This window comes from Rhinolophus sinicus, chromosome 14 (assembly GCF_057876585.1).
Source record: "Rhinolophus sinicus isolate RSI-liver-muscle chromosome 14, RSI-T2T, whole genome shotgun sequence".
Classification (NCBI taxonomy): domain Eukaryota; kingdom Metazoa; phylum Chordata; class Mammalia; order Chiroptera; family Rhinolophidae; genus Rhinolophus; species Rhinolophus sinicus.
Window position 1 is genome coordinate 43,378,784 of NC_142514.1, and position 144,179 is coordinate 43,522,962.

General features: G+C 38.3%; 1 protein-coding gene and 1 pseudogene across 1 annotated transcript; one reads left to right on the forward strand and one right to left on the reverse strand.

Annotated features, from left to right (window-relative positions):
• Window positions 1-354: 354 nt before the first annotated feature.
• C14H1orf87 (chromosome 14 C1orf87 homolog) lies at window positions 355-68,358 on the reverse strand. Its single transcript, XM_074334801.2, has 12 exons — window positions 68,263-68,358; window positions 67,094-67,226; window positions 51,012-51,246; window positions 41,620-41,748; window positions 40,834-41,097; window positions 38,932-39,053; window positions 35,176-35,365; window positions 28,373-28,470; window positions 16,867-16,931; window positions 11,102-11,181; window positions 7,587-7,794; window positions 355-653 (listed from the first exon to the last, which is right to left on the reverse strand). The coding sequence occupies exons 2-12, from the start codon at window positions 67,198-67,200 to the stop codon at window positions 493-495; spliced, it is 1,659 nt and encodes a 552-aa protein (XP_074190902.2). The 5' UTR covers window positions 67,201-67,226; window positions 68,263-68,358; the 3' UTR covers window positions 355-492.
• Window positions 68,359-130,249: 61,891 nt separating this feature from the next.
• On the forward strand, window positions 130,250-131,337 carry LOC109437245 (bridging integrator 3 pseudogene; annotated as a pseudogene).
• The last annotated feature ends 12,842 nt before the right edge of the window (window positions 131,338-144,179 follow it).

Consider the following 144,179-nt stretch of genomic DNA (forward strand, 5'->3'; position numbering starts at 1 on the left):
TATATTGCTAGTACTTTTATTTTTCTTACAGTGTGGAAATCCTTCCCAGAATAGTGACTAGAGGAAGAGCTGACTGACTTTCCAAAAACGATGTATTTAGGTCTATTATGTGACAAGCATTTTGGGGAGTTGACAACAACTAGTGTGGTTTTTACTATACGGAATTGCACAGTTTGCAAAAACACAGTTTGATCAGCAATGTAGAAAACTATGCATTATTAATAATAAGCTTTATTAGAATAGAAGAGGATTTTAAGAAATTGGTTCTTGCCACCTCAGAAGAGAAACCCTTGTTTTTCTGGGATCACACTGAGCTGCCGATGAGCAAGCTTCACAGCCAGAAATCAAGTCCAAGTCCAAAGTGTCTACAATAGCTGCATCAGCCTCCACTCTGACAGTGCCTCCACCGCTACACTCAGGCTGGGGAGAAACACGTGTCTGGGTAAAAAGAGAGATAAAGGAAACATCTGTTCTCACAATATGGGCTTGTTATCATAGCTCCTTTAAGTACCGGAGCGCTGGCTCCAAGAGCATATTTTTTCCCGAACGAAATCTCTTCAAGGCCTGGTCGATTTTCCGAGGGCTCAGGGACAGGTTGTAAATGAGATTGTAGTTGTGAATGAGGCGTTTGGCTCGTTCCTTCTCCAGGACTCCTGTGATTAGGTCGGATGAGTGGGAAATTTTTAAAAGAAGATGGAGAAAATAAAAAAGAGAAAAAAATTAATAAGCTTGAATGACTTCAGAGTAAACATGAAATGCTAATATTTTGAAACTTTAAGCTTCTTAAAAATCAAGTGACATCCTAAAAAGGTATTTCTAGTCCAGCTATGTATCATATATGTCAGGAGGAATTTGAGGGTGACTTTGGGGAGAGGAAGTGGGGGACCAATAAAATCCATAGTTAGATTCTGAAGCAATTTAAGCTTGATTTGTATAGTCATAAAATTTTAAAAGCCAATTTTTGAAACAGGTGGGGTACCTGCTAAAAGTAATTTCCTATTGTTCTGGTTTACTTCTATCTGAGATGTATCCAAACATATTCCTAAACATGCAGTATTCAAACAGCACAGTTCTGAGTATTTCTGGAAATGTATTTACTGTGTGAGTCCCTCCTGCTTGTTGTATAACCACAGGCAAATCAGGTAACTTCTTGTGGCTCAGAGTCTGAATCTCTATAATAGAGATGGTATTGCTTATCATCGCAAGATGTACTCTGGTAGTCACATGTTACCATGTGTTTTTCCACAGGAAGATTAGGTAGATTTTGATAGTTACGGAAAATAATTTAAGTGTAGAACATGGAATCAGCCAAGATAAAAAACTCATTCACAAGCCCCTAATTGTGAACTTACATATGTAAGATACTATGCTTGGGAATATAGAGGATTTAGAGAACGATCTGTTACCTCAGGAAGCTCCCCATCCAGTTGGGGCAATAAAATGTGCAAAATGTAACAGCAATAACAATAATGACTGATCTATATCTATATATCTATATCTATATCTATATCTATATCTATATCTATATCTATATCTATATCTATATCTATATCTATATCTATATCTATATATCTATCTATATCTATATCTATATGTAAATTTTACCATGTTTCAGGCACCCATGTAAGCCTTTTACCAATATTAACTCATTCAATCCTCATGACAATCCATTTTACAGAGTGAAAAACTGAGGCAAGGAGATGGTAAGTCACTTGCCCAAGGTTGTTTGAGTCTACGCATTAAATCACTCCACTAGATTATAGAATGAGGGGGAAGAAATTGTTTCAAGTTGGGCTCATGTTGTTTCCTAAATATGTTCCTTGATTGTGAAGATCTATGCTATAGATGTCAATGAAAATATTTTAAATATCTTTTATAGGGATGAAAGCTACATCCCTTGCATGTTGTTTCTCTACTCTCCTATACTTATGCAGACTGTAATAATGGTTGTAAAATTCTTTCTCCGAGTCCAGAGGCAGTCCCCTGGTCTCTTGCAGAAAGCCACTTCCAGCCCATGAAAGTTTAGTCTAGTGAATACCTGTCATCTCTGTTCAAGCTACCAAGTACTGTTTATATTTGAATATGCAAGTTAAGCGAGAATGCTTCCCTCTGAACTCTCCTCTAATAGGCTACACACAGGTGAGGTCCTAATGTGATTTATTCCATTCACTTCTATTCTGTCCTGTATAGTCCTAAACTATGCCTAGTCCTATCCTATCCCAATTTGTTTGTTGTCTTCTGTGTAGGCTTATTGTCTGTCTTTCCTATGAGCATGTTGGTCCTTTTCCCTGCAGAAATCTCTTTGAGTTGGTCAATTGCATCTTTCTAGATCTTTGGGTTAGGTCACTTTTCTTGGTCTGGCCTGGGTTTGACCCCTCAAGACATCTCCTAAACTGCCTCTGGAAATATAAGTCATGGGCTTTGGAATAAGTGTCTGACTGGGAAAGTTATTTTAACTTTTTGAACCTCAGTTTCTTCAACTTTAAAATAGGGATAATTGAATTGTATGAAAACCAATAAAATCGTAGGTGCTTAGCAAAATGCCCAGAACTAGCAAGTACCGTTAATGCAGGGATTATTATAGGATAATGGTAATAATAATATCATCAACATTATTTAAAATATAGAAAAGTGTATTTTAATTAGATAAATTATTAAAATACCAGGGGTGCCAAAAAATGTATACAAGTGGACACTGTGGTCAGCGTTGCTCAAGCAGTAGTTCGCCGTAATCATAAGTGTCTGGACGCTGATGGTAACCACTTTGAGCACCTCTTCTAATTGCAGAAGTCAAACGTACCTTGTATTCACCTTTTGTTATTGGTATATATTGAGTATTACAATTTTAATATTTTCCTTTCTTAAAATGTGTGTACTTTTTTTGGCACCCTCTGTATATAAATTAATTTATATTTTAATTAAAAATTAAAAGTAATGTTAAAAAACATCTAGGAATCACCACTGGTGTGTGTGGGGTGGGGGGGATATTTTCTATTTTCTAAGCTTTACCATTGGTAGGGGATTCCTGCTGTCAAACAAAAGTCCGTTGACTGAAATTTGTATCTGTCTAATTTACTGTCATTAGGGGCTGCCCAGGACAGCTGCATAAAATAACCCTCATAATCCATCTTAGTGTTGGAAAGGCTGTCCTCCCACCAGAATCAAAATGAAAGAAATAAGAAGAAGAACCTCTTTAACATCCACTTCATGATACAGTTTACAAAGAACTTTCAAATCTCATTTGATCCTGTCTCAAATCTGGGAGGAATCTTTCATTATTATCAGTCCTATTTTATAGATGAGGAAACAGGCTCAGAGAATATAAGTGGCTAGTTTTCAGGACTCAGAAATTGGTGAAGTCTGGACTTGAATCTAGGTTTGTTGGTAAAAACAAAGAAAGAAACAAACAAAGCAACAAGTAAATACCATATGATTTCACTTATATGTGGAATCTTAAAAACAAAAATAAATGAACAAACAAAAAAAGAAACAAAATAATAGATACAGGGAACAAATTGATGGTTGCCAAATGGAGGGGGCAGGAGGGATGGGTGAAATAGGGAAGGGATCAAGATATACAAATTTCCAGTTATAAAAACAGTCATGGAGCTGTAAAGTACAGTTTAGGGATATAGTCAATAACATTACAATAACTATGTATGGTGTCGGATGGGTACTAGATTTATTGGGGTGATCACTTTGTAAGTTATATAAATGTCTAATCACTATGCTGTACACCTAAAACTAATATAATACTATATGTAATTGTATGTAATTTAAAATTTAACAAAAAATTAAAGAAACAACAATAGCAACAACAAAAACACCATCTGTTCTTTCTGGTGTGTCATGGGAGTTTGGTATAATGGAAAGTCCAATAGAACTGAGTTTGAATTATGGCTCAACTTCCCACTGGCTATTATTTGATCACTTTGAGCTTGACTTTCTCCTCAGTAAATAGGGACACCAATCCTTCAGCATGTGGTTGATGTGTGGAGTTGGTGATGCAGTGTGTGTTAAGTCCAGGCCCATGCAGAGAAAGTTTTTAAGGGCTCTCATTGCATTCTGCCTCCTTGAACTCTAAAATACTTTCTATCTAGCCTTTAGCATCCTGGAAAAATGCTAAATTTACCATTCAGCCAAACATTTATCTCAACTACCCTTCTTTCTTTAGAAAACACGACCAATTATTCAGTCATTCCTTATTGCTTCTCCTCAAGGATATTTTCTTGACAACCCCCATTAGAGAATAAGCACAAAGTAGGTTCCCAGAAATGCTAAGTTGATGATGGATGGTCTGCCTTCATCCTGGATGAAGAACACCCTGGCCTACATATTTCCTTGCACATAATAAAGAACAGTGATTCATCAGTGGGCAAAGTATGTATCATCTGCTCAGTGTCTAGAATGGGGCCGTGGTGGTCTGCTAAATACTGTGGTTTAATAAACCAACACAATGACCTCAGTTAATCCTCTTTCCTCATTAAAGATAGTTATAGATATTCCCAGATCTGGCTGACACGTTCTTTGGCTGTTGAACTAATGAATTTCATAGAAACAGAGAAAACAGGCATAAATAGTGAACAGGCCATAAGAAAGGCATTTCAAATCTGCCGGAATCTGCCTCCAAAGTCAACAAAACTCCGTTTTTTCCTCAGAACAGTTCAGGAGTATGAGAAAGGACCCAGTCTTTGGGGAGTCTCTTAGCAACTAAGTTTATCATCCATCATTGTAAATCAGCATTTGTTTCTTTAGAAATGTGTTTTCTTTCTATGCTTTATTTTGTTTCGATTTTGTTTGTAACCGCATCACTACCCTCATAGTCCTGGTATGAATACCTAGTCTTACAAGTATTTCAATAATCTCTTGATCTCCTTTTTTCCAGTATTTTCTCAAAATTATCAGTCTCAGCTTTCATTGTGTTCTCCTCTGGTGGAACCTTTGGTGGATACTGGGTAGAGAATAAAGCCCCACCCGAACCCTCAGGATTCATAATAGGGTCTCAGCTTCACTATCCAATTCAATAGGAACCTTCAGTCCTGTCTTGTTCACTGTGTTCTCCCTCATACTCATTCCCACCTTCTAATCTTTGCAGAAGATGATTTCATACTCGGAATGCCCTACCTAGCTATCCAAAGTTTACCTGTCCTCAAGGCTAATCTCAAGCTCTCTCTTGCATGGAACCCCTCTGAGTACCCCAGCTCACATTACACAATGAGCTTCTGTTCCTCTCTCTTTCCTTTGGACTCTAACTCTTATTTATGTCTGTAATTATGATACTTTACTATATGCCGTCTAAAGAAGTACATTGGCATTTAACTATTGCCAGTCTCTCTGTCTTACCTTCCTACATAAATGCTCTTTGAGGCCAGAGACCATGTCTCATTCTTTCTCATTTCCCTCCTGGTTCAGCCTTTAGTACGGTGCTGGGCTCATAACAGATATTTAATAAATGATTTTCTAATTCAGCTAAATACATTTTCATTTAGAATTTTTATTTGTCCCTCTCTTTGCTATAATTATTAAGTCTTTGGGTATTGTAGGGTAGTTATGCTTCATATGGTCTAGCATTAATTTGGTTTGAAAATTCAAAACAAAATGAAACAAAAACAAAAACACACAGAGAGAGTGAAAAGACAGGCATTGCTATCGTTATATGATTACTTCTAGAGAGTACTAGCGTGCACACTAACTTTTATTAAAAAATTAATTATTTCCAGTTTTACTGAACTATAACAGAGAATAAGTTTACGGGGTGCATTGTGATGATTTGATACATGTGTACATTGCAAAATGTTTACCACAATAAGGTTAGTTAACAAATCCTTTACTTCACATAATTACCATTTTGTCGTTATTGTTATGGTGAGCACATTAAAGTTCTACTCTCATACCGATTTTCAAGTATACCATGCAGTATTTTTTACTAGTCACCATACTATGCGTTAGACCCGTGGGACTTATTCATCTTATAACTGAAAGTTTGTATCCTTTGACTAAAATCTCCACATTTCCCCTAGCAACCACAATTCTATTCTCTGAGTTTGATGTTTTCTATGAGTTTGATGTTTTCAGACTCCACATATAATACACTAACTCTTCATGAACCACAGTATGTGATTCAAATACAACAGTTTCAGTCCATGTGCTTTTGTGTATGCTCCCTCCTTTCCATTCCCTTGTCCCTGAGTTCTAGAATACATTCTCTCTCACTTGAACATTGCAGTAGTATCCTTTCTCCTTTTCCTGCTTTCCTTTTCTCTTTTATTCATTCACAGCTATCAAGGATCTTTCTGAAATACAACATCATCATATCCTGCTTAGAAACTCACAATGCTACTTACTGTCTTTGAATTAAGTCCAAATGCCCTGTTCTGACATCTAAGAGCTTCCTAGATCTGGCCCCATCCCATTTCTCCACCTTTATCATTTAATATTCTTCTTTTTAAAATTTTAATTATTTTAAATTTATTTTTATTTTTAAATTACAATAGACATGCAATTAATATTCTTCTTAATAATCCCTATATTCTATCCAAACCAAACTCTTTGCATTGAGCTTCACACATAACACTTTGCTTGGCCAACTTGCACCTTTGCCAGAAAGGGCCTTCTATTTTATTCCTTTGTATACAGGCTGCACTTTATCTTTAATGATCCATTTCCAATTATGATCCATTCCCTGATCACTTCACCAGGAAGGAATTCTCCTTCCTCTGAACGACCACATAGCACGCTCTAATGGCATTTCCCACCTTCCATCTTGGAGTTAGTTATTTATGTACATTCATTCATTTATTTGTTGCCTCAAAAAAAAAAAAAGTTAAACAGATTTGTGCAAAGAGCTGGGGATAAAAAAGGAATAGTCTTCTGGTGAGACAGTACTAAGCCTCCAAACAAAAAAAAATACAATATATCAAATAGGAGAATGAATATTAAAGAACTCTAAGAGTCCAGATAAAGGTTTGCCTAGCTCTGTCTGGGGAAATCAGGGGAGTCACAGAGGAGTAGGGCTTGAGTGCCAACATGTAAGATATTTAGGCATTAATTAGCCAGGTAGACAAGATGGGGAGTTGGAAGGGGGTGAGGTAGGTAGAGGACAGGGAGACAGCTCAGATGGAGGGCATAAAGTTAGAAAAGGCAAGTCATAGAAGAAAGAAAGGCGAGTCTGAAGAAGGCAAGTTATTCATTAGGAATGGGTAAAATATGCTGACATAATAACAGTTGAAGAAGAAGAGACTCGTCAGGTGGACAGGGACCAGATTTTGCCTTGCTCAGAAGTTTGGAATTCAGCCCATTAGCAGGCGTGCTGCAATATTTCTATTAGGGACAAGATCAGATTGTGGGTTAGACTCAGGTAGTAGAATGGTGAAAGGATCAGAGACACAGAGAAACTGTAAGTAACCTGGGGATGGGAAATTCATGTCTGATTCAACTTTAGTATTTCCTGATTGTGCTCAGCACAGTTCCAGGCACATGGTTTATATATAAGGTGTATTTGTGAAGAAGTGAAAGAAAATGAGGTATCCACTTTCAGACCAGAACACAAAGAGGAAGGTACATCCACTCTAAGCGTCATACTTCACCTGTATTACTCAGATCACACAGGTAGAGGGCATTTTCCAGCTTCCTGAACCTGTCAATCCATGTCTCACATTCTTCATACTTGTTCTTCATCACTGGACTAACAAAAGGCTGGGAGACTGGCCTGATCGTCAAAGAACTCAGGGGATCTTTAGGGGCTGAAGTCTCAGCAGGAAGGTTTTCTGGCTGCAGCTCCTCCTCTGGAGTTTTCTACGAAAACAACACAAACATCTCACTGGCAGCACATTCACCACCCAGAACTCCTGCAGTCTTTTGGCGAAAGATGAGGCCACACAACCAGTAAGATTTATTGCAAGGTCTGGCTTTGTAAAGCTAGGGGGACGAGTTTCAAATCTTTAGTGCTATAGAACCAGATCTGCCAAGTCTTGTTGGATATAAACTACTATGTTGAGTGTTTTTTGTTTTTTAAGGAGAAGGGTGAAATCATGACTTTATTCAGTTTGCATTTCTTATTTTATACAAAGCAAAGGTTTTTGTAACTACCTAAGACATCTCATGATGTTCTGCTCTGCTTTATACTAGTGGGATTCACAGGTGATGGGTTTCAGGAAATGCTTATAATTTCTTGGTGAGAAAAACCTCTGGATCATGAGTGTGAAGTTCTTGACAAAGAGTGATTGAAATACTAGTGATATTATCTTAGGCTCATGGGCTCATTATAATGGAGCATAAAGCACTTCTAGTTCTGTCTGTCCTATTCATTCAACAAAGGACGTTGAAGCCCAGAGAATGAAAGTGACTTACTAAGATCATACAATAAATGGTAGACACAAAACTAGAATGAGTGTATAGAGGTTATGTCTAGCTCATCTTGGTATCCTAATGCCATGTCCAGTACAAAATAGAGATGTTTTTAGAATAAATAGACAAACAATTCCCAGCAGTGCTGTGTAAAACATTTTGTCACTTTCCATGTAGAGAGAGTGGGCATTTATTGTTTGATCTGCCCAACCCCACTTTACAGCAAGTTCCCCTCCTGCCCATCCACATGGTTGTAGAGAGAACTGCTGTAGGTCTAAGTATTTAGTACAGGACATGGTGTCTAACGCAAAATGCGCCAATAATCACATTGACCAGTGATTTGGGAAGTATTTGTGAGAGATAAAGACAGAGAGATAGACAAATGGAGATCTACTCTAACAGGTTTTCCACTCTGTGTACTGGAAATGAGAAAAAGCTGGTCTGCTGAGAAAGATATAGATTGATGATAGATAGATAGATAGATAGATAGATAGATAGATAGATAGATAGATATAGGAGAGATATGAAGCTGACAGCAGAGAAGAAAGAAAAGATATAGGAAGTTATGATGTTCGAGTACCTGATTTTAGATCAGTTACATTTCTATCCTTAGATAGCATAATATGTTTCTCTAGCTTTCCAATAAATTAAGTTGGTAGAGTTGGTTCTGTTAATTGTAATACAAATCATCTTAATTAGTTCACCTTAGAAGTATGCCTCTAACTTTTGCATACCATCTTGCTTCCACCAACTTTCAATACCTGAGTTTCTTCAATTGTGTCCTTTTGTCTCAAACTTCTCACATGTAAGCTAAGAAAATCCCATAGCTCTAAATAATAGTAACTGCAATAAGAAGCTACATTTTTGAGTTCGCTAATAAACATGGATTAGGCTACTTCTGGGGATGGGAAGATTTGTTTTGTTTGAAATAATAGAATGTTATGTGAAATTGTACTGATATGGATAACCAGCAACCGGTAAATTTTAAGAGATTAATATAAAAACATGCTACTTTGACAAAACCAATTTTGGAAAAAGCTGAAAGCTTCATAAAGGAAATAGAGTAGTGAGTCTTATACTTGTTAGAGCTTTGGACCACTTTAGAAATCTGAGGAAATCTTTAGATAATCTACCCAGGTAAATGCATATATTTGCATACAGTTTGGTGGATGATTTTGGAGAGTTCAAAGAGATCCTTGGATGTGAGAAACTGATTTTAAATAATTTTATATTCCTTCAGATAGTTCAACACTTTGTTTGACCATTAAAGACAGGGGAAGGGGAAATTTGTATGGACCTGAATTAGGCTCAACTCACTCGCTCACTCACTTACTCACTTACTCACTCACTCACACAACTTAGGCTCTTTTGGTACCACTGTGTCCGAATGAAGTCCAACATTCCTTGTTTGGCACATAAGACCATTCAAGTTCTTGTTCTTGCTTATCTCCTTTCAATCCTACTTATACATCTTTTTCTCCAGCCACATAAAACCAGAAAAAAATGAGACTGTTTTATGCCTTATACATTCTGTTTCCTCTGTTGTAAAAGCCCTTCTTGCCACCTGTGCCTCGACTGGTTGGGCTCCTACTCATCCTTCAAGACCCCAGTCATATCTTACTTCATGTGGGAAGCTTTCCCTGACAGTCCCAGGCTTGGTGAGGGGAAGTTCTTCATTGCCCCTTTATCCGTCGCAGCACTTACTACAGGATTTTATAATTGTCTGTTAGAATAGTTCTCTCCTCTAACAGGTCTGGAGACTCTGCTGATGTGATAGTCATTTGTGTATCTTCAAGGTCTGGTTAGTGTCTGGCACATAATTGGTTCTTAAGACATGTTTACTGAGTGAATAAGTGAATGAATGAATGATTTTCTCTGGGACAATAGGAAAGTTACTTTACCAAACCTCTGCTTCAATTTCCGTTTCTAAAAAGTGGGACAATGAATGCTGCTTATACAGCAATGTGAGAAGAATTAATTATTGCAGAGATGCAGTGAAATCCTCAAACAAGAGGCAAAATAAAAGAGCAAAGTATATTTTTTTTATAATCTTATTCACAACAGACTTAACACTCAAGGAGAAAAGCATTTGCTGTTGTTTCTTGCGTGGCTTGCCAAAATGGATACTATTTTCTAAAATATTTCAAAGTGTGAAGTGTATGAAGAGGCCTCCCGTCATTTTAAGATGAATTATGTTCTAATCCAGGCATTTAAAAAACAACAACAGAAAAACTCAGGCTGGTTTTCAATCCTGTCTGCATCTTCTCCTGGCTAAGGAGAATATTAAAACAGATTTTAAGTGCTTGCCAGATTTTTTTTTTTTTTTTAATCAAAGAGACTATTATATTTTAAAATGTGATGTTTGGTGAAAAGTTCACCCTCAGTTTCTGGAAGCTGGATGTTAAAATCAGTCTGCTAACCACCCTTTATTTTGATGGCAGCTGGTAAATTAGTCACAGGCTTTGGAAGGACACCTGTACACATGTTACAAGTTCAATTTCTTGGGGCCAATGGCAAGCCCATCACCAAGTGGAGATGAGCGGTCTCTGCACGCATACCAGCTAGGACAGGAACCAAGCCACACTCTTGGAGTTCTGCTGCCTCCCTTCTCTGATGGAGGAAAGTCTCAAAGTCAAAGACAGTCTGACATCAAGGCACTGGGTGGACATCAAAGAGGACCCCACCCAGCATCAGAGACTAGAAGGTGAAGCATCGATGAAGCCCTTCCCCAAGCTCTATATACCCAGGTGCATACCATGTGTTCAGTTTTGCCTTGAGACACCTCAGGAACTTCAGGCTGCACTGGAGTGGCAGAGGTTTCCTTTACTTTCCTTCCTGGACAAGAAAGAAAAAGTGGAAGGGTTTCGTTTGGTCTCTTCATTTGCATACATACATGCATACACCCAGGCAGAGAAGATGTAGAGGCTCTGCTGTGTGGCTGGCACCGTGTTAGCGTGCGGGGATATACCGATGGGCAAGAAAGCACTGATTCCTGCTGAAGCTCATAAAGGGGAAGCAGATGCTAAATAATTACCGAAGTCATCATTTAATTACAAATTACCATAAACACAAAAAAGGAAAATGTGAAAATAAACTTATTTGGGAGTATGCATGGGAGTAGTGGAGGATCAGGGAAGGCTTCTTGGATGAAGTGACACTTAAACTGGGGACCTGAAAGATGAATAAGACTTTTTAGGTGAAGGTGATGGGGAGGGTGCCCATGGAGCAGAGAGTTCCAGATAAGCAGAGATAACAGCCTGTAGAACCTCCCTGAATCAGGAGGGCCGGGAGTGGGAAGGGGCCTGTTCAGGGGGTCCTGCCTCTTCATAGAGAAACGCACTTCTGCCCCTCTCCACACAGGTGTGTGCCTGAAGGATCAGGTGAAACATTTGTCTTCTCCCTTCCTTGCTCCTTTCAATGGTCAGACGTCCTATGTGGGAAGCGGTTTGAACCGTATCCCTAAACTTGGGATTCTGCTGTCCAGGTATGACTTGCTCAGTCGGCTGCCTTCATGGATACAAGAAATATCCTAAGGATGCAGGAAAAAGACATGTAGACCTTTTGCTGAAGTCCTCTAAGGCTTATTGTGGGTATCCCTCCTTCATCACTCAGCCTTTCCATCAGACTTGACGATGTATTCATTTATTTCACACATCTGTGGGATGACTACAGAGCATAGATTTCTGAGTACTTCAGCTTCAATATTTAGTGCATAATTCAAATATGCCATTAACGAATACATATTGCTTTTGAATTGGGTTTCACTATTTTCAGTAAAAATGGTTCAAACAATACATTTTAAACAAAAGGTAGAGGGCAGCAGTGTAACCTAGTGGCGGAGAGTAGAGGCTCTGAAGCCAGATGCCTTGGGTTTGAGTCCTGGCCCCTTTCTCTATTAGCTAAATGACCTTGGGCAAGTTACTTGTCTTCTTTGTGTCTCAGTTTCCACTTCTGTGAAATGGGAATAATACCACCTATAAGTTATTGTGAGGATTAAATGGACTAGAAAATGTAAAGCCAATACCCAGAGCATAGCAAGTGCTCAATAAATGTTAACTAATAGAGTTATCTAAGTAAGGATGTTTATATAAATAAATTCACCTATCAGATTAAAAAACCATTTGTTAGACTTTTAACACTGCACCTGTGAATCATTATGAATCTTCTTCCTCAGTTTCTTGATGGAGAAAACAATGTGATTTCATTATCTTTTCTGAAACCCCATTACCCAGCATTAGAATAAGTACTCAATGAATGCTTGTTGACTAAATGAATAACCATGTGCCCCAACTTGGAGTTTGGAAAATAAAATCACTGACTATATGTTGTGTTTCTCCAATTCCATTCCTTTTCAGGCCCTAGGAGAGAAGGAATTTTCTCTGTATTTCTTTATCCTCCCAGACCTAACTCATGCTATCTCAACTAAAACTTAATAGATACTTAGTGAGGAGCATCATGACAGCAAGTTAGGGCAGCCCCTTCCTGGCAGCTCTAATTTAATCTGCTGAAAATTTACGTTGTCATGGGAACTCATCATCACCTAGTAGCCTTGGCCCCTGCTTATTTTACCCAGTATGTGAAATAAAGCTTTCTGTTTCCTGCAAGTGAAAAAAGGTTCCAATTACTCTGAATCATAGAATTGGAAAGTTAAAAGGATTCTAGAAACAGTACATAGCATAGAGGAGATAGACGACTTTTGGTGTCAGGCCTGAACGCTAATCCCCATTCTTCCTTTCACAGATGCAAGCTTCCTGTCAGTTTGTGAAAAGGAGATGATACCAGTAATTTGCAGTGATGTGGAGATTTTAAACAATTACCTACACAAAATACTTAACACAGGGAAGAAACGCCATACACGGACTTTTTTGTGTGTTATTATTATTTTATGACCTTGAGCAAATCTAGTTTCCCCAGAGAAGAGGACTTAATATTAATTACAAAGTGCCAGGCATTTTTCTGGGCACTGATCTTATGCATTACCCGCTTTAATATCAGATCTAGAACGGAGACTTTGTCCCGGTCCAGTTTCTCTCTACTGCCTGCCCTTCTAAAAGAACAATTAGGAGACAATACACGCTGGTCTCCCTGGTCTCTTAAGCTTCCCTGTCTCCCTCCTAATACATATAAGCATATAAAAAGGTAATGATTTGCACATGTAAAAATTATTTGAGAAACCCCAAGGCACAGCTATTTTTTTTTTCTTTCTAACACAGCAGGAAGGATAAATAATAACCATCTGTCTAGTCTGCCAGTTGAGGATTTGTACTGGAGGAAATAAGCCAAGCTGGCTTCTAGAGATTTCCAGGTGTTGGAAAGGCCAGGTTTTACAGGGCTTCCAGTGGATTCTGATGGCTACACAGCCAGCGCTCCCATCTCCCTGTCCCCCCTTCCCTCACTAATGACTTGAAATCAGTGGTCTTCAGTGCTGGCTGCTAATATGCTCCCACCTGGGAAGCTTTAAAAATCACCATTGCCTAGGTGTCACATCGGGCCAATTAAATCAGAATCTCTAGGGGTAAGAATCCAGCTCAGAATTCTAAAGAATTCCCTCGGTAATTCTAAAGTAAAGTCAGGACAGATAACTGATTTAAGTAATGGCTTCTGGCCTGGATCTACTGATGGAGGCTTTTGTGAGAAGGAAACTAATATATGTTCAATATCTATATATGCCAGACATTTCCCACATGTTTTCTTATGTAAGCTAAAGAATAGCCCTGTGAGGTAGAAGCTATCTCCATTTGACAGATGAGGAAACTGAGGCAATGAAAGTTTCAGTTACCTGCTTATGACCACAGAGGTAGGGTTATGTCTGGGATTCTAACTCCTTCATTCATCACACACACAATCATTTGTTAAGTGCTTACTATATGCTAAGCGCACTGTTCTAGGCACTACGATACAACAATGAACAAGACAGAATCTTCTCATGGAGTGTTCATTCCATTGGGGATGGCAAACAAATAGATACATAAAATCATGTCAAGTAGTGATCAATGCTATAAACACAACTAAAGCCAATTATGGGCATAGAAAGTAATGGCAGTTGCTATTTTAGATAGAAAATTCACCAAAGGCCTCTCTGAAGTGACATTTAACTATGTTTTAACAAGAATCTTTAAACAATTAAAAATTAATTAAAAACCATCAATCCCTCAATAAATAGAGCCATGAGTGGAGAAACAAGGGAGAAAGCCATGCACATGTTTGGGGAAAGAGTATTCCAGGAAAAAGCTATGGCAAGGCCAAATATCTTGAGGGAGGAGAGTTTGGTGCATTCAAGCAATAGCTGAGAAGACAGCCTAGCTGACCCAGGATGAAAAGTGAAGAGAAGTAGGTTAAGTATTCACAGAACTAAAGGGCCTCCTGGGCCTTGCTGGTGGCGAGTTGATTTTTTTTTTCCTTCCCCTTATAGTGATAGCAATTATATTTTGCTTTGTAAGGACCACACCTCCCTCAGCCCCGTGCTGTGGTTTGGTAAGAATGACCCCCAGTTCCAGCTCCAAGCTTGGTCTCAATTAGTTGAAGACTAGGGTGGGCCTTAAACCCACTGAAGAGCCTTTATATGAAAAAAGGAGAGGTGAATTTAGAAACAGAGACACAAAATGAGACACGGTAAGAGAACACCCTCCCTACTCACCTGATCTGGCCCCCAATGACTTATTTCTTTACCCGAAGGTAAAGGAAATATTGAAAGGAAGACATTTTGATGATATTCAGGACATCAAGAGTAATACGACGACAGCTCTGATGGCCATTCCAGAGAAAGAGTTCCAAAATTGCTTTGAAGAGGAAGGTCATGTGAAGATAGAGGCAGGGTTTGGAGTTATGCAGACACAAGCCAAGGAATGGCTGGGGCCACCCAAAGCTGGAAGAGGCAAGGGAAGACCCTTTTTTAGAGCTTTCAGAGGGAACATGGCACTGGCTGACGTGAGTGATTTCATACTTCTAGAACTGAGAGAGAATAAATTCCTATTATTTTTAGCATCCAGTTTGTGGTCATTTGTTATGGCAGACCTAAGGAAATGAAGATACTCACCATCCTTTTTGTGCTATTTCAAACTTCCAATACTTGTATAACCAATCCCTCAATTCCCCATTGTAAATTCCCTCTCTTTGACATACCTAGTACAGTTTTAGTTTTTCTGCTGCAATACAAACTGACATACTGCCCCCTCCAACTCTCAATACCTTGTAGTTTGACCCAAAGAGTAATCAGAAAATGTTTGGTGGATATCGTAAACAGAGAAATGGTAACAGCAGATTAATATCAATGCACATTTTTTACCTGTCATATTTAAAACTTGCTAATTGCTAAATATTTTGCCCAACTCATCCTTATAATTTCACTTACTATGTCTTAGAAATCTTCCTTATCAGGCCAGCCATGTTATTTTTACAGCTGCATAGTATTACAAATTGAATATACTGTAGTTTAATTAAATGGTCCCTGAAGGATCTTTTTATGTTTTCCATTTTAAAAATATTTAAAAATGCAAAAATGCTGCAATAAACATATATGAGGTCTGACAATTAAGTTCGTGAACTTGTTGCAATGATGTTGTTAATCTATTTTTGATATCAAAGGATTATTCATTATGAATTTGTGCCAACTGGACAAACAGTTAACCAAGTTTACTATTTGGAAGTGCTGAAAAGGCTGTCTGAAAAAGGTAGACAACCTGAACTTTTCACCAACAATTCATGCCTCTTGCATCACAACAATGCACCAGCTCACACAGCACTGTCTGTGAGGGAGTTTTTAGCCAGTAAACAAATAACTGTATTGGAACACCCTCCCTATTCACCTTATCTGGCCCCCAGTGACTCCTTTCTTTACCCAAATATAAAGGAAATACTGAAAGGAAGACATTTTGATGACATTCAGGACATCAAGAGTAATACGATGACAGCTCTGATGGCCATTCCAGAAAAAGAGTTCCAAAATTGATTTGAAGGGTGGACTAGGCGCTGCTGTCGGTGCATAGCTTCCCAAAGGAAATACTTGGAAGGTGACTGCAATGATATTCAACAATGACATATGTAGCACTTTTTCTAGGATGAGTTCGTGAACTTAATTGTCAGAACTTTGTGTGTGTGTGTGTGTGTGTGTGTGTGTGTGTGTGTGTGTGTAAATCTTGGAGAGGTTTTTTTTGTTTTGTTTTGTTTTTGTGAGATATCCATAGGATAATTACCTAGCTGTGGGACTCTTAGATCTAAAGGACTGTGTGACTGAAGTTCTAATAAATAGCACCGACTTCTGTACGTGTATTGCATTCACCGTAAAAGGCTATCACTAGAGAATCCTTCATGATGCACTGAAACTTGGAGAGTTATGCCTTTTATGATCTAGCTGGCCCAAATGAATCACCATTAGGTGATTCTCACTTCCATTTTTTCTTCACTGGTGAGCCATTTACATTTCTGGGAGGAATGAGATGGAATCTAACAAGTGAAGCAGCAGAACCAGCCATTGCCCTGGGAAACGTGAGGTCCCCTGAGGAACAATATCGCTGAACTCACCTGTAGGCAAATCAGATGACAAATCAGAGGAAGCTCTGCTCAACAACTCAACAAAATTCTGCCATCTGTGTAAGAAAAGGGGACATAATATTGATGTTCAATATCCTTGCTATGGTAGAATGTCCAATAAAGCTTGAAGTTTATATTGATAGTTTTGAAGGAACTTTTTGATACCTCTATCATTCTGGGTATAATGCAGGCGACAGAAACTCCTTTAAGTATCTCTATGAGAAAGGGCTTTAACATAAGGAATCAGGTGCTCACAAAATGATTGCAAGCACCGGTAGGATGGAGGTTGCTATCTGCTGCTAGGTTTAGGGTCGGGCATCAGCAGGTATAGTCCAGAAACTAGGGAACTGCAAGAAATTCTGATGTCTCAGTTACCCCTGATCATGAGGTTGTTGAGTAGACAATACAAAGTGCATTTTGGCCACTGGAAAAAGTGATGCCTGCCAGGACCTGGAATTGCTACTACTGCAGGAAAACAAATAAATACTTAAAATGTCTCTGCGACCCTCCCCACCCCTTCTGTCTTTCAAATCTCATGCAATTGTATCTCACTGGTGGAACTTAAAATCAATTCCAGAACCTTGGTGTTAAGGGAGTTTTGGAAATATTCTTTTTAGCCTTCCCAAGTATGGGAAGTATTGCAACACAGGAAAGAACATAGAAGGGAATAGAAATGCGTGCTGAGTGCAAATAGACAATATTTAGTGTAGTCCCTAAGCACAAATTGCATCGAACAATATGTCTGCATGTGACAATCAGGGAGTCATTTAAAGCTAGCAAATACTTTAGGAACATTTTGGTAGTGAAAAATCACTTAGAGTTGCTGGCCCAGCATCCCTCCATCCTCCATTTATATATAAATATGTTCTGCTCTGGGGTAATGGACTACAATCAAGGTCCCGTGCCCTTCCCTAGGTAGTGTTGTGACTCACCTCGTCTAATTAATCTCAATCTATCACTTTCTCCATTCTGTCCTGTTTCCCTTCCTCCCTCTCTCCCACTCTCTGTCTTTGTTTCTGTATCTATCATAATTTTTGGTTTGGTATTTCCTGAAGTTTTATTTTCCCCTAATTTTGTGTTACTCCATAATCTCTCTCTCTCTCTCTCTCTCTCTCTCTCTCTCTCTCTCTTCCCCCCCCCCCCATATATATATATGGGGAGAGAGAGAGAGAGTTTGTTTATTTATGTTAGCAAAAGGCAATTTCTGTTGCTAGGAACCAAACTGCAATTGATAAGAATTTTTATCTCCTTCTTGCCCATCAGAATTGAAGCAAAAATAAAGAGCAACTTGTGAGATGTATGTCCTGGGTTTTTTAGAAGAGTTCTAATGTCATCTGATTTTATTCTCTTTAAATAAAAAACAGTTCATTAGATGGATAACTGTTTGTTCTGCTTATATGTCATAAAACTTTTCCTGTACATGATATCACAAATCAGCAAAGTTCTTTGGTTGGTATAGAAAATATGGCCTCCAGAGCTTCATTCATTTTGGGCACATAAATAGATAAGGCATAGGTATGCAGAACCACAAGCCAGGTAAGCTAATGCTTATATCAGCTGCTGAAGGCTTAGGCAGGCAGGAGAAAGTCACTGACGTAGCCCTCTCAATAAATAAGTAATAATCACATAAGAATCTGATAATAGCACAGATCTGGAAATAAACTGCAATAAAGTAGTTTCTGTCTTTTACACTTCTTGCAGTTTATTTCCAGGCCCTCTTAGGAGATCCAGGCTTATGCCTAGAACATCTTCTGACCCTTTGAAAACAACAGTGTGACAACAAAATCCCAGATCCATTGATATTTCCGTACTGCATAACATTCGTGCCAATCCTATTCTTGAGATCCTTCTAATAAAATATTTTCTTTCTTCCATATTCTTTACATTACCCTAGGACCTTCAAAAAGCCATTGACGACTTAAATGTGAGATTGGCTTCTGGTTGCTGTAACATGCACTATAATTCTAATTGCAGAAGTAGGTGCCTTTCTCCCCATATCAAGTCAAAAAAAATGACGACTGGAGGACAAGGTCTGTGAGTCTGATTCTAGATTCAGGCAGATCGGAGTTCAAATTGAACTTCAACTGAATTTATGTTAAGTTAAAACAGCCTTCAGTGAGCATTCTGAGTACTTTGTGTTCATTAGCTCATTTAATTGAAAAAAGTACTTTATGAGTCATGTAAATAACTTGCCCAAGGACACCGATCAATGGGGCAACCAAGATTTAAACCCTGGCTGTCTGACTCCAAATCCTCGGCCCTTGGCCATTGTACTATGTAGTGCTACATATGAATGTAATATAACTGGGCTTCAGTTACATTTTTTTCCCCTTTGGAATTTCATGAACAAAGCTCCACTGTCTTCTGACATTTATTATTGTAGAAGTATGAGGTCAGTCTGATTTTTGTTCATTTATAATTAATTTTTTTCCTTTATTTGCTTTGGTTTAATTTTGTTATTTTTTTGGCCTGGATCCTTAAATATTTTTCTTTGTCTTTGTAATAGAAAAGTTTTGTCAGGATTAACATGGATACATTTTTTTCTTAATTCAGTTTAGATGATAGTGAATCCTTTCAATCTGTACACAGAGGGTTTTTTCTTTTTCCCATCTCGGCAAAGTTTCTTCAGTTGTAACTTTTGTTTCTACTTCTTGTGCAATTTTTCTATTTTCTTATTCTATAATACCAGGACTTCTTGGATTCAATCTCTATTCTTATTCTTCTATATCTACTATCTTTTCTTATTTTCTTCTCTGTTCTTTTTCTCTAGATTTTGTGGGAACCTTTCAAGATTGATGATGTATTAGTTTTTTGTTTTTTTTTCCCCAGTATTAATTTTGCTGTTTGTTGATTTCAGGTTACCTCTTTTTTTTTTTTTTTTTGTAAATAATATTTTATTAGAACACAGCCACAGCCATTAGTTATGTGTTATTTATGATTTTTTTCAGGCTACAATGACATAGTTTAGTAGTTGCAACAGACTGTAGACCCACAAAGCCTAAAACATTTACTATCCGGCCCTTTATAGAAAAGATTTGCTGATGTAAACATTTAACTTAGAATTCCTTCATATCCTCAAATATATAGCAATTTTTAGATCTCCTTGCTTATTTCAAAAATTTTTTAATGAAATGTAATTTATATAACATTATACTAAATTCAGGTGTACAACAAAATGATTTCATATGTGTATATATTGTGAAATGATCACCACAATAAATCTAGTTAGTATCCACCATCACACAGAATCCTGGTTACCTCTTAATTCTGCCATAGTAGTTTTCATTTCTTTGAAACTATCCAGATTTCCCTAAGGTTTTTAAAATTTCTTCTGTTCACTTTTTGTGCTGTTTAAATTTCATTTTTATAGACTTTTAACTTCATTATTCTTATTACTTTCCAATTCATTTCAGTAGAGGACATGGCTTTTTATACTCTATAGAGAACCATGGATGATTTTCTCTATGTTTCCTAGTTTCTAGAATAAATCATTTTCAAAAGTTTGATGTTATTTGGAGTTTGCAGGATCCTGGTTCATTCTTCATGTTTGCAATATTTTTAAAAAATAGGCATCATATGTTGGGTTTTCTATGTATTCACGGTCAAATGAGGAATTGTTCACATTTGACACAACACAACAGGTGAATTGGGTAGATTTCCCTTAGCTCTACCCTCTGCGCATTTAGCCCTGCAGTTAAGGGGCAAGTGGAAATTGCCACTGATGCCTGGATGACTGGTGCCTCTCAGGCATTTGCCTGGTGTCCCTTGGTTGTAACTACCACAGGGGTGGGATCTTCTCACCTCACCTGTTGGATATCAGACACTAAATTAGTATAGTATGCCATAACTGATACACTGCTCAGCACATACAATTACCAGGGATTTCTCCCTCTGCTCCGAACCACACGACTTTATTTTCAGGAATTATGCTTCACCAGATACAAACACCACAGCCAGCTTTATTCCCTTCCCACCTTCCTCACCTCCACATTCTGCTCTGTCATATTTGGAAGTTGTGCTTTCTGCATATGTACAGAAAGTAGTGTGTGGTGTTGACCCTGAGAAGGAGTATCCTGCCATGAAGGCCACCTTCTGGTTAATTGGCCTCAAATTTATAACCAGAGTCTAGCAGCCTTTGCTGGTGGAAGCCTCTCATGCATGCAGCATATCAGGGAAAAAGGCACAGAGTAGCTGCCAAGCCTCCTGCACTGTGTTCCTGCCAGCTGAGTAGACCTTTATAAGGGAGTTCCTGGAATCATTTTTCAATCAGTAAGCTGAGACCTGACCCATCCAATCGGAACTGCATAGCTATAGACTCACTTGCGTCTTGTCTGATTAATTGGAACAGCTCCATAGCGACCAATCAGAATGAACGATTCCAACCAAGGACAGTGCTATTTGGACCAATCAGACTGTGTAAATTTGGATTCCTCATTTGCATAGAAATGGACCAATCAGGAACCTGGGCGGGAACTTTCTCTATATAAGTGGGTCTTACGTTGTCTCAGTGGCGAGCACTTTCAGTTTCCTAAGGAGGCTGTGTCTTCCTGGTTTGCAGACTGTTTACCTGAATAACGTTTCTCCTTTTTACTGCATCCCAGACTGGGGACTCCCATTGGCACTAGATTGGTGGCAACGACCTTTTGTTGACAGCAGGTAAGTGTATGTGTGTATCCTTGGGTAGGGGAAGGAGTGGCATGACAGTACTCAGGCTATTACAGAAAGGAGCACCTGTGTTATTTTCTGGTTGGTTAAGACTTGGGGCCTCCAAATCAAGAGGAAGGCTGTGGTGAAGCGACGATGTCTTCTGTCTTCTGCACTTCTTTTAGGTAGTCAGGGCAAAGCTTGGGGGAGCAACTCATTCGTTTTTCCAGATTCTATTTATTTATAGGTAGTAGAGATTCCCTCTAGATTCTGGCACTAGAGTGACTATGGTTTTTGCTACAGGTGTGTTGTTTGCCTTTTTATCTCTTCATTGGAACTGTAATCAGGTGTTTTGAAGCAGATGACATTTTATACAAAAAGTCATATATATCAAAAAAACAAAAGCTAACCATGCCAAACACAGACATGTGGGCCATATCATAGAAATACCGTTGTAATCGTGATGAATTACAGGTGACGTTGTTTTGAGCTTCATACAGGCTTAAATAAAAGGGGTACTGGTGCTTAATTCCCAAGCCATTACCTTTCTCCATCTTGTGAAATGTATGCTTTGGTCATAACAACAGTTTGTAGTTCTCTAAATTCGCTATGCTTTTGCTCACTTTGTTGTCTTGGCACATACTGCTCCTTTTCTCTCTGAAATACTCTCTCCCCTCTCTCTTCTGGTTAGTTCCTACAAGTCCCACCGAGCTCAGCTGACACACAGTATAGAACAGAGCTGAAGAGCAGACTCTCTTCAGATTGCTAGACTCGTAGGTTAAGTGCCATGACTCGAAGACTTGCATCATGATAGCCATTCCCTTGAGAACCCTGTAATCTACTTCAGCTGAGAGGATACCAAATACGCTAGAAGGAGGAGGCAGGGAGCAAGGAAACTGGAGGAGACTGTTAGATTTTAGGACCTGTATAGTTTGTTCAGGCTGCCATAAAAAATTACCACAGACTAGGTGGCTTAAACAACAGAAATGTATTTTTTTCACAATTCTGGAGGCTAGAAGTTCAAGATCAAAGTTTCAGCAGGTTTGGCTTCTTTTGAGGCTCTGTCTTTGGCTTGCCGATAGCAGCCTTCTTGCTATGTCCTCACGTGGTCTTTTCTCTATATGTCCAAACTTCCTCCTCTCATAAGGACACCAGTCAGATTTGATTAGGGCCTACCCTAATGACCTCATTTTAGTTTAATCAATTCTTTAATGGCCTTGTCTTCAAATATAGTCATAGTCTGAGGTCCTGGGGATTATGGCTTCAATATATGAATCAGGGTGGGGGTGGGGATACAATTCAGCCCATAACAGAAACAAAGATTCAAAGAAGCCCAACTCTTGGGACAATTTATTTAAAATCTGTGAACCTTAGTTTACTCATCTGCCCCTCAGTTTAGTCATGAGGCTGTTGGGAGTATGAAAAGAGATAAGCCAGGTAAAGCATCTAACCCCATGCCTGGGACATGTTAGGTGCACATACATCAATCCCTTACATGTTCGGGTCAGGAGTTATTTGGTTATGTTATTTAACTCAGCTGCTGGGGTGTTCCTTTAACTGTACCGTCTTCCTTGGCTTTCACCTTCTTGGTCATGTACTCTAAATTGTATTCTCTCCTTCCAGTTAAGTCTGAGAAGCACAGAGCTCCCCTGATACACGGGCAATAAACTCTCCAATCCAGACAAAAGGATTATTTTTCCGTTTGACAGATGGAAAATTAAAGTTAAGAAAAATTAGTTACTTGCCCCGTTCCCAAAGCCAGTGCATTTCAGAGCTATGGTTTCCATCTAGGCCTCTGTGCTTCTGAGGCTCATGCTGCCTCTCCACATGCATGGGGGCCAAATGGGTAGTGGAAGTTGCAAACCCGTGAATAGATGTTACCTGCAAGCCTGGGGCTTCTGTGGGTCATACGTGCTCCTAGAATGTAAAAGCCTCCCCACTTTTGTATCTGTATCTCACACTTCTCCTGGGTCCTAGAGAAGAGAGCAGGAAATGCTAAGCTCCTGAAATGCAGAGCTGTGTTCAGCGTCAAGCCCAAGTGTGGAGCCAGCGCTGGAACTCAGGCAGTTTGCCTGAAGCCTCTGTGCCTCACTCCCATCCTGTAAACTTGTGAGTTTCACAGGACTTGTAGGAGAGTCAGTATGTGCATTAAGAGCCAAGACCCTGAAGCTAGACAGCCTGCATTTGACTTAGCCTTATTGATGAATTTGTTTATTGGTTACATCTTGATTTTAGCTCCTTTGTGCCTCAGTTTCCTCATTTGAAGAATAATAGTATCTACTTCATGGGGGCACTTGTGAAGATTAAAAGAGTTAATATTTATAAAGCACTTAAAACAATACCTGGAATATAGTAAGCACTATAAAAATGTTGAATATTAATAATAACAATAACTATTATTATTCATTATTATTATCCTTACCTCATATGAATTATGGGATTTTGGAAGAGAAGATGGGAATTAATGAACTCGTAAAAGCCAGGTCCAGTTTCTAAGATCGAACCAATGGTTAGATCAAATCACATCTCTAACAGCTCGCTGCCTAACAATTTTCCTATTCTCATTAAAAAGTAATTGCTGAATCAGACACCTCATGTTTCCTTTATCTTCTAAAATCCTCTGGTTGTTGCTCGGATTATCAAACCAGTCCTTTTCAACCTAATTGCACTGTCAATAATGGGCCAGATGTGTATGGTGAGACCTACTTGTGGCTGTGTCAATTGCTCCACTCTATTCATGAAGCTTCCATAGCAGCTTCATTATTTATCCCCTACTCCAACACAATTTGGCTTGTGTGCCTGTGGTTTAAACTGGGTTTGAAGCATTTAATTTTGCCAACACAATTTTAGCGTATTAGTTTTGCCTCCTGTTCTCTCTCTGCCCTCCTTAATTACCATTTATTGCAAAGTCACACAGAAACATTAAATGCTAATTCTGATTTACATGTTCCTGGCCAAGAACAGGGATAATAATTTCCATCCAACACAACCTGAACTCATTTTACATAAGGGTGATTCAGAGTAGAGATTTGAAATCGTAATCAAGTCTTTCTCAAAATCGCCTTACCCTGGCAGTCATTCACTAATGTCTCTGCTAATTGGTAGGCAAATGGCAAAAAACAAAATCTCAATGTTACAGAAAAAAAAAACACACACAAAAAAACAACTTTGCAACAGCATTCACGAAATTGCTCGTCTCATCAGCACTTGCAACGTGACAGTTTAAAAAGAGAACACAACTCATTTTATTTGGTTAGATGGGGCTAATCCCACATCACCATAATCCCTCCTGATGTTTTATTGATTCTAAAGGACATTTAATCAGGAAGCAGCTCAGCACTAGAATCCTGCTAATTAGCAAGCAGCCACATTCCAAATGGGTTCCCAGTTGAACAGCAGATTAATGGACAATATGTACTAAAATAATGATTCGTGCATTCAGCTCCTAAAATGTGTGTCTAAATTGCATCTTTAATCTCTTAAGGATATAGGTTTGCATACAAAGCCCTTAACGGAATGAATTTAATTCAACAGAAGAAGCTTTAGACAATGACTGTTTAAGGATGAAACAGGTTTGTCACTTATATGTGCAATTCTTCACTGGTTTTGATGTCCTTGAACATTCAAAGGTCACATACAGGAATAAAGAAATCAGTGTGTTTCTCTGATATTCACATAAAACAGTGGGAAATTGAGAATATTGGTATAAATTGCCTAACTTCATTTGTTCCCCATTCACTCTTATTCTTGCATCTGATTCCTAGAACCTTGGTTCTGATAAACTTTAATCAAGTACGCTATATACCAGCTATAATGTGAGCTCTGATGCTTGCATTTTCTGCCTTTATATTGTTGCCTTTTGGGGACTCTCAGTTTTAGGTTATTGGTTTTCTACTCGGCTCTTAGCCCACTTCTCTATTTGTGCTGCTTAACCACCTCCCTTACCCTCACCCAACCACCACCAAGATTCCAGAGAAGGAAAACTCCCACGTTCAGAGCTGGTCTAGTGGAAATTCATTGGCTATGCTCAACCCTCTATCATCATTTATTTATCAATTGATGTTTCCCGTTCCCATTACCCTTCTTTATTTTTCTGTATTGCTCTTATCACCATGTGATATGTCACATATTCTAGCTTGTTTCCCTTCCCAATTAGAACACAAGCTTCATGAGGGAAGGGGCTTTGTTTTATTCGTATCTATATTCTCAATGACTAGAGTGGTACACGCTCAGTAAATGTTTGTTAAATAAATTAATTAGGTATTTACTGTGTCCCATGTGCTAAGTACCAGCCTACAAGATGTTGAGAATACGAGTATGAGGAAAACAGTCATGTTCTTTGCCAGCGTAGAGATCACTATCTAGACATAAACAAACAAATCATACAAATAAATATGTAATTACAAATGGTGATAAGTGCTAGGAAATACAATGACAAGGAATCTGATTTTGACGAAGTGGTTAAGAAAGGCTTTCTTCAATTTGACCATTGCTATGGATTAGGCAGAATTCATGTATCTACATCCTTCAGAGTGTTTTGAGACTACTTGTCCTCTAGTTCAGTTCAATTCCATGTTTGTTGAATACTTACTACTACCATGTTTCCTTGAAAATAAGACCTAGTCGGACAATCAGCTCTGAGGCGTCTTTTGGAGCAAAAATTAATATAAGACCTGGTATTATATTATATTATATTATATTATATTATATTATATTATATTATATTAAAGACCCAGTGTTATATTATAGTAAAGACCGGGTCTTATATTAATTTTTGCTCCAAAAGACGCATTAGAGCTGATTGTCTGTCTAGGTCTTATTTTCGGGGAAACATGGTATGTTACAGGCATTGCTCTGGACATTTGGCTTACATCAATGAATAAAACAAAGATCCTGCCTGCCCTATAGTCTATAGTCTATCAGAAATCAACAGATAACAACAATAAACATCACACATTAGCAAATTACCAAATACATTAGAAGTTGATACAGGTATAGAAGAAAGCAAAAGAAAATATGGTTGTTGGCGCAAATGGCTGGGGTCTACAATTTTAAATAGGGTGGTTAGTGTAGGCTTCATTGCCAAGGTGACATCCGAGCAAAAACTTGAAGGTGAAGGAGTTAGCATGAAGATATCTGGGGAAAAAGGAAACATTTAGAGGATAGGTGCTAAGTTGGATGTGTGCCTAACGTGTTTGAGGAAGACATGTTGTGACTGGAACATAATGAGCAAAGAAAGCTGTAGATGGAACCAGGGTAGTGATGAGGGAGCAGATCACATAGAACCCTTTGTAAGGACTTCAATTGTTTTTGTTTTCTTCCTCTGAGTGAAATAAGTTCCCTTTGCTATTATGAGCAAAACAATGACATAACTATTTTAGGTTTTAATAGGTCATTGTAGCCGCTGTATTGAGGATAAACTAGGAGCAAAGGAGAAGCAGAGTTCAGTTAGAAGGAAAGCTATTATAGTAATCCAGGAGGAAGATAATGGTAGCTTGGATGGGTGTGGTTTAGTAACAATAGAGCTGGTGAGAAGTGACCAGATTCTGGACATATTCTGAACATAGAGTTGATTTACAGATGGATTAAATATGAAATCTGAGGAAAGAGAAAAGCCAAAGGTTACCAGTATGTTGTGTTTTCATTTTAATTCAGTTCAGCATATTTTCTAATTTTTCTTGTGATTTCTTCTCTGACCATAGGTTATTTGAAAGTATATTAGACTGGGGTTATTGATTTTAGGGAGAAGACATTGTATTTTTCATCTCTACAAATTTTATTTTATTTGGGTCTCTTTCTATGTCTTCCCTATCTCTCATTATACTCATGCTTTCATACACCTTCTTAAACAGGTGAAGTGCATTTATAATTGCTCTTTTAATGCCCTTGTCTAATATTTCTACCATCTCTGTTGTTTATGAATTTGCTTCAATTAATTGGTTTTCTTCTAATGATAGATTATACTTTTCCTGCCTGGTAATTTTTGCACAAATGCCAGAAATTGTGAACTTTACATTTTTGATTTTTCAATATATGTATTTTTTTATTCCTTTAGAAATGTTGAGGATGTAGTTAAGTAAGTTGGAAACAGTTTGATTATTTTAAGCTTCATTATTGCTCTACAAATTTGTTAAATTTGTCTAGGGTAATTTGGCCGTACTACAGCATAATATCCTTCTGAGGACTCTACTCAATGCCACATGTGTTCCTCTCTGATTTGTGAAAATATGAACTATTCCCAACCCTGTTTGTGATCTAAGCATTTTCTACCTCTTTCTTTTGGTGTTTCTTTCTCTGGCCTTGGGTAGTTCCTCAAATGCATACATTAGCCAGCACTCACATGAAGACTTAGGGGCAACTGTTCAGAAAACTCCAGAGAGAACTTTCTGAGGATCTCTCCTCTTTGCCATTCTAGACTCCTTTGCCTTCCTGAGCTCCAAACTCTATCTCTTTAGTTCAAGGATAATGCTGGGCTCAGTTTGAATTCCCCCTTCTTGTTCAATAAGCTGAGCTTATCTCATTTGTTTTTCTTCTCTCAAGAATCACTGCTCAGTGTTGCCTCTTGTCCAATGTCTGAAAACCATTGCTTCATAGAGTTTGTCCTATGTTTTAGTTGTTTAAGTAGAATGGTAAATCTGATTATTGATAGTCTATAATGGCTAGAAATGGAAGCCTACTGCTTTTGTTTTTCTATGGCTAAGAAGACCTTTTGGTCTTAATATAAGCTAACCTTTTTTAACTCTGTTTTTAGGTAGTGAAATTGATTGTGTCACACACAAAATTTCTACTCTAAAGACAAATCTCTGTGTTTGGTATCCTGTCAGAGGACTATGTGAATAAAAATTCAACTTACTTTATTTCATCTTGGTAACCCAAATCTTGATGGCTGAGTAATGTTTCCAGGAGGCTCAAAGTCAGATATAATCCATGTTTCCCACAAATAGCCCTGACCTGCAAATAAGAGAGGATTTAAAGTTTCACTGTAATGAAGTTAAGAGTTGAATTTGCCTCCCATAATTAGAACTTACATGATTTTGACAAAGAATTAATACTCAGGAGTGGACTATACCATTAGGATATCATCCAGGACAAGAACGTCCAACTGGATGCTCATCAATAGCAAATTTGTATTTGATTCCCACAGAGATGTAGTTCATTACCCAGAAGTCACTGAACTTGGAGATTCTGATCTTACATTTTTATTAGCCATGGGATTGGTGGTCAAGGCCTAGAAATTATATATGTATATACTTATTAGATAGGTAAATTGCAAATATTTTTGTGTATCTACTTTGATTGAAAAAACAAGCTTTTTATTAGCATGGTTAATATTACTACCTGCATTTTAGGAAACCAAGGCTTAGATAGATTAAGTGACTTCCTCGATATCACATAATTAATAAATTATGGAACTTAGTCTAGAAACCAGATGTTCAATAAATATTTGTTGGATGAATGAATGAAGTGTCACAACAGTTTCCCAAGTACTTAATATTTTCTGAGTCTAACTGACAAACCAGTTCAGTTCTCAGGTTGGTGGGTGGCTGATACTCAGATTCAAATGTGAAAAACCTTTAGGGGTGTGATAGCACATGTTGTATGCTTCGTACAATGTTTAAGCATATAGACTTTGGAATGAAACAGGACTTATTCTGAACACTTACCTGCTCCCTGTGATTTGTGCAACCTCAGGAAGTTAGTTAACCTTTCTATGTCCAATGACTTCAACTACTAAATAAGACTGGTCTTCTCTACTTCCTAGGGTTTTGTGAAGATTGCATGAGAAAACAAGTGGTTAGAATAGTCCTCGGCTTTCAGTAGACATTAGATTAATATGTGTTAAGTGAAGAAAAGTAAGAAGGGAAAGGAGAGGAAGAAAAAGGGAGAGGGCAGGAAAGAGAGAAGAGGAAAGGATAAAGAAAAGCAATGTCTATTTAGCGTTTGGGATAGATAGTAGCTACTGAAAAGTAGCTAGTATTATTATTTTGAGAGGAAGTTCAGTACAGTAACTGCATTAAGCGTGTCTTTTTCTTCTGATGTTTTGACCTCCTGGGGCCTTGCTGACTCTGGAGACATTGCTCCTCCCAGGGCTAGCCACTTCCTAGATATGGTACAGGATAGGCTTGAGAGGGTGCCTTTCATATGCAAACCGACCACCTTCTTTATTGAGGCTCTCACACTTGGGCCACTATTTCTCTGCCAAGTACCAGGCAACTCGGGACAGACCATATGTCCCAGAGCCCAAATTATTCAAGCTAGGCAATCCTAAACCTTACCCTGCCTTGCCCATTGCACTATGAAGCCTCTTGCTTCCAGCTCATCCTCTGCACCTCCTGACAGACCCTGGTGCTTCCCCGTGTGACTGTGTGATATGCCACACTCCCTTATCTTGGGAACTGTAACACACTATCATTTCAATGGCAGTCATCTGATCTGTTGGTTTGATCATACCTGAAGAATAAAACCTAGACTTTAAAACAGTGACAAAAATATAATTTACATTTGTCTTTATGGAAGGAAACAAATCTGTGTTTGAAACTTGCAAATATTACTAGGTGTAGAGGAGTTGTGCCAGGAAAGCTTAACAACAAAAGGTCGATTTGAAACGTGAAAAATGAGTAAGAGTTTGCCAGAAGAATAAGGGGTTGGGGAGAATTCCAGGCAGATGAAAAGCATGTGCAAATAATGGGTGAGAAAGAGCATGGTTCTTGTTAGAAACTACAAATATTTTGACATCCACTCTACTAGAGTTTTATACCCCTTTTCAGGCTGGGCAGTAGTTATCGGTTCATTAGAGCTTCTCTACATAACAGTGGCTTCCTCAGGGTTGGGATTGTATTTCATTCATTTTCCTATCACCATTACCTAGCACAGTGTTGAAAAAACAAAAGATCGATTACTATTGAATAAATGACTGTATGGATGAACGAGGAAGTGAATGAACGAGTTGAAGACACTGAAGAGTGTAGTGTATATGGACAGAGATTGGCAAAAAACAAATTTAGAGAGGTAGAAATTAGTCACATTATGCCATTTTACTCCATACATAAGAATTGATTTGTCCTTATGATTAAAGCATATTGATGTATTTTTAAACATCAATATTAAGAGGTTATTCTAAAAATAGTTCATTTACTTCTGGCAATATTGAGTTTTGCTTGAGGCTAAAGTGAACAGCAGATTAGAAATAGTACATCAGGGTTCCTAGAAACGATTGATTGATAGCTGCTAAGACCTGACTGCTGACAGTTGTAGAGGAGTAATAGAAACATTTATCAGAAAATCCTGGCAATTTAGTGTTATTCAGGATTATTGCTAAAATCCTTTAAAGCATGAATATTCATAATGATGACCCTTGTTCAATAAGAAAGCATTTGATTATGGGAAGTTTCTTCTATTTGATAAGAAATTTAAAAAATCAAAATGTAAATAAATTCTGTGTTATTTAGAAAATGACATGTGAAATAAATATTCATTTCCCCGAAGTGCTCTGTGAAACAGTGGTGCACAGATGCTCTCTCAACTTCCTCTCTTCCCATTTATGGCTCCATTTACTACTTAAGCCATCACTATACTCAAACTGTGTTTACCAAGTCACTAGTAACCTCCATGGGTTTCGAGTTAATGAATGCTTTTCAGTCCTGATTATAAATGGTCTCATCACAGCATGCAACATGGCTGATCATGCCCTCCTTCTACACATCTCTTCTCCTGGCGTTCTTGACCACTCCCATGTCTCTTTTGATTATTTTTGGTCTCCTTCGTTGGCTTCTCTTTGTCTACCTATTTCTTAACAATGAGTGCCCTCCTCAACCTTCCCTTCTCACTTTTCATTGTGTCCTTGGTAATCCTAACTACTCCCATGGTGTTGACTCCATATTGAAGATTCGTAAATCATTATTTAGTTTTAATCTCTCAACCCAGATCAACGTGTTCAAAACTTCTTTTACCCCTCCAAACTGCTCCTTTTCTGTTTCCTATCTTGGAGAATGGTGCCACCATCCACTAAGTTGCCAAAGCCAGAATCTTAAGAGTCATTTTTGATTCTTTTAAATTCAGGGCCCACATCCAATTAGTCACCCAGACCTACTTTTGTACCTCCTTAATACCTCCATCTGTCCTGCTACTGTCCTGGTTTAAACCCTCGTAATTTCTTGTTTGAATTACGGGACCAGCCTTCCAAAGAGTTTCTCTGCCTCTAATTCTCTATATTCTATCAGTGCTCTTTTAAATTTCAAGTTTGATCATATCATTCACTTGTTTAATATCCGTTGACGATTCCTCTGGGCCTTCAGGATAAAGTTCACACTCCTTACAAACTTCATAAACTGGCTCCTACTTTCCATTCTAGCATCAACTTGAGCACCATCTACTACTGTCCCCAGCCACCATACATTCACTATGTCCTGCCTTACGAATGACTTACAGCTCCTGAATTAACCATGTGCTCTCATTTCAGTGCCATTTCTCATTGCTCCTTTTTCCTAGAACACATTTCCCATCCCTTTGCGCTTTCCCCCAATTCTTTGCCAGATTCACCTGTCCTCTAAGATTTAGTATTTACATCCTCTCCTCTGGAGAGTTTTTGGGCTCCGCTCGGTTGATGTTTCTTCTCTGTGTTCAAAGTTACTGACATCATTGCATTTGTTATATGGAATTGTGACAACCTGTTTAAAATGTCACCTTTCCCCCGAGCTCCTGAAATCATAATGGTCTGTGTTCCTTAGCCTTATATCACAGTTCCCAGAATACATTGAGCGATTAACATGTTGAATGCAATAATAGGATAAACATGCCATATTGATCAGAAAGATGGCTATTGCACTGGAAAAAGGGAATGATTTGAAGTTAGTGGAAATAATTTTATAGTATTAGGGTAGAGTGTACAGATATAGAAACAACCAAATACAAAAGAGGAGCCTGACGAACTGCAGAAGAGTGTCTTATAGTCCTGGTCACTGGGTAAATTAGTGTCAAGCTGGGTCTTGCCACAAGAAGAAACTTCACGTTCACAAACCTTGATTCACTGAGTAACAGGACTCCCTCTTGCTGATAATGAGGAAGCTGCATGACAATGAAGCAGAGAGTAATTGGAAGTACAGTCACCTGTGCTCTAGCTAGTTCCTCCTTGGAGGAAGGTCTGGGAGTAGTTTGGGATGTAGAGGGGAAAGAGGATGAGTTCAAGATATGAAGAATACAGATTATGTCTAAAAGAGTTCAATGGAGCCTGCATGCTTGGGAGTGTCTTAGGCTCTACAGACGTGTTGAATCTACTTGGGCAATGGTCAGAGCAGTTAATAAATGTGGATCCACGTTGCCTCAGCAGTTCTTCCAGAAGCCATCATTGCATCAAAGACATGCTACAGAAATAGGATGAGTGAATCCACAGAATGAGGATGACAGATATTTGATATGTTTTCATAGTGTTCTATGACAATGGTCAAAATTGCATTGATTTGAGTGACATGACTCATGATTGCCCATCAAGATTGCATTTATTTATCTGAGAAGCTACAGATGATCTGTGAACCCTCTGAAATGCTGGCTGTGAGGATGTGCCTCAGCGCCCCCTTCCCTCACCCAGCACAGGGTGCATAGATTTTACAAGAAACTTAAGGAGATCTGTGATTCTCTCCCCGGTTCTCCAACGAAATTGAGTACTGGTCAAAAAGAAAAACGCTTTCAACTCAGATGATGTTTCCTAGTCCACTCTGAAGTCCTGTGTCCAGGAGCAAGGATACTGGGGTAGAATGGCTGCTGCTTTCTGTATCCAACGTCCCTTGGGCCTCAATTTGTCTTACATTCTGGGGAAACAGAATTCTATTTTACATACCTCCCAGAACTGTAATATACTTAGAGTGAGTTCCAGATGTCTTAAGAGATGCCAGATGGCTCACAAGACGCAGACCAGCTTAAAGGAAAATGTGCCCCATTTCCTGGGATATGAACCACAAATTTAAACTGTTGGGGCCAGCTGTGGGGGAAGTTCAAGGCCTGCTCCGATACCCAGTGCTCACTGTGGCCATCCCTTGACCTTGGGAAAGGCCTACCTTCCTTTGGCTGTTTTGAAGTGCTAATTTCAACAAACATTGATTTTTTTATTAAGAAAGAAGGGAAACTAATGTTTACTCATGCCTCATATATCAGACAGTGTGCTAAGTGCCTTCACATACTTATATTGTTTAATATATAGACACAGGAAGTAAATATTTGGAACCCAGTAAATATATAGACCCAGGAAGTAAATATTTGGAACCCAGTTTTCTCAGATGAAAAAATCTGAGACACAAAGAGTTCAAGCAAACTTATTTTGATTTTCAAGTCATTTATGTTCAATTCTATGAGTATCATCTGAGAACATTCAAGTTTCACTGATGCTGTTATGTAGTTTCTGATAACAAAGAATTGATGCTTTATTTCTACTGATCTAATTCCTGAACATGATAAATGTTATTTATCACCTGTGAAATCTCCTGTAGTGTTCTCTCTCTCTTTCTAGTGAAACGTGTTTGCATACACACTTACACATGTACATACTGTCCTGAGCTTTGCCTTTACATGCTTAGATGACTGTAAATGAAAGCACAGAGAAAGCTACTTCTATGCTAGAATAAGAACCCACTTTCAGTAAACATCACTTGTTCTTTTAATTCTCTGACTCGCTCAATTCTAACCCATGTTTCCCTAGATAAAAGGTATTTGCCAATCTTTCCAACACGACTTCCCCCCTTCTACCCGGTAATTTAATTTCTAATCCCTTCTACTCCTCTGGAATTGTAACTCTTGTATCCTGGGCTCAGTGGAAACTTCCAGATATGTTCTGCCTGGCAGAGTCCCAATTCTGGCTCTTAATTTCCAGTTCTCTTCTATACTTTGAATCCTGCCTCTCATACTTGTTAGGTGTCTCCCTTGAATGATTCAACGGGCCTCTCTAAGACTCAGTTTTTAAAATTTATTAAATGGATATTATAACACCTGCTTAGATTTTTTTTTAGTTATTTATAAGTGTTAAATAAAATGAGATAATGTAAGTAAAGCATTTGGCGCAGTACTTGTCACTTAGCAAGAGGTCAAAGCTCAGTGATGATGGGTTGCTGTTAATGGAATTATAGTCACAGTGGTAATTATTATTTCACCTGTATGCATGGTGGCCTCATGACTGGGCTTTGTAGTTAACATGGTTCTAGATCTTCTTCCACGAAACACTTCTGCACGGTTAATTAATGCTCCAAAACAGTATGCTAATCTCTATGAGCAATAAATCAAATCAGTCCCTACAATTTGGTGTTCCCAAGGAATGGGATACCACATGCTGACCTCCCTGGAAGTTGGTAGAGGGTGTGAGAAATGAACACTTGGCCTTGGAAAAATATTTGTTTTCCATTGTGAAATAGTATTTGGGTATTGTCATATTCTCTATTGTTAACACAAAACATAGCCCAGTGTAAGTAATTTCTGGATCAATTCTGCACATTTCACAATTCCTTTCCTATTTTGTTTTTCTCCTCTCTGGCACGGAAAACAAAACCAAACAAAAACCAGTGTAATGTAATCCACAAGCATAACACACATCATAACTGTGCTTTCTTACCATAGACCCAATGCCCTGAGGTAGCCTTTTAGAGATGAACTCATCTGAAATATAATTTTGGTTACCTTGGGTGGGGGTAGGCAGCCAGAAAATGAGCGATCTTCTTTTCGAAAACTCAGGTGAAGGTTGTCTATGTTGAGTTTGCCATTGGTTGTCTTTAGTGCCATCTTTAAGATCTCCAGCAGGCTCTTGTTCACTTCTGGCTGGGAGCTGGAGTCTTGAGGGGCAGTACCGCGTGGAGGGGCAGGGGAAAGGCTGTGAAAAGATGATCCACTGAAAGCTGCTGCATGTTTCCACACTATGTCTCTCACCCCTGTTGTACATTCTGGAACCAGAGAACCCACCCAGTAAGGCCTTCTAAATCTCGGTAACCTGGTCGTAGGATTTCATAGATTAAGGCAAATCTGTTCCATTGTAATGAGCACCACAGTCTCTTTTGCAGGAGGAACCAATGAATTCGATTAGAACATGGACCAAAATTTGTAATCTACTCGCTCATGTTTCTAGGTTGAGAAAATGTTTGAAGTGACATAGTAGTTTACTGCTTGATCTTCCTTTGTTTTAAGCCCAGATAATCAAACTATTCATTCTCACAAGCAAAGCAAAGCAAAGTAAAGCAGCTCCTGCCAGATCCCTGTAACCAAGGAAGCCGTATAGAAGGAAGTCTTAATCCAGGTGAACTTCCTGCATTATCCTTGACTCTGCTATTAGTGCCTGGAAAACCCAGACAAGATTTGGGAGTAATTATGTATTTACTGGGTGGCATGCTAATGTACGAAATTTTTCAGATGGTTTATCTAACTGACTATTGTTACATTACATAATAAGTGAAAAATACCAGGGTGATAAAGTGTTAGAGTCATTTGTTTTATGAAAGAGTTTGAGATGTTTACTCATTTAACATTCAAAGCTATGTGTCCTCTCAGATTTGGCTGAACTTTATTTTCTGCAGGGAAGCTTTGCCTAGTTTCCATTGTCTCGATGTTAAGTGCCACTTCCCTAGAGGGATATTTTATGAAATCTCCCATCTTCCACTCATAGAAATCAGTTTACTTTCAGTGGTGTGCTGGTAAATCTTCAACAACCAGCTCTTGAAGATAAAGCCCTAACTTGGGGCATTTCTGATTTTCACGTGTAAATGCTCCCACCATGGTTGATGTGAAGCTACCCATATGATGTCGCTGAATGCAGAGTTGGGAACTAATGCTCACAGTGGGTCCTCATAATGCTCCAGCCCCTTCTGCTTGATAAACTCTTTCACAGTTCCTTGTTCTTTCCCTTACTAAGTTGCCCTCAAGTTGTGGCTGTGTCTTTCTTTCTTTAGTCCTTGTTTCATGTCTGACTTCCCTAGCAGTCTGCTCCATAAGAAGTGGGCTGAGTCTGTTTTGTTCCGTACGGTTTCCAGGGATCTTGTACAGTACATGGAATTGATTATTTTTAGATGTATTTCACTTTTCCAAAAGGTCATACTGTATCTTCGTTTTTGCTCTGTTACTCTTACTTGAACTTTGGCCCTAAACTATACCATTCTGAACTAGTTAGTAATAGCTAATATTTTCCAAAAGCTTGGTACAGGAAAGGAGAAGTGGTTGTCTTTGTTTTGGTTGCCTAGCTCCGCATCCTCCTTTCCTTGCTCAGGAGTTCCCAGCTCAGGAGACTGTCTCTCACTCCAGCAGAGGAAAATGCCAGCTATTCTCTTTGCTGTGCAGGGTATAGGATTCCTGACGGCCTTGCCAATCAGAAGTATCTGTCCCAGATTTGGATCAGAATTTTCTCCTTCTCTTTCCTTTTCTTGCGATGGCAGTTTCTGGGGGTAGGCATTCATGGGACTCTAGCCCCCTACTCACTACACTGATTATTGAATGGGAAGGTATTGTACGAACCCATTTACTGCAGCTGGTGGGGTCTCTTAGAAAACCTGTTGTAGGAGTTGAATTAATTTGGTCCAACTTAGGGGATGCGAGCTGTTGACACTCCTGCTTCCACTGGTGATGCTGGAGGCTTTTTAAACATCACAGAGCTGCCTCATTAAAGGCTCTACCTGATAGAACATGAGAGGGCATTTTCCCGAGTAGCACATTAATTAGCAAAGAGACTGGATTTATTACAGGCCATCAGTCCTGTGCTTCTACACACACACACACACACACACACACACACACACACAGAGTCTGGTTTGTATAAAGCCGCACCTTCTCTGATGAGTTCAAAATGGTCTCTTTATGCACCTTTTTATAGAGTAGATATCCAGATGTCTTTGCATGTGAAATGATGCAAGCTCTTTGGATAATTGGAGGTGCCAATTACATTTAACAAATATTTATTGAGCATCTCCCACGTTTCTGGAACAATGCTAGAAGAGCTATGTGAGACATTGAGTTGTCCAGGACAGACACTATATCTAACCTCAAATGCAAAATAAGTAATTATAAATACAATGTCTTTTATGAAGGGGAAATAACTATGGGACCATACAGCAAAGAGACTTAACCTAGTCTAGGGCTCAAGAGGGGCTTCCTATCTAGGACTCATAAGACTAATATCTGTCAATGAATGACCATGTTTTTCAGTGCAGTCTATTACCTCTCACGGCCCAACTCTTATAACCTGTATTATATGAAGTGTGGTTGCTGATTATTAAAACTGTACAGGGCTTTATGGCTCTCAGTAGGACAGTTACTCCCAGAGCAATATTTGCCTGGCATATCCACATGGCAGTCTCACTTTCTTTGGACTGTGAACCCTTGAAGGAGAAACTAGGCCTTGCCAACTTCTGAGTTCACTGTGCCCGGCAAAGTGTGCCTGGCAAGCAGCTGGTATTCAATGAATGTTTGTTGAATGAAGTATCAGAGTCAAGAGGGGCACCCTGTAGAAGGAAATTAAGTCGCTTGGCTCAGGAATATTTGTACAGAAAACCCTACTTTTTTCTTACAGTAAAGAGGTAAACTCCTATGACATGGCTCTTAGCCACTATGTCACATTATTTGTAACTAAAAAGAGTGTCTTCTGGTAAGATAGTTTAAAGATAGTAACAAACAGTTATATAGCACTTTAATATGTACCATGTACTTTTTTAAGAACTTTGCATTAATTAACTCAGTTACTCTTTTAAATCTCTGACGTGAAGTCTATTGTTCCCATTTTATAGTTGGAGAACAGAAGCACAGAGAGGGTGACTAGTCCAAAGTTGCAGAGCCACTTAGTGGCAGAGAAAAGGATTGAGCCCAGGCTCCTGGCAGTGGGGTTATTATGCTTCTAACCACTGCACTTTGTCATTTTTCTTGGAGAAAGCAGAGAGTATCATGCTTTACTGTGTCTCATCTCTAATGATATTCCTCACATCCTACTTTTACTTTTAATCATTTCTTGTCCTTGAGATTATGGGAAGGGATTATTGATTCTTATACTTCAGACCTTTCTGTGCTACTATCTGTAGCCCAGGAGTTCACTGACTACACATACGTATATCTAGAATCACACTCTCGGTGAGTTCTGCACCAGTACACCCTCTTTTCTCATTTCATAATGAGGTTTTTCATTTTCACAAGACAGCCTCATAAAAAAGACACATACTTGATGTTTAAGAAACATATGCAATTGCTGCAAATAATTTTCTATGCCTACCTATGTACAACAGAGAGAGAGAGAGAGAGAGAGAGAGAGAGAGAGAGAGAGAGAGAGAGAATGATAAGCATAAGCCAAGTGTTGTTGAAAAGCAAGGTGGGTCTACATTGGGTGAGCTTTCAGAGTGAATGGCCTCCAAGATATCTGGCAGCTCCAGAAGTCTCAGGATAGTATGCCCACGAAAAGGGAGAAAGTACCTTTCGCCATGGTGGCCACCACCCTGAGTTTTCCTCAGGCTGCTGTCCACAAGTCTTTCGCTCTGCTGTGGATCTTCTGAAGTGGCAACTTTTAAAAACCAGAGTAGCTTTTCATAATTCACCTGAAAAATTAAATATAAAACAGACCATTCTCATTTATCTTACATGTAAGGGAAAGAAGACTGCTGAGGTAAAATGTACTTGGAACATTTTTCCCATTTAAAGTTTTAAAACCACTTTAAAATATATTATTTATTAGTGCTTTTTACCAATTATTCCTATTATTCTCCATTCTGAACAAATGGTAAAATTGTCCTTCCTGGTAACCTTGTTGGGTAGGGCCGTGTGACCAGCTCTGACCAATAAGTTGTGAGCAGAAGCCATAGGGGCTACTCCTGGGTTGAGGATTAAACTACTGACATGAGACCCTCCAGAGCTCTCATTTTCCTGCGCTGACATCATGTCCAAAAATATTCCACAGTGTCTGTTTCATCAGCCTGGGTTTTGGAGCTAAGATAATGACAGTAATGAGAAGAGGCTGTGGCTGATTCATTACAGAAGTGTAATGTAAATGAAAAATCAGCTTTTGTTTTAAGCAACTGAGACTCTGAGGCTATTTATTACTACATAATAATCTAGCCTCTAGCCTCTCTCTCTCTCTCTCTCTCTCTCTCTCTCTCTCTCTCTCTCTCTCTCTCTCACACACACACACACACACACATACACACAACTCTTAAATTTTATATATATATATATATATATATATATATATATATATATATATATATATGTTTATATTTTGATATATAAAGCAAATATATTCAGATTTTTTGGGGACAAGGCCTTACTAAACTAAGTAAAAAAAAATCTCAAGCCTTTTTTTTTTTTTTTTTACACGGGAAAGCACTGAATGAATGGCGTCCATTTCCATTGCTGGGCTGGATGACATCCTAGGGACAGTGGTGGGCAGAGAACTCCAGAGCAGTGGGTAGCAGTGGAGGGAAGCTAGGTAGGGTACCTGATATAAACTAAGTGTCAGGGCAGAAAATTGGATTGAACTGAAGATTCATACAGTTCGTACTGGTAAGTTGACATTGTGTTGCTAAATACTTCTCATAAATATATAACCAATTTCACTTATTATATTACTAACTACTCAGACTATCCCTATGAGCTTGGTTTTGGCCGAGTTTTCTATCAACACAGGCTCACTAATTGCTACCCATTGCCATTACTTCTTCCTATTTTAGGATATTTTCCTCTAGTTCTCTGAATTTGCTTACACTTAGACCATGCTTTGTATTCACTCACAAATGTGAGCTTGGAAAGTGCAAGCAGAAAAAGAACCCTGCCCTTGTATTGGGGAAACTTTGTATCTCGGCCTTGGATCTGTTATTAATGATCTGGGTGCCCTGAGCAAATTCCTTCACCCCTCTGAATCTCAGTTTGCTAATCAGTAAAATCATGATGGTGAGTTATATTTCAAAGATACCTCCCACCTTTAACTTTCTAGGAACTATCGTGATATATAATATCTTAGTCAAGTTCTCCATTCTTACCTTGGAATTTACAGACTGATCAGCTTGTAAATGGACTTAAGTGCACCCATTATCTTGAATCTGTAACTATCCCAACAATGTTAACAGCAGACAATGAAAGTTGGGACAGGAAAACCCTTTAAAGAGAAAATAAACAGGACTAGGAGGCCTAAATCTATTTTCTATTCTGGTCTATTCTGACTAGCGATTTCCACATATGAATACAAATAAGCTTTGTTTCTTACAGGTCAACAGTAAAGGTTATTTTCAAGGAAGAAAACTTACCTTTCAATTCTTTTACTTTGGTGGGTTCAAGTACAATATACAAAAGGAACCCACACTTAAAATAGCAAGATGGCCATACCATTTCAGGAGAGCCCCTCCTAGAAAATCTCTGGCAGAGGATCTTGACTGTTGGTAACTGTAGAGGGACTTCATACTTCAAGAAGTGGCGGCTTAGCTGAGATTGAAGAACAAATCCTGAAGAGATAGGATCCAGGATCTTCAGCTCTTTCTGAAGCTTATCTAATAAGTCAGAACTCAAAGGGCATGACTTGAATTCTCTTCTGACCAAGGCAAGAAGAAAAGTATCTTCTTTTGTCATTCCACTTGGCCTCTGGCCAATATCCTGACACAACAACAACAGCAATTAACCTGGTTCTGAAGTAAGATGGCTGAAGGCCAAAACAAAGAAGCAGAAGTCTAGTAGGGCTGGCATCATCTAGTTTCAGGCCTAGCCTAGAATAGATCAGGTAGGACCTATTCTATCTTCAGGTGAAGATAGGTATTTAATAGTTCCCAATGCCTCAGGACCTTCTCCAGGAGAAGAGGAAATGATTTCAGAGTACATACTCTGTTAGAAGACTATAAGGCATATCATCTGTCTTTTATAAAATAACTCTTTGGTTATTCTAAATTCTCATATAATCAATCTTAGACACCCACTGGATTTGGGAGGAGGAAAGTGGGAGGAAGATGAGAAGTTCAGTTGAGACATTGGTGGTTTGCCTGTGAACCTCCCCAGGGAAGCTTCCTGGAAAGTTGATTAGACATATGGAGTCTAATCCATTCTCAGACTGTCTTATTATCTGCTCTACATCAAAATCCACAATCCACAATAGGAAACCACCCACCAACTCAGTATACATACCTTAGGTTGTTCAAAGCCAACTCTTGCCATCTGTTCCAAGGACCAATCTCTAAGTTTTCTCCTGGGGAAGCCATGGATATAGGACAGGGACTGATCTCCAGTTGGTACAGAGATGCAGTGGACATTTCCCTGGTTGGGAATTTTAAAGAAATGTAAGGCTCGGAAGGGGAGAGAGGAGAGAAGAGAGAATATGAGTGAGCCAGCCAATTTCTTAAAACACATTCCCAGTTTCAAAGGACTTCAGCCCATGTAGTCACTGGATCATTGAGTCTCCAAAGAAGAAAGCTTGACATCAATTTCAGCATAATGTAATTAATACATTTTTGACAAATATATTAACAACTACAGTTTCATTTATGCCAGAAAGTAGGTGTCTGTGACAAATTAAAAGTAGGTAGAACATGAGGTGTTTATAGGCAAATGTAAGGTTCTTATTATAGATAAGGGTATCCTTAGGCCATTTTAATCAGCAGATTCAGGAAGGGCAGCAAAGGCAATTGTGAGCTTTGTTAAGAATGGAATAGAAGAGATTAAAAAGCCTAGCTAGACTATTACATCCCAAGAGCAATGTTATTAAAGGTCAGAATAGAATAAATGATGGAACAACGGTCAATGATAAAAGCCCATTCCCTCTTGCCATGGAGTATGGTGCATTAATCATGCTTGTTATTTTCTATATTTTATGATGGTTTGACATCCTGGGGGGCCCTGCTTCCTGGAGGAGACAGTTCCTTCCAGGCCTTATTCCTAGAGATAGTTAGCTGCCTGCTAACACAGTGTTCATATGCAGACCAACCAATCCTGAGTCCATATCCCCAACCACCTCCTTCATCTAACCCTCACACACAAAGCCAATATTTCCTCTGTTGAAATCAACCCAGGTCCAGATACCGGACAACTAGGGACAGCCCATATGCACAGAGACTCCTGGAATTATTCAAACTCGCCAGTCCTAATCCGTTTATCCTGCCCTACCTCGTCTCTCTCATGGAAACCCCAGTAAAGGCTGTGGCCTGTGCTTTCTCCTCACTTCTCCTGCCTCCTGACTGACCTTGGTGCTTCCCTAAGTAGCTCTGTGTGGTGTGGTATGCCCCCTTTTCCTGGGAAATGTAAATAATAAACTCTTCTTTCAAAGGCATTTGTCTCTATACCTGTCAGCACGCCATAACTGATTAAAATAAGATCCAAGGTACAAATCAAGACACATGGTTATTTTTAATATCAGATCATTGAAAGGAGACATTATTAGAAGAACTCAATGAAAACTGAGTGTCTGTAGTCAATGGATATTCATGTTGAATAACCTACCAGGATGGGTAGCAACCCACAGATGATTTATAGTCATGAAGCATTTTAAAGAAGAATTAGGAGGCTCTCTAGAGTTGGCAGAGTGAGCAGGAGTGGCAGAGAGTTCTAGAATAGGCATAGTAATAACAAGACTTATTTACGAGGCACATACTCTGTACAGGGTACCACATGGGTGTTTTGTTTATGCCATTCAATTTAATCCTTACAACAACACTATCCGGTAAGTACGATAAGCACCCTTTTATATTTGGAAAGCCAAGGCGTGCAGAAATCAAGTACCTTTATTCCTTCATGTAAGACATATTTATGGCTTCCCTGGTTTGGACCAAGCACTGTGATAGGCGTTACAGTGAACAAAATAGATCTAGCCCCTGTGTTCACATAGCTGCACTCACAGAGAGTGAGAGGTACAGCAGGCAGCTGTGACAGTGCCACATGGAGAGAGCACCACTATCAGAATGGCCACAGGACCGCCTAACCTGGCCTTGGTGGTCCAGGTTTGGAAGCAATGATATTTAAGTCTGGGCTTGGAAGATGAGTTAGATATGGATTTGAATAGGCTAGTGAGTGGTGAGGGAGGAGGAGAAGAGAAGAAAGAAGAGTACAAGGAATGGAAGCAAAATATTGAAAATCGCATAGATACACACATGAGCATAAGGCAGATGGATGCTTTCGGAGCATAGTTTAAGTTCTGGGAAACGCAAAAGATAAGGCTGCAGAAGGAGGTGAGAGAAAGGTGGTGAACAGACTTAAGTCTTGTTAGCATCTGTGCTTCATTCTGAGGGCAAGAGGGAGACATGGAAATGCCTTCAGTAGAGCTATGACGAGGCCAGAATTGTTCAAATTTCACTCCCTAGTAAATCGTACAGATAAGATTTGAGCCCTGCTTTTCACCACTACCCCTGGGTGACAGAGATTCCGCATTTAGTCTACAGAGCAGTTTCATTCTATAAAATATTTGTTCAGGTATTTCAGACACATTGTTCTCAGAATGATATGTTTCTTTGAAAATGACTTGTAATATAAAACATTTCCATTTTCAGCCTCATATATTTTTCTGCCTCTGAGATTTTGATACACTTCTATATTATAGTATTCTGAGGATGCGTTTATCAATACTTTATCATACCAGTGGGGTCAAGGGGTTCTTTAGCCCCCTTTCCTCTTATTTAAACACCAAAATTTATTGAATTTTTTTTTTTTCAGCACCAGAGACACAGGTGAAAAGACAGATATAATTCTTGCCCTTCAAGGTCTTTTTGGCCTATATGTCACAGATTGCATTTTATGGGGCCTCACCTGTGAAAAGGGGAAAATGTATTTTTACTCCCAGGACTGGTGTGAAGAATGAGTGTTACAATGTGTTGCAAATAGTTTATAAATTCTAAAAACTATATTATGTATTATTTTTTGTGTATCTCCCTCCAATCAAGTGCGGGCCAGAACTGTCTTGTGTCCTGCTGATTCCCAGCAGCAAGAACAGCACCACATTTGAGAACAAATGGAGAAACAGTGTCAGAATGGTGATGTCTTGTTCAGGCCAAGTGCACACTGAGCTTTAGATTTGTCCCTTCAGTGATATGAATCACCCTGGATATTGTTTTTCAAAATCAAAGGGTGTCCCCAAAGTGTCAAGGAAAAGAAAATGGGAAATTTTGATCAAGAATCACCATGTTTCTGACTTCAGGAGTTGCCAGAGGACCTATAAAATCTGATGCTATAGGTTTCTCCCATTTGCTTTACTTCAAATCACAAAACACTGCTTGGGGATGACACAATAACCTGAAATGACTGCCAAGCAAGGCTCATTTTGGGATGTTTGCTGAAAGGAATTGATACAAATGAAGCACAGGAATTTAACACAGATTTAGTAACTCTTCTTGGAGTGTTGGAACTTGCAAGTGTTGGAAGTGTAAACAAGTGTTTTTTTAAAGATTGCTTATAAATAAAATTATTTTAAAGTAGTTATATTGTGGGAAATTTGCAGAGACAGCATTAAACATATATTTGAAAAGTCTTATTTCTTTTACAGTGGATAACAGTCCATTGTATGCATACATATTTTTTGCTTATCCATTCATCTGTTGATGGACATTTGGGTTGCTTCCCCATTTTAGTTACTATGAATAATGCTGCTATAAATATGGATGTACGAATATCTTCTTGAGACCCTCCTTTTAATTCTTTTGAGTATATACCCAGAAGTGGAATATAGCTGGATCATATGGTAGCTCGGTATTTAATTTTTTGAGAAATGACCACACTGTTTTTCACGGTGGCTATAACCTTTTGCATTCCTACCAACAAAACAGTGCACAAGAGCTCTGATTTTCTTCACATCCTTGCTAGTATTTCATTTCTTTTCTTGATGGTAACTCTATTCTAATGGGTTGTGTCTGTGAGGTAGTATCTCACTATAGTTTTGATTTGCATTTCCCTCATGATTAGTTATGTTGAATATCTTTTCATGTGCTTATTGGCCATTTGTTTATCTTTGGAGAAATGTCTATTCAAGTCCTTTGCTCATTTTTTAATCAGGTTGTTTATGTTCTTGTTTTTGAGCTTTAGGAGTTCTCTACATATTCTGGATATTACTTTCTTATTGGAGATATGATTTTCTCTCATTCTGTCTGCCTTTTTTCTCTGCTTATAGTGTCTTTTGATGTACAACATTAAAAAATTTTCATGAAATCCTATCTGTCAATTTTTTATTTTGGTTCCTGTGCCTTTGGGGAAATAGCCAAGAAATCATTGCCAGTCCAATGTAAAGATTTTGCTCTATTTTTTTCTTCTAAGAATTTTATAGTTTTAGAGATTACATTTAAGTCACAGATCAATTTTGAATTACTTTGCATGCGTGATGTTAGGTAAGGCTCTAACTGCATACTTTTGCATTTGGATATTTAGTTTTCCCAGTACCATTTGCTGAAAAGACCATCTTTTCCCCATTGATTCATCTTGGCACCCTTGTAAACATCGTTTGGCCATTTATGTGAGGGTTTATTTTTCGACTCCCTATTCTATTCCATTGGTCTGTATGTCCATCTTTATGGCAGTACAATACTGCTTTGATTATTGTACCTTTACAATTAGTTTGGAAATCAGAAAGTGTAAGTCCTCTAGCTTTGTTCTTTTTCAGGATTATTTAAGTTCTTGAGTACTCTTGAGATTCTATATGAATTTTAGGATGAGTTTTTATATTTCTGCAAAAAAGTCATTGGAATTTTGAAAGAGATTGATAATGTTAATTTTTTCTGTACAAGAACATAGCATGACTTTCTGCTGTTCAAACATGTTCTTGTGTCTTTCAGGAGTGTTTCATACTTTTTCTCATAAAAGTTTGGACATTTCTTAAGTTTATGTCTAGGCATTTGATTTATTTAGTTAGTTAATTTTGTTATGCATTTATTTGCTGTTGTAAATGGTGTCTTCAATTTTAACTAGTTTTTGTTTAAATATATATAAGGCCATTGTTTTATGTATGTTGATGTTATAATTGTTTTGTCAAATTCTCTTATTGTTTTGGTAGTTTCTTTAGCTGTTTTGAGAGTTTATGTGTATAATCTTATCATCTAAAAACAGTTTTCCCTCTTCCTTTCTAATTATTATACCTATAATTATTTTCTCTTGGTTAATTACATTGACTAATACCGCCAACATAATATTAAGAACCAGTGGAAATAACATGTATATTTGACTTCTTTCAGACTCTAATGTGAAAGCCTCTAGCATTTCTCCATTAAATAAGATATTGGCTTTGGGTTGCTTACCTCAGAGAGAGAGAATTTTGGAAACAATCATGAATAAGACAAATTCTTATTCTCGGAATTTACAGACTCATTGAAGGAGATAGACAAGGAAACAGCTTATTTTAATAATATAACAGTATTCGCTATGGGGTTATGCACAGATTGATTTAGAAGTATATTAAGGGAGACACTTACCTCAGTCTTGGTGATCACAGAACGATGCTTCTTGGTAGAGCTGATTCTAAATTGATACCCTAGTGTAACTGGGAGTTAAATAAAGAGGAAGGGAAGAGAATTTCATACAAAGGGAATAACATGGGGAAAGGACAGGAGACAAAAGAAACAGCACTCTATTTGGGAAACTGAAGTTCAGCTGAGTGAAAGGTGGGGAAGGGAAGGAAGTAGAGATTGGACAGAGTTGAGGTAAAATGGTAAGTCAAGGAGTTTGAATTTTATACTCGGGCAATGAGAATTAAGCAAAAGTTTTAAATGTTTTGAGTAGGAGTTACACTTGATCAGTGGTTTTAAAGTTCCTCCTAAAAGAAGTAGCATATATATCCCCGTCCCATTGGTGTTGTGCTTTGCCATGTGACTTGCTTTGGCCAATGGGATGTTAGTGGATATGACATGAGCAAAGACTTAAAATATACTTGTGGTTGAGTGATGTGGTTGACATTGTCTTCCTGAAATGTTTACATTGCCATGAGAAGAACTTGTTTTGAAGAGCCCACTGATTCTGAACAATAAGGAAAACACAGAGCAGACATGAAACCAACTTACAGTCTGGAGCCAAGCCTAGGAAAGTCCAAGTGAAATAAATGCTGTCAGCTCACATTTGCAGATGTAAGCATAAACAATTATAAACTGCTGAATACTGGGGCAATTTGTTACACAGAAGTATTATTGTAATAGCTGACTAATACAGAGAGCGAAACATAGAAAAGGAAAGCCAGTTTGAAGATAATTAAAATCTCCCTGCTGAGGTATAATGGGAGTCTGACTAGGATTATGGCAGAGGAAACATAAGTAAGAGGGCATTTTTTGAGAGACATAAGGAGATAGAATTTAAAGGATTCAGTGATTAGTTGGGTATTAGAGTTAGGGAGAGAAGAGGAAGAAATCACGGCCAGGTTTCTTGCTGGTGCAACTGGGAGAGCTGTGAGACCATTCAGTGAGACACAGACCACAAGAAGACGGGCAGGATCAAAGGTTCTGCTTTGAACATGTTGAATCTGAGCCACCAATGTACAGCCAAGTGAAACTGTCCTTGACATCTGTCTATTCTTCTATTAAATCAGAATAACATCATGTGCCTCTACCTACCTCACAGGACTATTGTGGAGAACAAGCAAGATAAAATAGGCAAAAAGGCTTGGAGAAGAACACACTACCAATCAACTGTGGTAGTTATTAAAATTAAAGCACTAACACTTTCAGTTTCATGCTGCCAGATACAAAAAGCACACTCTAATTTTATTTTTGAAACCGTGCTACTTAGTTTGTTGCTGGTCACACATTCTTTTTTATTTTTTGAGAGAAGGCAGAGTTGATGATTCTGAGAAACAATGTAAACAACATATATATTTTCAAAGACACATAAGGAGCAGAATTTGGAGACAAAAACATCCTAGGGCTGGTAGTGAGCAGAGCCAGGCTCTTCATGTGTGAGACCTTGAACAAATCGTTAAGCTCTCTGAGCTTCTCATTCTTTATTTGTGAAATGAAGGTTTGCACGTGTTGATTTCTAAGATAGCTTACTGTTCTCACATATATGAAATGACGGATTCACTTAACATTTTCAGCTTTACTTACCTCCTACTAATGATACTCTTCCAACTTGATCTGTAATTTAGAAAAAAGTTTCACACTTGCCCATTCTCACCCACATTAGCTCAGTATTTATCAGAAATTTCTCTTTTAGAGCAAATTCAGCAGTCCAGATTGCGTGTTATGTCCCAGGCAGGAAAGCTTATTTTCATCTATGTGTGAGGGATGAGGACCTAGAAGGAGTTCTGATTAGTTTGCTTTTTTCACTGAGGCAGGATTCCATTTACCACTTAGTCAAGGTGGTAATGAGGGTCTCTGTACCAAGCAACTGTGGCTGCCATCTGGCAGGCCAGCACCACACACTTGGCAGACAGAACCAATTAGGCCCCACACCTCTCATGAGGCCTTGCTGTGTTTGGTCCTGGGTGTTAGCCCTGCTGAGCCCCCCATAAGAAACCTCTTTGAATTTTGGGAGGGGAGGGGCACATCATCTCCCTCTGGCACTACAGAGCTAGCAAATTCTCCAGCTGATGGAGGTCCAAGAACAGCTTACCCATTGAACATTCAGCACATTCTAATGGCTAATGAAGAATCTGCACCAGGAATGGGCAGCTTGATGTGGTAGGGGGAGTGTTATGAAACAAATTTCTATTTATAAGAGAAAACCTAGAAATGACTTAAATGCCCATCAATAAGGAATTAGTTAAATGAACCATGTTATATCCCTATAAAGGAATTAATACAGTTTAGTGATTAAGGACCTAGAACCTGGGCTTCAGCTGTGGCTCGACCACTTCTTAGCCTGGACAAGGCACTCTCTGTTTCTCAGTTCCTTCATCTATGAACAGAACATAATAAGGGTTCCTACCTCTTTGGGTGTTTGGGAATAGTAAGTTAGTTAATGTATATGAAGAGTGTAGAACAACACTTGGCACATAGTAAATGTTATTTAAGTATTTAGTTCTGAGGATGACTCTCAGAGAGTCATTAAATTTGATGGTTAGGATAAATCTTTTGAAGCCGGGGGAGAATTCTTGATATGAGGTGAATCAAACAGGACAACAAAGAATACACACATCAGATTCTCATTCTGTATCTATGCATGGATATAGTTTTCCTTAGTTGAGTTTTATTCTTAATGATATTATCTTTCCACTTTCCAAAATTTCTATATGAGTATATACTATTTCATAATTAGAAAGATCAATTAAAAATTTAGAAAAAAAGAAAACCTGGGTAAACATAGTATCTGCATACTTCTAAGTCACTTTAACTTTTCTGAGTCTCAGTTTTATGATCTATCCCATAGAGAGAGAAATAACCTCAGAGCTTAATTCCAAGGAACAAATGACAAAATTTACCTGAAAGCAATCAGGCAATAATAGTTTTATAACTATAATGTTCTTACCAAGGTCATCCACTGAGAGCAACAATAACAAATACATTAATGCCAGAGTCAAAATTAGGTAAAAACTCAGAGGTCTTCAGAAATTCATAATAGAGTATTTTACTGCTGCAGATACATTATGTTTTGCTCCAATAAGGCCCTAAATTCAAGAACCCATTATGAGAAAGCCAAAAGGAGACATTAACTGGGGATCAGGAAGCCTGAGCTCCAGCATAGGCTGTGTCTCTGGTGTCTTGGGCAAGTCACTTCTATTTCTGGACCCCAGTGTTCAAGTAGAGCTTGAAGAGTATGTGGTCTGAGATCAATTGGTACGCTGTTAATCACTTCAAATTATAATTTTTTTTAGAGTTCTTATGAGCAAAGGCCATGAATCCATTGGTTTTTATTTTCTTATTTGACTAAAAACTAGCTTGTTTCTGAGTCATCTAGTAGGTACTATTAAAATTATAAACTAAAAATAGTTATGTTAGAGTTTATTGCAGACTCTAATTCAGCATTCTACCAAAATATCTGGCTGTCACTTAATGCTTGGCAGCACTGCAAAACTCCTCTATGTATCCACTTAATTGCAATTTCAGCAATTTTTGGAGATGGTTACTTTGTTATCAATGAATTGTTATTTTTGTATTTTTGGATCCAGTTTTCAATTGCTGCTATTCTTGTTTTCTAATTACAAATTACTAATCATTTAGATTCATTATTATCAAGTCAGTTTGTTGTGGATTGTTTAGTTGATTCTTAACAGAGTTCGGTGATATATAGTTCTATCCAGATAATTTTGGGATGATAATTTTTTGATATCTAGATATGGTGGCAGTGGGTTTTGAAATTAAATGATCTCTCCCTGTAATGCTGAAGCAGACAGACCCTCCCCCTCTAATACATCCCAACTTTACACGTATGGTGACAATTATCACTGCATGATGACCATCACTGAGTTAGCCACAGATAGAGTAGGTTGACCACTCAACTGGTGGTCAACAAAATGCAATATAGAAAATGATTGCACTATTCATTTTTCAGATGGAAAAATTCTCTGTTATACAAAATATATTAATTACCATTAGTGCGTGTGTGCTTGTATGTATCTATGTTTCTATTCTAACTCCCAATTTTCCTGTCTTCAATCATCAAGGAAACCTTAGGTATTTGTCACTCACTTTGCCATCCAGAAATCTGCTACTGACTGCTCCTGTGAGGAGTTTCTGGCTGGTCTCCAGTTTCTGGTTGTTCTCTGGGTGCTTGCTGTCTTCCACATCATCTGAGTCGTGATCGATTTGATGATCAGCGGGATTACTAGGAGCTGGGGGATCTCGGATCATCTGCGTTGCATTACCAGTCACAGATTTCTGGAGCACGTTTTGAGTTTCTGCGTTCAAGTTCTCATTCTCCTTGCTGTGAAGAAATAGTTTTGCACTTCGTTACTCATGCTGCAGATGCACATGCACGAGGCTGGCTTAAGAAATGGAAGGTGTTGGTTGGTGTGAACAGTGGTAACTCAGGACAGTGGAATGAAGAAGTAGATGTTGGTTATTTGTCTACGGATTATTTACCATAGAGAAGCCATGTTATCATCTTCTCTGGCTTTATTTTCCCCATCCTCTTCCTTATACTCATAAAGATAATGTATTCATCTCCTCTAAAACTCTTTACTGTAGGTAATGGTGGTGTCAAAAATGAACACTAAAGGTTATCACATATCTTACAAGTCTACCAGGTATTTTCAGGATTTGAACTACAATAGAAAAGGAAGAAAGTCAAGGAAGTTTGCCAGCACAGCACCAGTTCTGCTCTATGTCTCTCCTTAATGCCTCACCTTGAGGCTTCTTTTTCTATCAGTAGTTCTCTATTTAAAATTAATATTAAGTAGATAAAAGAAAAGGAAAAAATATTGTAGGAATGATTCAAAGAAATGCAAATAATCAAAATTTAAAAAATTATTTAACCTTGTTTGAGTCTAAAGACTTACAAGTGAAAATAATTACAAGGTTTTGGAATTGTTTTAAATATAGAAAACTTTTTAAAAAATAATAAAACTCAGATGCTGATGTATACATAAGTAGATATAATTAATATAGTAGGTGATCTGATAAAATGTGTTAAGAGTCAGGAAGGTGAAACTCTTTAACCCAGTAAATCAATTTTTAAGATTGCATATTATAGAAGAAAACTTAAAAACTCTAAATATTTAGTAATAAGTGGACATGTTGAATATTTTATTCTATGTTCATGTGATAGAATGTATACAGACATTAAATAGTTAGGGATAATTTTAATGATACAAGAAAAAGTACAGTTATACAAATAAGTGAAATATGTAATTATCTAAACTATGTAAAATTCATGTGTATAAGATATGTGTTTACATGTGAGAGTACATAGTATGTCTAGAAGGAAATATGCCAGAATAAACAGTAAGTATTCTCTGGGTAGTAGAACTCAGGATATTCAATTACACTATTGCATTACATTATATCATATTATAGCTTATAAAACTATTGTTCTAGACTTTCTACATGAGAAAGGATTATTTTATAATCAGGAAAAATAAATATGAAAATAGTTTTGCCTCAGGCCTCAAAAGCATTCTATAAATTTTAGCTGTTATTATTGACAGTGGAAAGGATCCACTTTAAAACACGTCATATTATCCGAGCGTAAATCAGTTGCTCCAATACTTGTTGATGTGAATCAAGCCAAACCATTGGCAAAGACTTAAATGTATGTATACTTTTAAAAATGTATATTTTTTTTACAGGAATCCTCTCGGTTGTGGCAGCATGAGAAGGAAAGAAGGCCTAGGGAAGATCTCTGAGGAGCACCTACATTTACAGAAGGAAGAGGAACCCTAAAAGGAGATTTAGAAGAAATTATCAATAAGGTAAAAAGGAAACCAAGAGCATGGGGTCTTGGAGCAAAAGGAAGAGGATGTTTGCAGACAGAGGGTGTAGTGTGTAGTTTCAAGTACTCCTAAGAAAGGTACGCTCTGAAAAGTGTCCACTGAGTTAAGCCATAAGGACATCAGGAATCTTGATAAGGGAGCTTCAGGGAGATAATGGCGTGGGTTGAAAGAAGGCGGGGGACAAGAAACTGAAGACGGGGAAGGCTAAAGACCTCTATGAAGAAGTTTGGTTGTGAGAAGGGAGATGGGATGGTGACTGGGGTGCAATGTGGGTTTCAGATAGGACTTTGTTATTATCTTGTTGAAAGATGGTAGGGACTTTCACACATTTAAATCCCAATGGTGAAGAGCCAACTGAGACAGACAAAAGGAGAGGACATCATTGATAAAATAAGATGAACCCTGACAAAGTGAAATGGGGTATCACTCAGAGAACAGAGGCAGGGATGAAACCTCAGGGTTGGGGAGTAAGGAGATACATGAGAATGTAGGCAAATTTATTTGTATATTTGGAGATAAGGTATTGAACAAAGTGCTGACAGCTTGAATTTTCTCTTTGATATATATGATATGGTTACCTGTTGGCTCTCAAGGGGGAAGTGCTGGGGTAGGAAGTCTGACTAAGGGTAGATGGCTTGACATAGGTACTATGAGGAATGGAAGACAGCTGATGGGAAAAAGAAAGGTTGACTGGGCAAAAGTGAGAGGTCAGTGAAGACTGGAGAGTGCAATTTTGTGGCATCAGTCTGAGAAGGTGCATGCTCTCCTCTGGGATTGCTCAGTAGTCGTTGTGGAGATGCACAGAGGCAGACGGGGGTTTGCATTCAGAGCTGGGTCTTTGTCAGACAGTTGAAGTCGAATAACAATAGAGCAAGATGGGAATATAAAAGAAGAGTGTATATTTAACAATAGTACTTGCAGTGAGAGAAGATGTATATATAGCATATTGTCCCTGACCTCAAGAAACTTAATTTCATTTCGTTGTCCCAAAATAACACAAATAATGAAGTTAACAACTGGTATAAACTTGCTTTTATAAGTCAGACAAATAGCCTCTAGATAGTGATTACTGTTTCAGGGAGATGTAAAGCCCAAAAGGGAATGTTGTGGGGCTTCTGGGATACTGGTAATTTTTTCTTCTGTTTTTTGATCTGGATGTTTGTTGCATGGGTGTATCACGTTTGTGAAAATTCAGTGAGAGTATACTTATGATGTGCACGTTTATGTACATATATTTCTATAGCTTATTTAAAGAAATTGATATAAAATATACATAATTAATATAGAACGTACCTAATTAGCATATAGATAAATGTCAAGTGAATGTTACAAAGACTCAGTGCTATTTGAAGTTCATAAGAGAAATAACTGAAATAAGTCAGATGGAGAAAGACAAATACCATATAATTTCACTTATGTGTGAAATCTAAAACAAAACAGAACAAAGCAATCAAAACAAAATAAAAGCAAACTCACAGATACAAAGAACAAACTGGTGGTTGCCAGAAGAGAAAAGGGTAAAGGGATCAATTATATTGTGGCAATTATATTGTGACAGATGGTAACTAGACTTACAGTGGTAAACACTATGGAGTGTATATGAGCAAATATTGAACAATAATGCTGCATACCAGAAATACATATAATTTTGTACACCAATGTTATCACAAAAAATAATTTAAAAAGGGATATAACTATGGTCTGCAATGGTTGCAAAAATAATGATATTACTGAGGCTTTAGCCACACGACAGTCATACTGTAGTCATTTACATATACGAGTTTATTTAGTCTTCAGATCAACCCTATAGGTAAGTGCTCATATTATTCTCATTTTAGAATGAGAGAATTAAAAGTCAGAGAGGTTATTTGATTTGTCCAATTTTACATGGCTTTTCAGTAGTGGAGCCAGAATTGAAACCTAAGTCTACCTGATTGCGCCTGAATTCCTACTGCCAGGAAAGGAGTCAGGAGAGGATCCATGGAAGTTTGGGATTATGTGAGGAGCTGAAAATAAAGGAGGAGGCAACTGAAGTAGGAAGTGCAGGATTTAAAGGCAAAACTTGGCTTGGGGTCAGAGAGTGAACTTCAGGATGAAGGTAAGGGAGAGAAATCACCTTCAAAATCTTTGTGTGGGCTGTCTCAGGACAGAATTGCCTAGGAAATGTGAAATGTATCCGCCTGTCTGTTAAAATAGCCTCAGTAGATGTAAAATCAAAAATAGCCTGTTAAATCTGTTCAAAGTAAAAGCTGTTTTTTTTAAACATCCATAGCAGTTTAAAATTATCATGAAAATGACTCCCCAGCTGAGAAACAGCATGTGTCTGTTGTTAGCACAAACAATTCGTCAACACACATTGGTCGTTAGGCTGTTCGCAAACTCACAGTTCTTTCTTCTATGCTCCTGTGCTCTCTACCTGAGGTACTGAAAATAGAAACCTGCCATTTCAAAGGAATAAAAAATGCCATCCATACTATCTTGGAAGCACGACACAGCTGGCTTCCTCATATGTACTTACTATCTCTGCTGCTGCTCTCAGGGACTCAGTAGAGTTTAGTGTCATGTGGTAACTACAGCAACTGGAAAGGATTACTGTATTGCTGAATGATACATACATGTGGACAAAACCACCCAATTGTTCTCTCTCTCACACTGTGCTCTTCTGGCAAACCAGCCCTTCAGTACCACTCTTTGCTACAGCTCAGTCTCAGGGTTAGAAAGGAACGTTGCAAAGGCGTCTAGAAGCATCCTCTGCCCAAAGCAATGCAGAGAGTCCCCCTTGGCCCCCACTTCCCATGTAACTCCCAATTCACCAGATCTCACATTTGATTTGGATTACACCCATGCGGAGAGCATCAAGTCTCAAACGGAGGACCCAAGGGGCTCCGCAAAAAGGTCACCAGATGCCATCTTAAAGGTCTGCCAGCCTTGGCAGCAATTCAATGCCACCAATTTCCAACTGTGCACCATCTAACCGGCCCCAGACGCTCTGGAGAAGACGGCCCATATTGTGCCAACGCAGTGAATGGGGATCTAATTTCAGTAAATGAAACCATGTTCTTATTTGGAAGTAATAACAGATAATCAACACAACCAGGGTGTTCTTTCTTTCTTCTTTTTTCTTTCTTTCTTTCCTTCTTTCTTTCTTTCTTTCTTTCTTTCTTTTTTTAAAGAGAACAACAAAATGAAAAATCAAATGGGACTGGGGAGGGAAGTGCACTGAAAATTGCACCAAACCCCATGGGGAAGCTGTAATGTAAAGCCAGTGCTAATGTAGCAAATGTTATTGTGAGGAAGTATAAGGGTTTTTTCTTTTATTTTTTTATGCCGTGGAGCCATACCATGTATTACCAAAGAAATTTAGTCTTCAGAAAAATTTAAAAGTACGTGAACTCCTAAACCTATGCCTGAATCATTTCTTTATCATTGTAATTATAGGAGCTAACATGTTTAAATGTGTCAGCTATCATATCCAAGTGTACATAAATTCTTCCATGTTATCTTAATAATCCTGAAAATAGGTACTATTATCACCATTGTACAGAAGAGGAAACGGATGATCAGGGAGGTTCAGTAAATTGCCCAAGGTCACCTTGCTCGTAAGTCCAGATCTAGGACTCAAATCCAGGTCTGTACAGCTCCAAAGCATATCCTGCTTCTTTAACATTACTCCTCAATTTCACACCCATAATATACAAACTGTCTATCTTAAACAACAGAATTTTGATTCTCTTTTAAAATATTAGTAAAAAATAAAATATATAAAGGCATCTAGTCCATCTTCCCACATAGGCCTAAAGTCCCCTTACAGACCACCTAAGAGGACGTCCTTCAGCTTTGGTTTGTAAACTTTTCAAGGACAAGGAATTCAGTACATTCCCCAAATATCCCATTTCTTTCTTTGTAACACTGAGTCAAATTTTGATATCAATGAAAATAACCCAAGTTTATTTTTCATGGTATTTGCACTATAGAACAAAAATGATTTCCCAAATTAGGGTCATTTTGGCTGCAAAATTAGCAACCAATTCAACAGCAAATGTTCTCAGGTATGATGTACTTTTAATTTACAGAAAATGATATCCCAATAGACCGACTCTTTCTTCATTTGTATGCAGTGCTACAGCATTAGATAAGTTTACACCATGGGTGTTTTCTTCTGACTTGTCTTTTATGCATTACTGCCTTCTTAGTTGAGGTTGTAGGGGGCATCCAATCCACTCTTGGTCTTCTGACTCTGTTGTCTTCAAATTTACAAAAATAGGTGATAACTGAAAAATAAAATATGTAAAAAGAAATAGGGGACCCTAGAGGAGTTTCCAACCAAATATGCTTAAGTAGGATAGAAATGACTCCATGAAGGAATCGACATGTAAAATAGCAGTTGAAAGAAAAAATTAGCGATGCAAAAATATGCCAGATGGGGGGAAGGGCTTGTTCTTGGAGAAAATGACAGTGATCCTAACCGTTGAATCTCAGACCACCTGAGGGGGGTTATAATCATGCAGGGTGCTGGATTCTACAACAGACAGTTGGCTCACTCTGAAATTATTAAATCAGAATTAAACAGGACAAGAAAACTTGCATTCTTAGCAAACATCTCAAATGATTCTTGTGCACACTAAAGTTTGAGGAACCACATCATACAGAATGAAAAAAGAACGTCTTTTCCATAATTATACGAAATTTACTCATAATTTAAGGCAGGTAGTGGTTCAAGACATGGACTTTATGTCCCATAATACTGATTTTTGAATCCTAGCTCCAAACATAGCTTGTTGTGTGACTTTTGGCAACTTACTTTTCATCTCTGATTTTTAGTATCTCATCTGTGAGAATAGAGAAATAATACTTATCAATATAAGATGTACAAAATATTTAGCACTGAGCCTGGTACTCAATCAGCCCTTGACTAATTCTACATTAGTCATAAGTTAAAGTGCCATCTCCTATATCAGCACCTACCTATTACCCAGGTACAGAAGGATGGCTCTTTCCTTCGGACACCCAAAACTTTATTGATAGACAAAACTAAAATTCAAAAGATCAAAGTATTATAGAACATAAGAACTGAGGAAACGTTATATAAATAGTTAAAGAGATAGTTAATGTAATCTGACTACCTTCGTATTTAATGACAACAGTAAATACAAGTACTAGAAATCACCCACTTTGGAAAAAAAAAGCAGATTAGTTAGTATTAAAAATCTGCTCTGATAAAGCACAATTCTTAATTTTGGAGAAAATCCCCAAGCATTTCTTCATCACAATGTCTTCTGATGGATTATACCCCGGAGCTTTGCAGACAGTGCTGCTTTTAAATCTTTGAGCTAACCTTTATCAGCTTGAAATTTAATGTCCTTTGCACTTGCATTCTCTCCTGTTTTGCTTTTGCAAGTCTAAGCAAAATGATTGTGCAACTGCCTGGCCTCTTCACCAATTATCTCAGTGCTGTAAGGCAGTTTCTGGGCCAGGTCTTCTGTTCAGACTATGAGAAGATGGGGCACCAGCAGTTCTGTCTCTGGCCCGTCCTCTGGATACATCCACAGAGTCTATGGAATGGGGAGCAATACTTATTGCTATGTTATTTTCTTTAATTAGGTTGAACTAAACCAGGGGTATAGTAAGAGATTGTGGATTTAAAAAGTGTACTAAGTGGAGGGGAGAGAGATAAATAGAGTGCAGGATTTTTTAGGGCAGTGAAACTACTCTGTATAGCACTGTAATGATGGATACATGTCATTACACATTTGTCTAAACCGATAGAATGTACAATGTCAAGAGTGAAGCTTAAGTTAAATTATGGATTTTGGATGATTGCATGGTTTCAATCTAGGTTCATCAATTGTAACACATGCACCACTCTGGTGGGGAATGTTGATAATGGGGGAAGCTGTGCATATGTAGTGGGGAGGGGTGTATGTGGTATCTCTATACCTTCCTCTTAATTTTGCTGTAAATGTAAAACTGCTCTAAAAAATCAAGTCCTAAAGAAGTGTACTATTTATAAATCTGTGCTTTCTAAAAATTATAAGTTGGTGAAGCATTATATTATCTCTTTATAGAAAATTTCCACATCCATACACAGGAACTTATGTTTGTTTTGCTTTTAAAACAAACTAGAATTATACAGTTTTGTAATCTTAAAAAGAATACTGTCAAAAATATAATGAGATATCTTTACACATCAATATTTATGTCTCTGTAAGAACATTTCATGCCAAAGTAAATGCACTTTTAAGGCTTTTGATAAGCATACCTAAAAGCTAGTAGCGTAAGAGTATTCTTTTCTATACCCTCGTCAACCGTATTTCCATTATAAAAACATTTCCAATTTGATTGGTTAAATGTAATATCTTATTGCTGTATAAATTTTTTTAATTACCACTCAGGTTGAGCCCCCGCCCCCCTCCACCAAGCCACACAACATATCTCATGCTCATTTTTATTTCTTCTGTGATTTGCCTATCTAGACCTATGGCCAATTTTTGAAATTGAGCTGCTTGTCTTTTCCCTACTGATTTATAAGAGCTCTTTATACATTAAGAGGATTAATTTTTTACTGTCATATATATATTGTCAATAGTGTTTTGCTTTTACCTTTTATTTTTGTTATATGTTTTGAAATATAGAATTTCAAATGGTAAAGTATTAACTTTCACCTCATAGTCTCAATATTTAGAATCAGTGGGCACCTATTTTTTATAACATTGATTTGGCATTCATTCATATAATGCTATATTCTCTTACTTAAAATTTCATGCCTCTATGTCTTGTACTAGAGGCATATGTCCAGAACAGTATCTCATGCTTCTTTATATGCCTCACAGTGCCTAGAATAATGATAAACCTATTGTAGAAGATTAATAAAGAAACATTTTAGTGCAGAGAAAAGGGCATAAGAGAGGTATACTTTTAGCATATTACTTCATCACTTTGAACTTGTGAAAATGGAGATAAATAGTGTGTGCTCTGATATTCTATTTTAAGAAGAGATTGCGTTGATGGACATTAAGGTATTCTGTAGATTATATCTCGAAAAAGCAAAAATAAGGTATTATGATCAGTTATTTCTTTAAAAAGATGAATAAGTAGGGTACTTAAATTTCTTAAACCACGAAGTTTATCCCGGTGTTATGTAGGAACTATAATGGGTCGTTGCTACCATGTCCTGACTGGATTGCCATAATGACTCCCTAAACGGGCTCTCTCTTTTTAATCATGCCTCTTTCAGTGTATCCTCCACACAGCGGCAAGAAACATCCTTTGCAATGCATAAATTCCACTGTGTTCTCCACTGCTCTCAATTCTATATAGAACATTGTATTCTACATAGAAAGAAACCCGAAATTCCTACCAAGGCCCACGCAGCCCAACATCTGAGCCCCGCTGGCTTCTCTGACCTCATTTCCTACCCCCTCTTCCCTTGTTCACTCTGCTCCACCCACATTGGCTTCCTCATCCTCATTAAACATGCCTCAGTAAACATAGGCTTTCTTTTGTCTGTTCCCTCAGCCCAGGATGCTCTGTCCTTAGATAGCTGCATGGTTTACTCTCTTATAGATCTGTGGAGGTACCAGGATGCTGGTGATCACCTGTGGTGTCATTTGGTACAGGTGAACCTCCTGGGCAGGAAAGCAGCAGCTATTAATACATGGGTGCCCTGATCTTTGGCACTGTGCTCCCAGAAAGTGATGTTGTCCCACTTTTTATGAAGCAAGCATAAGGCAGCCTGTACTAAAAATTCTGCTTGCGTTCTAGGTAGTCATCTTGGGATCTGTTTGTAGCAGTTGCTAGGAAAGTCAGGTGACTGATATCTGGAAAACTGGGGGCCTATGGGAAGTTGCAGCCTCTTCTGAAGCAGCACAGAGAAGAAGGAGCTCCTAGTTTTACAGAGAGTTGGAATCTGGTGAGCCATGCCCATGGGTCAGTCTTAGCCCGCTCACTGCTAGCTAACCATGGATAATTCTCATTGGGTAATTCTGGCTCTTGTCTCCACATCGTATCAGTTTAAATGTCACTTACACAGAGAAGCCTTCTGGGAAGACGCCTTGTAGCTTGATGTACCTTTATGCTCCTCCTTTAGCTTTCCTCATTGCACTATCCTCACGTGAGTGGTCATTGCTTATCGGTTTGTTGTGCGTCTACCATCACTACAATTCTAGGTACACTACTGTATCCCCAAGGCTTGGTCCTCCATAAGTGCTCAGTTAATGTTTGTGGAAAGAATGTTAATGGAATTCCATATACGCATTGATTCCTCCAGCTGTTAATGTTACTACTTTAAAAAAGTTCAAGAAAGTAAAAATTAATGTATTAATATGAAAAGCTTGGAGGGATTAAAAAATGACAAGCTATGGGCTCCAGGGAAGTCATGTGGAAAAATACCAGAACTTTATATTTCTTGGCTATAAATGTCAATGTAAATTATTACAAGTATTTGCTACTTTTTCCCATGAAACCTTGCAGTCAGCTTCCCCTGTGACTAACAATGCTGTACCAACATCGATGTAACTATGGAATAAAGTGCTTTGGGTCATTGATTCTTGGCATTAGAAGGCGCTATGGAGGCCAACTTTATTCACTGGAAGTATCTCTACTCACAGGAGCTCCTTGAAACGAACCCAATTCCTCTTTTAGTTCACAGCTCAATCCCAGGCCACATTTCAGACCCTGGATCTTCCATAACTCCACACCTTTGGTGTCTCAGGGTCCCTCCTAACATGTGGTATCCAGAGTGAAGCACAGTACGGCATAGGTGACATGTCCACTTCTGAGTACAGTGGGCCTTCTACATCCCTCTATCTGGATACTCGCAGCTAATGGTGAGCTCAAACACAAGTGTAAAGGGGAAATACTCCATTTTGTCCTCTACTCGACTCTCTATTACTACCACACAACTTCTGGTCACCCAAGGTATGGGTTTTTTCCCACACCAAGCAGTTCTTCATACCAGCGAGGTGTCCTACAATGCAATTCAGTTCTGACACTATCCACATGGAGTTAGTGCAGACCCCACAGGTTAAGGGCTCAGTCCCACAAGACTGCCCTACCCCCTTCAGATGTCAAATGCAAGCCCGGGTTGTTACCTGTGTTTCTGATAGATGGGCTATAAACCAGTGTTCCACTGACCCCTCTTCCAGTTTGGTTAATTTGCTAGAGTGACGCACACAACTCAGGAAAACTGTTTAATTACTGGAATACTGGTTTACTATAGAAGGGGCAGCCAGTTGGAAAGATGCATAGTGCAAAGTATGTGGGAAGGGGCATGGAACTTCCATGCCCTCTCTAGGCACATTACCCTCCCAGCACACAGAGGTACTGAGCAACCCGGTAGCTCTCAGAACCCTATACTTTTGGGCTTTTTATGTAGGCTTCATCACATAGTTATGATCAATTATTAATTCAATCTCCAGCCTCTCTCCCCTTCTGGGAGGATGGGGGATGAGGCTGAAAGTTCCAAGCTTTTAATCAAGGCCAGTTCTTTCTGGTGACCAGCCTCCATCCTGAAGCTACCTAGGAACCCACTAAGAATATCCTCATTAAAACAAAAGATACCCCATGACCCAGGAAATTCCAAGGAATTTAGGAGCTCTGTGTCAGAAACCAGGGTCAAAGACCAAATACTAGAACATAAAATGCTCCTAGTGCTCTTATCTCTTAGGAAATTGCAAGCGTTTTAGGAGCTTCATGCCAGGAACTAGGAGCAGAAACCAAGTAGAGCCCAAATATTTATTCATATAATCATTACACATATGCGTAACTAAAGACAGACTTTGCATGTATCTCTGTTGATTTCATCTTGTTAGTTTTAGCTCCTCTTCCTGCAAGGCTTCCCAGCATCCACTACCGACATGTTGATTGAAGTGATTTGTCTGTCTCCCTTCAGTTGTGAATTTAAAAATGTTGACTAAGAATAGGGTCACACACAAATCCTCTCCACCTCTCTACCACTCCAGCACGTAGTATTTACATCAACTGTTCAATCACTACCATGTTGGTGTGTCACCTATGTTATACTGCCCAGTCCAGAATTCTCTGCCTTGTTTCAAGACTTTATGAAGAGAAATGTGCCTACTGACTCACTGACATTAGCAAATAGTGTGCATCTTTATCATTCCCTTCATTTGGACTATAGTAACCTCATCAATAAAGGAAATGGGACCAGTTTGGCATAATCTGTTTTTAGTGAACATGTACCACCCTTAGTGACTACCACTTTGTGTTTTGTTTCCACAACTAACAGTTAATTCTTTGGCCTGCAATTTGCCAAGAATTGTCCAGAAGCCTCAAATTCTGAGGTATTGTTACCCACTTTTACCTCCTTTTAGAAAATGAGAATATTTTTCTCCTGTCACTTGGCATATCTTCTTGATGAGCTATCAAAGATGACTCATCAGGGTTCCATAGAAACATCTGCATGCTATGTTAGCAACATGGGTCTTTAGAGTTGAATTTAAAGCAACTAAGTATTGTCTTTCTTGATCTTTACTTTTCTTGGCATCCATTGTACTCTAACTCATTTATCAAGCTTTCAATATGCATAAGACTTTGTGTTCAGTATTAAGGGTACAGTGGTGCATATAGAGTTTATGGTGAAATGGGGGGAGACAGATATGTGTGGAAAATGGTGATAGAATGTCATAATCCCTAAGTGAGTGATGGGAGTCTACAGGGGGAGGGAGCAGGTGAATCTGGGGCTGGTGTCACCTGATTAGACTTGCATTTTAGAAAGATGACAATTGCCATACTTGATAATTGGTTTTCAGTGTAATGTTGCATAGGAGTCACCTGGGAATTGACTAAAATGCAGATTTTACATCAGTATGTCTAGAAAGAGGTCAAAGATTCTGCAGTTCTAACAAGGTCCCAAGAGAGGTTGATGGTGGTGGTCCATAGACTATATTTTGAGGAGCAAGGCTTTAACAAATGGATTAGAGAATGAGAAGATTAGAGGCAGGGAACTTGATTAGAAAATTCATGTAGTGATCCAGGAGGAAAATGAGGATGGCACAAACTAGGGGACTCTTGTTTCACTCTTTGAAGCCTATAGGTTGATCTCCTTTGTGACAAATATGTAACTGGGTAGGTATTGAGTATTTTCCTTTCATCTGTCAATAATTGTACAGGCTAAATTATGGAAAGAGAGAGGGAGCTCAATTCTAGTCTTTTAACTAACAATAAGTGGCCTCACTTTAAGCCACTCACTGAGACCTCAGTTGTCTCATCTCATCTGTAAAATGGAAGACTGGTTGTTAGGAGTTGAGTTGTGCCCAAATTCATACGTTGAAGTCCTAACTTCCATTACCTCCGAATGTGACCTTATTTGAAAATAGGGTGCCGGAAGATGTAATCAGTGAAGATGAGGTCATGCTAGAATAGAATGGGCCCCTAATCCAATTGACTGGTTTCCTTATAAAAAGAGAAAATTGTACACATACACGTATACCACATATGCTATGTGAAGCTTAGAGTTATGCTGCCACAAGCCAAGGAAATACCAGAAGTAAGGAGAGACCTGGAACAGATAGATTGATCCTTACTGGGCACCTTCAGAGGGAGCGCAGCTCTACCAATACTTGATTTCAGACTGCTAGCCTCCAGAACTATAAGACAATACGTTTCTGTTGGTCTAAGCCACCCAGTTTGTGATACTTTGATACAGCAGCCCTAGCAAAGTAATACACTGATTTATACATTTAAGATCATTTTCTAGCAGACTATTCCATCTTTCCCACATATCCTATAGGAAATCTGAACTAAATGTGGCCATATGGGAAGGAAGATTTCTGTTTTTCCATTTATTATTAATTTGTGATTTTTCTTTTTGATTCAGATTCTCCTTTTAGAGACTTCTTCCTTTTATGTGTTTTTTGGCTTATACTTATGTTTCTTATGTAGATTTTTTACTAATAGGCTCAACTGATTCAACCCAAAGAAAATACCCAGGGTATAGAGGTAGCATAATTAAAATGCTTCAGAGACAGATTTTGGGACATACATGACATGATAATGGTGGATCTGTCCTTACCTCAGCAATAAGAAGCCTTTTGAGAATTATTTATTTTTGAGCCACACAGGAATATTTTAGCAAAGCTTGTTAATGGTCCTATGTCATTCCAGCAAAAGTAACATCAAGCCCATAGAAAACAGAAACAACAAAACTGTCTTCATATAAAAAAAAACAAAAAAAAAAAACCCAACACTTTTTTTTCCAGTTGTCATAGAAGAACAGAACTGTCTTTTATTTCACAATTAATGTAGCTGATTTAATATACTCTTTTATTTCCTGGATTCTGAAGTTTAATGAATAAAGAAGAAAAATAAAAGGCACCTTCTTATAAGACAAAGGGAATTTTTCCCTATTTAAAAGGACAAGGATCCTTCCTCTATCCACCCATTTAAGAACATAACATACTTCCCCCAAAATAAGACCTAGCTGGATCATCAGCTCTAATGCATCTTTTGGAGCAAAAATTAATATAAGATCAGGTCTTATATTAAAATAAGACCCAGTATAATATAATGTAATGTAATGTAATGTAATGTAATGTAATGTAATGTAATGTAATGTAATGTAATGTAATGTAATGTAATAAATACCAGGTCTTATATTACTTTTTCTCCAAAAGATGCATTAGAGCTGATGATCCGGCTAGGTCTTATTTTCGGGGAAACACGGTAGTAGACACTGATACTCTTGGAAAAAGGAAAGGGTGTGGGATGAAACAAAACCTCAGAGAGGAATGGAATTAGTAGAGTAGTAATGTCACCTTTTGGGTAGGAGGAGAACTGAGCAGGGCTTCCAAACTGACCATATTTGCTTTTCTTGACAATGAATGGCATTTGAGAGGAGATCTTAAAATAATCTGTCTTTGTTTCCTTATCTACAAAACAAAGGTAACCTGCCTCCTAGGCATAGAATATAAAAGGGATGGAAACATTTCATAGAAAGAGATTTGATTTTTCCTTAAATGTCTTATGTGTGGAAAGATTTCCTTCAATAATAATAGCAGAACTATTTATTAAGCATGTTGAATACACTATTAGGCACTGGAAAGGTGATTTGCATTTTATGTTTCTCACTTGATCCTCACAACGACCCTACTAGATAGATATGTTTTATCCCCACTTGATAGAGGTAAAATATGAGGCCAGAGATGTTAATCAACTTTCTCAAGGTCAAAAAGGCCAGGAGGGCACACAGACAAGATTCAGACTCTCATCTCTCAGCTCTGTAAGGAACCCAAAAGCATGACTCATGTGCCGCAAAGCTCACTTCCTGTGCTATAGCAGACATTACTAATTGATTATAGCACTCACTTTGGAATCTGGTGGGGCTGACAATACAGATAGTGAGGAGGTAAAATTGATTTGCCCTTCTAAAGTCTGTACTCCATAACAGTAGTTCTGATGGTCTCATCTTCAGAGATCCTGATTCAATAGATCTTGGATTGGACTCCAAATCTTTATTTTAAAGGACTCTTCAGGTCATTCTAATGATAGCCAGATTTGGTATCCACTGCTTTCTGCACCTATGTTTAGTGAGGCCAGATCTTTTTTCTGTTTGTCTGTTTGTTTGATCTGTGGGTTTCTGAAGTTGAGGAAAGAGCTATGGAAAACATCTTAGGAAGAGAATGCAATTATTGACTAGCTACTATTCATGGAATGACTGCTAGATGAAAGGCAGGTCTAGTACCTTCTTTTTCTCTTGTGAACCACCACAACTCTGGAAGGAAGAGCTAGTCATACTCTTCTGTGGCAAGCATCTAGTGAAGTTTAGAGATATATGAGTTACCTCCCTCAAATGTGACTGTGATGAGTTTGGAAGGGAAGAAAAACTTCTTAGTTTTGCTCTGAGAAGCCCCCGCTTAGAGGAGTATTGAATAAAAAGAAGAGTAAATGAAAATCTTACAATTTACTATTTATTATTAATCACACTCCTTTAATTCATAACAAATTGACTAACAAACTTTTCTCCCTCCCCCCCAAAAAAAAATAGATTACTACATGTGGTAGATTACAAATCTGATGAGGAGAAGCACCAATCCTCCATTAATATTTATAAATGTCTCAATGCTTATATTCCCCATCTATTTGGAAAATCAGCCCAAGTAATTAAGGAGCATGGGGAATTATAAAGATGAAAAATATCAGAAAAACAGTGCGCGTGAAAGTTATCAACACTATTTTACTTCAACAGTTATATTTTAATGACTTAATTTTCCATAGACTGCATTGTTAAAATGTAAATTTCTAGATTAAAAAAACCCCCACAAACAAACCCAAACTTCATTATCATCCAGGCAAAACAGATATTTTTTCAAACAGTAAACTTACGTCTTTGGCTTCTCCACAAGATACTGAAAGTATTTACTTCCGATGATTCTTACCACCATTTCAGGCATTGCATCTGATCCACGGGGAGTCTTCCACCCTGAAGACATGATTCTTCTCAAAACCCCTTCAAATCCTTGGGGGTGGAAAATAAGTAAATCTTTCCCTCTTGACCTTCCACTAGGCAACTGCAGCATCCTTGTCAATAATAACAACACTAAGAAGTGGACCAAGGGCTTTACCTGTGTTATGTTCCTTAGCACTCCCAATAAAGGCATGAGAAAAATAGTCTTAATTGCTATTATCATTCTTGTTTTACACTTGGGGGAACAGGCATAATGTAGTTATGTAACTGAATATCATATAACCAGTAATTAGCAAAGCTGGGACTCCCACCAAGAGGTCTGCACAACTGGTCTACTGAGCCTTTTGGCAACTCTACCTTCCTGACATCAGATGGCATTCTTGTGAGGCCAGAGTGTGAACCAAGACTTTAGTGGGTCATATGAAGATCTTCTATGCAGCTCTGAGGCTCAGTCTCCCCTTTTATGAAACCTGGGTAATTCCAGTTCTACTTACAGGGACTTAGGACGAGATAATGCATCTGAAGCAGCATCATACATAGGAAAGAGTGTTTTGTTGTTGTTGTTATGGCTGATCTGTTTTTGCGACAAGCCAATGAATCTGAAATTGAGATCCTGCACTAGATAAGCACTGGGTGTTTAAACAGATCTGGTGCCAAGGGATACTGAGAAGTTCTGTAAACTTGGCCCCAGGCTGACCACACTCCCTTTTAGAGCCTCTCAGAGACTGAAAGCCTTCAGAAAACATTCTGATCCAAATGCTTGCTTTACAGACTGGGAAACTGAGGCTCAGAGAGGGTGTGTTATTTGACCAAGGTCCCACAGTGAGTGAGAGTATTTCTGTTTCTAGTACTGGGGCCTGATAGCTACACCAGCGTTCTTCCCCAAACCCCAGCTTCACTTAGTGTTTGGTCAGTACTAGGACCTGCTCTATGAGGGTAACCCTCAGCAGCAGGACCTGCAACCTCTTTCAAGTTTCTGGAAACTTCGAGGACAAGAATTTAATGATGGCAGAGTCCTCTTTCTGCCCAGCAGCTGCGCCTCAGTCTTGAGCCCTTTCCCAGGAAAGAATAGAGGGGACCGTCTTACCTCTGAGGCTGCGTTTCTCCACGCAGGCAGCTCAGGTGTGCTCAGTTTGTGCTCTCCCCCAAGGAACCTGACGCCAGGCTCCCCTGCGGGGTTAGGCAGGGGATTGGAATCCAGGAGTCTGGCCAATCACAGGGCCAGACTCAAAGGTGGAGGCTGCCCCCGCCCAAATCGCTAAGGACGCTGAGGTCTGTTGCTGCTCAGGGACCTCGCGTTTCTATCCACCTGCAGGAGGCAGGGGACCTTCTCCACAGGTGCCCAGGGTGTGGCGGCTGACAGCCTTAGGTGTTCTCAAATCTGTGTTTTGGGTCTTTCTCAACGCCCTGTGAGCGTTTTTCTTAAAGCCCAGGTAGCTCACCTGCTGTGGTCACGCCTGTTCCTCTCTTTCCCTTAAGTATGTTTTCCTTTATGAGATTTCCACATAGTTGGGAATCCTACATTTGTCCGTTCAAATCCAGGCTCCTCCATTCTACTGCTTTGGATAAACCCCTTATTTTCCCTGAAGGAACTAGAGAGTCAGTTTCCTCATCTGTAAAACAGAGAAAAGTGATAACACAGGCCTAGAGGTAAGTTGGTGATGAAGTTAAATAAGAACATAAAAAATAATTTTGAGTGGTATCAATTTTTCAAATTCCTCATTTGAGCCAGATGACTATTATCTTATAAGTTAACAATTACCAGTAAAATAATTTTATGTTTATTTTAAAGATTAAGAAAACAAGCCTTGGGTTGTTGAGAAATTACCCAAGACACCACAGAAGCAATTGACAGAGCCAAGAATTGCATATAGACCTACATATTCCAAAATGCCAGGCACTTTTTACTGTGATAAAAACTTCAGCAACATGGGTAAAGGCACTGCTCTTTAAATTGAGTCCAAAGTGGTAGGCTTTTTTGTTTGTTTGTTTGTTTGTTTTTATCAGCAGTAGCTGCTGCTGATATCCATACCACCTGCTTCCTGCCCTCTACTTGTACCATGTTTTGTGATTTACTATGTCATCTCCTGGTACATGCAGCCAGAGATGCATGATTACAATCAGCTCCCGCTTAGGGCTCACTGTCTAGTGGGCAAGACACACAGGCACATTCTCTGATGTACAAAGTGCCATGAGCGTAGAGGAGAGGGGCCAGCTCCCTTCTCACCCCTCCAGCCCAGCCTTTGCATTGTCGCCAGATTAGAGCTTCCAAGGCTCAACTTGGATATTCCTCTCTTCTAGTTCAATATTTTAAAAGGCTCCTATCAGCCATGGAGATTGTCCATGGTTTCAAAATCTTCTGTGCCCTGATCTCAAGCTTGACGTCTAGCTTGAGCTCCCACTACCTCTCCCAGGCTTGCTATACTCCATTCAATCCAGTCTACTTACTGGCCTGAATCTGCCTTTCATTTTTCTGCCTCTGTGCCTTTGTTCACCCTGTTCCCTCTGCCTACAATACCCTTCCATTTCCTCATTGCGTCAGCCTGCTACCCATTCTTTTTTTAAAAAAAAACACAAAATATAGTTAACAAACAATATTATATTAGTTTCAAGCATACAGCATAATGATTCAAAATCTATATATCTTATGAAGTGATCAACATGACAGTTCTAGTAACCTTTTGTCACCACACAAAGTTATATTGTTTACTATATTCCCTATGCTGTACATTACATGTGGCTTGTTTATTTTATAGCTGGAAATTTGTACCTCTTAATCCTCTTCATGTTTTTGCGCATCCTCCCACCTCTATCCATTTGTTGAATTTCTTCTCAGATGCTCAAGAGTATGTGTCTGGCAATCACATATACCTTGGGTTCAAATCCTAGCTCTGCTAATTCAGTGTGATATTGGGCAAGTCATTTAACATCTCTGTGCCTTAGTTTCCTCTTCTATAAAATGAGGATGTCTTTTGGTGAAGATTCATTGAGTTATATGAGTAAGGCACTTAAAACAATACTTGACACGTAATGAGAAATATCAATGTTTGCCATCATCATTGTTATAATTATCTATAATATATGTATTATAATTATCAAGAAGCCAAACCAGATCCCAGCAGCTGAAAATGGTTTCTTCATTCTTTGTATAATTTGTGGTTTCTCTCTTATAAAATGTGTCTTTCTTTGCCTGATAGTATGACTGTTTGTTTGCATCAGTTGTCATGCCTTCTTAGACTATGCTTGTGGTAGGCTGTATAATGACTCCCGAGATATCCCCTTCCTAATCCCTGGAACCTATTAATGTTACCTTCTGTGGCAAAAGGGACTTTGCGGGTCTGATTAAATTAAAGATTTTAGGATGGGAAGATTATCCTGGATTATCCAGGTGGGTCCTAAATATAATCACGAATATCCTTAGAAGAGGGAAGCAGAGGGAGATTTGACTACAGAAGAGGAAGTAGGAGATGTGACCAAGGAAGCAAGAGGTTACAGTGATTTAAGGAATGGGTCCTGAGCCAAGGAATACAGGTGGCCTCCAGAAGCTAGAAAGGGCAAAGAAATGGACTGTCCTCTAGATCCCTGAGAAAGAACCAGACCCTGCTCATCCTTTGACTTTAGCCCAGGGAGGCTGATTTGGGGCATCTGGCCACCAAAACTGTAGGAGAATAAATTTGTGTTGTTATAAACTACCAAGTTTGTGATAATTTATCACAGTAGCCATAGGAAATTAATGCAATTAATTCTTCATAGAACTGAAGGATCCACTTCTTCATATCATAGATCGCACTGTTTGCTTTAAGAATACCAAAGAAAGTTCTTGTCAATGACCAGTACACAGATATTGAAGGAAAATAAACTCTTCCATCTATTGGGTTAGTAAACAGTGAGGATAAGGTGTTGAGGCTGTTGGTAGATATCTATATCAACACATATTGCCTTTTTTCAGTAGAAGAAGAGGAAGCCAGGTCCAAGCTGAAAATAGACCCAATGTGGGGAACTGCATAAGAGCAAAGAGCCTGGATCCATCTATGCCTGAAGGATACAGCTATGCCTGAAGTTAGATTTTAGGATTCCCAAACAAGAGGGATAAATTTCCCTTTCACTTAAGTTACTTTGAGATGGGTTTCATTAGTCAGGACTCTTTACCCAAAGAATCCTGGCTAATACAAAGACTCTTAAACTTCAAGTGGCTAAGGTTTATATATTATCAGGTGCAGTTAATTGAATGACATTTCAAGTTTCACTGTAAATTCTGTGATAAAGCTTGAAGGAGTCAGTTGATTTTGATCAAATCAGATATTCTAGTGAAGACTATCCTTTGACCTTATCTTGACTTAAATGTTTCATAAAAACCAATTTGAAATATTAAGATATTGGAGGTAGGCTTTCCATTGTGCAGCACTTCCATCAGTTTGAATGTATTCAGATGAAATTTGATATATTTTTTCAGACCCAAGGGAACCTCTGGTTTGCCATTTCCTAGCCAAGTGACTTTGATTGCTATCAGGATTATAGGTAACATTCTTAGAGCCCTGACAAGTAATAGGCTTCCAATACATTACATTCTTGTTTATAACAATAGAAGCTAACATTTAGTGAACATTTATTATGTGCCAGACACTTTGCTAACAACTTTTCATTCAAAATCTCATTTAATCTTCCCAAGAATTTTATGAAATAAGGACTATTAATATCCCCATTTTAGAGATGAGGAAACTAAGGCTGAGAGAACGTAAAGAAGAGTCAGAGTTGCAATGAAAATCCAGGTGTGTCTGATGCTGGAAGTTGTCTTTGTAGCCACTACTCTACACTTCCTCTGTGGATGTTAGCCATTGTTGTTATTTATTATTATGATGATTAGTATTAATGTTGTCAGTGGCATTGTTTTAAGCCTCTAGGTCCCTTAGAGAATGCAGGTTTTATGACAGGAGTTTTAAGGAGGAGTGGTCTTTTATCTGGGATTTTCTACTTCACACTCTGCTTTATGAAATGACATATCCAGGGAACATCTCTCCAGTGGTTTATATTAAACAAGGTAAAACAAAAAGCTATGCAATAAATGTCTTCATAAGATTAAATACTGTGGTTAAAACTGCCTTCCTTGAATTCAACAGCTTTAGATTACGAGTCACCAGAGAAAGATTCCAGAGAAACATCTTCATCCAATAGAGTAAGCTCTCTCGCTCTCTCTCTTTTTTTCCCCCAAAGAAAGATGAATAGCTGTAATAAGGGAAACAAAGAATGCCCTCTCCTAAAACTTCATGATTTTACATTTACCATTGGACAGAGTAAGGAAGAGAAAAAAACTGTTTCCAATGTTTTGTTTTTCCCCATATAAGTCAAAGTAGGATGAGTTTATAAACAGGAAGCAATAAAGCATTGCTCTTTTGAACAGTTTAATCATAGATCTATAAAAATGAGGCATTTTTGCAGTGAAGTTCCTGTCCAAAAAGAGAAGGGACAAATACTGATGTTAAATTGAGCTGTATTGAAAAGAATATGGGGTATTATACTACCCACCTCCCCAAGAAACATACAGGATCCAAGCCAATGATTTTTATGACTACTGGGGGAGTTCAGGTAAAAATATGAGCAAGGGCAGGCTGATTTTACAATAGAATGCAAATATGGCCAAGTTTCTTTCCTCTTTAAAATGCTCTCATGGCTCCAGAAAAACAGGACCGTGTAGCATACTGATTAGATAGGCCGATTGTGGGCCCTATATTAGTTTTACTAGGGTTGCCATAGCATAGTCCTACTTAGGGGGATGATTAAACAGCAGACATTTATTGTTTCACAGTTTGGAGGTTAGCAGTTTGAGAAGGTGTCAGCAGGGTTGGTGCCCTCTGGGGAGCATGAGGGAGAATCTGTTCCATGCTTGTGTTCTTGCTTCTGGTGATTTACTGACCGTATTTGGCATTCTATGGCTCGTAGAGCTTGGCCTTCGTGCTCACATAGTGTTCTCCCTATATGTCTGTCTGTGTCCAAATTTCCTCTTTTTATAAGGACACAAAGTCATATTGAATTAGAAGCACACTCTACTCCAGTATGACCTCATCTTAACTAATTACATCTGCAATCACTCTATTTCCATATAAGGTCACATTCTGAGATACTAAGGGTTAGGACTTCGACATATGAATTTTTTGGGAGCACAATTTGCTATCGACTTAATATTTGTGCCCCACTATTCATATGTGGAAGCTCTACTCCCAGTGTGATAGTACCATGTTTCCCTCAAAATAAGACCTCGACAGACAATCAGCTCTAATGTGTGTTTTGGAGCAAAAATTAATGTAAGACCCTGTTTATTTTACTATAAGACTCGGTCTTTATAATATAATATAATATAATATAATATAATATAATATAATATAATATAATATAATATAATATAATATATAATATAATACCGGGTCTTATATTAATTTTTGCTCCAAAAGACGCATTAGAGCTGATTGTCCGGCTAGGTCTTATTTTCGGGGAAACACGGTATTTGGAGGTGAGAGCTTTTAGGGGTAATTAGAGGAGGTTAAGTAAAATCATAAGGGTGGAGCCCCCATGATTAGATTAGTGCCCTTATAAGGAAATGCAGGGACCAGATCTTCCTCTCTCTCCGCTGTGAGTATACAACAAGATGTACCTCTGAAATCTAGGGAGAGGGCTCTATTTAGGAACCAGATTGGCTGGCACATTGATCTTGGACTTCCCAGACTTCAGAACCATGAGAAAAAAAATGTTTGTTGTTTAAGGCACTCAGTCTATGGTATTTTTGACTAAGACACATTTCAGCTTAGAACTGGCCCTGCTGTTTAAGTCTAAAAGCAGCTCTGCACTTAGTGTGGTGGTATTAAGGCAACCATTTTGCCTTTCTGGAACTTGACTTCTTTTAGGATAATACCAATACCTGTCACCATGTAAGGGTAAAATAAATGAACAAATGTTTAGAATTGTGTTTGGTATATGCGATGTGTCTTGACTTTAGCCTTACCTCCTTAGGAAAATACACAAGTTCTTTATTCTTGCCTCCTTAGTCACTTTCCACCATCTCATTTCCCACTCTTTCTCTCTCTACTCATTAACTGAAGTTGCACCAATTTACCTGTAGTTCCTTCTATGGAGTTTTGTCCCTCAAGCCTTTGAAGAGGTTGTTGTTTTTGCTTGAAATGTCTTCCTCATGGCCCCATTTCTAACTTTCAAGGTTAAATGTGACCAAATCCATGAAGTTACCTGTTCTCAATGTCCCTAGACAGATGGGTCTGTCTCTTCAGCAAACCACACCTACCACTCTCAGTCGTAATGACTGGTTTAATATCTTTCTCCCCTGCTCAGTATGATGGTACATACTATGTCTTATTCATCATATAGCCAGTTGTAGGCACAGCGCTGGCACACAGTATGTGATCATCAATGTATGTTAAATACAAGAAAGAAAACAAAAATGTGTTGGATAATTGATAATAGTACAATGATGGTAATTATGATAAGTAAACACAGTTTAACAAAGGATTACTTCTATTATTTATTTAAGGTTTACTATATGCCAGTCACTGAGTGTCTTATCTCATTTAATTTCAATAATGATCCTATAAGAAACATATTTTTTTCTTTGTTCTACCAATGAGGAATCTGGGTCTGCAAGTGTTGGATTTGACAGGACTCTCGGTGGCAAATAGTATGAACTCCATCAAAGCCAACTCTAGCAAAAGGGGCATTTCTCATGGAATCCAACTGTATAAATAAACCCAGGCCTCTGGAACAGACAGTGATATGGAGGAGACTTTTCTTTTACTACCTCTTATCTCTGCTCCTCTCTGTGCATCAGCCTCATTCATTCTTCTCTTGGCTATGTGTTGGTGTTTCCTGATTCCCTAGACCATGGGAGAGTAAGTCACCCATCATAATTCATGAGTTCATATCATTTACATTCAAGAGGCTAGTAAACCTAAAATTTCTTAGTCCCATTTACTAGGAAAAAATTATGGTTGGCTTACTTTGGGTTGAGAGACATTTGAACCAATGAATTGTTGCACTGAAGGAAGGGAGGTAATATCAGAAATGTGTTGGTTGGAGCTTTTAGCTATGGGAAGGACAGAACTCAGAAAGTTATAGGAACCTGGTGGAGGTTAATCTGATAGGAGGTTGGATAACTTCCCTCGAGGTCTCGCACCAAATAAGTGGTAGTGCAATGATTCAAATTCACATCTAACTGTAAAACATTGTGTTTTCCCCTTGGAGTATATGATTTTAACCCCTATAGTATAATAAAAGAGGCCTAGAAAACAAACACATGGTTATAATAAAGGGTTCTAGAGAGTGACTGCAGAATCAAAGTTCTAAACCCAAGAAAGACCATTCTGGTCACCTTTGCCCTGGATTGTTAGGAACCTTACCTGCTTTTACATTTTAACATCTATAAATCACAGAATCTCAAGGTTGAAAGGAACCTCAAAAGTTGTCTTGTCTAACCATTCCTGTACCCAGCCAGATGGAACATTGTATTCTTTGTAGCATTCTTGCTCAGTGATTCTGAAGGCCTCAAAGAAGCTGTATGGTAGAAGAATTAAGAGCATTGACTCTGAGGCCAGAAGTCTTGTGTTCAAATCTCAACTCTGCCACTTATGACTTGCATATCCTTGGGCAGTGAGCTTAACATTTAATCTGTAAAAGGACAATAAAAAAAATTACATCACATTTATTGTGCACTTATGATGTGTTTTATATTTACCAACACATCTATCATCATAATTCGATGATGTATAGAGTATTATTCTCAATTAAGGAAACTGAGGCAGAGGGAATTTAAATACCTTGTCCTAGATCACACAATTAGTTAGTGGTAGGGCTGGGATTTAAACACGTGCACTCTGGTTATAGAGCTTATGCACCACCCATTATATTATACCATCTCTATGCTGTTCATGGGAAGAGCAAGTGATAAAATATATATATATATAAAACACCTAGCACGGGGCCTGGCATACCGTATATTCTCAGTAAATGTCAGTGCTGCTGCTGCTGTTCTCCTCCCAATTACAATCTTACTACCAACTACCAAGCCCAAGTGACATAAACTGCTCAGTTCCTGAATTTTCTGGGAAAAGAGGGAAGCCTGCTCCATTTCCTAATACTACTTCATGACCTGGAAGAGGCACCTTGTGTAGATGCAGGACTTTTAATGCCCAATATCCCCACCCACTACTACACATGGCCTGGTTAGGAGAATGCTTCCTCTTTTTGGGGGAGGAGGGACAGTAAGAAAGTAGCTGAGAAAAGGAACACATCTTGCCAGTGTCTCCAAGTGGCCTAAATTGATTTTATGATAAAACTTACTATACTATTATCACTGGTATATCTAGATCTATTAAATACTGGGGGTGCCAAAAAATGTGCACACATGACTTATATTCATCTTTTGTTATTGGTATATGTTGAATATTACAATTTTAATCAGTTTTTTCCTTTCTTAAAATGTGTATACATTTTTTTGGCACCCTCTGTATTTATTGAGCATAATTTTAAGGCACTGGGTTGGGTTGCTGAGGACAAAACGATGAATCAGATTTTGAATGCTCCTCTCAAGATTACCAGTAGGGGAGGAAAATACGCTCATAAATAACAATAATATAAGATATAAAGTTAAAAGAAGTAGCAAGAAATAAACATAAAAATTGGAAGAAAAGAGAAATTACTTTAGAATAGTGGGATTAAGGAAGATTTCATGGAAGATCTAGCATATAAATTGGGCCTTTAAAAAATAGGTAGTTATTTGAAATGTGAACAGGGAAGAGAGAATGTGCTATGCAGAGGGAAGAACATAAACAGAAGTAGAAAAAAATAAAGCAAGAAATTTTGAGATGTGGTCAAGGAATATGGTGTCGTTTCCTTTGGAGAAGACAAAATTTGGAAGGTAGGTTTGGGCCAGATTGTGGAAAACCTTGAGAATCAGGTTACATGCATATATTATTTTTGATTAGGACAGAGAGATGTACATGCTATTTTACAGTATGAATGAAATTATCTCACTTATAGTGTTAGTCATGAGAGTCCAAGTTATGCTGTGGTAAGAGATAGCACCTAAATTTCAGTGGTTTAAGAAAAAGAAAGTTTCTTTTCTTTCTTTTTTTTTTTTTTCAAATGAAAGCTTATTGGGGTGACAATGGTTAGTAAAGTTACATGGCTTTCAGGTGTACAATTCTGTATTACATCATCTATATATCACATTGTGTGTTCACCAGCCAGAGTCAGTTCTCCTTCTATCACCATGTATTTGATCCTGTTGAACCTCTGGTCATCACTAAACTATTGTCTGTGTCTATGACTGTTTGTTTCTTCCTTTTTTTGTGTTGTTCTTTTATTGTTTTCCGTTTTATATCCCACATATCAGTGAAATCATATAGTCGTAGTTCTTGACTTTTTCTGACTTATTTCGCTTAATGGCAACATGGATGGACAGAAGTTTATTTTCATTTATGCACACTTTGCTGTGGATTTGGGCAATTCTCTTGGATGATTATCTTCTATTTGTTGCCTCCGCCATCAGGTCTCTGTGGACCTTATGGCACCTTCATTTTGACACATGCTTCCATGATGGTTGTGGCAACAGAAGAAAATTCTGGAAGATTATCCATCTCGAACTTGGTACTTTGTTCTAGAAATCACACATGTACTGCTTCTGCTAATAGCCCATTGGCCACATGAGTAGCAGGGCCCTACCTTATTAAAAAGGGGGCTGGGAAGTATGGTCTCTGTGAGCCCGGAAGGAGAGAGAGCGTGGATACTAATGAGCCCTAGTAATGTCTACCACACTCACACTTGCAGAAAAATCACTATGATTTAGAACAAGATTGTATTTATAAACAGCACAGAGATAGGTAAGATTTCTAATATACAGTTAACAGAAAATTTCCTGTCTGTTGCATTTACCACTCTCAAATGAAGAAGATGTTATTGATGGTTTATCCACAGCACATAATGAAAAATATATCCACTTATTTATGTATTGTGCCATTTATTATCACCCGAGTAGCATAAATTAGTGTACATTGTGTGTGATGTAGGCTCTACAGACACATGGCTGACACCTCGTTTGACTACAGCTGCAAGCTGCAGTCTAGCCATTGTAGACCACAGCTTCCACAGAAACACCTTGTCAGAACGCGATGAGAGACAAACCTGTGCCTAAGGAATGGAGAACACCTACGTCATGTGTGTACACACAGTCGCCTATATGTGACATTAACATGTTAGATGGTCTCAAAATCTCTGTGTTATTTTTGAACATAGAGTGGAATATAGAGCTAGTATGGTTTAATCAATTAAAGTGCCTGAACTTTGGAATCAGAGAAAGGTAAGTTCCTAACTTATGAACTAACTGCTCTGTGACTTTTGAGACTCAGTTTCTTCATTTTGAAATGACATTGATACAACAGAGTTGTCAAAAATGTATTCATAATAGCTAAAATTGAGAGCCTGGTGTGAGTCAAGTATTTTACATGTGATATTCTGTTATATCATATTTATCTATCATCTATCTATCCATCATCAACATATGTAAGGACACTGATTCTGTGCATATATAGTGGGAGGAGGTGTTACCGATGGAGTTAAACTATGATTTAGATGTATCTGATGAATTGAACTGGTGAGTAAGCCTGAGACAGTGGGTTTGCATGAGGAAATTTTCCAGGGATGGAGAGGAGTTACTGAACGAAAATAATAAAGTGTTTCATATGGGTATTGAGAATTGAGCCTGAAATAACATGGGCAATATAGTATTTGTCTGAAATTTAAGTATCCTGCTCATTACCCAAGTCCGTACATCACTAGAAGTAGATGGTAAAGGAGGTAATATGGGGAGACTCTGAGACACAGAGACACAAGCAGTACTTGTTTAGTGAGCAGGTGACAAAGTGTAACCCAGAAGAGAAAACAAGGGGCATTTCCCTCCACTTAGTATGCACACCATGAGAATCAGAATGTAGCTCTGCCAGGGTGTCTTGAGGGTGTGATGCTTTGAGTGCTCTGGACCACAGCATCCTTGGCAGGCAATCAACATCCTCCTGGAGGGCACCTTTTCTGTGACTGTGGTAAGACCGTCTTATCCCCAAGGAGCTTCCTGGCCAGTTACCATATCCTCAAGGGGAAATAAAGGAAATCAACAAAAGTACAGTGTTGGTATGTTGGTGAGAATGCTTGAAATACCCACTGGGATTCTATGACATTTGTGGGAGGCTGTATCTTTTATATCAGATGCATAGATTCTAATTCAAGGTCTGACTTGAAGGAGCTTGGGAAATTAGCAAAGATTGAAGGAAAGAATGAAGAATTGTCTTAATCCTCAGTGAATGCTGTGTTTCTCTGTGGAGACATTACTGGACATTATATGGAACATTCTTCATTGTGCAGGATTATCCAGATAATTTAAGGACATTTAGCAACCCTAACCCCTGAGCACTAGATTCCAGTAGTGCATTTTATTCATTGTGGCAATACAGACATACATGCCCACCCCCATTTCAAATGCTCATTGTGGGGATGATATTCCCTGAGCTTCAAAATCATTGACCTAATGGGATTCAATATTACTGTGCAGCCTTAGAACCAACATTTCTGTGGGGACCCATAGAGCCTGTGTAGAATGAGATCTTTTCCATATGCTCAGCACATTGTGACTGGATTTTCTACTGCTTCTTTGCAAGGTGCCCTAGGAATCACCTAGAAAGTTGACATCCCAGTGTGCTTGTCCAGGGCAACGAGTCTGCCCAGGTCAGCCCAGTATTCTCCTGAGGAACCAGTCTTTGCTCTTCACTGGGTACCACCAACTTCTTGGTCTCTGTTATCAGAAGACTAGAAACCTGTCTGTATTGAATTCCAACTGGTAGAGATTTTGGAAAGAGGAGTCAAATGGGGGTAAAAATATCAGCTTTGTTAATGTTCTGGGAGATATTAAAGATCATGGATCTTTAGCAAAAAAAGGATTTGGGACCTTTTCTACCTCATATGCCATAATCCACAGTAGAGCCTTAGAAATTCTGGCTATAATGTTGCATATGTCTATGTGTAGAGGGAATTGTTTGGATGGGGAAAGTGAGATGAGTGAGGCAGGAGAGAAAGATGCCTATCAGAATCATTTGTCTGTGTCTTAAACATTTTTAAAAACCTGCTACCTCCTGGAACTCCAGTAGCAAAACTGCCAGTTCTAATATACATCACTAGGTGGCAGTAAAACAGAAATGTCTGCAAAGAAAGCAGAAATCCCTTCAGAGTTATAATACGTTTTATAGACCAAGACAACTGCAGTTGTAAAACATTATGATGTATCAATTGGCATATTTGCTGATCAAATCTTTACAAGGTTCGAATAGGCTCATAAATACTGGGTTCTTTAGTTTGGCCTATTCGTGCTTCATGCTTCTGTTTAAGACATTTTGGAGGGCTGAAAATTCAGCAAATGGTTGCAATATCAAAGCAATATGCCACTGACAATTTGTTTTCCTGTGATTGAGGGAAAATATATATGCCTCGATTAGAAGCACTACCCAAACAAGCAGAATCTGCTACCGTCAAAGATGGGCTCATTTCTCATGCCAAGCACAGCCCAGGCTGAAGCGAACCAACCGCTAAATCGTTTTGCTACTTGATTTTTATAAGTGAGTTCCAATTCCCTTCCCATTTCCACAAGAGTCTTATTATGCAGGGATGTTTCCATTTGTTTATAAGTGGTAATCGGCTGATGATAAAATCAGGCTTTATGATAAATGCATAAAATCATAGGACAGGAGGTAACACCAAAACTCCCTTCATTAAACTATTGCTCTCATGTGGATGGTTGAAAAGAAGAGTGGACTGGTTTATGACTTTCAGCATTTAACAATGGAGAAACTGAGGCCTACGTGTTAAGTGGTTTGCTCAAAGACATAGGAGTACTGAGTGATTTAGCCAGACTGTGAAATCAGATTTCCCATAAGGCATTGGATGGGCTGTGTAACTAGTTACTTGAATTTTGGGGTACCAAAAGCAAGTTCAGCAGCTAAGGTTCTCTCTGCTCTGTTTTTGAAGATATGCACACTGATCATTTTAGGACAAAGAGTTAAATTCCCTGGAAAGAATGACTTTCTTACATTATATTATTGGATAAGGATCTTGTCTCTGTTCAATCAGTTCCCACGGATTCCGCCTTAAGGAATGTCTTAACGTCTTCCTCAAAACCAATGCATGTGCCCTTTCCTCCATCTAGAACCCTCCACTTCTGTTTTCACCTGGCTAAATTCTGTTGAGGATGAGTTTGGAGGGCCTTTGATACATTTCTCAGATACTCTCCCTACATACTTCCCCAGGAGCAGCAACCCTTTGTTATAATTGCCTGAACTTCCACTGGGTATAGGGCAGAGAACACATCTGTTTTGCTAGCCGTTAGAAGTGCTTGGCACATAGGAGGTCCTTAAATAATTACTGTATGAAAGAATAGAGGGATCCTACCCCTGGCTTTTACACAATGGTACTCCTTTTGAAGAGGGAATATTTATTCAAGAATTTGAAATAATGCAAAGTATAAAATGTTTAATGTATATTGCATATCATATGTTATGTGCATTTGTAATCATTTTAAATAAGTTTGAATTTTAGCACCATAATTATATATACATATATATTATGATTATATCTATAACATTACCTATGTATATGTCAAAATGTATAGAGACTCAATTGTTTGTTTTGCTCCAGGGAAAGAGAAATTAATAATTATCAACCCCTGCTATGTGCCAGGCACTGTGTTAGGTCTTTGTACATATTGATGTAATGTAATCTTCAAATATAAGCAGTTCAAAAGCTGAAATTAGAGCTCAGAAAATTATATAACTTATCATACACTCAGGATATAGGAGAACTGGATCCACACCCAGGCCTACCTTCCTCAGAAGTTCATAGTATCTCCACTCTCCAGAAGTAAATGGGGCTCAGAGTCACTGACCTAACATCAGAGAGCTAGTCAGTGGCAGAACCGAGTGGCAGAATCTAAGTGAGAACTCTCCTTTCTGCATCAGACGTTATGTTCTATATAATGAGAAAAGACGGTAAGAACTCATTTTCATGCAGCTAGAACAATTGGGCAGATTTCAAGGTTTCATGAGGCCCAGACTTTTCATTGGTTCTGTTTACACTGAGAAATGCATTCATTTGGCAACTGCCTGGGATCCGTGTGAACAGCTGCAAACTGGTGGTGTTAGCTAGTTCACAGAGTCCTTGGTCCTCTTGACTTGAGCTTCTGCAGAAGTTGAGGATTGGGAAATAAAGATTTTGTAATCCATTTGTACATAAAAATGCATTTTGCAGCAATCCCCCTCCTTACTGTTTCTCTTCCTAAGCCATCTTGTTGTGCATTTGTCAAGGAACTTTGCCATTTTCAATTTGGTGACAATTCAAGTCAAAGAAAGCTAAGCACCAGGATTCATGAAAAAAAAAAAAAAAAAAAAAAAATATATATATATATATATATATATATATATATATATATATATATATATATATTAGAAATAGTTTAAAACTGGGAATGGCTGTATTTGCTCTATAACAAGCAGAGCATTAAAAAAATCAATAAGAACAACAACTAATGGTGATAATGTCTTCCCTGACTCACAGGGATATTTAAAAGTAAAATGATGTAATTGATGGGAAACACTTTGAAAAATAAAAGCACCATGCAGCACAAGACATTACGATTATTATACGATTGGCCTTAAGCACAGATAAAAGTGAGCCTTTTCTCCCTCGGGACCAGATGTCATCATTGATAAATCATTTGTATAATTCCCAGAGCGCAAAAGAAGTCTGCAGAGCTCCAGGACCCTGTAGTTGTTTTGATCTCGTCATCAGCGTATTCAATGGATGTGGCCAAGGACAAGTCGCAACCTTTCTGAGCCTTTGTTCCCATGTCTTTGAGATGGAGGTTAATGTTATTACTAGTGGCTACCGTCTACAGAGCAATTCTATGTCCAAGGTACAAAGCATCTTGGGTTTATTATTTCGTGTACTGCTATCGAGTGCCTCATTTTATAGATGTAGAAAATGAAAAATGAAACATCCAGGCTTAGATCACACAGCTCGGGTATGGTGAGGTGTCTGTTTCTGTTGAATTCGGCAGATCTTTAGTACACTGTGTGTAGTGGATTGTGTAGATTTGACTCTCTAGCATGCTTTCCTCTAGCCCCAATTCTTTGGAGAATTGCTCCTCCCCGAGAATATATTCCACAGTAATCAGATACGGTTGCTAATCCCGTGTACCCTTCCATGTCCTCATAGGGTAAAAGTGTGACCAGGACTAGTCAGTCACAATAATTCTTTCACTCTAGTCCTGTTAATTGACTCACGGGATGGGTACAGAATGAAAGCCTGGCAAATCAGAATCCCTGGGATCTATATGTACAAAAGTGAGAGAGAGACTTTCTCTCCTATAGGGTTGTCAATCAGGATATGAGGTAAGAAGACTCAAGAAGACTATTTTACAGTAGGAAAGAATGCAGTAATAGAGTACCAAAGGGAAGAGATGGAGAACATTCAGATTGCATCGTTTAAGCCCCTAGGTGTGTGAGGTGAGATCCATCCCATCCTTTCCAGTCACTGGAGTTGGTAAATAGCATTAGAGAGAGAGAGAGAGAGAGAGAGAGAGAGAGAGAGAGAGAGAGAGAGAGAGAGACTGTTTTTAGAGTAGTTGTAAATTCACAAAAAAGTTGAGAGGAAAGTACAGAAATTTCCCATATCCTCCTGCTCCCACACATATACAAGCTCTACAAGTTGCCCCACCAGAGAGGTACATTTGTTGCAATGGGATGAACCTCCACTGACACATCTTCATCACCCAAAGCCCACAGTTCACTTTACGGTTCATTCTCAGTGTTGTATATTCTTTGGGTTTGGACAAATGTATAATGACCTTTATCCATCATTATAGTATCACGCAGAGTATTTTCACTGCCCTAAAAGTCCTCTGTGCTCCACCTATTCACCTGCCCTTCTCCCCCACTCCCTGGCAACCACTGATCTTTTACCGTCTCCATAGTTTTACCTTTTCCAGAATGTCATATAGTTAGAATCATACAGTATGTAGCCTTTTCAGATTGGCTTCTTTTATTCAGCAATATGCATTTAAGTTCCCTCCATATCTTGCTGTGGTTTAGTAGCTTGTTTCTTTTCAGAGCTGAATAGAATTGCATTGTCTGGATGTACCACAGTTTACTAATCCATTCACTCACTGAAAGATGTGTTGGTTACTTCCAGGTTTTGGCAATTATGAATAAAGCTGCTATAAACATCTGTGTGCAGGTTTTGTGTGGGCATAGTTTTCAATAAATACAATTTTAAAGCTAATTTAAATTAGATTTTTGGCACTTGCAACCAAAAGGTTCTGATTAATATAACACGTAACATCGTTATATTCAATGTCTTCCTTGGTTCTTACAACAACCCTATGCTCAGTTTTCTTATGAATAGCTTTGTCTAACGGAAATAAAATAACTAGGAAATCTACTGACACATTTGATTTTTATACTTAGTGTTTGTGCCTCCAAAGTCTTTGCTGTTTCCACAGACCCTGTTAGATACAGAAGGTGGAACCAGACATGCTAATGAGTTTTGATTTTACTGTAGAATAAAGGCAGGCAATCAATCACATTAGAATAGTCTCTTACTTACTCTGCATCATTAATTTTTTTTCTAGTTATTAAGGCAAATACATATATAAGCTCTGAACTTTCTTTAATAATATCTTGATTTATATCTAAAATACATTTTACACTTTCATGCCTTATTGACAACAGAACTCTAATCATGATTTTACTTTTTACCTGATGATCTGGGTCACAGTTTCCCCTTTAGCAGACAACACACTTTACTATGTTGCTAATTTAATTGTTTATCTTTCCAGTTGGATAGTATGGTACCATGACGGTAGGTAGCATACTGTCATAATAATAATAATGATGAGTTTCCAATTCATTGCTCAGTATCTAACATCTAAAGGTTTGATTAAAGAACACTTATGTAAGTGTACCTGAATAATTGTAAAATGAACCTGAGTGATTATAATGCAATTCAATTACTAATGTTTTAGAGGTTACTGAAATACACCCCTTCACTTAGTCCCAGATGGGTAAAACTTTTGTGTTTGGCGGCTTTTTAGTTTTTCACATTCCTCTTTCTTTTGCAAGCTCTTTTGCTGTTCATAGCAGCTGGCAACTGTGGGCCTTATAGGCAGTGTGTAGAAAGGAAAGGCAAGTCTCTAGTATCTGATACTGTGTTTTCCCGAAATTAAAACCAGGTCTTATATTAAGGTTTGCTCCAAAAGACGCATTAGGTCTTATGTTCAGGGCATGTCATCCTGAAAAATCATGCTAGGACTTATTTTCCATTTAGGTCTTATTTTCAGGGAAACATGGTAGATCCTGGCACTGTCCCTTAATGTTTGTGTGACCTTGACCACAATCCTTCCCATCTCTGAACTTTACTACTCCTCCTCCTCTGCAATAAACTACCCTAAGGATGTGTGATGAGGATTAATTGAAATAAGACCTTAAAATCACCCTGTAGGTGAACAACAAACATGTTTCTAGTGAGATCTTCAGAAGAGTAGGAAATAGAATGCCAAAGTGTTAAACGAGGCAAGTGAAAGCTTGAATACTGCCTCAGTGAAAGCAGTGCATGGGGAATAAAGATGTCACACAGAAGGGTTTTCAGTGTGGTCTTGACACTAGAGGTATTAGATCAATCTGAGACCAAGGCCAGGTTGAGAATTAAGAGGTCATCCTGCATTAGGGAAAAAACACAATTTGCTTTGAGAGCAGAGGAAAACTTTCTTTTATGAATAATGAAATTAGTGCACATGTGTAGCACTGTTTTAGAGCCCCACCGTCTTCATTTGTATGTGTAAACCCTGCCAACACTTCAGGTGACCCAATTCCAGACAGCTTGGTAGGAAGTCAAATTGTTGGTATGTCTTATCACTTTTCCTTTCCTGAGTAACATCTTCACTGGTCATCAAAGATAAAGGAAGATGAATATTAGGAAGACAGTTTGGGAAGTGCGAGATCCTTAGGACTTGTGATTTTCTTAGCCTTTCAAAACACATATCTAAATAGAAAACTACTGACTATTGTGTTAGGAGTAGACAGTGGCAGTTCAGAATATGGTTTGGAAGTCACATAGGGATTCAAATCCTTGATTCTGTTTTCATTAGTTTTGTCACTTTGCACAGTTATCTAACCCCTCTAAACCTCATTATACTCCCCTATATTATGGGTATAAAAATACCTGCTTGGCATCTTAAGAAAAAAGAACACTGCTGGAGGTATCACACTCCCTGACTTTAGCGTGTACTACAGGGCTACAATAATCAAAACAGCATGGTATTGGCAGAAAAACAGACACGTAGACCAATGGAATAGAATTGAGAACTCAGAAATAAAACCACATAAATATGGACAGATAATTTTTGACAAAGAAGCAAAAAACATATAATGGAGAAAAGACAGCCTCTTCAATAAATGGTGTTGGGAGAATTGGAAAGCCACGTGCAAAATAATGAAACTGGACTGCTGTCTGTCAGCATGTACCAAAATTAATTCAAAATGGATCAAAGACTTAAGCATAAGACCTGAAACAATAAACTGCATAGAAGAAAACATAGGTACTAAACTTATGGACCTTGGCTTCAAAGGGCATTTTATGAATTTGACTCCAAAGGCAAGGGAAGTAAAAGTTAAAATAAATGAATGGGACTATATCAAACTTAAAAGCTTCTGCACAGCAAAAGAAACCATCGACAAAATAAAGAGGCAACCAACTGAATGGGAGACGATTTTTGCAAACAGTGCCTCCGATGAGGGGCTGATATCCAAAATATACAAGGAACTCACGCAACTCAACAACAACAAAACAAACAACCCAATTGAAAAATGGGCAGAGGACCTGAAGAGACATTTCTCCAAAGAGGACATACAAATGGCAAATAGACATATGAAAAAAATGCTCAACATCACTAATCATCAGAGAAATGCAAATAAAAACCACAATGAGATATCACCTCACTCCAGTTAGAATGGCTATCATCAACAAGACAAATAGTAACAAGTGTTGGAGAGGCTGTGGAGAAAAAGGAACCCTCATACACTGTTGGTGGGAATGCAGACTGGTGCAGCGGCTATGGAAGGCAGTGTGGAGGTTCCTCAAAAAATTACAAATAGAATTACCGTACGACCCAGCAATCCCTCTCCTGGGTATCTACCCAAAAAATCTGAAAACATTTATCCATAAAGACATGTGTGCTCCAATGTTCATTGAAGCTTTATTTACGGTGGCCAAGACATGGAAACAACCAAAATGTCCTTCGATAGATGAATGGATAAAGAAGTTGTGATATATATACACAATGGAATACTATTCGGCTGTAAGAAAAGGTGAAATAGGACCATTTTTGACAACATGGATGGATCTTGAGATTATAATGCTAAGCGAAATAAGTCAGACAGAAAAAGCAGAGAACCATATGATTTCACTGATATGTGGTATATGAACCAAAAACAACAAAAGAATAAGAAAACAAATGAGAAACAGAAACTCATAGACACAGACAATAGTTTAGTGGTTACCAGAGGGTAAGGGGGGTGGGGGGTGATAGATGAGGGTAAAGGGGATCAAATATATGGTGATGGAAGGAGAACTGACTCTGGGTGATGAACACACAATGGGATTTATAGATGATGTAATACAGAATTGTACACCCGAGATCTATGTAACTTTACTAATAGTTGTCACCCCAATAAACTTTAGTTCAAAAAAAAAAGTACCTGCTTGGCGTGATTGAAGAAAAACCCAGAGCTTGATACTTGAAAGTTAATTGAATGCTGCTTTGTAAAGCTTTTCGTGTGCAGGTACAGGCTATGTCAGTGAATCAGAGATCTAGCAGGACAGAGATTGCCCAAGGTGTAGCATCCCTGGCTGGGTTGCAGGGCTGGCCTCTCCCTCCTTCTCTCCTTTCTTTTCTACCAGTTCTTGTCTACCTTTTATATTTCTTTCTTTCTTACTTTCTATTGGTCTTCGTCAAACATCTCCTGATTATTTACCATGTTCCTACACCTGAGTAATCAAACTTGTTTATAGAGTACTTGCATGTGCATTCATTTTGCTTTCACGTAATTTTCTTTTTACAAAGTACATTAATATAAATGTGTTTTATTTCAATACATTTTATTTACCTACACCATATGTTCAGAAAAATGGACAAATCACAAGTGATCAATTAATTTTTAGAAAGTACATGCACCTACAAAGGTCGACAATTAAGTTCACAAACTTGTTGCAATGATGTTACTAACCTTTATTGATATCAGAGGGATTATTCATTATGAATTTGTACCAACTGGACAAACAGTTAACCAAGGTTACTATTTGGAGGTGCTGAAAAGGCTGTGTGAAATAGTTAAACGACCTGAACTTTTCGCAAACAATTCATGGCTCTTGCATCATGACAATGCGCCAGCTCACACGGCACTGTCTGTTGGGGGTTTTTAGCCAGTAAACAAATATCTGTATTGGAACACCCTCCCTACTCACCTGATCTGACCCCCAATGACTTCTTTCTTTATCCAAAGATAAAGGAAATATTGAAAGGAAGACAGTTTGATGACTTCCAGGACATCAAGTGTAATATGCTGACAGTGCTGATGACCATTCCAGAAAAAGAGTTCCAAAATTGCTTTGAAGGGTGGACTTGGCACAGGTGTCAGTGCATAGCTTCCCAAGGAGAGTACTTCGAAGGTGACCATAGTAATATTCAGCAATGAGGCGTTTAGCAGTTTTTCTAGGATTAGTTCACAAACTTAATTGTCCGACCTCGTACTTACATTATAGAGTTCACATGACATTATTATTGTTTTGTACAGCCAATATTCAGTTAGGTTTCTCTACTAGTGTACCTCTATAAATTGCTCTTAATTCTTTCCTGCATTTCGATTTTTATTGTCTAGAATCATTTTCTTACTGTCCGAAGAATTATTTAACATTTCTTTTAGTGTAATTATGTTGACAAAGTTTCTCAGGGCTTTTTGTTTGTTTGCTTCTACAGCAATATTTTTATTTATGCTTTGGTTTTATCTTCTTTATATAAGTAACATTGTTTTTATTGAGAAATAATTTACATATATTCAAAAGCACAAATCTTACGTGTTCAGCCTGATAAAATTTACCTGTGCACAACCCAAATCGAGGTTTTTGAACATATAGAGCTTTCCAGAAAACCCTTCCATACTCCCTCTCACAACTCTGTATTCTCCAACCATGAATTAGTTTTGTCTGCTCTTGAACTTCATATAAATGGAATTGTACAATATGTACTTTTGTTTCTGCCTTCTTTCACACAATGATTTTGTGGAATCATCCATCTTTTATGTGTAACAGTAATTCATTTTTTTAAAAATTTATTGGGGTGACAATTGTTAGTAAAGTTACATAGGTTTCAGGTGTACAATTCTGTATTACATCATCTATAAATCCCATTGTGTGTTCACCACCCAGAGTCAGTTCTCCTTCCATCACCATATATTTGATCCCCCTTACCCTCATCTCCCACCTCCCACCCCCCTTACCGTCTGGTAACCACTAAACTATTGTCTGTGTCATTTTTCTTTATTGCCATGTAGTATCCCATTACATGAATATACCACAACTTATTTATCCATTCTATTATTGATGGACACTTGGAATGTTTTTCATTTTTGGCTATTAATAATAAAGCTGTGATAACCAATATTGCATGTTTTCTTATATTTATGTAGGATATACACACCTAATTTCTGTTCAGCATATATAATTTTTCATTGGTTTTAGTTTTGGGGTTGATAGTTATTTCCTTAACTATAGGAATGCATTTTTATAATTTTATAGCTTCTAAAGTTTCTACTGAAAAGTCAGACATTAAATCTTATTATTGCTGTTTTGAAGGTAAATCTGTTTTTTTCCTCTGGCTGCCTTTAAAATAATTTCATTTTTGGTTTTTCATAGTTTTATTATGATATGACTAGATGTAATTTTCTTTGTATATTTCCTGCTATAATGTGTGACTTCCTGTCTCTTGTCAGTATTTGGTAATTTTCAGCCGTTAGTTTTCAAATGCAGTTGTCCCTCACTTTCTTAAAGTTTGTGTTATGCTACTTCACTTTTACAAAAGACCTGGATTCGTACATGTTTTTGTTAACTGAAAGATTTCTGAAGATTTTCACTTTTATGAAGAAAGGCAAAACGCAAAAATCACGTTTAAGCATTTATATTTCAGTGAGCACCGAGAATGGCGCCACCAAACTCCTTCCCTGGGAACTACACTCAGCATCTCAGCATCAGGCAGCCAGAGGTTTGAACTGTGTGATGAGCGTCTGTGCTTCATCTCGCTTTAGTTTGTGCGTTCCTGCTTTTCTCATATGTTAGCGTTATTCTGGGGTGTGTGTGTTATTTGGTATGATTTTGTAGGTTATTTTGGGGTCGGAGAATACTCAAAATTTTCTCCATATAAATTAATGGTAATTGCTTTTTCATTTTAATGCCATTTCAGCTTACAAAATGTTTCATTTTGTAAGCTGAAATGGCATTAAAATGTTTCATTTTGTAAGCTGAAATGGCATTAAAATGAAAAAGGATCATTGTACTTTCGGATAGCGAGGGAGACTTGTATTGCCTTTGATTAGTTCTCTCTGTTCTCCCTTTATGTAATTCTAATTATATATATGTTAGACCTTTTAAGCATGTCTCATATGTCTTTCGTGATATTTTCCATCTATTTTCTGCTCTCCTTATGTTAGCTTGAATAGTTTCTGTTGACCTAACTCCTGGTTCACTCTGTCCATATGGAATCCTTAATTTGGATTATTATAATTTTCAGTTCTAGAATTTTCATTTTTTATAGGTTCCAGTTCTCTGATTACATTCTCCCTCTTGTCATCTATTTTTTTTAAAAAAAAACATGTTACAGTTATTTTAAACTTCATGTCTGATGATTTTCCAAACCAGCTTATCTCTGGTCCTACTTCTATTGTAGGTGTTTTTATCTCAGTCCTGCTCGTTGAGATGGCTGGTACGTTTAACTGAATGCCAAATGTGTGTATGGGAATTCGCAGACACTCTCAGTGATGCAATGTTCCTCCGAAGTGAGTTTACTCTATGCTTAAGATGGTAACTAGAGGACAGATCGCATTAGTGCAGTCTGAGATTGAGATGACCTGACGCTGGGTTAAACCTTTGGAAAGGTTCCACTTGCTTCTAGTTCATCCGCTAGCTAGAGTGTAGTCTTCCATAGGCATTATTTATGTGATTCTTCTATTATGTCAGGCAGGATTCCTTTGGCTGCTGCAAGTAAAAAAGAAAAGCTTAAACACAGTAAGTTTATCATGTTATATAATGAGAAGTCCAAAGATAGAATGGTTCTTTGGCTGTTAATTCATAAACTCATCTCGTTGTTGATCTTCTCTGAAATTCTCTTGGCTTTGTCCTTGTGGTCCTTATCGGGCTGCTGCAATGTAGCTGAGACTGCCCTGATGGAGGAAAATGAAGTTTGTCTTTATGGGGTTTGATGTAAGAGGAAATAATCCATTTTCTAGAGGACTGCTTTTTATAAAGACTTCCCCTCATAAGTCTCTTTGGCCAGAGTTTTGTCACACGCCTGTGCCTAAACCAGAATTTGTCGGGGCCAATGAAATGACCATGTTTGACTTAGACTGGTCAAAATAAACCACTTAGAGTCCTTTCTCTGAGCATGTAGTCAGTGGGTGTATGAACACCTAAGCAACATTAGGACTTGAGTAACAAGGAAGAAGGAAATAATATGTGTCACATGGAGAAACAGCTGTCTGTCACACCCAGCAATCCTATGAGAGGCATATTATTGTTACTCATCCAGTTTTAGTTATGAGAATTTTATGAATCGGAGTTTAAATACCAAGCACAAGGTCAAGTATGTAGTGACAGAATCTCTATTTAAACAAATATCCTTTGATTCCAAATTCTGTGCCCTGAAGTCTTCTGACTGGGTTGTAAGTCTCCTTTTATTGTAATCATTCCAACAAGATGTTCATATATACAAATTAAGGTAGACAACACTATTTTTTCTCTGCTTTTCTAGACCTTAGCGAGAGCATCACAAATGGTCAATCAGGATGAGAATGTTCTGTGAAGAGTGTTAATCACCTATAGAGCTATGATAGCTTAAAACTTTAATCCATATATTTATGTGGCCATTCTCCAATAAGTAATGGACATAAGCCACCCAGAGCCTAAGTATTATAAGGTGTTGCTATTGAAGCTGAAACCACAAGGGACCAATTAGATTTTTCACTTCCATTAGCAAATATGATTTGTGTCCACTCCCCGCTGCCATTCATAATTTTGAATTCCAGTCTACTTTAAATGGTCTCTCTCAGCTTCAGCTGAATGATTTTCACAAGAATCTGTCTCTTTGATATGTACCCTTAGAGTGATGGATTAACAGCCCTGACAGTGTTTGCTAAGTTGGGAGCACATTAGCCATTTCTATTTCTTTCCTCCAGAGTGGCGGTGGGGAGCCAAGAAGCTCTCCTGTCAGAAGAGTTGGGGAATAGACCGCCTCATGACAAAGCAGCTGGAACAACCACAATTGCAGCCCTTGAGAGCAGCTCACGCCACAGGGTCAGAGGAGCAGCATTTTATGTTCCTTTGTAGAATAAACTGAATATTTTTATAAGAAACAAATCTTCCATCTATGATCCTGCTCCCATTAGTGGGTCAAGGCAAGAGCAAAGCAGAGAGGCTTAATTTACTTAGGAGACATTCAGTATAAATACTATATTCCCTTGTGTGATGTTCTTGCTCTGTTAGCCTTAATACGTGCAAACAAAGATGACTTACTCAAAGTTTTGATATGCCCAAAGACCATCCTTCTTATAATAGGGTGTTCCTTTTCGGCTGGGTGTCAAGAAGATCCAGAAAGTCTGTATCAACACAGCATGTATTTTCCCTCCACTAAATTACTATGCAATCTGTAATTGCTAACCCCACAAGTTTGAAAGTTTACCTTAACATTTGTGGGAAGCAGATGGTTTCCATATTCTGCCAACCTGTTGTTACCAAAGCATTTTCCAAGAATTGTTTCCCAACCACAGTAACTAGCATAATTAACCTTTCTGTGGATTGAAAAAAACAAGAAAATGATCACCAATCTGCATGAAAGCCAAATGCACCATTCAAGAGTTTGCCTCAGAGCAAGTTTTGGGACAAACGTAAAAACACACAGTGTGATGAATGATCCAGTTTTGGTATGTTTTCTGGTGGCCACTATACCCCCTATCTCCTCCATTCTATAGTGTACCCTCTGTTTCTAGTCACCTGTTCACATGCACCTATTTCTATCTGCAGCCATTGGTCTGGCTGGGCCCTGACACATTTTTCTTAACAGAATAGTAAGCAGGCAAGAATTGTCTAGGCTGAAAGAGAGAACAGCTTCAAATGTAAGGCTTTAGCATTAGTGGTCCACAGCAGTGTGTTTCCCTATAGGCTTCATTCAGCCTTTTTCAATATCTGTGGATTTCCTGCCTTTCTCTCTCCTCCCCAACTGCCTGGTCTCCTGGTCTTTGCCTTTTCTGCTATTAGTTTCTCTCTCTCTCTCTCTCTCTCTCTCTCTCTCTCTCTCTCTGTCTCTGTCTCTCCGTCTCTCTCTCTCTCTCTCTCGTTTATATTCCACTGTTCCCCTGACTTTTTTTTTAAAAAAAACTTTTTTACTTGAAACAATGATAGATTCACAGGAAGTCACCAAAAAATGTACAGCGAGGTCCCTTGTGTACCTTTTAACTATCGTGTTTCCTTGAAAATAAGACCTAGCCAGACCGTCAAGTCTAATGCATCTTTTGGAGCAAAAAATAATATAAGACCCAGTATTATATTATATTGTATTGTATTATATTATATTACATTACATTATACCTGGTCTTATATTAAAATAAGACCCACTTATATTAATTTTTGCTCCAAAAGACACAGAGCTGATGGTCCAGCTAGGTATCATTTTGGGGGAAACACAGTAGTGTTTCCCAGTGGTTACATCTCACATAAATTAATACAATATTCAAACCAGGAAATTGACATTGGTACAATCTACAGAGTTTAGTCAGGTTTCACCAGTTTTAGATGTGTGTGTGTGTGTGTGTGTGTGTGTGTGTGTGTGTGGTGTGGTGGGGGTGTTTTCTGAATTTTAAAGAGAAAATGTTTTGGTTCTTCTGCCTGAGTTCAAAATGGCTCAGAGTTAGGTTCAATAGCCATTCATTAAGCGTATGTATGAGACATTTTAAGGTAATTCATATGAGCTTGTTCAGTTTATCTTCACATCAACCCTTTTAAGAAGAGATAGCTATTCATCGTATCAATGAGAAATTCAGTGATATTCCCAAGGTCATTTAAGTAACGGCCTGACTCCACATCCATTGCTCACCATGGTGCTTGCTTGGTCTTTCAGCTTCTGTATAGATGATGGCTGTTTTCATGGACTCTTAGACTCAAACCCTGAAAGGGACCTCAGATTTGTAGGGGGCTTCCTTCCATCTAGCCTCCCTGATTGGTGATCCACAGCCTGGATATAGTCCTAACCAGTGTGCCCTTTGCTTTTCTGATCCTGACAACTGATTGGGGTTCAGAATGCCCAATGATCCATGGTGGTATTTGGAATTGTGCCTTAAATATTGGGAGCAGTTTATGAAGTTCTTCTGTACATAGGTTTGTTGGTTTCCCCAGCACATTGAGGTAGGTGGGACTGATATTACTGTTCCAGAAATGAAGTCCAGAATAAAACTCAGGTCTTTTGAGTCCTGGTGAAAGTTCTCCACACTGTTTCCTGTTACAGTGTGGGTGGATGGTTTCCCCCCACAAAGGTAAGACTGACTGAGTACCTACTGTGTGTCATGAACTATGCTAGGTGTCTTATGTACCTTGCCTCATTTTTTTCCCTCACAGCAGTCCTATGAGGTAGCTATTATTATCATTCCTATTTTACAGACAAGGACAGGCTCAGAGAACATAAATGACTTAGCATCAGGCACAGAGTTAACAAGTAGCAGAGCTGGGATTAGAATCTGAGGCTGTCTGACACTCAACCTGAACTTGTAACCTATACTTCTTGCTTCAAAGGAAACAAGTAGTTACCTCGAGATGCAAAAATAAAACAAAAACATTCAAATTGTGTGATATAGGATAGAGACTGCAAACTGTCTACTAAAACTTTTAATTATTTGGTAATAATTAAAAATAAGGACATTTCACAGAAAAATCTGTATTTCTAGATTTTCCTGATAGATTGTAAAAACTGGCAATAGGTTCTTGGTCTAGCCCTGAGTCCATAGTTTCTGCCACAGTTTTGCCACAGTTCCCTGCCAGCCTCTTTCCTCATGGGCCTGCCCAACCCTGAAGGTTAGTGAGGCATTGGTGGCTCCTCAGACAGTGAATCAAGAGAATGGGATTTGGCGTCAAAGCGACAGTTTCAATATTTCCTGTGAGCCTATGGCAGTCTTGAAGCATCATCTCAGGTCCTTGGACATTTTCTCCTATCTTGAGATTGAGTTTGTTCTTTCTGCCCTTGAGTTTGTATGAGCTTTTGATTGCTTAGGCCAATAGAATCTGGAAGAAGTGACTATGTGACTTTCAAAGTTAGGTTATAAACATCAGGCTGTTTCTACCTTGTTCACTGGATCCCTCTCTTTGGAACTAACCTGAGACCATCATGCTGGAGATGCCATGTGTAGATACTGTGGTCAAAAGTCCTCTTGATCTTGGTAATCATTCCGCAATGTATATGTTTGTGAAGTTATCACATTGCACGTTTTACATATATGTAATTTTCTTTGTCAGTCACTCCTCAATAAAATTTTTAAAATTCCCAGCTGAGTTCAACCTCCTAGCTATCCCTGTCAAGGCGCCAGACAGACGAGGAAAACAATCTTTCATTCTGTAGACCAGCCCATCTACCAGGTGAATACCACTGAGAGATCTCAATGCTACATGGGAAGAAAAAAGAAATCAGACTGCTGAGCCCTGCTCAAATATTTAACTGCAGAATTGTGAGATATAATGAAATGTTTTTTGTTTCAAGTTTTCGTAGTGTTTTTTTTTTTTTCCAGCAATAAATTAGACAAAGTCCTTAAAGTTCTGTGCTCCAGTTTGCTCATGTATAAAACAGAATTCAGAATAGTCTATGTCCTGTCCTCTTCTTACAGATGAAAGTGGCAGGGCAAATAAAAGAATGGATTTAACAACATATTGTAAACTACCAAGTGCTATTCAAATAAGGGTATTATGAAGATTGTAAATGGCTGATGGCTTTGTGACAATCTTTAAGCCTTATTTCAAGGGGATACAAAGACTACAACACACAAAGGAAGAGTGAACAGGTTAAATTCTTTATCAGATTCTTGTGTGGGATTTTAATTAGTCACATGTCTTAGTAATGTGCTCCGATAACACCATGGCCTTTTTAGTATGCAGAATTCCCACCAAATGGCCTTTTTATGTCAGCAGTAATGGAGGACATAGTGATAGAACTCAAATGAAACTTTGCATCTTGCAGCTATGTTGAAACATTAAAATATCCTGAATGAGGTTTTCATGGAAAGTCAGCCAAGCAGATTTTACTGGACAACGAGCCAGTTTTGGGAAGATAAATCAGGTCACTTTGTAGGCCTGAGTGCAGAGAACACTGGGCAGAGTGCTTTTAACCAATTGGCTGACTGAAGGTCCTGAGGCAATTCTATTTTCTTTTAATTTTTATGCAATACATTTCTAGAGAGTACTTTTCGCTGTGACTTGTGGCTATAATATGGTGACAAGGTCTTCTCAGGCCTTCTTCTTTGCTTCCTTCTACCACTGGTAGCTTTTCCATAGACTGTTATTTTGTTTAGGATGTTCCCCCAACGCTGCTGCCTAGTTAACTCTTATTCTTTCTGATTTCAGCTCATGCATCACCTCCACAGCCTTACCTGCTCCCACAAATTAGTTGCAGTTTCTCTGTCATGGATAACATGGTTCCCTATGTGTTCACTTCACTATATTTATCACAGTGACATTTGTATTTAATGAGGGTGGAGATATCCTTACAGTACATTCAAATATAAAAGAAAATACAGCTAATTCATTTTCTATAATGGATCTGATCCTTCCCAGGACTAGCAAGCCTTCTGGCTTAGCAGGAATAATCAATTTTAATTGACAGATCACAGGTATCAGTTGCTGCCAGTGTGAAGTACTGGGCATTATACAGTCACTACCGGTTTCAATGCCCAGTCGTTCCATTCCACATTCGAATTGGTGTCCAAGTGGTTGAAGGAGCAAGTTAGAGTCACTTTGTGACTCGGGGAAGGAGAGGGATTTCTTTCCAGAACTTGATCTTGGCTAATTTCTGTATATTGCATAGTGCACACTGTACGTTCTGTACAGTATACTATTTCAACAATTTAGTTACCTGCATTTTTTTCAGAATAGAAGAGTGCTTAAGAGCATTTGCTTTGGGGTCAGATTGATTTTAATTCCAATTCTACTCTGTCCTTTATTGATAATATTCTTTGACCAGACACTTCACTACCCTAAGCCTCAGTTTATTTATATTTATAATAGAAATATTAATGACGGTTATTGGCTTTGATTAAGTACTTAGCACAGTGCCAAGCACAGAATTAGTTTCCTTTCCTTTGCTTCTCTATAGCGCCTTTTAGTTATAGTTTCTTCTTTGTAACTTCTTCCATCCTTGGATATCCTTGAACTCATGTTCCTAATCTCAACCTCTCCCCTTTATCCACCAAAATTTAGCAATGCTTGGTTTCATTTACTCAAGATCCTTCTAAAAGTCATGGTAGGGTTTTGGGAGAATGGCATGCTCATTCTTTCAGCAGCAGCATATTGCAATGAAATAAGCACAAGTCTTGAAATCAAGAATTTGGTACTTGCAGGTTTTCATGAGCACCTCACATTCAGGCAACTTCAAATTAAGCCAACATGTTAGAACACTCCTCAGAAAGGAGATGCACTGGAATGACAGTTGAAATGAAACAGTTTGCTCTCTGTGACTCTAAATCAAATTAACTGTGTATCTCAGGTGAAGGATACTCCCTTGATCTGTTCAATACATGGCTTCTCATGTGTATTCCAAAATATCTGATTCCAGATGTTTCAGATTTGCTGGTTGTGGTATGATTATTTGGTACCTTTATTTAAGGTGCTCGGCAATTTCCTTAAAGGCAAATAATTTGTTTCATTCCTTCTGAAAATAGTTTGGGAAAAAAATATTCAGTATTTATCTCCATATGTAATATGGCCAAGGGGCTTGCAATTTCTCTACTTCCTATAGCCAAAGAAGGGCAAGGTCTTCAAATGATGTTAATGTTATGATAAACATAAACTTGGTGTGGAACTTCTCTTTAGAGGGACAACCGCTTTTTCCAAGGTTAGGTTGTTGAAGTTCTGTCTGTTCCTCATCTAGTCACTTTCTCAGAGCCTGAGCAAGATCAAGGATGTGAAGACCATATAGAATGATCAGGTCCTGTTGAATGGGCTGTGGAGTTTCTGGACAGATTGCTATGCAGTTAAATACTTGCTGTAGGAGTCCCTGAAGTTGGTCTCAATGTGTGTGGTTTCATAATTACATCATAAAAACACTTTGTTAGTAATGCCTGTGAATATAATGTATAGCTTTTTGTTTTTTTCAGTTTGAAATGCTTTTCCCCCACATCCAAATCCACATAAACCTAGTTACCCCTCACGCATCTTTCAAAGCCTACTTTTTGCTCCCTCTCGGACAAACCTTCCCTGAACCATCTAAGCAACATAAGGTACTCTACTTGCTGTGGTTCTACTCTTTGTAGTAATGCTTTGGTTGTAGGATGGTCATATAGCATGTGTTTATACAGTTGTACATACATTGGTCTTCCCAGCTAGACAGTGAGCTCTTTCTAGATAATAGTCATGCCTGATTCATCTATGATTTAAAGAAGGTACGTAATAAATAGTTCGATAAATACTGACTTTCAAATCTTTTGGGGAAAATAATTAGGGCAGAAAAGACTTAAAAGATATTGAGGAAAAAAAGGGGGAACTTAACAAATATTTATTGAATGCCTAATATATTTGTTACCCAATATAGAATATTTGTTTCTCACAGCACCCTTTAGAAAAAATATTATTGTCCTCTCTTGACAGAGCAGGAACTGAAGCTCAGGAATTATAATAAATATATAAAAATCACACAACCAAGAATTGGTGAATTCAGAATTTAATTTAAAATCTTTATGATTCCAAAATTATAGTATTTTATACTATTGTTTCTAATTTCTCAGTAAGATACTAACTCATAGTTTGTCTATTGTCTATATTGCCAGTGACCAGCCTTTCTGGAAGTCTGGAAGTTTTGTTGTTGTTGTTGTTTGTTTGTTTGTTATTGTTTTACTCTATTTTGTCAGAAGCCAATATTTAGCCACTTCTCAAACATTAGGCTTGTCTCTAATCAATGACTTCTTGGCTACTTCTAAGATGAAATATTGTCATATTGTCAGACAGATTGTGGACAGCCCAAGATCTTGATTAGGCTTTGATTACCAGTGGGTGAAGGCACTGTGCTTAAAATGCATAATTTTTAAAAGCTTTATTGAGGTATAGCTGATATACAAAAACCCACACGTATTTGAAGTGTGTAATTTGACCCATATCCATGAAAAGATTATATATATATATATTCACCACAATCAAGTTAATAAAATATCTGTCCCTCCCTAACTCCCTTAAGTTTCCTCATCCCCCTGGTTAGAATGTCCCTTAAAAAGCTGAAGAGAATTGGTCCAAAGTGGTCCCTTGTTCCTCATCTTAGGGGAAATCATTCAATCTTTTACTATTAAGTATGATTTTAACTTTAGGTTTTTTGTAGGTGTATTTCATCAGATTGAGGATGTATCTTTCTATGCCTTGTGTGTTGAGAGGTTCTTTTTTTTCCCACTGAGGATTGGATGTTGGATGTCATCAAGTGATTTTTCTGGATCTACTGAAGTAATTATGTGTTTTCTCTTGTTAATCTGTCAGTCTAATGGTGAATTGCCCTCAAGATCCTTTACAACCTTTAGATTCTATGTATCTTTGATTGTAGATTGTTTAAATCCTTGACTCTACCTCAGTAAAAATCTAGTATTGCTTTGGAAATCCTAAATCTAAAGGCTAACAACTAAGAATTGTATAAATATATATCTTAAGTAGTGTAGCAAATCCATAATTATTAGATACCTTGCTGGAGTTCTCAACACACCATGCAAACAAATCACTTAGATTTTAACATTTATTTTTTTTATTTTACATGACATAAAATTCATTCCTGACTGTACAATTATGTGGGTTTTGATAAATACATAGAGACATGCGAATACTCCTAAAATCATATCTATCTCCGCCAAAATTTCCTCATGTAGTTTCTTCATAGGCAAGCCAGGAACACCCTACCCCAACCTCGGCAACCATTGATTTATTCTCCACCCTTGTAGTGTTAGCTTTTTCTGAGTATTATATGCGTGATTTCATACAGTTTTTTGGGAGGGGCTTCTTTTATCTAGTAAAATGAATTTAAGATTTGTTGGTGTTCCATGCATCAGTAGTTTGGGAGCACATTTTCCCACCAACTTCCTGAAAGGGAAAAAAAAAACAACCAATGTCTCAGGAATGTGGATATTTGTCAAAAGAAAATGGAACCTGACATAGGTGGTAAAATGGGAAGGCTACTATTTGCTTTGCTGTAGTACAAAATTCACATTCTTTGCATTACATAAAAAGCAAAATAAATTGTGAACTCTTTTGTCCAACAGTTGGTGACATCCTCCCATTACATAATGAAGGTGACCTTGTGCTGGCGGTAAGTCCTTGTCACTCTACCTATGCATATTCTATAGTCACTCTCTGCCTATTTGGCATACCCAGTAGTAATTCATTAAATACTTGCTTGATGAATTGGCCAGAACAGATAGCATTCTGTATGTGTAATCTGGATGGTATTCAAGGTGAAGTAGTTAAATACAATGGAGTAGGTGGGATCGGACTTAGTGAATGGATTTCTGTTTTTCTCCCCAGTGAGCGATACTTTTTCAGCTCAGGTCTCCACTGGTCAGATACTTTGACAGAACAGGTACTTTGGGACAAGAGCAGCATGAGACCCAGAAGAAAAGTTTAAAAAATGACAGGGAAAAAGGATAGACATGGTAGATACCATATACTAAACTCTAAAGGTTTTCTTTAACCATTTAGAGAAGTTGAATGGGACATAAATATCAGGTTTCCATTGTATTATATGTACAATTGAATGTAAATTATGCTTTTGTTAACCATATTACAAACTGTATATGCTTAGTCCATAAAGTAGGTTCAGCTGCCAACTGATCCTTCAGCAGTCTTTATAAGGTCCTGAGTAAAACAAACAAACAAACAAAACAACAACAGAAAACTGTACATACGAGCATTTCTGAAGGCTGGCAGGTGCATTTCAGAAGTCCTCACAATCACATCACGAGTCATATCCTACCCAGAACTAGGAAACCTTCAGGTCAGGGTAGTTGGTGTTGATGGGAGGTGGTGAGCTCTGAGGGTGGGTTAGGAGATTGACATTGACACTTTGCAGGTCATCTTGGAAAGTAAAGTTCCCTTCCCCCAGACAGCAGGGAGCAAATTACTAGGCAAAAGAAGCCCAAACTTACAACAAAAGCTGTCAGGCACTCATTCACAGCAAATGTCAGACTCCAGACACCAACTGCTAATGTGTTAGAAAATGCTGATTAGGGATTATTGAGGCTGCCTATAAACTTTCTATTACCATTATTTAAAACAGTCTGAAATGCGTTGATGCTAATTCCATCAGCATTTTATGTTTTTCTTATAGGTTTCATATCTGTGAATGTCAGCATTTACAGAATTTAGATGAGAGATATATTTAAATAAATGCATTATAAAAGAAGGGGCCAGATATTTAATGAATATAAGTATCAACTTTAGATCATATGTACTGAATGAATTGTGGAATTGATTTGTATGATGTACATACAAAATATATACCTCTAAAATGGGTAAGTTCCATGAGGGTAAAATTTTAATTCTATTTTGTTAATTTATATACACCAAGCTCCCAGAACAGTTCCTGTATACCATAAGCTCTCAATAAATATTGTTGAATTGAAGTAGAGGCCAGAAAATACAGTAAAAATATAAATATGCAAACTACAGGGTTGTTATATAGTTGTTATAGTTAGACAAGAAATTTGACTCTGAAGTTCTTAGAAGCTAAAGTCTTACCATTTACGGCAACATGGCTGGACCTAGAGGGTATTATGCTAAGTGAAATAAATCAGTCAGAGAAAGACAAAATACCATATAATCTCACTTATATGTGGAATCTAAAGAAAAAAATAAACAAACAAAATAGAAACAGACTCAGATACAGAGAACAAGCTGATGGTTGCCAGATTGGGGGGGCGGGGAGGGAAGTTGGGTGAAAAGTGAGGGATTAAGAAATACAAATTGGTAGTTACAAAATAGTCACAGAGATCTAAAGTACAGCATAAGGAATATAGTCAATATTGTAATAACTATGTATAGTGCCAGGTGGATACTAGACTAATAGAGAAGATCACTTCGTAAATTATATAAATGTCTAACCACTATTCTGTACACCTGAAACTAATATAACATAATGTTGGATGTCAACTCTAATTGAAAAACATTTTAAAAAACAAAGTAAAAGTGATACTATACTTAGTTGTATAGCTTATATTGTTAAAGAGGAGAAAGGATACCAATTCACTAAGAGGAAATCAAGTTTCCCTTGAGCTAAACTCTATAAGAAGTTGCCAATGTAGAAATTCCTAAGAAGCAGTAAAGAGTTTTTAGGATGAATTTTTATAGCAATTGTCAGTAAAAGTTGAAAGCATGTGCTAAGCTCTAACATATCAATTCATGAATGGGTTTAGAAAATATCCATTCTATAATAAGATGGGAGAGGTGGAAGGGGGCAGCAAGAAGAGAAACCTAAAGTTGTACAGGTAGGTAAAACCCTATTGTGGCTGAAAGAATTTGGCTTCTCAGAAATAGAGATTATTTCCATTTGTCTTTTTAGCCATTTCCTGATTAATCTTGTTTTAATCATTTACTCATTCAATATCATTTATTAACCACTTTTTATGCCTCAGTTACTATGATAGATGCTGAGGATACAAGATAAATTCAACCTCGCCCTGTCCTCACGAAGTTCTGAATCTGGTAAAGGACAAAAGCAAATCAATTGGCTAATATGGTGAATTGCTATAAGTGAAGGCCCCGTGGTGTGTGTGAGGACACGTACGAGAGGCATCTAAATTAATCTGGAGTCAAGGTAGGCTTCCAGAAAAGGAGACCATGAAGTTGATTTTTACATTTGAGTATCTGGATGAACAAAGGGGAACAGGCACCCTAGGCAGAAGCGTGGCATGCAGACTGGGAAGTGACAATTACTGTAGAGTGAGAAATGCCCCTGGGGATTAAGGAGAGACAAGCAAAGGAGCAAAGGAGTAGGAAGAAAGGTGATGAAGGAAGGTAAGAACTTTGAAGTTTATCCTGAAAGCCATGGCAGCCATAATCATTGGAAAAACGAGATTTTAGTGATTACAAGGCTGTTTTAATTTAATGATTAGGAGTTTAAATCGTGTTCAAAGAAAGGTTTTAATGCTGTTCCTTTGGTTCTGAGAGGCAACCAGTAATAATTATTTTCATGCCAGATAGAGAAGTCCCATAGTACATTATGGGACTAAAACAGTCCTCTGGCCCATCCTCAATCTTTTATAGAAAAGAAAAGCCTCAGATAGAATAAGGGGCTTGACCAGCTACTAAACAGCAGAACCAGGACTCCAGCCTCACTAAGGACACACTAAAATATGACAAAAAGACAGAAAAGTGAGTCAAGAAATGAGTTCACATTTCAACTCTGAAGCAACTTTGTGACCTCAAGAAAGTCATATAACCTTTCTGAGTTTCAGTGCCCTCGTTATAAAATAGAGTTAATGATGACTGCCTTAAAATATAGATTTTGTGCTGAAATACTATGAAACATCCAGCTTACAGTGGGTGCTTGGTCAGTATTTGTTGGTTCTGAAAGTCAAGCACTCTGATTTCTACTTTGGAGTTGTTTTCCTGCCGCCTTTTTTGGAAGTTGGTGTCTATAGTATGGCCTTCTCTCTGCTCTTTCTTTTCATCCACAGTATCCTGTGCCTTGTGGACTCAAGCTCCAGTCATATCCAAACAGATCTTTCTGGTCAGGGAAACTTGGGTCTGTAGAGAGTTCCTGAAAATCTCAGTGAAGCAGACTCTATGAGTTACTAGAATTAGAGCAAGTGGCAGAAACATGTGGTTGTCATTGAAACCTCTGGATAAGAACATTTCAAAGCTTACAGCCAGGAGCTGCCAGTGCATCTGTGGATAGAGGCCTAAAATCATCCAGAACCTGCTTACTCATTAATGATGAAAATACTATGAAAGTGCTATGGAGGTGGAAGAGGGTGGCTGTGGTTTAAATGCAGACATGGAGGCAGAGGCATATTTTTGAAATCAATTTTTCTTAAAATCAACCCATCCAAACTAAGTCATTATCAAGCTAACCAAGGATAACAGCTCCATCAATCAAATCTTTTACCTTCACAGTTGAGTGAAATCTTTTAACTTCTCTTTATAATAAAAACTAAGAGAGCAGTTTAATTTCCCAGTTAAAGGCAAAAGAGTCTTTTCTTGACCCCTAGCTCTTCATCTCCACCGAATCGCTCACCCCATTTTAATGTTATACTTTATTATTCATATTATTATTTTTGAAAATTATTCCCAGAGGAGGAAGAATGTAATGAAAAGGTATCAGGCTCTTTATTTGAAGAACTAATCAGATGTTAGCAAGACCCACCAGTGCACTGGAGGGTTTCTGGACAGCAGGTGAAAATGATCTGTTCCCCCCTATGGTTATGGAAGTGCACGATTAGTAGAAAATGAATTTTCTAGCCTTTAGGGGGAGAGCTCATAGGAGGAGGTCGTGGACACTATTGTGTAGCAATAGCAGGGATACCAGGCCTATGTTAAGAACATCCTCTTTTGAAAAGTTGGAATATTATCTTAATAGCTGCAGTATATTAATGCTTCAGTCTCATTCCAGGAAGAAATGAAGTCATTGTGGAAGAGGTCTGCCTCTGAGAGGAGGCCTGCATCTCAGCCATGATAGGTCGATTATGGCTTATTATATTTCACAAAGCCCAAAGTACACAATAATATGCTCATGAAACCAAGTCAGATTCAGCCACTTGCTAGGATCCTGCCTAAAATTGTCCGAAAAAGTTGACAAGGAAGTGCGGGTTTTCTTATCTCACATTGTTCTGAGTATTTAAGGAGTTCCAAAATGTAGGGGAAGCTGACCTTTCTGAAGAAATACCCTTTCTTCAGGACTCGAGAGCATCTAAGGAAGTAGTTCATCTACGGCCATGATGTGATAACTGAAGAACCAGAGGCTAAAGGGGGTATATAATTTGCTGGAAGTCACAGAGGTGGTTAGAGCCCCTGACAGACTGGGAGACCAGGTCTTCTGAATTGCAGTACTATCCTTTCTTACACTGCGTTCATGAGGAATTCCTTAGCTATTCTACCTTTATTAAGAACATCAATGTGAGGGGTGGGATATAATAACAGAGAAGGGATCTGCTATTTGTGGAACAGTTAATAGATACTTAGTGTGGTGCTTGAGGGCTCTTCTCTTTAATATCTCATTTAATCCACAGTGGTCCTGTGAAGTCAGTGTTATGCTCATTCTACAGATGCAGAAAATGAGCCCGAGAAAAGTTAACTTGGTCAAATTACCGAAGCTAGTGTACGGAACTGGAATTTGGTTCCCAAATTGACGCAAACCACTACTTAACACTGAGGCACTATGAATTTATGAAATCATATAGTTTCAGAGTTGAAATTACAATTAGAGGAACTACTACCTTTAATTTGATGCAATATTTTTCCCTACCGAATTCTTCACAGATGTTCATCTGTTTCTACTTTTGTACCTCCAGTCATGAAGAACTCACTCCCTTGCAAGATATTTAACCATTATAGATACATAGTAAAAGAAATATTGCCCATATTTGATCTCTTAGTTTATCCTTATAACTCATATTTCCTAGGTCATCCTCTGATATTCCATTCTGCATGATGTACTCATTCATCTTTTTAAATTCAAAAATATTTATTGAGTATGTATTACATGGCAGGCATTATGCTCTGTTTGTTCTGAAAGTACAATAATGAATAAAGCAAATATCATTCCTATCTTCATGAATTTTGCATTGTTTCAAGCAAGGATTTGGATATAATCATATTTGAGTAACTGGAAGAGGAAAACATTAATAACAGCACATAAAATTTTTTAAAAAAGATAACCCAGGCTCTAAAATATGGTTTGCTCAACCCTATAATAAAATGTTTATGTAGAAGGCAACTGACATGCCTTTGAGGATCACTTAGAAAATGAAATATGGGGAGACATTTTTTTTTTTTTTCTCTCTGAGAAAGCAATGCAAAAATTTGCTTACAACATCTAAATAGCTCCTCAGAGATCTGGCTGAGTTATGGCTGATGACATAAAGGAATCCCCAGCAAGCAAGGCTGGCTGTTTGGCCGCAGGCAAACTGATACATGCTGAACTTTCTGTTGTGCAAATATTGACTCCAGGACTCGGTGTGAACAAGGCTATGGTCTGATCCTGAAGTAGCAGCTGCTTAGACTGGCTCTCAGAGGACTCAGGTGAAAATCCAATTCTATCCTGACAGATACAAACCAGGCTTGGGGAACACTTGAAGGGAGGTGGTTGGGGAAATACCTTCACCATGGCAATACAGAACAATTACTAAGCAGCTATTGTATGCCAGGACCTTTACATAGTTCTCTCAGATACTCTCCACTATAGATGAAGTAGAACAAGTCTCCTGGAAGTTAAGTCCCCTAGCCAAGTTAGTAACTAATTGGCAGAAGAACTGAAACCCCCACCCATGTGTATCTGACTGTATTTTGCCTTACACCATGCTGTTCTCTTTACATTTCTTTGAAGACAACTGGCAGATTCCTTGAAATGGAGCTGAGATTTGATAAGAGGCATGTTGAAGCCAGAGAAGCTTGTTTCAGGTCCCTTCATTTGCATGGGACCAATTGAAGGTTGTGGGAGAGGCTTTAGCAATACGGTCACCTAGTTTTGTAAACTTTGCAACATTGAGATATTTGTACATTCTTTTTGTTAAAGAGAGCCTCCAAAATTGCAAAAGCCTTTGGCTCCATAAAACCTATGCTAACACTATATTTAGAGGACAGTCATTCATTCAATGAATATTTTTTGAGTGCCTAATACATGCCAGGCAACATGCTGAAAGTTGGGGAAACAATGAATAACCCAAAAGGGAGGTCCCTGTCTTCACAGAGTTAATAGTTTAGAAACCATGTCCATTGGCAAGGTCCTGGCAGGAAAGGCGTATTACACTTAAACTGGATAATTTGAAGAAAGTTTAATAAATGGACTCTTTACCAAGGTATGCTTGGGTGCGGTAAACCACCAAGAATAGGGCAATATTTCTGGTTAGTAACAGGAAAGCACTAGCCTGATGGGCAAGGGGAGGGAGTGGTTACTGACCTGGAGATAGAGAGCTGAGTTGAAGAGACCTGCCTGATAGGGGATGAGACCTCTGGTTGGTGCCAACTAACAATCATAACAGGAGGGAGTGAGGCAACAAACACCAGGCCTTACTTTGCTCTTGTCCTGTGACATCCTGCTGGTAGTCCCATTGACCAAACCCAATTGCAAGTTAGCAGTTTAGTCCATTAATACATTCATATAGATAAGCCTCCTAGATTACAAGGTACAGAAAGGTGGGGAGTAGATCTGGAAAATCAGATAGTATCAACACATCATATGTGTTCAATTCAATCCTTAGAACTGTGGTGGAGGATGTGCTATTGGGAAAGGAGTTACATAAAATAAAATGCCAATTCTCTAGTATTGATAGTACTCATGAAATAATAATAACAACAATAATAATAGCAAGAAAAAAACACTTATTGAAAGCATACTCTGTTGTAGACGTGAGCTGAAAGTTCGTAGTATCTGATATCACATAAGCTCTCGCCTTCAAATAGTGCTCTAAAGGGCTATAGAAGTTGGTCTTTTGCCAACTTTGAAGCATTTTCCACCTATATAGGAAGAGTTAAATTTCCTGAGGGACCCCTTCTTGTCTCTCTATGTTTTAGATATTCAGATCTGTGATTAAAAAGAAAGAAAGAAAGAGAGAAAGACAGAAAGAGAGGAAGAAAGACAGAAAGAAAGGAAGGAAGGAAGGAAGGAAGGAAGGAAGGAAGGAAGGAAGGAAGGAAGGAAGGAAGGAAGGAAGGGAAAGAAAGAAAGAAAGAAAGAAAGAAAGAAAGAAAGAAAGAAAGAAAGAAAGAAAGAAAGAAAGAAAGACCATTGGATAACTGTATATATGAAGAACTCACATTCAATCAGCCATAGTGGAGATAATAAAAGATTGAGAATCACTAATTACTGAATTGAAATGGATACTCTTTTGCAAAATACCTTAGTAACCCCCTGATTCATTCCCAGATTGGGCACTTGCTAAAGGTCCATTAGACCTAGGAGGCAGAGTGTGAAAGACACAAGGCATGGAATTGTTCCCATTTCCTTCTTAAAATATTCTTAAACAGAAAGGCTATTCCAAAAAATGACCAATAGGGAATGACCCGTGCATGACAATGAATTGATTTATCCACCTGAGAGACATGTTTCAGATCACTCAGGCCACTGAGATTAGATATGCAAATGAGTTATTCCAGAGTTCCTCAGAGGTACCTAAAGTGAACTTGGAAAAGTTCACAAATTTCAAAAAAGTTAACAATGACTTTCTCCACACCCTTGACATTAGACACGCATTAACCATACTTAATATCCAGAAAGTCTAAACTTTTGGAGTAAACGAGGTACCTAAAAGTATCAGGGAATCTACTCTCCAAATTACATTTTGAATTAAAGAAGCTTTAATCTGTAAATTGAGCTAATAAATTATGTATAATGCCTGTATTTGACAGATGAGAAAACTGTGACCTAGAAAAGGAAAATGACTTGTTCAAGGTCATAACATGAGTTAGTAGCAGAGCTGTGATCAGTAGCCTTTGAGTCCTGTGTCCAGTGCTATGGTGCCTATAGTTATATAATACTGGCTCCCAAAGACAGACAGCGAGACCAACAGTCTGAGGGTCCCAAAGGTTACTCAGTCCATGGAGGAAAGAATATTGATCACTTCTCCAGTAACATATATAGAAAAACCCAGTGTTAAAGAATATATTTGGAGAAAAAAAATGCAGGAAAAAGGAATGCTCCTATAATAGTCTCATCTGTCTACACTAAAAAAGAAAACACTTGAACTGTGCAACCTTCATTGACATCACCAGGTTATTAGCTTCATGAAAAATGGGCAGAAACAATGTTCACTTCTGAGATTATAATTTTGGCAAATGATCTTTTCTCAAAAATGTATTCATTTAACTAGCAGATCATACTTTACAACACAAAATCAAATGAGAACTGAATAAATGGAATCTAGGCTCTGATAATTAATTGCTGGACAACTTCATTCTTCAAAAATCATTCACATCATTGATGCTTTACTCCTTCTTCTAAGCAGGCATGGAAAACTCAAGATGTCTGTGTCTAGATTCGAGCTTTCCCAAGGCTCTACTATGTGAATTTAGCTTTGAATAAAACAAGAGAATTCAACTCTGCTCCCTTTCAACCACCATATTTTCATTTAACTGGGTCTGGTCCCACCGAGTTTGCCTGAGCTGTGATCCAGTCACACCTTGCTTTCCAAGAAGCTATTGACCCACTAGCTGTTATCTGCCTAGCGTCAGTTGCCATCTGAGGCACACATATTATGGACTTTCTGTCTGATGTCATCCAGAATCATAAGCATTTAATTCCTTTCACCGATAGCTAATATCTTGTTTCTCTTATTTTTGTTGTTTTTAATTGGCCAGGGAATTATTTTCTTTCCCATGAAGTTCTCTAAGAACTTCTCGGGCCATTGATTCCTCCAACAATCAACACTCCCAATGTATTTTCAGTTGGTCGATGTGAAGAAAGTCAACTTACATTAAAAATGTTAAATCTTGAAACAGATTAAATGGGCTAAGAATACTTCTGCTGGAATGGAGAACTGGTGAGCTCCCTTCTACTGCGGGTTGTTATTCCCTTTCTTATCTGGCCTGAACATTAGTCACATATGGAAATATTTGGGGGTAATTAGGACATTTCTAAAGTATCTCACAGAATGATATTATTCCTACCTTTTAAGGAAGAAATAATAATGCCCTTTTTAGTATGCTTTTATTATTTTGAGTCCTCACTAGTTACTTGTTCATTTCCAGGTCTGTCCCATGACATAGAGAATCGTCCATGGGTCCATACTCTGGACTGCAGTCTGTGATCAGTATCAAAGGTCAGGCTTCTTTTTCTATGGCTTGAAGTGTGTTAAACAAGACAAAGGCAGGAAAAACTTTGCTATCAATAGGGAAATCTGACCCGTGGTAGGTAAATACTGAATCCAGTGTAAATGACTTGTCAAATAAACCTACAAAAAGGTAATCTGAGTTTGTCTTTTTATACATTTAGAATGAAAACAAATATCTCATGGAAATCTATGAACATTGACATGATACACCATCATGGATCCTTTGAAGATACCCAAGGTACCCTAGATGACCACAAAAATTCAGCTATGCTCGTCATAGATATTAAACTCATAGCATTAGAAGGCCCATCTTTTAGCTACAGATTTATACAATTTTCAATATTTACATTCACTGCACTGAAGAAGAAATATGAAAAAGATTGGGGAGGCCTACTCAAATACCGTTTAAGAAATGTAATTTATATATTGGATGTAGAAGCAAGACTTCAAATGGGGTGAACCAAGAGAATGAGAAATAATAGATGGAAAAGTATATCAGGTCTTTTTGGACTGATTGACTAATGGACATATTGTATCATCCAATAAACACTAATTGAATGCTTACCATGTTTGATATATGCATATTATATCCACTGGTGACTAAAACATATTGTACATGCTCTTACAGAATATACAGTGCAGGGCCTTTAGATAGTATTTGTAGTAACAGTATGAAAGTTCATATTCATAAGGGAACTATACTTCGACCATACTTTTAGGTAAAAATGAAATCTTAGTAGGGGCCAAAAGACCACTCAAGAGTGGGCATTCCCTACATTGTCCATTTGCCTCTGCTTTACATCAAGTGCTTGTTTTGTAAAGGTAAAAAATTACACACTGACTATTTAATTATGTAATATTTTAATTTTTTTTACATTGATTTTTCATGTCATTGCCATTTCATTGTAGTAGAAGAAGAAATTTATTATAGAGGTATTAATTTATAATCCCAGTATAAAATATACTGTGAATTTTGTTTCTTGATTTAAAAAATAATAATGGATATTTAAACATATTTTCATGTCCATCAGAAGAAAATTCCTAAGAATTCTCTATGGATTTCTGGTGCCACTGGTTTTCTTTCCTAATCCTCTCAATATAATATTAATTACCTACAAGTTAAGAGTCAGTTTGATCTACCTGGCTTGCAAACATTTGATCACTTTCAAGGTTGCATATTTTTGCAAATGAGATGCTGTGGCTGGTATTTACTATAGAAGTTGATCTAGTGAACCAGGGTAAATCAAGAGTAATGACAAATGAGAGATAGAAGGGAACTAGTCAGATAATTCCACCTCATTTATCTTTGGGGGGATTTCTCTGAGGTGAAACAGTTCTTTGTAAACCTTCCAAAGAAGTCCTGCAGGTCAAGCAAACACATCTGACAACACACTGCCGTAAGTCTCTCTGACTTACTGAGAAAAAGTGGCGAGTATGATAAAATACACTGCATCGCTTCTCGTATTTCCTTGCCTCATTTCTGCTTTTCTTTTTCATTGTCATAAGTCTAGGCTTGCTTCTTCTAAATAAAGTATCATCACTTCAATCCTTGCCTCAGGCTCTGCTTTATAGAAACTGGGCTAAAACCAGAAGAAATTCTAGAAAGCATGATTTAAAAATTGTATTGCCCACTTGTCAAGAAGCAGTAAGACCCATTGCTTGTAGTAAGATGCTGTGCATTGCAATCACCTAAGTTTTTGTGTGTTTTTTTTCCTGTAGAGGATAATGGGGTAGGTGAAGCTGGAGGGCAAGGTATTGGAAGACCAAGAAGTTGTAGCCCTCACCTAGTTGTTATGGGAACAATTTGTTGTTGTTGTTGTTAATAAAGGCTGTAAAATGAGATGGCTGCTTTTAATAGCACTAGAGACCTGGTTTAAAAAGTGAAATGCAAAGGAGGGTCCATTTCAACTTAAGGAAGACTAAGAAAACCAGAAGGCTTCTATCAGAGCTTTAAAAGGTTAGTCTTCTCCCCTGCAGTCATAAGATACAATTGTGATGAAAGTCAGGCACAGGAACTAATCATAAAAGAGTCGGAGCTACAAAAGGATACATGCACAGTCTCAGTAGGTCTGCTATGCCAAAGTCAGGGCTTTGATATAAAAAGAGTAGACCCATTGAGACCTGGGATGGCAACATTTGTGTGTGTAAATCTCGGAATCTTGAACCCACAAATTCTCTTAAACCTTTCTGGCCAGTAAAAGTATCTTCATCAATTCCAGAGGAGAATAATCTCCCCTTCCCTGCAGACCAAGCAATTATTTCACCTGGAGCAGGTGCCTCATAAGATGACTCTCTTTATCTCAAGACTCACCCTACCATCCCTCATCACTTCTTGGCTGCTAATCAGAATTAGGTCTCAGTATAGCAGCCCTGACAGAAAAGTACAAGCCTAGTTCTGAAAAGAAAAATCCTTAAGCCAAAGCAATTCCAGGATTTGTTTAATGTGTATCAGGAAGAACAGAGGGGAATAGTTGTTGGAATGTGCAGATCTCTATGTCACATTTAATGCCACCAGAGAGCATGTAATGCAGGAAGACAGAATGATCTATATTTGGAATGCCAGCCAGATTCTTTCTTCAGTATCCCAGTGCTTATTCATTTGTCACATAGGCCATGGTACAGAGGTTATGCACGAGCTCTACAACATAAGCTTCCCCTCACCAAGGCTGATCTAACCATTGTCACTGCTAAATGCAGATCTGCTAGCATCAAAGACCAAGGAACAATTCTTCCGAGATACCAGGCAGCCACCTAGTAGCAGATAACAATACCAAAATCCTTCCACTTTGGAAGAGGAAGTCATTTATCTTTACCTGAATTGACACATGCTCCAGACATTGGTTTGGCCTTTCCTATACAGTCTTTCCCATGAGTACCATCTGAAAGTTTATAAAAAGTCTTATCCATTGGTGGGGGTCCAAACACAACATTGCTTCTGATCAAAGGATGCATTTTATAGCAAAGGGAGTGTGACAACTGGCTTATGATAATGAGTATGTGGTTTTACTATATACCCTATCACCTAGAAACAGCCAGCCTAGTAAAAGAGTGGAACAGCCTGTGAAGACTCAGTTCAGGCATTGACAGTACAATGCTCGCAGGGTGGGATACTGTCCATCAAGATGTACCTTGCACTGGTGGTATTTTGTCTTGTTTCACTGAAATACTTTGTGCTGGAAAATAAGGGGTAGAAGTGAAAGTGGCCTTCCCAACTCATGCCCAGTTATCCATCTGTGAAATCTGTGCTTCCATTCCCTTAATCTTAAGTTCTTCCAGTTTACAGAACTTAGTTCTGTTGAGGGGGCAAACTTTTTTTCAGGGAATAAAGTAGAGTTCTACTAAACTGGGCGCTGTAATTACCAGAGAAACACTTTGGATTTCTTATATATCAGTAAACCAATAGGCTAGGAAGAATATTACTGGACTGGCTATGGTACTGTATCCTGTAACTCTAAGGAGAAAGGGTCACTACTCCACTGAGGGGACAGATATGGAATCTAGAAGAGTCTCCAGGTGTCTCTTCATACTGCCATGCCTGGTAATGACTATGGTCAACTATAGCAGACATGCTTGAACACGGGCAGAGCAACTAAGTACTCATTTCTTAAGGATTAAAGTCTGGGTCACTACACTAGACATCTCAGACCAGCTAACATACTAAACTAGGGTGGGGGGAATCTGGAGTGGATAGTTGATGAACGAGTTAATGAATATTAATTTTGTCTGCTAGCAAACTACAGCTGTAGGACTGCAGCTTGTTTGAAAATGCTCTTGCTTTAGCGTTCCAAGATATCATAACTGGACACTGTATTAAATGGGAATCATTGGACTTACATTTCTACTCTCCAAGAGGCAGTCAGAACAACTTTGTTAAAAAAGGGAGACCCGCGTATATCGTATTCTTGGAGCTTCTTATAACAAGAGAGGACAAATGGATCTGAGAGGTGCAAGAAGTTGGCGGTTCCCACATTGAACCTTCCTTTGGAGCTCAACATTTCTCTGCATTTACCAGTCCCCGTTTGAACTTTGTCAATCCATTTCTGTGGTTTCATTGCTTTCACTATATCCTTGTAAATCCATCCCTGATGCTCCCAGCGAGCTCACAATATGACTGGCTGCAAGCAGACACAGAACCTAAATCTCTCTGGTTAGCTGGCACTAATAATCAGTACCCTAATTCAACACACTAACTCATAAGTACGTAACCTTGGTCATAAAGGAGACTTAGAAATAAAACAGCACAACTGGAAAAATAGCACAGAATACTGATTTAGCTTGTGGTGCATCACTAGACATTTTATTAATTGTGTGCCAGATATTGAATTATATAAAAATATGCAATGAGGCACAGTTTCTACACTCAAGATGGTAATAGTCTTGTAAAAGTGACAAGAAAAATAATGGCAATAGAAGCTCAAAAGATTCACAGTCTCTTACAGAGTTGAGAGTAAAGTATTTTGCAATGTCTCAGGGTCTCAGGAAAGGCTCCAAAGGAGAGCTATTTAGAAAACTAGCAGCTGTAAATTTTCATTTAATTGCTGGAGTTTTGAGAGATGACATGGAAATCCGAGGGGAGACCGAAAGTTCCTACTGGCTGAAGTGTTCCATTAGGACATGCTGTTATACTTTGGAGTGTTATAGGATCCTTTGGTTCTTTCAAGTAGGAACACCTACTTCCTGCAAGCTCCCGAAGGGACCTTTATTGACATCTGAGGCAGATGTGTCAACTGACAGGTCAAGTTGTGTGCTGCAGTGGGTAGGGAAACACTGAGCCCAGCAGCTCTCTAGATAGCAGTGTCCTTTGTTTGAGTTGAAGAGACTCAGTTTTGAATCCTAATCAGCACCAATTGCTGGTAGTCCTTTCAGACCATTTCAGGTTTCATTGTGTGGGCACCAGCATGGCGCTTTCATTGTTGCAGCTTGGAACTTAGATGAAATTCAACACAAAGGGAGAAATTATAGGAGGAAGTCTGTGTATCTTCATCAAGATAAGAAAAATAATTTTGGCTGCTATTTCTTAATATATTCTTCTAGTTTTTAGTTCGACTTATGAACTCATGTCAAAGTTTACTTTGATTTCTTCCGTACCTCCTTTTTCATCGTCTTACACATTAGACAATGAATTGTTACTGGACAGTCCCTTCCTTACTCAGCCAACTCTTGGAGAGAATGCAGGAATCTCATGGAATTGGAGGAGATTTAAATAAGGAAAGATAGAAATATTCTCCTGGTTGTTTTAGGAAGCTTATGGATTACAGGAAAGTCGCCAGGATGTTGGCTGTTACTTTAAGGCCATGTGGCTGCCAGTGAAACACGAGGACTCATTTCAGGTTTACCACATCTGTAGTAGGCACAGTTTTAAGAATGCCCCTGGTGATCCTCATTTTTGTATAATACCATCTCCTTTGTATGTGGGTAGAACTTACTGATATGATGAGCTATCCCTTCCATGATTATGCCATATTTTTATATGGCAAAAGAGATTACCTGTGTGGGTCTAATAATCATATGAACCCTTTAAAAGCAGAGAGTTTTCCCTGGTTGGTATCAGAAGAAGTCAGAGAGATTACAAGCATGAGAAAGGTTTGATGTACCGTTCCTGGCTTACGGGGACTATGTGGCGAGAAATGTGGGTGGTTTCTAGAGGCTGAGCACAGCCCCAGCTGACAACCAGCAGGGGAATGATTACTTCAGTCCTGCAACTGTAAGGCATTGAATCCCACTAGTAGCAGGAATGAGCTTGAAATAAATCTCTGAGCTCCAGATGAGAGAACAGAGCCAGCTGATACTGTAATTTCAGCCTGAGCAGAGAACCTAGTCATACAATACCAGGTTTCTGCCCCACAGAGCTCTGATATAATGAGTGGGTTTTATGATACACTGCTAAGTATGAAAATTTATTTTTTCAGCAATAGAAAACAAATGCAATATCCAAGGGTGGAAATAGTTTGAACTGCAGATTTATAGTCAAACATGTGTTCATCTTGAGCATAATTTCTTACATGCTGGGTGGCTTGGGGTTTAACTTCTCCAACTGTTTATTTCCTCATCTGTAAAAGTGATAGAATAATACCCACCTGACTCCTAGGATTGTTGCCAAAATTAAATGAGATATAGTTTATACAATGCCTAGTACACAATAAATGTTATTTCCCATTTGCCAATAAAACTGACCATGGCAATCAATTCAGTAGAGATAGAAACTGATAGAGATAGATACTATGACTTGAAGGAATTGGAACCATAGACATCTCTGGAAGGGGAGTAGAATGGAGCTCATGAGAGGAATATTTGAGTGCAAGTTAGGAAATCACATCATATTCCCCATAGTTTGGAACCAGAATAGAACCCAAGAGTTATAGGGTCATTAATAAGACTTAGTGACTCAAAGCCAGAAGTTATAATAGAATCCCTCCCACATGTTGTGATCTAGATGTGGTTGAGAAATCTACAGACTGGCAGTGGTGCCAGCCTGAGCCCCGAGGGAAAAGTCCTTCCATTTATTTATTTATTCATTTATTCGTTCACCCAATATTGAGTGCCTGTATGCATGGTAATTGTTCAAGATACTGGATTATAGAAGTAAACAAAACAGATGAAATTTCTGCCCTTCTGAAGTTACATTTTAGTGGAGAAAGGCAGGCAATAAACAAGATAGCTTCTCAGATGTTGATAAGTGCTAAGGAAAAAAATAAGTGGGATAAAAGGAATAAGAAATATAAGAAAAGAGCCCTCCTCCATCAGAATTTTCAATAGAGTTGTTAATGTTTGTCTTGCAAAGAAGGGCCATGAAGCAAAGACCCAGGGAATTAGCCAGATGAACATCTGGGGAAAGGACACTCTAAGATGAGAGGGCCTGGCTTAAAAGGCTCTGCGTGATCTGGCTCCTACTGGACAAAACAGTAGTATCAGAACTGCCCTCCTCAGTGCTTGGACAACCTTTACTGATCCACTGAAGTAGGTGTTTAAGCTACAACTTAACTTACCCTCAGAGTTTAAATAGAGTGTAACTAGGGATTGAGTTTGATAACATCTCAAAGCCCATTTAGATCAATATCTCCAGTACCAGCTATTTATAAAACACTTGTTACACGGCAGGCAGTGACTTTAGTGCTGAGAACAACTCCTCAGTGAATAAACAGGGTCTCCTGTCCTTCAGAAACATAGGTTCCTTAGGAAATAGATGAGACCAACATTTTAAAAAATTAACAACTTCATTAAAAATTATGATTGTGATGATGAAAGGAAACCAGGAAGAATACGAAATGCAGACTGGCAGGGTGAGGAACTGCTTTACATAGAGTAGAATAAGACGGCTTCCAAGAAGATGAAATTGAAACTGATTTCGCAGTGAAAGAGTGGAACTGGCAGCCTGTGTAAAGATGTGAAGTCCAGGGGCACTGGGGAAAAGGGTGGGGTTCTCATAGCTTTCCTTAAGACCTGACAAGTAGATTTGGGCAAATTTAAAATGATTTCCAAGCAGCACTATTTATAATAGCCAAAAGGTGGAAACAACCCAAATGTTCATCAACTGATGAATAGACAAACAAAATGTGGAATGCCCATACAATGGAATACTATTCGGCCAGATAAAGGAATGAAGTACTGATTCATACTACAACATGAATGAATGTTGAAAACGTGAGGCTAAGTGAAAGACTCCAGTCATGAAAGACCACATATTATATGCTTCCATTTATATGAAATCTTCAGAATAAAAAAATCTATAGAGACAGAAAGGAGATTAATGATTGCTAGAGGCTGGGGGTAGGGAGAAATGGGAAGTGACTACTAATGGATACAAGGTTGCCATTTGCGATAAAGAAAAAGTTCTGAAACTAGATAATTGTGATGGTTTGCACAGCACTGTAAATGTACTTAATGCTGCCGAACTGTATACTTCAAAGTGGTTAAAATGGTAAATTTTATGTTATGTATATCGTATCACAATAAAAACATGAAAGAAATGACCTCAAAGGCAGACCTGTCTGTAACAACTGTTCTACTCTCTAGTTTACTTGCTGCTTACACTTCAAGTCACACACTTAGAAGGCAGACAGTGACTAGCCGCAGAAGTGGGTAGACTACCTTGTCTGTCTCTCCCAAACCACTTCCTTTTTCTTGGGCCTTTGAAATTACAAAAAATGGCATGGTCCCCACCCCCATCCATGAAAAGCATCTGTTCAGGGCAAAAGTAGACCATCCTAGAATTGCACCATAAATTGTGAAAGCCAGAGGAAATTTATCATTTCTTAGCTGCTTATGCTTCTTGTCTTCTGTGGGCACCCAGAAGCCTCTCCCAGGTCTCCCTAATTTTTCCTTTTAGTGAACTGATTTTGTTTTTCGAATTTGTACTTCTAATTCTTAATTTGAAGGTCAGCATCTTACCTGACTGAGACCATAAATGTTTAACAAGTATGACTAAACCATTTCTGGTTTCCTACTTTTATTATCCAGTGTGTGTTAGAAAGTGTGCTGGCAGGAGATCAAACACCCAGGTTGAACGCTTTGAAGTTGATGTCATGATAGATGTTGTAGAAGCAAAGACCCAACACCTTCTTCCAAGAAGCTGAAACAGGAGCAGGCAAGAATATTAACCCTTTAGAAGCTGGACAGCCATGTCTCATTGATTTGCGTGTTCCAGGGCACCAGCTCTATCTTTCTATGCACCACTAGGGAGCTGTGGAGAAAGCACAGATTTTGGATCCACACAGGTATTTTCAAATTCCCGTTCATTTGCTCGGCTAACTGTTGGACAATGGGCAAAAAACTAAATTTTGCTAGACTACAATTTCCTCATCTATAATACAGGGAGGGTTTTTAAGATAATTAAAAATGTAATCTATCAAAAGTGACGAGCACAGCATAATAACTCATAGAAAATACTCAATAAAAGGAAATTACTGTTGGTCATAGCAATAATCACAAACTGCTCTCCAGAGAAGAAAGTGAACAGATGTTTGAAATGGTGGTTCACCAATGTAGAGCAGACAAGGACCAGCTCTAACCAAACTCAGTGTCCTTAATAGATATCGGCCCATTCAGATTGTTTATTTCTTCTTGTGTGATTTTGGCAAATGTGTCTGTAAGTCATTGGCCCACTTCATCTGGGTTATCAAATTTGTGGGCATAGAATTGTTCATAGTATTACTGCATTGCCCTTTTAATGTCCATAGGATCTGTAGTAATGTCCCCACTTTCAAGATGGACTGTTCATCTACAGATTGGGAAAGATTATGAGAGAAAGAATATTAGGGGGAAGAGAAAACCTCTAGTTTTGGACTGGTTAAATCTGAGGTACCTATAAAATATCTAAATAGAGAAGTTAAGTAGAAGTTGAATAAACAAGTTGCAATTAAATGTGTCCTCCTGTCAGTCAAGTGTATGAAGGAAGAAGGTGGGATAAACTATATCAAATGTTACTGGAAGAGCAATTAAGATGTGGATAAGATTTAATATTTCAGTTTAGCATTTAACCTTTCAATTTAGCAATCTCAGAATTAAGAGTGTTCTTGACAAGAAAAGTTTCAATGGAGTTGTGCAAAAACCTGATTGGAATGGATTCAAGACAAAGAGGAGAGGACTTGGAGATTAAGGAAAGTAAACTCTTGAGGAGAGTGCATCAGTTTGAGTCCTCTGAGAAGCAGGATCCAAGATGGGATTAAGTGTGCAAGGATTTTATTAGGGCATATACCTGTGTTAGAAAAAAATGTAAAGCGAGCTTTAAAAGACTGGGATAGTCCTTTGACTGCCTTGTAAGAAGAAAGGATCAGAAGGTTGGATGGACACATCATCCTAGACTGCTATACTGCTTAAGGACGTTACCGCAAGGATATCAAAGAATCCTTGTGCCAAAGCCAGGCATCAGTGGAGTCCCATTTTAATGGAATAAGTGTACCTACTTTAGTGTCCCTGCTTCACTCAGCGATGGGCAAATCGTAGTTCCTGGGAAACATGGCATTGGTGCAAATGGAGAGGTAGATTTCAGAGCATGGCAATTGGCCTTTTGGTCAATTACGTTCCCTGTAATTGGAGATCACCAGACACCTTCTCATGGCCACCATAACTATTTTTTCTTTTGTAAAAGTGGAGAGGAAAATATGGTGCATGGAGGAGAGCATGCTCTCTTTATAAAGTGGGAAAATTTGCATGTCTATATAATTATGAAAATTGATGATGTAGGAAATAAAGCATAGAATTGCTGTAGCTGTTTTTGGGTTGGTGACAGAAAATGGGATTTGGTGTAAAAGTGGAGGGGTTGAGATCTACAAGGGGTCATCAAGAGTTCATTAAACAGAATCTAAAGAAGAAGAAACAGGCTTGTTAAAATTACTTTCTTTTTTTTTATTTTTTAAAATATTTTATTGGGAAAGGGGAACAGGACTTTATTGGGGTGACAATTGTTAGTAAAATTACATAGATTTCAGGTGTACAATTCTGTATTACATCATCTATAAATCCCATTGTGTGTTCACCACCCAGAGTCAGTTCTCCTTCTATCACCATATATTTGATCCTCCTTACCCTCCTTTCAGTTTTAGTTGTGGAGGGCGCAGCTCAGCTCCAGGTCCAGTTGCCATTTTCTAGTAGCAGGGGGCACAGCCCACCATCCCTTGGGGGAGTCGAGGAATCGAACTGGCAACCTTGTGGTTGAGAGGACTCATTCCAACCAACTGAGCCATCTAGGAGCTCAGTGGTAGCTCGCTCAGCTCAAGGTGCCGTGTTCAATTTTTAGTTTCAGGGAGCACTGCCCACCATCCCTTGCAGGACTCGAGGAATTGAACTGGCAACCTAGTGGTTGAGAGCCTACTGGCCCATGTGGGAATCGAACCGGCAGCCTTCGGAGTTAGGAGCATGGAGCTCTAACCGCCAGAGCCACCGGGCCAGCCCTAAAATTGCTTTCTGATTGCTTCTTTCTTCTGAGGGAAATAGTAAGCAAGGTCTTAAGCTGAGAGGAATATGGGAGTAGGTGTAGTGACTTGAGGAGAGACAGAAAGGTGTGGAATAGACATATATGAGAGTATGAGAGTGAGTGAAATTAACAATATTATCAAGCAGCCTTAAAATTCTGCTTGAGTTTAATGATTATAAATTTAGAATGAGACCAATTGGCAGAGTTTTGTTTCTTCTGTAACCAATTCTGCTATGAGGATGTTGGAGAGTAAGCAGAGGATTATCTTTAACTGTGGTTGGAAAATGTTTTCAGATGTATATTGTTTTAAGTTATCTTTCTGTTAATAACTTCTCACTGCATTAGTTACATTATGTTCAGAAAATATGGTATGTATGGTGACAATTCTTTGAAATTGGTTGAGATTGTTTTATAGCCTAGCATATAATTTTTCATAAAGGGTCTAAACGTGCTTAAAGGGGATGTGTATTTTATGACATCAATACAAGACTCTTTGTATGTATGTTTATTCGATCAAGATTGTTGTCTTGTGCAAATTTTCTAAATCTTTACTGATTTTTGTTCTTAATTTTGCACAGATAATTGTATTAAAATATTCAAATAAACCTTAGGTTTATCCGTTTCTTCCTGAAGTTTCTATTTCTTTTGTGCCTTGTATGTTTTGAGGTCATCTGCTAAAATGCATACAGATTTAGAATCCTTAAAATGACAAGGGAATTGAATACTATTATGTAGTAACCTTTTCTATTTTTAAAACTGCTTTTGGCCTTCACATAAATTTTCTTTAATTTTGACATAATTGATGTAAATTTCTTTTGGATAATATTTACCTAAGAAATTGTATTCTTCCATTTCATTTCAACTTCCCAGTGTCCTTGTGCTTTACTTATATCCCTTATAAATAGCAAGTATAGTATTTTTAAAAATTCAATCTGAAGTATTTTGCTTTTTTACTTAGAGATTTTAATCCAGTCATATTTGCTGTAGTTATTGATGTGATTGAATTTATTTTTTAGCATTTTTTTGCATTTTTTATGAATTTTACTTTTAAGATTGGTCTTTATTTTTGGTATTCTTTTGTATTGCTATGATATGTCCAAGTGTAGATTGTTTTATTTATCTAGCTTAGGATTCATTGGACTTCTGTCATCAAGGTTGAAAAATTCTTGGTGATTGTCTCTTCCAATTATAGCTTCCAAAAACAGCTACAGCAATTCTATGCTTTATTTCCTACATCATCCTCTCTTCCTCATTTAAAAAATAATCTTTTGACAGAAGTATGATTAGAAATATATCAAACCTCCTCATTTTATTCTGCAGCTCTCATAAAGTCTATCTTTTGTGTTGTCCATATCTTAGCTTGTAATAATACATTGTGAGTTGTCTGATTAGATGTTTCTCCAAATTATTCAGTTATTCTTCAACTATCTTATCTTACACTAAATGTATTATTTTAGTTTTTAATTTCAATTATTATATATTCAACATTTAAATTCCTTTTTGATTCTTTCTCAAGTCCCCTGATTCATTTTCAAGAATTACTTGACCCTGACTTGAAGTTCCTCTGCCATTTCTTTAAACATATTTCTTTAAACATAAAGACTTATTTGATGCATGAGGTTTTTGGAGATCTGTTCTTGCTGTGGGTAGTTTTTTGCTGATTCTCACTCGTGGTTTTGCTTTGTGATTTTTGTTTTCTGTGTGATTTGTGCTTTTTTATTGTGAACTTAAATTTGCTAGAGCTTTATGATTGGAACTTCCATGGGACCTGGATTAACTGTGTGTTTTTCAAGAGAGGAATTGTGTTTAAGTGCTTGAAAGTACTCTTAACATAGACCAGCTTTAAATTAAATTATTAGGTTGTGGTTTTAGGAATAATATTATTGGTACAGACAACAATTCACAAGGGCATTTTTTTTTCCTCATTCCATTTCTATCCAAGGCTAAGAGAACTAACTTTCCATGTGGGTCATTTTTCTTTTCCCCTTTTGTAGTTCACATTTTAATAATGATATAGTGATTATGGAATCTCAGCTACTTGTGGGGTGTCTATTTCTACTTCACATCTTGCACTGGCTCTAAGTCTCATACACTCACCCTAGGCAGATAGTAGGTTGTAATAAATATCTATGTCTATAAATAGACAGAAAGGGCAGTTACCTTTTACAGTGTCTGAATTCATGTTTTTCCTTTATATCTCATTATTAAGAATTTTACTAATGGTCTTCTAAGCTCAGTTCTGTATTTACAAATACTTTCTTATTTTATTCATTATTTCTAGGTGTGTTACAGTGAGGATTGATAGGATTTTCAGTGCACCATATTTGCAGAACAAAATTACAAATTTTGTTTCTTGAATCTACTTTTAAACCCATGTATTTGCCTAGGAAATAATCAGTTTCATTCAGTATTTCAAAACTTATTGTAGTAGATTGCACGAATATTTTTTGCAATAATTTCCCTTGTAACTTTTAGATGTGTTTCTCCATTTCATTCTTATTTTATATGTTGCATTTTTTCATATTTTTAAATAGAAATCTAATGGCTGATTTATTTCATTTATTTCTTTAAGGGAACACTTATTGGACTTATGTAGCAATTATACTGTTTAATTTTCTAAGTCTAAGTATATTATTAATACATTTTAATTTACTTAAATTCTTTGAATTTTCCTCTTAGTACATTTTGGCAAAGTTAAACAGCTCTCAATAGTAATGTTTTTATTTTGTAATTTTTCAGATATTTCTAGGTATTTTCTACATATCTTTCTTTTTGACATATGAACAGACCATGTCTACACTTGTAAATTTTGAATTTAGAAATAATTTTTTTATGTCTGGTTTGTTATTAATTTTTACTTTTGTTGCACTTTTGCCAGAAAATATAGTATGTGATAGTTTTAATTTCAGAATTTCATGGCGGTCTTAAAAATTTTATAATATATAGTAATTATTAAAACTATTCTATAAGTCCTTGAAAAGACAGTATATTTTATATTTACAGATGATAAAGTTTGATTTAGCTCTATTTTAATTTGTATATCTAGCTATTTCTCTAGCTTAGCTTATATCTACTTATTATTTCAAATTACTTATTATATTATTTGAGTGCTCTGTGCTCACACATTTTTAGCTATTTAACTTTCATTTTCATGAGCTTTACTTCATACACTTTGGTTCTATATATTTCAATTCTTAAAAAGTAATTAGAGTTATAGTTCATTATATGTTTCATTTTTAGTAAACCTTCTTGTTTAGGATATTTAACCCACTCTGCTTTAATTTTACATCTTTATAGTAGTAGTAATAATAATAATAATTATTATTATAATGTATTCCATTTTTATTCATTAGTCTAGATTTTTCCCCCGCTCTTTTTATCATTTTTTGAAGATGTGCTGTGTCAGGCACATCAGTTTTATTTTGATTTAATCTAAACATTTGCAATAAAATTTAATGTTTTATCCTATTATAATTGTTAATTTTTATTTCAGAAAATTATTATGGTCTACATGTCTTTTACAATTTCTGTTGTTTTAAAAATCGTACTTGCTTTTTCCTTTTCTTTAATGTAAGCTTTAGCTTTATTTTGAGATTTTCATCTTTGTTCTTCTCATCTAAGAATTTGAAAAATGTATGGTTTTCTATTATCTCCATTCATAGCTTTTAGCTCCATTACATGCAATTATATTTATAATTTTAAGTAACTTGATCACATTTATATTTAATAACATAGAATCTTCAGCAACAAAATTCTATCTATTGACTCGCCTATGAAAAATGAGGACAATCATTTTGAACAATTTCTGCTCTACTAGATACTTCTGTTTATATAACCTGGAACATTTATACCTTTCTGTTATAGTTAATTTACTGTTATTTTCATATAATATATATATATATATATATATATATATATATATATATATATACACACACACATATATACATTATATATATATACATATATTTGATGTCCAAGAGAGTGTTTTTAAACTATAACTACTATCATCTAGACTTAATTCTAGGCTGCATGGGTTAATATTAATTGTCAATCATTTCACATTAAACGTCTCCATTTTTGACTATCAAATGTTGCTGTCTTTCTTTTTTGGATGAGCTTATATGTTTAATGGTATGTGACTGATATGTTTCCAGAAACTTTATTAATTGGAATGTTAAATTTCTGTTGAATGTTACAAAAAAAGAAAATACACAAAATAGTTGTGGCTTAAATAAGTTAGACGTCTATTTCTTTTCTTTGTAAATCATAACAGGCATATAACACAGCCTAATAAGATAAACTAATACACTTTAAGAATTGCCTGCAGTTGTGCTTTGCATGTATTATCTCATTTAATCTTCACAAAAGTCCTGAGGTGGGATTTAGTGTTCGCTATTCTAGAGACAGGAAACTGCAGCTCAAAGGGCAAAAGTATCTGGCCCAAAGCTAGTAAGTGACAGACCTAGGAGTGGAAGTCAGTGTTACCAACTTCTCACGTTGCCTTCACATGAGCATACTGCCTCTGAGGAATTAATTACTCGTAAGTGGCATAATAGAGGTAAGAATAAAATGCTATAAGGATAGAGCTGAGCAATCCATGAATTCTTCCTGGGAAAAATCTTCCAGGGAAGCATCAGACAGGAGGTGATATTTGAGAACAGCCTTGAATAATTAATACAAGTTTTCCAGGTGAGCAAGAAAGAAGTTTTGGTTTCTTAAAGGAATTAGTCAATACTTTCTATTTTTTATTTCCAGACACAAAATAGGTGCTTATTGGCTTAATTTACTTAGTCATTCTTTTTGTTCCATGTAGCAGGCATGCTGCTTGGTTCTCTAATATTATCCTACTTTTGCTTCTTAGTAAGAAAACCTGAGTTTCAGTGGAGGCAGCAACGTGCCGCACCAGCTAAGAGACTATGTATCCTAGCCTCGCTTACAGCTTGAGGATATAAACAAAACTTGTTGGGAGGACTTCTGGAAAAATTTTATAAGAGATTGATAGACAGTTGGTTTGCTCTTTACCCTTATGTTCTGATTCCTGCTTAGAATCATCGTCATGTGCCCAGTGGCTATCTGAAACCATGGGTCAGCCTTGGGGATAGAAACCACATGAAACTGATAATAAAACTGAAAGACAGAAAGAGCCTGGGTCTCTGATAACAGTGTGAGGTCACCATACCAACCCTGAATGCCTATTTTAAGATATATTTTATGTGAAAAATAAATTTCTATCTTCTTTATGCTGCTGTTATCGCCATTCTCGGCTACTATATTCCAAATTCAGCATTCATTCTAGGAAATTAGGTGACTAGGACACTTACAAATACTTATGCCTAGAAATTACTATTTGGAAAATGCACAGAAATACTGAGAGAATTTTTCAGCTGGACCCCATTCCCAAGGTGGATCTCCAAGACAGTTTTATACCAATGATATAACTTGGAAGAATTCCAGAAGCCTTTTAGGAAGAGAAAGTGGCTGCTGCTGCTGCTGATACTGCTATAGTTTAGTGAAAACTGAAAGGCTGGAATGATGACCTTTCAAAAAGAACAAATGTTATTAAATAATGGATTTTGTCCCACCTCCTACAATAGTCAAGTGCAAAAGGATGAAAAGGGAATCCTATTCTTCTATTAATAACTCCTCAGTCAGTCTCATGCTGACAAAGCAGAAATCAACTGTAAAATTAGCAATTTTGCCTGCAAATTAGCCCCTTGCAAAGCCATAAAAAGAGGAACGGAATTAAGAAAAATTCTATTAATGGAGTCAAGGATGGAAAAACCAAGAGTGATAGGAGCATAACTACCCAGACAATTGATACTTATTGTAAAGGAGATATTACGCAGGTTTTAAATAGCTGCTTATAGCTATATATGAAGAAAGTGTTAATTTATAGCCCTTGGATCAGTGGCCTTTCTTAATGGCTCCTTGGAGCAAATCTATCAGAACTTGAGGAGCACTAGGTTTAGGTTGATGTTAATAAAAACTACCCCATCTATCCCTATCTGAGATATTACCATTCCTCTTCAGAAAGAAAATGAAGTAAGCGGTAAGAGGTTAAGCTTCAGAGGTAGACGGAGTTAAGTTTGAACGTGGCTCTGCTCCTTTGCTAGCCTTGGGAAAGTCTTCTCCCCATTCTGGGCCTCTGTTTTGTCTTCTATCAAAGCAGAGGGTGATTGTGCTTCATGATTATGCTTCATTGTGTTAGTAGCATTAAATTAAGTGATGTGCAAAGAAGTTGGTCCCTGGTAGGTTGTTAGTAAGTGTGAGTCCCTTTCTCCTTTCCCGTCCTCATCAGAAGGAGAGGAACAACAAACCTGCTTTCAAACCCATGCAAAATAGTTGAATTTAGCTTTCTGACATGTTCCCCATAAGAAGATCAATCCCTACAGAGAAGCTGAACATGTTTTCATAGTTTATGACTGATCTGAGGGGGCAGGATCCCATTTTTACAATTTTATGAACATGATAAATAAATATCCTATAGTGGGAGGTGATCGGGGGGAGAAACTGAGACTCCTTTAACAATAAATAGACAGGGGTCTCCATTTCCAAGAAGGAACATACACAGAAGAAAAATTTGAAATTGTTACAATTTGCTTCATTTGCAGCTTTGGTAGTTTCCACCATCAAAGTCATCTAATACTTCTTAAGTTCCAAGAGGAGATGAAGAATTTGGGGCTCTTTTTGATGTCCTCCATGAGTCTCCGTCACTCTTGTTTTCTTAGTTCAAGAGGATATTTCATATCTACAACACACATTTTCAGCCCTAGGGCTGAAACATGGCAAGATATAGACAAAGCATTTAATCCACAATGCACATGGAGGGTAGATATTATTTGAAGGTATATAAGTCATTGTGAAAGACCTGAATAGCACTTTAAAAAAGTATTTTTCTAATTGATAGCTGTAGCTTATAAGACTGGGCAAATTTAGGGGCCGGCCCGGTGGCTCAGGTGGTTAGAGCTCCGTGCTCCTAACTCCGAAGGCTGCTGGTTCGATTCCCACATGGGCCAGTGGGCTCTCAACCACAAGGTTGCCAGTTCAATTCCTCGAGTCCCGCAAGGGATGGTGGGCTCTGCCCCCTGCAACTAAGATTGAACACGGCACCTTGAGCTGAGCTGCCTCCCGGATGGCTCAGTTGTTGGTTGGAGCCCGGGCTCTCAACCACAAGGTTGCCAGTTCAATTCCTCGAGTCCCGCAAGGGATGGTGGGCAGCGCCCCCTGCAACTAAAATTGAACACGGCACCTTGAGCTGAGCTGCCACTGAGCTCCCGGATGGCTCAGTTGGTTGGAGCCTGTCCTCTCAACCACAAGGTTGCCGGTTCGACTCCCGCAAGGGATGGTGGGCTGTGCCCCCTGCAACTAGCAATGGCAACTGGACCTGGAGCTGAGCTGCGCCCTCCACAACTAAGACTGAAAGAACAACAACTTGAAGCTGAACAGAACCCCCCACAACTAAGATTGAAAGGACAACAATTTGACCATTGTTCCCCAATAAAGTCCTGTTCCCCTTCCCCAATAAAATCTTTAAAAAAAAAAAGACTGGGCAAATTTATAAAAATCTAACTATATTAAAAAACACTAGTCAGAGTCACCTCCAAATGTTATAAGGTAATCCTAGCATCATTCCCCTTCAACCTTCTAAGATCTTAAGATCGTAGGATTTGGTTTAGGTGGGACTCTTAGAAACGATTTAAATTCCTCCGCAATCTCCCCATGGAGTGGCTTTTCTACTTGTGTTTGAGCACCTCCAGCAACAGATGACAACATTCTTTCCAGAGCAGTTTAGTTTAGTTCACATGTACACTGAGAATCTCTAATGTGCTAGGCAATTATCTGTGCAGAGAATATATATTAATTTTCTAGGGCTGCCACAACACCGTATAATAGTTCCCCCTTATGCAGAGCTTCACTTTCCGTGGTTTCAGTTACCCCCAGTCAACCACAATCTGAAAATATTAAATGGAAAATTCCAGAAAGAAACAATTTGTAAGTTTTAAATTGCACACTATTCTGAGCAGCGTGATGAAATCTTATACTGTCAGCTCTGCCCTGCCCGGGGTGTGAATCATCCTTTTGTCCAGAGTAGCCACACGGTACACGCCTGCTCCCATCCGTTAGTCACTTAGTAGCCATCTTGGTTATTAGATCAATTGTCTCAGTACCACAGTGCTTGTGTTCAAGTCGCCCTTATTTTATTTAATCATGGCATGGCCCAAAAGCACAAGAGTGATGCTGCTGGCAATTTAGATATGCCAAAGAGAAGCCGTGTTTTCTTTAAGTGAAAAGCTGAGAATAGTACTAGATGATATTTTAAGAGAGAGACCATATTCACATAACTTTTAGTACAATATGCAGTATTGTTATAATTCTATTTTATTATTAGTTGATGATAATCTCTTACTATGCCTAATTTATAAGTTAAACTTTATCATAAAAGTTTATCATAAGAGTATGTATGGGAAAAAATAGTATATATAGGGTTTGGTATTACCCACCATTACATGCATCCACTGAGGGTCTTGGAATGTATCCCTGCAGATAAAGGGGGACTATTATACCACATACTAGGTGGCTTAAAACAATGGAAGTTTATTGTGTTACAGTTCTGAAGGCTAGAAGTTTGAAATCAAGGTGTTGGCAGGGCCATACTCCCTGTGAAACCTGTAGGGGAGAATTCTTCCTTGCTCCTAGCTTCTTGTTTCTGCATTGACATGACCCCCTATGAGCGTTCTTTGTATATATAGTGTTTATACGTATGTTTGTCTTGATTCTGTTTCTGGTGTAATTTTCCCCTCTAAGTAAAATAAGTCTCCAAAAAAAAAAAAGAAAAAAGGTAAACTGAGTTGCAGCTGAGAACCCCAGTGTCAGCACCAGGTTTAGGATCATGAGCCAGATTCCTTTCAAGATTGCGCAGCCCAAGAAACAGATTATCCCCAGACAGTGGAGAGAGACTTTGAAAGGGAGCATGAAAACCTCCCGCAGCTGGAAGGGCAGACCAAGAGGCTGCCAAGGGACACAAGAAGAGCACCAGTGCTGGCATGGCCATGCCCACATCTTCTGTGAAAATATCCTTAAGGCTTACTCTCCAAACCCCTCTGCAAGCAAGACCAGGACTTTCTAAACATGATGACAGCCCTGGACATGGCCATGTAGTGGATGGATGCCTTAATCAAGAAAAGATGAACCAGATCCAAAAGGCTTTGGTTGAACACTTAGAAAAGTTTGGCAGTGTCTTCCTGAGTCTCAACATGGCGGGGAAATGGCAGCAGCATGCCTTACAGGATTATGAGAGATTGAAGGCCAAGGTGAAGAAGTGCAAGGAAAAGGAAAAGACAGGGCCACTGCTGGCCATACTCCACCAGGCCAAAGAAGAGCTTCACTTCGCGTGGGCCGATTTGAAAGCCAAGATCAAGCAGCTCCTGAATGAGATACTGTGGTTCTACCACAGCCAACGTGACGATGTCCAGCTCAGCTTTGAGTCCCTGATCCAAGCACAGATGGTACACTACAAGGAAATGATGGAGACTTGACTCAACCAGTTGACCAACCTGGCCACACAGACAAGCAGCTGGAGTGGGAGAATGAGGCCAAATTGCATGAGCTCATAGCCCTTTCTATTGTTGCTGATAAATGAATCCTGCTGCCCTTGGAAGATTCCTGGGACATAGGTCAGTCTCTCTAGTTTTTTCAAGCATAAACTCAGGTGTCAGCCCGTTCAAAAGCCTGGGAAAAGTATGGCAGCAGGCAGGTTGGGGACAGAGGTGGCTCCTATTCTACCTCTCTAGCCTTTTGAATGAGCCTGGCACCAGGAGCCCCAAGCCGACTACTATCTCTCCACCCAATAGCAAGAGCCTGTAGACACAGGAAGCAGGGTAGGAAAAGCCCAGGGGCTTTGTTGTTTCCAAAAGAACCATCTAAACTGCGTCCTGGCCTAGGGCCAAAGCAAGCTTTCAGCCTTTGAATGGCATGAGCTTTGTCAGCTCACTTGAGGTTTTAACCTTGCTTGCATGGTGAGGATAACGTCTATCTCTATAACACCCATCTTGGGGAGTCCACTCATTCTCATTTCCTTTCAACTTTGAAGACATTATTATTATTATTATTATTATTATTTTATTTTTTATTTTTCCCCTGGGTGCTGCTCTAGGGAACTTGTGAGGGCCTAGTCCTTCAGCGTTGACAGACCCCTCCCTTCAGCTTCTAACCACAATAAAGTGATTCAGCCCACTTCTCTCCCTTAGATCAAGTGCAGGGAAGAAACCCAAGTCCTAGGTTCCCCAAAAAACTGGAACTTAACTCATGTAAATATCCTACCACAGAAAATGTCATAGATCGATTCACAGGCCTCAAAGAAAGAATAGTGGGTTTGTGGTGACAGTTTGGGCTGGGTCAGGAAGAGAGAGCAATGACCTAAGGCTGTTCTTCAAGGGAAAGGCTCAAGGTCTCCTGGGAAAAATTCTAGACACTTCCCAGCTGCCAGGAGAAGCAACTGCCCAAGGACGTGCAATGGAATAGTGCTTCCGATTGTGGCACTAGGGCTCTTTGCCAGAAGCCTGCGTCCTGATGCTGGGTCTTTCGGCCTCCTGTGTTCCACTGACTGAGTACAATGACAGAGGGGTTCTGGCCTGAAACCCAAGCCACAGTTTTGCAGCAACTGCCCCCAAACGGTCAGTACTTTCCTTATTGATGGAATTGTTCCACTTATAAGGTTTTATATATCAAAAAGCTTTGATCAAGCTGTCCATTAATTCATCTCTCAAAAGGTAAGTGGCATTAAATTTCAGGTACTATATTTTGCAGCATTAAAGGGCTATGCATTCAGTAGCTTCTCAAAATGCTATTTTATGCACAATGGCATTCAGCAGATAGAGTCCATCATCTCATCCAGATTCACACAGACAGGGCTCATTTGAGAGCTCCATGGATAATAGCTGGTGTTTAGTGACAAAACAACTCCTGACCTGACTTTCCTACTACCAATATGGACAAGCTGGTCTTCTCTGTCACATTTTGTAGTGCTATTGAAGACATACCAGCAATTCCCCCACCTGTATCTTGGCGTTAGAACACCAGGTCTGTCTGATGGTGGTGACAGACACTATGATTATATCCAGGTAAATAAAAGCACCCCCCTTTTTTAAAAAACACCAATGTGAAATGCAAATCAAGGTATCAACATACTCAGCAGTCTGGTACCCAGAATACATCCAAGCTTCTGTTAGTTGCCAGGCATCCTTGGCATTCCTTGACTTGTAGATGTGTTACTGCAGTCTCTGCCTCCATCGTCGCATGGGCACCTTCTTCCTGTGTGTCTCTCCCCTTTCTTTATGAGCACACCAGTCATATCGGATCTGCAATGAGTCTATTTCCAAATAAGGTCGCATTCTGAGATACTGGGGCTTAGGACTTCAATATATCTTTTGGGGACACAGTTTCGTTTATAACAGGATAGAAGGACGATTAGTAATGGGTCCCTGCTTTGGATAGCAACCTGTCCTATAGCTTACAGAGATGCAGGCTTAGAAGTTAGACAAACTTGGCTTCAAAGCTCAGCCAAACCAATTTAGTAGCCATGTGACCTTAGCCAAGTTACTTAAGCCACAGTTTCATCTTCCAAAAAATGGGACAAAAATTTGAGAAAAGTAAATAAATCGAAGGCTAGAGACTATGTATAAAGATGATTAACAAAGGGTAGGCACTGGATGAATGCTATTATTTTCTTTCCCAATACCAAGACTTCATTGTCTGATTAATTTATTTACTCACACATTCATTCTTTCAGCGATGGTTTATTGAGCACCTAATATACGTCTAGCACTAAGGTGTCATTCATGTAACAGAGAAAAATGACAGGCATGATCCCTTCCCTCACAGTGATTACATTTATTGAGTGTTAACCATGTAGCAGACACTGTGCTAAATGAGTTATATATTATCTCACTGGTTCCTAAATCAACCTGAGGAAGTAATTGTTCAATTAATGGGGACTCAGATAAATGAAGAAATCTGCCAAGGAACACTCATCTAGTAATTTCTACAGCCCCTTTCCCCACTGCTACACCTAGGATTCTATGTGCTATTGGTCAGACACGTAACAGTCAGCTGAAGACCCAGGATGCAGAAATGAATGAGGGAGAAGAGTGGCTCAATTCTCCTTTGCCAAAACCCTTGACTTTATGCATTGGGTAGCAGTTTATCTGGAAGCAAACTTCCAGGCCATTTTTCTACCCAGTTCTGACTTCTTTTCTCTCCACACACATCTGAGAGCAATTCAAGCAAAGCTTAAATTGTGCCAAATTCTGCTCAGTTTATGTTGAATGGGTGTGGGGAAACCCATTTTCAACCTCTTTAACCATCGTCTCTTGAAATCAGAGTGGCAAAGAATGCAGTCAGTGGCCACATATGGAGACCCATTACAAGACTTTGACTCCCTCAATTCTGTATTATAAAAAACCAGACCCTGTGCATTAGGTGAAAGTGATTCCTTCAGCTTTACAGTTTTCTCCATTGACTGCCAGAGTCTTCTAAAGGCCCAGCGTCACCACCCAAGGACTCATAAGCACAGATAAAAAGCTCTCCAAACAGTTTGTCTTTTCAGAGAAATCCTAGATTAGCAGCTTGCAAGATTACGATAGCTGTGGAGTTGATGTCTGTTTCTGTGTTCTTTCCCTTCATTTTATTGTCTGTGGGTTCATATATTCTCTTGGACACCAGCAGGAATTCTAAAAGCCTTTCTGAATAATATATTTCCTCTTGTTCTTTGGGATAACCTACATCAAAACTCTTATATGTATTGTATCCTGAATTTGCTGAGGTTAAATATGTAAGTTTTACTTGACTCATTTTTTTCCACATATGCTTCTTAATCAAAGTCTATTCGATATTGAAAAGGATGACTTCTTACTGGTGTTGCTTTCAGTGGGGATCAGCTTTCAGAAACTAAGCAGCAGGAAGCCTCTAAAGCAGTGGTTCTTAACTGAGGGCAATTTTTGCCACTCTGCGCCCTCCCCCAGGGGACATTTGGAAATGTCTGGAGATATTTTTGGATGTCATAACTGGTATGTGTGTGTGGGTACTATTGGCATCTATTGGGTAGAGACAAAGGATGCTGCTAAACATTCTATAATCACAGAACACTCTCCCACAAGAAAGAATTAACTGGCCCAAACATCAATAGTACTAATATTGAGAAAACCTGACCTAGAGGAATATTTTTCTCCTAACCTTTAGATATCACCTTGAAAACTGTGTGACCTGTTTTCCAGGCTCAGATCAACTATTTATTAATTATTTTAATACGGTCAAATGGCTCAGTGCTTTTGGAATTTGGCTTGCCCATATGTAAAATGAGGGGAGTGACTTTTGGGAAAGAAATTGGAACAAGTTAAACCACTAATTGTATTTTATGGTCAAAGGAAAAAGAAAAAAATGTTTAATATTTATAGATGTTCATTGAAGAGTTACTCAACATAAGAAAACAGTTCTGTTTAAGTAAATGATAGTTCATCTATTTCATAGAACATTATGGGGATCATACAAAAAAAATTCTCATAACATAGAAAATGCCTTTATTATTAAGAAAAAGAGTAATGGGGTTCAAATGTGTATATGAAGTAGAGCCCAGGGGAATTTGTTACTTCATTTTCTGAGCTACTTCTATCCATGTTTCTCACTGTTGCACTCATCCCTTGTTTATGTATGTGTCTTTATGACCAGACTGTATCTGTGTGAGTGATGGTGAGGTCTTAGTCACCTCTGTATCCCTTATGTTTGTGCATAACTAACTGTGTGCTCTCTCGTGGGACAGATGGGTCCTCCATGCTTTGGTTTCCTCATCTGAAAAAAGCAGGCAAAATTCTGTATATAATAACTCAGAGTTGTTGAGAGCAATAAGTGAGGTGATGCTTGTAAAGATGATCACATACTATACCTGATACATAATAACCATTCACTAAAATTAGTTATTGTTATTACTTTTATCCCAGCCCTGCTAATAACAAGATGTGTAACCTTGGTAAAATAAATTCAGGTCTTGTCTTTTTGTTTGTTTGTTTTCTGTTTTCCCCCTCAGTCAATGAAAATTTGTACTAGATTATTTCAATTCCCCTTCCCAGATTCTAGATTCTTCTATCCTTTGATTCCATGTATTAAAGACTTCAGGAGCCTTGTTGGAGGTCTAATCCTGTGCAGACTTTATAGAGCTGAAAATGGCTCCATTGACTGTGGTCTAATTAGGCTTTGAGGCTGGGAAATTATCAGGAGGAAAGTGGTGGAGACTAGGGCTACCGGGCAGGAATTCCCACCCATTCTCAGAAATTGTTTTCGCTTTTCCATTCCCAAATCCTGAGAAAAGTTGGTCAGGAAATTAGGAAAATTGGCTCCTTGAACCCAGGTGGCTGGTAGTATCAGCTGTCACTTTGTGGAAATGATTCATCATGGAGAACAGAAAATAGTTTGTATCTTGGGATTCGGGAACAGGAAAGTGAAAAGAATGCCTGAGAACAGGTGAGAATTCCTGCTCGGAAACCCTAGTGGCGACTGAGTGGGATAATGTGTTGTTGGGGGAAGAGCACTGGCTTAGGTCTCAGAAAACGGGGAGCTAAATTGGGTATCATGTGGCTCCATATACCATTTCTCCATGGCAGTGTCCACCTTTCCCACCAGTAATATGAAAAAAAAAAAAAAAAAAAAAAAAAAAAAATAGACAGCAAATTCAAGGATTCTCCCAGCTCCCACCTTGTATGATTTTTGCTTATTCATGTCCTGCTAGGCATGCAATTCTGAATTTATTCTTCTGTGCAGCAGTTGTTCCCCATCCTATCATGTGGCTTCCTTCCTCCTTCAATCTTTCAATGGCTCTAGGTTTTGAAGACAAATGGTGTTGCATTCTCATTTAGATGCTAGCTTATTAGCCACTCTTGTATGCTGGCTAGAAATCCTAGAATAATACAAGGTATCTGTCTGAATGTCTTAGGGTACTGCCTACGTCAGAATAACCATAATGGGACTAATGAGGCTCATGGGACTAACCGTAGGTTAAGGAAAAACCATCTGGTACTGAGAAACCAAAGGCAGTGGGAAAATCCTTCACAGGAACCAGAGAGGTAGGAGAAATAATAGATCAGAAGTCACCTGCAATTAATAATAATGAATAAATCATTAAATCTTAGACTTATCCAGTCTTGCTCCAGAATGAACAATAGGTAAATGAAGGCAAATTTAGACTCGGTGTTTGAATCAAATTTATCACAACTGTAATCTATCGAACAATGAAACTAGCTACCGCTCAAGGTAGGGAGCCTCTAGCTGGAGAGTGGAAACTTTTAACGCTGGGGAAGATTCTTGCTTCTGATGAGAGTAAAGATTTCATAATCTCCAAATTCTTTTTAGCTCTGAAACAGTGGTTCTGCTCATGAATGGAGCAATGCTCAGAGAGGGTAGATACCATGGAGCAGTTTTCATACGAGGTCGGAAAATTAACTTCACAAACTTGTGGCAACGATGTTGCTAACCTTTTTTGACATCAGAGGGATTATTCGTTATGAATTTGTACCAACTGGACAAACATTAACCAATTTACTACTTGGAAGTGCTGAAAAGGCTGCCTGAAAAAGTTACACAACCTGAACTTTTCACCAACAATTCATGGCTCTTGAATCACGACAATGCACCAGCTCACACGGCACCATCTGTGAGGGAGTTTTTAGTCAGTAAACAAATAACTGTATTGGAACACCCTCCCTACTCACCTGATCTGGCCCCAATTACTTCTTTCTTTACCCAAAGCTAAAGGAAATAATGAAAGGACGACATTTTGATGACATTCAGGATATCAAGTGTAATATGATGACAGCTCTGATGGCCCTTCCAGAAAAAGTTCCAAATTGCTTTGAAAGGTGGACTAGGTAGGTGCTGGCATCAGTGCATAGCTTCCCAAGGAGAGTACTTTGAAGGTGACCGTAGTGATATTCAACAATGAGGTATGTAGCACTTTTTCTAGGATGAGTTCACAAACTTAATTATCTGACTTTCCTATAAGGTGCCAGGCACTATGCTAGAAGCCTTGACATTCTCACCATAGTCCTAAAACGAGGGTCTTAGCAATTCCATTTTGCAGAGAAGGAAATTGTAGCTCAGACAGGGAAACTAAGTGTTTTTCCCAAGCTTGTAAGGGTTGCAATAGAGTTTGGCTTTATGTCTGGTGAAGAATCCTTAAGCAGCCAGAAATCAGCTGGTTCTCATTGTTTCAACTGCACTGGTTTGGGTTCCTGGACTCCTCCATAGAGGTCCCGATGAAAGGGCAGATTGTTAGCTGCTTTGCACATAGAAAGGGGAAGGAGGAAGAACCAATGACTCTACTGCTTGACAAAGAGGAGGAAGGAGGATATCTGTGGGGACATGTCTGGTAGCTCCTGCCACCTGCAGCCAGTCATTTCATACTCCAGAAACTGCACTGCAGGCCCCATGCCAGCTTGTCAGTGGAGAAACTGGCAAGCAGAGAACCCACTCAGAGGCTGTCAGACACAAGAGCCTGCCCACAGGTTACACTGTGAAAGGGGGACCTAGGAGCCGAGAGCCATGGCCGATCTCAGCTGTCAGCAGGAGGAAAAGGAAAAGGAAGGCAGGACTGAAATGTACTATGTGTCTTCTTTGTTCTAAGCACTGTATTGTGCTCAGAACTTCAAAAATATTTCCTTTTTTAAATTCCCCTCCACAGTCCTATTAAGTAGGTATTATTTTTTTTTTTCATTCTCCCAGATGAAGATGTTAAGACTAAAACAGTTTAAATAAATTGTCTTACATTATTCAGTAGGCCTTGGATATTAAGCCAAATTTTGTCTGACTCAAAATTCCACATTTTCTAACAAATTATCGTTTTCCAAATTCTATTCACTACTGTTCCCTTTCGTGTTTCACCATGTTTGCATAGCACTTATACTTTTATTTCACATTTCTCTGTAAATCAACTACCCTCCTTCTTAAATTTTACTTACATCTGAATGTATTTTATAAGGAAGCTATATAATGCCATCAAAAATGGAAAGCAATTTTGCTTGTTATAAACGATGGTGTTCACAAAAATAAACAAATGAAAGCAAAAGAGTGCTATTAAATTCTTGCAATAGTATCTTATGTCTGGAAAGCTCTGTGCCTAAGGTATACTTTCTTTGTGAAAAATGAAGATTAGTATATTGTTAGAGAGGTGCCAAAGATATCGATCCCCAAAATGCTGTTTTTCTCTTTGGTATAATCCAATGGATTAAAAGAGAATTGAAATTCATATTACGTGTTTCAAGGCTATTTAATGGCCTTTCTCTAACCCACCCCCACCATCTTCAGGACTGTCAGTATCCCACACTTTGGGAAGCTCATCATGATAGTGGTGATATTATTAGCTTGTGTTCTGTTATCAAACAAGTGCTCACTTTGAATACCATCTCCTCAGGTGAAATGAGACAGATTGCTAGCTAGGAAGGGAAGAGAAGGATGCAGAAAATAAATGGATTTGGATTGCTGCGGTGACCTCCTACATTGTTTCCCTACCGCAAGTCTTCCATCCAATGTATAATAATTAAAGATCATGACAATTTTCTAGTAAGAAACATGAAATGGTTTCTCGTTGCAGATAAAAGCAATTCTCAGTTCCTTAGCTTAGAATTTAAGGTCTTGCAAAATTCTGTTACACCCCACCACCAACATTATACTTAAGCCAAAGTGAGCCAATATGAACCACTAAGTGTTTCTCTTATATGTCCGCAAAATGTTCTGCCTCCATACTATTGCTAATCTGTTATTATGTTTAGAGAACCTCTCCCTACTCCCTTAGCCTATCTATGTGTGTAATGGTGTTGGACAGAAAGATACAAGCCTGGAAAGATAAGAATAAGAGAAGTTTAGTATGCGAAGGTCTGAAAGACGTCTGTTGGATTTGGCAATATCAAAGTTCTGAGAAACTATTGCTGGAATTGTTTCTGTTGCATGTTGGGGATATCGGTGGATTAAGACGTAAATGGCAATTGAGTAACTGGAGATAGCAAGAACACATGGTTGACTGAGATGAAAGACGAAAAATGAAGTGTTAGATGGAGGAACACAGGAGAGCTTGCAGCATGTTTTTAGGTTTCAGTTTGGCTCCCTTTTGGAGAAGGCAAAATGTTCAAGAGGAAGATGCTAAGATCTCAATTTAAAGACCATGGGAGGGCACAGAATCAAGAGGAAATGTGAAGGGCTTGGTTTTGTGCATAAGGAAGGACACTTGGAGAAGCTCACAGGAAAGTGATGACTTTCTATAAATGGAGTGGAATTAACCAAATGAATTTATAACACACATTTACCACTAAGTAGCTGGAGAGTCAAGATCTCTCTGGATTTTTGCCATTCAATATATAACATTAGGAGAGTCCGCCTGCTAATACTTATGTGAGCTCGCAGAATATTTCAGGGTGAAGGAAGTCCTGTCCTCTACATAAAGCTCGGATCCACGTCACAGAGAGGAGTGTCTACTCTCTTAACTTTAGCGGAAGGAGAATAATTTCTACAGGAAATAGAAAATTCCATTTTCAGAAAGCCTTAAGTATCTGGATGTCCTCTTCTAAATAGAAGCAGTGTGTGTGTACCATGTTTCCCTGAAAATAAGACCTAGCCGGACAATCAGCTCTAATGCGTCTTTTGGAGCAAAAATTAATATAAGACCGGGTCTTATATTATAGTAAAATAAGGCTGGGTATTGTATTAATTTTTGTACCAAAAGATGCATTAGAATTGATTGTCTGTCTAGGTCTTATTTTGGGGGAAACAGGGTATCTCTCTGCCAGATGGTGCCAGTTTTGCCCTTAAAAATCCCTCAGGACTTGAATTCCTCTTCAAATAAATGTATAGTGATGGGCTTTTTTCCCATAAACCAAAATGTAGGTTATTCAACCATTTTTTAAACATACAAATTGATTTCAAAATCATTAATTGTCTCAGCAATTCTGTTTTGGATGTACCAATATCTGTTTACATCGTAATGTCCAAAAATAAAAATCTCATCCCAGATATGGTTTGATCAGGGAAAAGTAGTGAAGAATTCATGCTAGACACTAGGTTTCATTAAGTCCAGCCAAGTTGCTGATTAAGATTTATGGAGTACTTATTACATGCAGGCAATTTCTTAAGAGTTTTAATACATCATCTTATTTAATCTTTTCAATAACCCTATGAGGTAAAAACTATTAATATTCCATTTTACAAATTAACAATGGGAAGCCAAGATGGGCTAAGTAATTTTCCCAATGTCACTTAGCTAGCGAGTGGCTGAGTTGGGACTTGAACTCAAGTGAAGTTTGCTTGACTTCACTACATTCTGGTCTCCTCATGTGTTGATGCATTTTTATTCACTTCCCTTCCATCCTGGACCTGTGCAGGCAAGTTATTTGAACCAACTGTTAAGCAAAGAATGTGGCATACAGAGGCTCTTGTTAAATGTGGATCAAATCCCTGTAGGATAGATATTACTAGCTCCCACTTTGCAGATGAGAAAACTGAGGCTCATATTAACAACAAATATTTACTAAGAGCCTTCTAAGTACCAGATACAGCACTGTTGCCAAGAGTGTGATAAAAGTAAGCAGAGTTGTATGGAAAGAAAGAGTCCTATCTCTAGACTCAGAAGTCAACACTATTTCCATAACACCACAGCTTTTTCATGTCACAAAATTGCTCAGAATCAGTCTATAACATTGGAGTTTGCCCCCTTTGTCAAAAAAAAAACAAAAAAAAAAACACCCATTCAGAAAAGTGAGTATGTCCTTAGAGAGAAAGAAGGGGCCCTGGTAAGGGAAACACAATAATGCATATGTCAAGGAGAGGCTTTCTTTACCTTCTCCCCACAAATCTATTTTTTTTTTATTAATGCCCTCTCCCCACCAGCAAATGTAGCATTCTTTTAAATATGCACTGAAGGTGTAAATCAGAGCAAAGACCATATTTCATGCCAAGAGGCTTGTATATCCATCAGGTATTTATGGTGCTGCTGTTAGCCAGCTCTTCCATCTGGGATGTCTTTAGCCATCTTTCATCTGGTACACCTATTAGAGGAACTCCAGAGCCATCCATAACAAAGGGGCTCATCTGTTAGAACTCCTTTGGCAGGAGGGGAAAATCCAAAGGTTTCCCATAAAGCCTGTGTTTCACATTGCGTTTAAAGCAATTGTTTGATATGATAATGTCTTTAGGAAGAAAACTTGGCCTTGCCTCTGAAGGATAATAGAAGACAATTATTTTATTCTGTTGTGCTGTCTAATGAGGAAACATCTATTAAAAGCACAAGGGCTTGTCTAATCTACAAATTATGAAAAAAGGGATTGCAGATCCTCTCTGTACCCCACCCCCCAACTCCCAACAAAACTAAAAGCTTTGGCCAAAAAAAAAAAAAAGCTTTTTATCCTTTCTAAATTAGGTAGTGAATACCTGCTATAACCTAAAGCCAGTTTTAAAAAAAAACACAGAAGAGGAAAGATTTAATGGACTCTCCCGTTAAATATGATCAAATATTCCTGGAACTAAGTTGTTTCCCAAATACTTTCCAGTTTCAATCTGTTCAAGTGAAGGTGAAATCTAAAATCTAAACATGGGTTTGTTTGTTTTTTAAAAAAAAACAACAACCAGCAACAATCATTTTGAAAGAGATGAATGCATTGCTGGGGGGGAAGAAAGCAACTTTAATTATCACTTTGAATACCACAATGCTATCTCATTTATCCCTCAACATAATGCCTCATTATTAAAATAATATGTGGGGAGTTTATATCCAAAAAAGCCAGGAGACAAATTCACTACTAAAATGTTCCAGAATGTCTCAGAAAGAAATAAAACTACCAGAACTTTCATCCTATTCCAAACATAGACACAATATCCATGAGGAACTGTAATTCATTTTGACATGACAACTCGGATGGTTCCAAATACTGTCATGGTGGAACCACTCTGACTGCTCCCATCCTCAGCCTGGGTGCAGGGACTCAGGCCTGCAAGTGTCTCTTATCAATTAGACGTTCAGAACACAGAAGGGCTAGCTACATGCATGGGGGTGAGGAAGCTGCACGGCTTTATACCTTATTAATTGGACATCGCTATTTAAATTCTTGAAGACTCCAAATGGTTTTGGCATGCAGTCAGAACCATAAAATAAATGGACTCAAGAAGTGGAAAGGAATACTTTGAGCTAGGCTACTTCCTGTTCCTCCCTAGAATCCTACACTGTATCTGGTACCAGAATTTCAAGCTCAAATCTCAACTGCATACTCAGCCAGCCTTTAGATGCTGTTGCAACGGTAATCGCGACTTTTCTTCCTCTACTTTAGTTCTGGCCTCTTCAAGAGGTGGTGGCATGAATAAATAAGCACCTTTATTTTTAATAGGCCACCAGGTATGCATATGCCAAAACAATCTGCCCAGCAAAATAAAACCTCATTTCCTTTTTTTTCCTTTCCTTTTTTTTTTTTTTTTTTTTGTGTGTGGCTAGTATTTTGTCAGGCATTAGTGCCCCCTCTGCCTTTTATACCAGTCTTTCTGTGTGAATCACCCTGAAAAGAGTTATCTCTGGCCTGGGATATGTTCTGCTTCTGAGAGAGAAGGTGGTAGGAAAGATCAGCATAAGTTTCTTTCTGTTTTTGCTTTCTTGGGAATGAAGGCAGTGTTCTGAGACCAGATGGCTTTATTCCATGACAAGGAGCAGAGTCAGACAACAAAGCAGATGCCTTTGTCACAGCATCACCCCCATCACCATCCCTCCTCACACTCATCTAGCAGATTACCTTTCATGCCTGGTCCACGAGTGGTGGGCCAAGGGAAATCTGGAGGGTAAACTTTGTGGAGCCATATTATGGATTGATGGCATGCTGGAGGGTGAAGAGATAATTTGACTAGAACTGGAAAAAGGGGTAAGAACACTGCTCTACTAAGTCCAGGTCGGAGTTCCTCAGTAGAGGCTCTGCCGAGGGGCATTAAGGGAGGGGAGAAAGCAGCACCCTTTTTTTTACACACTCGGTGCCCGATGGTCTGTTAAGAGTGTCACAGACGTTATCACATTTAAACCTTATAACAGCACTTTCAGGGAGGTATGATAGCCCCCGTTTTATAGATGAGGAAACTGAGGCTTAGAGATTTTAAATGACATCCTCAAGGTGCAGGTTGTGGACTTAAAGGTTGAAAAGTGTGTCTATATATCCCCAAAATCCTGGTAGTTACTGCCGAAGGCTCTTTATGCCACTTCATGTGGACGGCAGCGCACTGCCCCCCGCCCGCCCTCCTCACCCCACTCTGGTGTTTGTCTGCAGTGCCTCACATTGGGGTCCCTTTGGTGTCTTAGAGCTTATCCTGCACCTCTGTTCATGATTTTGGTCTTGGTAACCAGTATTTCTTCTCCTCCAAATAAAACCTAATGTTGGCTCCAACACTCTACTTCCCTGCACTTGTGTTGGCACGCTGGGAGGA

Coding starts and splice junctions, on each gene's coding strand:
- C14H1orf87 (XM_074334801.2), bottom strand. CDS start 67,200: ATGTCTTCAGGGTGGAAGACTCCCCGTGGATCAGATGCAATGCCTGAA. Junction 35,366..38,931: donor GGTGGCCACCATGGCGAAAG/GTACTTTCTCCC, acceptor ATCTTTTCACAG/CCTTTCCCCTGCCCCTCCAC. Junction 7,795..11,101: donor AAGGCAAAACTGAACACATG/GTATGCACCTGG, acceptor TTGTTTTCGTAG/AAAACTCCAGAGGAGGAGCT.